The sequence below is a fragment of the Heptranchias perlo genome, chromosome 4 (assembly GCF_035084215.1).
Source record: "Heptranchias perlo isolate sHepPer1 chromosome 4, sHepPer1.hap1, whole genome shotgun sequence".
Lineage (NCBI taxonomy): Eukaryota > Metazoa > Chordata > Chondrichthyes > Hexanchiformes > Hexanchidae > Heptranchias > Heptranchias perlo.
The window spans coordinates 128,144,201-128,288,379 of NC_090328.1; the positions used below are offsets into that span (position 1 = coordinate 128,144,201).

The following is a 144,179-nucleotide window of genomic DNA, read 5'->3' on the forward strand; positions in this document are numbered from 1 at the left end:
TTGCGGCCCATGGAATAAAAGGGGCAATAGCAACATGGATACAGAATTGGCTAAATGACAGGAAACAGAGAGTAATGGTGAACGGTTGTTTTTCGGACTGGAGGGAGGTGTACAGTGGTGTTTCCCGGGGTTTGGTGCTGGGACCACTGCTTTTCTTGATATATATTAATGACTTGGACTTGGGAGTAGATGGCACAATTTCAAAATTTGCAGATGACACAAAACTTGGAAGGATAGTGAACAGTGAGGAGGATAGTGAGAGACTTCAAGAGGAAATAGACACTCTGGTGGCATGGGGGACATGTGGCAGATGAAATTTAACGCAGAAAAATGCGAGGTGATGCATTTCAGTAGGAAAAATGAGGAGAGGCAATATAAATTAAAGGGCACAATTCTAAAAAGTGTAGAAGAACAGGGATTTGTGGGTATATGTGCACAAATCATTGAAGGTGGCAGGGCAGGTTGAGAAAGCAGTTAAAAAAGCATACGGGATCCTGGACATTATAAATAGAGGCATAGAGTACAAATGCAAGGAAGTCATGATGAACCTTTACAAAACACTGGTTCGGCCACAACTGGAATATTGTTTCCAGTTCTGGGCACTGCACTTTAGGAAAGATGTGAAGGCCTTAGAGAGTGTGCAGAGGAGATTTGCTAGAATGATTTCGGGGATGAGGGACTTAAATTATGTGGATAGACTGGAGAAGCTGGAATTGTTTGCCTTGGAAGAGAGGTGGTTGAGAGGAAATTTGATCGAGGTATTCAAAATCATGAAGGGTCTAGACAGAGTAGATTGAGAGAAACTGTTCCCATTGGCAGAAGGGTGAAGAACCAGAGGACATAGATTTAAGGTGATAGGTAAAAGAACCAAAGGTGATATGAGGAAAAACTTTTTTATGCAGCAAGTGGTTGGGATCTGGAATGCACTGCCCGAGAGGGGGGTGGAGGCAGATTCAATCATGGCTTTTAAAAGGGAACTGGATAAGTACTTGAAACGAAAAAATGTGCAGTGCCACGGGGATGGGGCGGGGGAGTGGGACAAGCTGGATTGCTCGTGCATAGAGCCGGCGTGAACTTGATGGGCCGAATGGCATCCTTTCATGCTGTAACCTTTCTATGATTCTATGATTCTCTGATTCTAAATGGTCCGTAGGAAATGAGAATGGCAAAGTAGGAGAGAAATAGCGAAATAGAAAATTGAGAGGAGAGGAAATGGTCAACAGAAAATAAGATGAATGAGAAGGAAGAAAATAAAGGATGACAAAATGGAGGCTATGTCAGTCAGCACGGATTTGTTAAAGGAAAATCGTGTTTGACTAACTTGATTGAATTCTTTGATGAAGTAATGGAGAAGGTTGATGAGGGTAGTCCGGTTGATGTGGTGTATATGGACTTTCAAAAGGCATTTGATAAAGTACCACGTAATAGACTTGTTACCCACGCGCCCAATTGACCCCCCGCCGCGAACCCGCCGCCATGGTAATATCGGGCCCATTTAGTACAAAAGCAAGGAAATTATGATGAACCGAGGGGACAGAAAGCAGAGAGTAGTGGTGAATGGTTCTTTTTCAGACTGGAGGGAAGTATACAGTGATGCCCTCCAGGGGGTCAGTAATAGGACCACTGTCTTTTTATATATATATTAATGACCTGGACTTGGGTATACATGGCATAATTTCAAAGCTTGCAGATGACACGAAACTCAGAAATATAGTAAACAGTGAGGAGAATGGTAACAGAATTCAGGAGGACACAGGCTGAAATGGGCAGACACATGGCAGATGAAATTTAACGCAGAGAAGTGTGAAGTGATTCACTTTGGTTGGAAGAATGAGGAGAGACAATATAAACTAAATGGTCCAATTTTAAAGGGGGTGCAGGAACAGAGTGACTTGGGGGTGTCTTTTACGGTGGCAGGAGAAGTTGAGAAGGCTGTTAAAAAGGCATATGGTGTCCTTGGCTTTATACACAGAGGCATTTAGTACAAAAGCAAGGAAGTTATGATGAACCTGTGTAAAACACTGGTCAGGCCCCTGATGGTGTATTGTGGGCATCACACTTTAGGAAGGATGTCAAGGCCTGAGAGAGGGTGCAGAGGAGATTTACCAGAATGGTGCCAGGGATGAAAGACTGCAATTACATGGAGAGACTACAGAAACTGGGGTTGTTCTCCTTAGAGTAGAGAATGTTAAGGGGAGATTTGATCGAGGTGTTCAAAATCACGAAGGGTTTTGATAGAGTAAATAAGGAGAAACTGTTTCCAGCAGCAGGAGAATCGTTAACAAGAGGACACAGATTTAAGGTAATTGGCAAAAGAGCCAGGGCGACATGAGTGAGTTATGGTCTGGAATGCACTGTCTGAATGGGTGGCAGAAGCAGATTCAATAATAACCTTCAAAAGGGAATTGGATAATTATTTGAAGGGTAAAAATTTGCAGTGCTACGGGGAAAGAGCCGGGGAGCGGGACTAATTGGAGAGGAGAGGAAAAGGTGGGTCGGATTAAAAAAAGGTGCAAAGTAGAAAGGGAGAAAATGGAAACATGAAACAGATGAGAAGGAAAGGATCTGAGGAAAAGTGAATTAGGAAGAGTTCTGCAGAGGAAAAGGTAATTAGGAAATGAAAACAATCAGAAGGAGAGATATGATCGAAACTAAAAACAAGCAGAAAATTAAGGGACATGATGATAGGATTCGATCAGTTGAACAAAAGGTAAGAGAAGAAACGAAAGCGGTGAGTAGAATCAAGATGAGGAAAAAGAAACTGATAGAAATAAAGAAACGAGGCGACTAAAAGAATGAAATTAGAAGAGGAAAATTGAAATAAAAAATTGAGTTAGGTAGCGAAAATGGTAAGTAGGAAATGAATGGTTCAGAAGGAGTGAAATAGGGAAATTGAGAATGGGAGATGTGGGAAGAAAAGAAAAGTAAAATTGACAAAGATGAGAAGCAGAAAAATAGCAATAGAAAAATGAAAGAATTTAGAATGACAGGATTTCAGGAGAGGGAAAGCTAAAGAGAAAATGGGGAGAGAAAAAAGAGGAATTGGAAAATTGAGAGAGATCAGGAGAGTAAAGGCAAGACAAAAAAGAGGATGAGCAGGAAAGGAAATTGTAAGTAGATAATGAGGGAGATATGGAGAGGAATCGGTCAATAGAAAATAGGTATGAGAGGGAGAGAAAAGAGAAAATCAAAAAAGGTAGTTAGAATTACGATGAGATGAATGGAAATAGAAAAATGAGAGTTGAGGAGAGAAAAAATAAGCAGAAGAAAAAAACTGAGAAGGAGAAAGAACAGAAGGAGATGAGACATGGAGGATTTGGGTAGAAGGAAGGCAAACTAAAAAAATGGGTGATATGGGGGAAGGAAAAGCTCAGTGGGAAAGGAGCCGGATGAGATGGAGAGATCAGGGAAATGGAAAAGTTGTTCTGCAGAGGAAAAGGAAAGTGGAGAATGAAAAGAGTAAGAAGGAGAGAGAAAAATGGAACAGAAAAATGACAAATTTGATAGAGTCTAAAATAGTAAGTCGAAAAATGAGAGCAATGAGAGGATTAGGTCGGTAGGAAACAGAAAATGTGAAAAGGAGAAAGAAAGGAAATTACAAAATGAGAGAGATGAGAAGGAGGGAGAAACAAATAGAAAAAGGGGGAGATAAGGAGAGGGAAATCAAAATACAAAAGCTAGAGTTGATATCGATCTTTTACAAAAAAACATACCAAATATAACACTAATTTTTGTTAATTAGTGTTAATGGACAAACAAATGCTGCAGATTAATTCTTCCCTGAGGTTAACTGAACAGGCTGCTGCTGGTTGGAGATAAAAATAAAAGGTGACATTTTCAGAATGAGGCCGATGAACATAGGAACAGGAGTAGGCCATTTAGCCCCTCGAGCCTGTTCCGTCATTCAATGATATCATGGATGACCTGTGATCTAACTCCATAAACCTGCCGTAGTCCCATACCCCTTAATAACTTTGGTTAACAAAAATCTATTAATCTCAGATTTAAAATGAACAACTGAGCTAGCATCAACTGCGGTTTGCAGAAGAGAATTCCAAACTTCTACCACCCTTTGCATGTAGAAGTGTTTCGTAACTTCACTCGTGAAAGTCCTGGCTCTAATTTTTAGGCTATGTCCCCTCGTCCTAGACTCCCCAACCAGCGGAAATAGTTTCTCTCTATCTATCCTATGAGTTACCCTTAATATCTTGAAAACTTCAATCAATTCATCCCTTAATCTTCTAAATTCCAGGGAATACAACCCTAGTTTGTGTAATCTCTCCTCATAATTTAACCCTTGGAGTCCAGGTATCATTCCAGTAAATCTACGCTGCACTCCCTCCAAGGCCAATATATCCTTCCTAAGGTGCGGTGCCCAGAGCTGAACAAAGTACTCCAGGTGTGGTCTAAAGAGGGCTTTGTATGACTGTAGCATAACTTCTACCCCCTTGTATTCTAGTCCTCTAGATATAAAGGCCAGCATTCCACTAGCCTTTTTGATTATATTCTATACCTGTCCATGACCTTTTCAACAAGTGTCACTTTGGAAAGTGATGTCCATCTGGACATTGTGTTCTGCCCCCAGAGCAGGTCCTAACTCAAGTCTCACACATGAGATTCTTGAGCCACTTATGAGGGAAGATTTTCCCATTGCCTTCCTCATGGTTTTTATCTTCGGACTATCTTCTCCTTGGTGGACTGTGACCAAGGCTCAAGAGGCCCACATACCCTTTACAATGGTCGGGGGGGGTGGTGGTGTTGGTCAACTGGGCCCATCAGACGTAAGTACCCCACCAGACGTCAACCCAGTATTCAGAGCCAATGCTCTGGTCTCCGCTCGCCAAGTCTGTCTAAAATGCGACCCAAACCAACCCAGGGCAGGAATATTACCACTGAGCCTGTGGTCATTCTGTCCAGAAGTGAGTACCCCACTGGATGTCACCCCAATATTGAGAGACTATTTTCTAGTCTCCACTCACTAATTGTTCTTTGAAGCCTAATATTAAATAGCAGCCTTATTACTCCACGTCTGTGATTGGGCAGTAATGAATGATGAGGCAGATCTCTCTCAGGGCTTTTACCACCAGCTGAAACTAAAGAATTCTCAAGAGCCATTAAGGAAAGAAGCTCTGGTTACTGGAGAACACTGGGTTTGGAGGTTGTGAACCAGGCCTTTCTCTCATTGTTGTGTTTTCTAAGGGTTGGAAGTGAGTGAGTCTGATTGTACACCCGTACCAGGATCAGTCACATCCAAACACTCCTTCCAGGTGAAACAGCGATTTACTTGTACTTCTTTCAAATTACTACACTGTATGTGCCGCTCACAATGCGGTCTCCTCTACAATGGGGAGACCAAATGAAGATTGGGTGATCGCTTTGCTGAACACCTCTGCTCTGTCCACAAGTGTGACCCTGACCTGCCGGTCGTTTGCCATTTTAATTCCTGTCCCACTCCCACTCTGACCTCTCTGTCTTCGGCCTCCTACACTGTTCCAATGAAGCTCAACGTAAGCTCGAGGAACAGCACCTCATCTTTCGATTAGGCCCTTTACAACATTCCGGACTCAACATTGATTTCAATAACTTCAGATCATAACCAATGCTCCCAATTTTAATATTTTTTTATTTATTGGAATGCAGTTGCTGGTAATGGTTCTGATGTTGCCATTTGCAGCTTCTCTGGACCGATCTTTTGTTTCTTAACCTGTCCCATTCCCACCCTCCTTGCCTTGCACCATCATCCCTTTTGTCATTTAATCACTTGTGCCCTCTATCCTATCACAGACCTTCCCTTTTGTTCTTCCCTCCCGTCCCTCCCCCCGGCCCCCTTCCCCAGGCTCTGTAATTGCTTAAAAGCTTTAACTCTTTAACATCTTCCAGTTCTGATAAAAGGTCTTTGACCTGAAACGTTAACTCTGTTTCTTTCTCCACTGATGCTGCCTCACTTGTTGAGCTTTTCCAGCATTTTCTGTTTTTAATTCCAATGTCGGCAGGTTCAGTGAGGAAATTACCTTCCAGTTTGAAAGCACAATTATATGGCACTGGAACCCCGGAATTTTATTACGGTATAACTACACAAGAATCCAGTGCTCAGACTGTTCAATGAGTTGTCAAATCTCCAATATGTTTAGGACATTACACATCAAGGGGCTGAGTCAGGCAGACAGAAAGGAGTTCCATTTCTACAGGGCTGCTCACCCGCAGAACACACCTCCCAATGCTTACAGTCCACAGGAGACAGGGAAAACTGGGACATGAACATGGGAACGATACAAGTCTGTTCCTCAACAAGAAACAGTCTGTACACCAGCTTCCTGTGCAGTCTCCTAATTATACATGGGACGTGTTCCAGTATCCTTATTTGTTCATTTATAATCAGACCAGTCTCTCTTTCCATACTTTGATCTGTGATGTGTGTAAATTACTGCAGTGGTTATGTTACTGGACCAGTAATCTAGATGCCTGGGCGTTAAATCCAGAGAAGGTGAGTTCAAATCCTACCAGGGCAGTTTGAGAATTTGAGTTCAGTTTCAAAACTCAAGAAATCAAAAGCTGGTATCAGTAAAAGTGACCATGAAGCTGTCGGACTGTCATAAATACTCAACTGGTTCGCTAACACCCTTCAGGGAATGAAACTCGCTGCCTTCACCCACTCTGGCCTATGTGTGACCTCAGTCCCACACCAACATGGTTGACTCTTAAATGCCCTCTCAAGTGGTCCAGCAAGTATCAGTTTTATCAAACCATTCATTACAAAGAATGGACTGCAGATGTTCAAGAAGAAGGCCCACCACCACCTTCTCAGGGCAACTAGGGATGGGCAATTAATGCCGGCCGATACACTGAGAATTAATTAAAAAAACATCTGGATTGCTGGACTTTTGGTTGGGAGGAGCTGAGGTCAAAGCTTGTGCTGGGTGGAGCTGAGAGCATCTCACAGCTGCGGGGGGGGGGGCGTTGTATTACTGAGCCCTCGAGGGACAATAGGAAGTTGGAAAGTTATTTGTGAAGGAGGGGTGTTCAGTTTGTTATTCGTCAGAATCCACTCCAATAGCAATCAGTGCCTTTTAATTTAACATTCATGAACCTTCGGAGATCTTTTCTTCATATCGTTTCAAAATATGAATTTTAAATCAACAGCAACAAATAAAAGGAGTGAAAAGAGCCCTTAATGCTTTGAAACTTTTAATTTTAACCAGGATTTTAAAAGCTACAGAAATTCAGAGCTGGGAACAGCTTCTCCATAGAGACAGACTCAAGAGAGGAAATGTAGATAGAAGGCAACAGTCAGAGCCGGGAACAGCTCCTCGAGATGACGGAGCCATCCATTAAAAGGGGAATGTAAGTAGGTGAACAGTCCCATTGTGTCATCTCAGCTCAGCACCCGAGGGGGAGGACAGGTGAAGTGTCGCCATCACTACTGCCCCCACGCTGCATCTTGAGGGTGCTGATGTGGGGGGGACAAACCTCACCTCACCCCCCTCATCCCTCAGAGCCCCACTCGCCCTTTCATAAGGACAGTCTAGGTCTTTAGTCTGCTGCTCAGACCACACCTTGACTCCCTTGTGCAGTGCCGGTCACTGAGGCACAAGGGAGCTACTGATTTGCTGTGGCCAGTGCAGAGATGAGCCACAAGGAGGATCGTTAGTTCTCTTGTGATCTCTTTGTTTTGAATGAAGAAGAGAAGGAGCAATGGAAGGAGGATGAGCAGCGTTCATAGATACACATAACGCAACTGACAGAGCAGCTGTAGGAGTGAAGAGGAGACACTGTGCAATTTGTGTGGCCTGCAATTCCCAGCAGCTATTGCCTGTATTCCAAAAGACACCGTGCGTTATCTGCCGCTGTGGAACAGAAGGCAATATTGTTGGCCCCATACCTGTCGGCCAACTTTCCCACAACACCATGTTTGAACCTCTCCAATCAGGTTTCCACCCCTGCCACAGCACTGAAAATGCCCCAATCAAAGTTAAAAATGACATCCTCTGTGACTGTGGCCATGTTGCACTATCCTTCCTCGTCTTTATTTCTGTAGCTTTTAACACGTTTGACCACACCATCCTCCTCCAACACCTCTCCTCTGTTCTCCAGCTGAGTGGGACTGCCCTTGGTTCGTTCCACTGTTATCTATCTAGTCGTAGCCAGAGAATCTCCTGCAATGGCTTCTCTTCCCGCCCCAGCGCCATTAACTTTGGAGTCCCCCATGGATCTATCCTTGGCCCCATCCTATTTCTCATCTACATGCTCTCCCTCGGCAACATCATCCAAAGACATGACGTCAGGTTCCACATGTATACTGATGGCACCCAGCTCTACCACACCACCTCCTCTCTCGACCCCTCCACTGCCTCTTTGTTGTCAGACTGTTTTGTTGTCCAACACCCTCGGTGTCCTATTTGACCCTGAGTTGAGCTTCAGACCCCTTATCCTCTCCATCATACAGACCGCTTGCTTCCATCTCCGTAACATTGCCTGTCTCAGCCTCAGTCCATCTGCTGCTGAAACCCTCACCGTGCTTTTGTTACCTCCTGCCTCGACTATTCCAATGCTCTCCTGGCTGGCTTCCCATCTTCCACCTCTTTTTAAAGGATTTACAAATATAAAGGGCTTTGTATTCAGAGTCTATTCCACATACATTACCATGTTATTTTTCTTACACTTCTACATTCATTGTGTACCCCAACTTAATGTTTTTTTGTTCCAATGTTCATTCTAAAGCGCCTCTATCATTGCTTAGCTGATCTCCTTATATTTCCCTCTTTCTCTTGCATGTTATCTATAACTGGGTAACAAAAATCTAGCTTGTAAGCAGATATTTGTTTTTTTTGAGAAGACCATGAAAAGGCTGGGAGTGTTTCTGGTAAAGACTGCGCAAGTTGTTTTCTGAAATGTTTTGAAGTTCAATTGGTGCATTGAGCTGCCTTTTCAGCAATAAAAATAAACTCTTTCTTGGTAGGAGCACATATTGAGGAATATAATTATAAGAACATAAGAACATAAGAAATAGGAGCAGGAGTAGGCCAATCGGCCCCTCGAGCCTGCTCCGCCATTCAATAAGATCATGGCTGATCTGGTCCTAACCTCAAATCTAAAATCATGTCCAATTTCCTGCCCGCTCACCGTAACCCCTAATTATAAAGGTTTTACATTGATTACTAATCTCAGTTAATGCGGTTTTAATCTGATTGGTATTGTCTTCGATAGCAGGGACAGATTTCAAGAACGTAAGAGTACAAGTGCACATGGAATAAGAAAGAGCCTCTTGGTCCATCGAGCCTTTCTCCAATAGATCATGCACCTTCCATTCTATCAAGCATCCAGATGCTCCTAGTCATCAAGGCTATTTCAAATCCTTTAATTCACTTTTTAAAAATTTGTTAAATTGAAGGCATAGTATATAATTCTGAGGACCAAAGGAATCTCCAAGGGGCTATTGATAAGCTGGTGGAATGGGCAAAATAGTGGCAGATGGAATTCAATGTTCGCATTAGGTGATGCATTTTGATAAATAGATAAAAGTAATAATTATACTTTGGGGGAAGTTTAGGTGATGTGGCAGAGTGGAGAGATTTCGGGGTCCAGGTTCTCAAGACATTAAAAACAACACTTCCATTGGATAAGGCTGTAAAAATGTTAATTGAATACTGGGAGTTATGGCAACAGGTGTAGAATATAAAAATTCAGATGTAATGGTGAATCTATATAAAAACTTAATAAAACCACAGTTCCATGTGTAGTTCTGAACATCACACTATAAGATATACAGGCAATAGAGAGGGTATAGGATGCTGCCTGGGATGAGGAAATATAAACATGAAGAAAGACTTGAAAAATTGGGGCTGTTTTCATTAGAACAGAGTAGATTAAGGTGTGATTTGATGCAGGTGTTTAAAATTATGAAGGTGTAGGACCTTGTAGATTAAAAACAGACTATTCCCTGTGATTGAGGGAGTCGAGAAGAAGGTTAGAAAATGGAATAAAGAGACATGAGAACTGAGCAGGTACCTGGGAGTACACACCAACACGGACTGGTTGGACAGAATGGATTGTTTCCATGTTGTGATTTCTACGTAATTTTATGGAACTGTTTGCAAACGTACGTCTGGAAGAAGCATGTTGGGCCTTTAAATTACGAACTTCGTCCTCTCAAATCTCAACTGGCATCCTCTCAATTTTATAAGTGAACACCATAAGCTTTGCTTTCTCACAACACTGTCTGAGAAAATCCCAGTTTCTGGTTGTACCAATATCACCAGTGATATTAAATGCAAAACAATCAGCAAGTTAACTTGTCACACTCTTGAGAGTCACATAAAGGTCAATTGTTGAAAAGGTTTTTAAAAAATTGTTGTGATCTTCTGAAAAATTAGGATAATGGCCATGGATCTAAAAGTGGGTTGACTTCCAGTTTGTGGAAGAAAAGTGGAATTTTGACGAGGTTAGAGAATGATTTGGTCTGGTATTCTCCACTGTATCGTACCCCAAAACAGCACTAAAATTTCTGCTGGCAGAACAAATTTTTTCCACGGACAACAGCAACTTACATTTATACAGTGCCTTTAAAGTAACAAATGTCCCAAGTGCTGAGGCAGAAATAGGAAAGAAATAAGAGAAAATAGCTGAAAGCATGGTTGACAAGGTAGATTTCAGGGAAGTTTTGAAGCTGGGGAGAGAGTTCCAGAACCTGGGGCCAGGAAGGCTGAGTGGAGGGTGTGAGCAGGGGAAATAGGGTAGAATTAAGATATCTCTCCATTTTCATGCCAACATCAAGACGTAGCACTTCAACGTGAGTTGCCTTTGTTACCTCAAGACTTGCCGATACCAATGCACTCCTGGCTGGTCTTCCATTTTCCACCCTCCATAAACATGGGCTCATCCAAAACACTGCTGCACATCTCGCTCGCACCAAGTCCCGTTCACCCATCACCCCTTTGCTCACTGACCTACATTGGCTCCTGTTCCGGGAAAACCTCGATTTAAAAATTCTCATCCTTGTTTTCAAATCCCTCCATGGTCTCGCCCCTCCCTATCGCTGTAACGTCCTCCAGCCCTACAACCTTCTGAGATCTCTGCGCTCCTCCAATTCCGGCCATTTGCGCATCTCTGATTTTCATCGCTTCATCATTGGCAGCCGTGCTTTCAGCTGCGTAGGTCCCAAGCTCTGGAATTCCCTCCTTTAACTTCTCTGCATCTCCAGCTTTCTCTCCTCCTTAAAGACGCTCCTTAAAACCTATCTCTTTGACCACCTGTCCGAATATCTCCTTCTGTGGCTCGATGTCAAATTTTGTTTGATAACGCTCCAGTGAAATGCCTTGGGACGTTTTATTACCTTGAAGGTGCTCTATAACTACTAATCGTTGTTGTACGTGATTAACTGCTCTGTGAAACACACTGGTTCCTTACCAGTGGACCTGTGGCGTTGTCATTTGGGGAACGTATTTGTTCAGTGTCAAATAATGTAGATTATACCATTAGATGTCCTGTTTTAGAAGATTGCCTTAGAAATAAAAAGAATACAGAGATTGATCTTCTTGGGGTTTTACCTATGTTTGAGTAGGTCACTTTCCTCAAGAGATCAAATAAGTTGGGTTGAGCCTATGAGTTGAATGGCCTATGGTCCTTCCATGTTTTAATGTTTATTCTACAGCATGTTAAATTAAGATTTATTGGCATTGATACTAATAGGAGATCAGGGGGTAAATAGTCCAGCTTCAGCGGAAGATCATCAGAAACCCTGGAGAAATGGCGCAAATGGCTATTTACACCATTTCTCTGGAGTTTCTAACAAATTTATGGTGGACAATCAAGAGGAACCCTTGCAGAATCTATACCCCAATGAGTTTAAGTGCTGTGATTTTTCAGTATAAAAGAAGCATCTGTTCTCAACTTATAAAATGTTATTTCTTTTCAACGAACCTTTCTGTTAATTACACTACATAATTTATGCATTAAAATTGAATTTTAGAATTTTTCATTTTATTTTCGAAAGAATTGTATAAAGGAACACATCTCTGAATAATGCCCCTATGGTGTGGACGTTGTCTCTTAACTCACTGAAAAATATTGTGCTGCATAGCAGCAACATTTAAGTTGGATTTGAGGAAAACTGCCCGATCATAATTGTGTTCTCCACTTAATCTTGTATGTTATGAAGAAATCATCATGTAGGTGTACACTAATATGATTTCATTTAATAGTTTTGTTAAATCTTTCATCATTGGCATACACTAAGTCTCCCAGAGCTATGCCAATCGGAGGCCACCCACATCTCACCACAGAGTACGTTAAGTGTTTTTTCTCCCTTCCATCCAGGTGAAGGATTGAAAATATAGAAGCAGACATTACTCAGGTTGAAAGGAGCAGAAGTGACAATGAGGTAGGTCAGGAAATGTTTGAGTGACACTTAGCTTCAGATTTAACATACAGTATTCTGGAAGGTAAGGTAGCATTGAAAATAGTGTGATAATTCTTGATTTCAACATGATATGGATGCAGGGATGAGTTCGGGTATGGTGGGTGCCGTTTTGCAGTATTGGAGAAACAGGAGAGAAAAGCTGAATGAGGCACCGACCATGATAACATTGATAAAATAGTGAGAGGTAAGAAAGATTCCAATGGAACGTAAAAGGTTGAAGGCTAGTGGTCAGAAAAGGATTAGCTGTCAGAATGATATACTTTTTTATATCCCATCCCACAGTGGAAGTGAGGTATCAGAAGAGGTCTCTCCGATATGAGAGAAATAGTCATGTTTTGAATGGACTTGGGCTTTTAGAGTTCTAAGGCTTGCTAAGGGGACAAATGTTCAGCACAAAAATGGAAACTGACTTTTAAAGAGTAGTTTTTGTGATGCACGAGATGCCTGGGTTTTCCACTTGAGATCAGAAAAGATACTGAAGTCAAGAATATCAATAGATGAAGACAGAAAGACTAAGGTAAAGCAATCAAAGATAAATGGCATTGTTTGTACTTGTGAGGAAACTGATGAAATTGTATCTTTGAAGAATAGAAAGAAATTGGATTGTCACTGCCCCATCAAAAAGCATGGAAGAGATCAAAATATGGTGATGTACCTCGAGGTCTGAAAGTTTTGTGCACAATCTAAAGGAAGTTGATAGTGTAGAGTGGAATTAGCAGCAAGAATAAATAGTTTGTAGCTGAGTGGAAGAGATTGTTGACATTGAGAAGGAACATAGTGAGTAGAGGACAGAACCCTGGAGAACCGATATTCAAAAGAAAACTGTAACTATTTGAACAAAAACTAGAAAGCCATGGACCAGGTCCAAAAGACGCCTCTTGTTTCTGGAACCTGTCTTCTTCAAGCATCTGAGACTTCTTCATGTTAGCCATCTCCTCGAAGTTGTTTTTATCGACTGAGGTTTGAAAGGGCTGTAGAACTGTAATAAAACTCTATCAGTGAACCACAGCACAGCTGACAGGAAAGAAAGTAAAACAATCAGCCTGTTCTCCTGCTGTTATCACCTCCCAAATCCTTCCCCATCGTTCCTACAACTCCATGTTTGAACTTCTCCAATCAGGTTTCTGCCCCTGCCCCAGCACTGAAAAAGCCCTTCTCAAAGTCACAACGTGACTGTGCCCATGATGCATTATCCCTGCTCATTCTTCTCGGCCTGTCTGGGTCCTTTGACATGGATGACCCCACCATCCTCCTTCAAAGCCTCTCCTCTCTTGTCCAGCTTGGTGGGACTTGGTTCCATTCCTGCCTGTCCAGAGAATAACCTGCAAAGGCTTCTCTTCCGCCAATGCTACTTCTGGAGTACCTTAAGGATCTATCCTTGGCCCCCTCCTAATTCTCATCTGCATGCTGCCCCTCAGCGATATCATCCAAAAACACAATGTCAGTTTCCACATGTACACTGACAACTTCTAGGTCTACCTCATCACCACCTCTACTGACCCCTCTACTGCTTCTGATTTGTCACGCTGCTTGATCAATATCCAGTATTGGATGAGCAGAAATTTCCTGTCATTAAATATTGGGAAGTCCGAAGTCATTGTCTTCGGGACCCGTCAGAAACTCCATTCCAAACACCATCCCCCTCCCTGGTCGCCTATCCTAATATCTCTTTATGTGGCTCGGTGTCAAATTCTGTTTGATAAATCGCATGTGAAGCACCTTGGGATGTTTTACTACATTAAAGGCACTGGGTATGAATAGGAAGTTTAAGTGCCCTATCACAAAGCTGCTCAATATCAACCATGCTTGCACTCAGCCTTGATTTTTGACTGTGGAATAGGTTTTTCTGATCGTACCCGATTTCAGTTTATATAATTTTATTTCCCTTTACTAGAGTACTAAAGGAAGTGGCCCTGGAAATAATGGATGCATTGGTGGTCATCTTCCAAAATTCTATAGACTCTGGAACAGTTCCTACAGATTGGAGGGTGGCAAATGTAATCCCACTATTTAAAAAAGGAGGGAGAGAAAAAACAGGGAATTACAGACCAGTTAGCCTCACATCAGTAGTGGGGAAAATGCTAGAGTCTATTACAAAAGATGTGATAACAGAACACTTGGAGGGCATTAATGGGATTGGACAAAGTCAGCATGGGTTTATGAAAGGGAAATCATGCTTAACAAATCTACTGGAGTTTTTTGAGGATGTAACTAGTAGAATAGATAGGGCAGAACCAGTGGATGTGGTGTATTTGGGTTTTCAGAAGGCTTTTGATAAGGTCCCACACAAGAGGTTAGTGTGCAAAATTAAAGCACATGGGATTGGGGGTAATATACTGGCATGTATTGAGAATTGGTTGACAGACAGGAAACAGAGAGTAGGAATAAACGGGTCTTTTTCCAGGTGGCAGGCAGAGACTAGTGGGGTACCGCAGGGATCAGTGCTTGGGCCCCATCTATTCACAATATGTATCAATGATTTGGTTGAGGGTACTAAATGTAACCTTTCCAAGTTTGCTGACGACACAAAGCTGGGGTGGAATGTGAGCTGTGAGGAGGATGCAAAGAGGCTCCAATGTGATTTAGACAAGTTGGGTGAGTGGGCAAGAACATGGCAGATGCAGTATAACGTGGATAAATGTGAGGTTATCCACTTTGGTTGTAAAAACAGAAAGGCAGATTATTATCTGAATGGTGATAGATTGGAAAAAGGGGAGGTGCAACGAGTCCTGCGTATCCTTGTACACCAATCTCTGAAAGCGAGCATTCAGGTGCAGCAAGCAGTTGGGAAGGCGAATGGTATGTTGGCCTTCATTGCAAGAGGATTTGAGTACAGCAGCAGGGATGACTTACTGCAGTTATACAGGGCCTTGGTGAGACCACATCTGGCGTATTGTGTGCAGTTTTGGTCCTTGCCATGGAGGGAGTGCAATGAAGATTTACCAGACTGATTCCTGGGATGACAGGACTGACGTATGAGGAGAGTTTGGGTCGATTAGGCCCATATTCACCAGAGTTTAGAAGAATGAGAGGTGATCTCATCGAAACATATAAAATTCTAACAGGACTAGACAGACTAGATGCAGAGAGGATGTTCCCGATGGCTGGGGAGTCCAGAACCAGGGGTCACAGTCTCAGGTTACAGGGTATGCCATTTGGAACCGAGATGAGGAGAAATTTCTTCACTTAGAGGGTGGTGAACCTGTGGAAGGCAGTGGAGGCCAAGTCATTAGATGTATTCAAGAAGGAGATAGATAGATTTCTACATGCTGAAGGGATGAAGGGATATGGGGAAAAAGTGGTAACATGGTACTGAGTTAGACGATCAGCCATGATCATTTTGAATGGCAGAGCAGGCCCGAAGGGCCTAATGGCCTACTCTTGCTCCTGTTTTCTATGTTTCTATGTTTAGTTGCAGTAGTTTTTCTGGGTTCAGCATCATTTGATGCATTGGAACAAAATAAAGGAATGTTTTCAGATTATATTTTGAAGAGCTCGTCGCACAGCGGAACACCTCTGAGGCTAAGTAGCAGTTATCAGATTAAACCCTTTTCGCAAGTGGTGTGATGATGCCTTTAAATTAATAAATAATACAGTGCCTTGGGATATTTTACTACGTTAAAGGCGCTATATAAATGCAAGTTGTTGTTGTAAAGGATTGGATTTGGAAAATTGTGTATGATCTTAACTTTTCCCCTATTTAATGTTGCCTATCAGGAGGAAGTCATTATCATATATATTTTATTATACCAGCTAATATGGTTTTATATAAGGTAAAGCTTATACCTGTGATCATCAATACATACTAAATTTGCCTATATTGGTTACTCATGGGGATGAGTGATAGTGTGCGGAGACCATTGGGAAATAGACTATAATATTTGTTAACAAACAAAATAAACTATTTACAAAAAATAATTTTCACAAGAAATGAAAAGTTGAAACCTTTACAGCTGCAATTTTTTTTATTTGTTTTAAGAGTTTCAGGATGACTATCACAAGTCCGTCACATAGACCATAAACCATACTAGGAATTACATGTAAATTACGTTTGCGTTATTCCACATTTGTGAGATGTTTAATAGACTACACATTTTACAATCTCACTTAAACAGAGTCCATGTGTGTAGAATATTCTATCAATAGATGTACAGTTTTCAGCAGAGGATGCTGATATCCTTTTTGGTGCAGCCGTAAGTGCAGCATTTGCTTGACATTCCTGGCGATCCATCTCTCTTCTTCCTGAAGGATCTGGCCCAGGGTAGATGTTGCATCTGTGACGATGCAAATGCCCGGTCTTTATTGCTGCCTCCCTCAATCTGGCGGATGTACTCACTGAAATCATCTGGTATCTGCTCATACTGGTTGTAGTAATCGTCGAACACTTGCTCTGCAAAAGATGGTTCAAGTTGCTGGTTCCTGTCATTGTCAAACATCCTCTGAATCTTCTTCATGTTGTCCATCTCCTTGAAGTAGTCCTTATCAGATGAAGTCTGGAAGGGATCTGGAACAGAAATAAAACTCCACCTGTCATCACTAATAGGTTATTGAAATTGCTTTTATTTTCCTTCCCTCTGTCCCGACTGCAGGAGGCTTTCACCTGCGCTCCTCTGTCCAGGGCAGAGGAATGTTCCAGCCTCTGGACTCTCAAAAGTCCTCTGCTTTAATGTACTCCACTGTATACGGACTGCGCGGATATAGTTGTTTAAGTATACATTGTTGCATACGTAGTCAGAGAAATAATTGACAACTATCCCGAGTGGGTAATCAATGTCTGGTCAATCAGTTGAACAGTTCTACACTGCAGTTGTGACAGAAAGTTGATTAAAGCACCAGTCAGTGGATCACCAATTCTAGAGGGGAGCGACCTCATGAGAGAACTTACCCATTCTGATGTGTTTAGGGAAACATTTTTGTCTATTGGCAGATTTGTTTTTCTCTAACTCTTGGACTGTTGCTCTCTTTTTCTCCCGTCACCCCCCTCCCCACCCCACCCTGCCGATAGGAATTACATGTTTGTAATTTTTGATTTGTGAGTTTCTCTCCCCTGCTTGACAGCTGGAAATTCTGCTCTTTTGTCAATACACTACGCACGGTCAAACTATTATTAATAGCTATTTGCAGAATGGGATTCGGCCACTAGTCCTGGAATCAGTTCGTGCACTTCAGACTTCTGAATCTATACCAGAACCTTGTTTTGATTCATCGTTTTCCAATCCAGTTTGTTGTCTTTTCTTAGCCATCCCCTTCAAAAACAATTTCTCAAACCATTCATCTCTATCCTTATTTCCAGGATCCTGATCCGGAAAGAAGGTAAAACAGAAAATAACTTCGATAAGCTGATGCCATCCCAGTGCTGTTTGATATCGGTGAAATGCTGATAATTACCAATAATAAATTTGCGAGGTCATACTCACTATGGGCAGTGATTGCCTCATCTGACACCATCCTCCACATTCAAGGATGACATGCTGGAATTTTGTCAGGTCGATTATATTCTGTTGGCCTCCTTCGTCATGCATCTACTCAGGTATTCTACCAATAGCCTAATCTTAGACATGTTCTTCTGGCCTGCCACCCCCCACCTCCCCCCAACCCCCACTCCACCCCCAGTGCTTCAAATGGGAATTGTTCGTGAAATAAATCAGTGGTTTACAAGTCAGTGGAAATATATATTGTTTTAAATTAAAATCTTTATGCTATTGACCTTCCTTTCCGATTGCTGCTTAGAATGACAGATGTCCCTTTAACTGTGTCATTGTACCACCTTTACACCTATGCAAGGCGGTTTTGGATACACAGCGCACTGAAACTGGAAGTATAACTCAGGAGTTGTGTTCCCCATCCAAGGCAGTATATCAAAGGCAACAGATATGAGACCATCTCCAGAAGGTAGTCTCACACCACTTGGGCTTCACACCAGGTGCAGTATAACTCCAGTGTCGTGTCAGGCTGAGTTTGACCAGTTCTCAGGCAGTGCACTCTATGGCTTCTTAAACTGAAATTTGAATCTTTGCAGTACTGGGAATGAATCAACATTCTCATCAGCCTTTTCTCTGCTGACATTAAAAGTACAACCAGTCAGCGAGCAGAATTCTGCATCTTCATGCCTGCGGGCACTGACTGGGCAGAGGGTCAGATGCAGCATAATTCAAGCCTTCCAGTTCTGCATCACACTTTACAGGTGCTGGTCTGTGAGCAGTACCTGAAGTATAGTCACATCTCTAAACAATAATTAGGGTCGGTAATTCTAAAAAGTTAATCAGAAAAGAGGTGGAAAGTGTGAAGTGTTTAAATAAATGATGTTCGCACTAAACAAAAATAGCGCCCTAAAAGCACTGTGAGATTCCATTAAAATATGATCAGGACGTGTGGTGATGCCAGCATTTACCCAGGATATCTCCTCCATGATGGGAAGCCTTGCTTCATCACAGAGTCAGGCGATGGTCTAGCTCCAAATAAACAGTAACTGCTGGGTGAGACCTCCTCCAGGTGACTGCACCCAACTTTACCCACTCAGAGCTACAGATAAAAGAGTCATTGACACTGCTGGACAATCTGAAATAAGAAGAGAAAGTCCTGGAAATGAACATCAGGTCAGTCAGCATCCGAAAGACAGCGGTTCTCTCCTGAAAATAATGGTTCTGACAACGAGTCTCACGTTAACTTGTCCTTCAGATGATCACTGAGCCGCTCTGTATTTCCAACATTTCTACTCACCCTTGTCTGATGCCGACTGCAGTCCGCAGACGTTTTACATCATAACATATATTAACAATAATCTTATAATACACACGTTTCTCCCCTCAAGGTCTAAGAGAAAGGCTGCTCCTCGCAAATAAAGTTGAAATGAACAATTTCTAATTTTAAAACAATCTTCATACCCACGGTGAACTTTTAGGGGTTTGCCTCTACATATAAATAGGAAGATGCATATTCCAGTTACAATAAACCTAATATGATCACTATATCCCTGGCTCAGTGAGAGCCTCCATCAATAACACTATAACCTCTCGATTTCTAACGCTGAACTTGGATTGTTTTTTGGACAGGGACACAGTAAAGGGAGTTTTTGAATACTCACCGTTTTGGTTATCAAGAAGCCTCTTCCAGCGAGAACCTCCACAAGTAAAGATCACGGCTCTGATGAACTCCCGGCCGCACAGTTTGATACCTGATTCCCCGCTCTTCAAAGACTGCGACAAGACAGAAGTGGGAAAGGAGGTGAGGAACATGTTGATTACCAAAACACACAGGAGACTCTTCATCTCAGCTCACGACTGTTCAGCCTGGGCTTCTCTAAAACTAACAGTAAGTGTTCTCCTCACTCGCTGCTCCTGGTGCTCAGACTGTTGCTGTCTTTTTTTCCTGATCTAAATGTATTTCACTGTCCCTAACTCCCAGATGATGAGATGTCTATATTGGTCTGACTCTCTCTCTCTCCTGTCCCCGGCTTCTGCATGTCTCTGTTCCCTCTCTCCCTTTTATACCTGTTTCTTCCTCCTTTGCTCTGACTCATCACTATTTTAAAAAAGGAACTTGTTCCTCCCTCTCTCCGACGACCTCGGAGATTCTTGCAACGCTTCAGATTGGACTCCTGAATTACTCGTCGCTACACTCCCCCCTCTCATTATTACATTTACAGTTTAGGAAATGAATGGAAAGTGCAGCATTCAGCAATCTCCTTATCTCCTCCCGTCCTCTCTCCACTTTGTCATTTTCCCTTCTACCTTTCATTTTCCATTTTTGACTATAGTTTTAATGTAACTTCTTTCAATTCTCCCACTATTCAATCGGTTACTTTTATATCACTTTAGAAACATTTTTCTCCTGTTCCCATTTCTCCTTTTTCCCACTCCCCCATCGTATACTCCGTCCTCTGTTTTAATCTTTGACTTGTGCTCGGGCCCCACAATCTCTTCTGACCCCTAACTCGTCACCTTTTATTCCACCCTTTTCCCTGTTGCTCTCTCCTTTTCTTTGTGTTCGTTCTGATCTTTTCTCCTTCCTATAATTCTGTTATCATGTTATTGCTACAAGTCACACAATTTTTCTCAAATCGATTGCCCATATTGTGGTTTCATCATTTGCTGTAGTTCTGCTGGTTCTCTTTTTAACTACCAGAGCAGCACTATATTGCTTTAATAGTTATTAATACCATAGAATCATAGATATTTACCGCACAAAAAAAGGCCGTTTGGTCCATTGTGTCTGTGCCAGGCTCTCTGCTAGAACAGCCCAAAATTAACCCCAGTGCCCAGCACTTTCCCCATAGACCTGTATCTACCTCTGCTCCAAATATGTACCAAATTTTCCCTTAAAAGATACGATGGTCTCTGTCTCAACACAAAGAACATTCCCCACCCTGTCTTCTCACTGTCTTAGTGACAATTTTCAATTGATGACCCCCCTCATCACTGACTCCCCAATCAGAGGAAATAGTCACTCTATGAAAACCCTTCATAATTTTAAAAACGTCTATTAAATCTCCTCTTGCCCTTCACTGCTCCAGTGGGAACAATCCCTGTCCCTCAAGCCTCTCCTCATAGCCACAGTTTCCCATCCCTGGCATCATCCTGGTGAATCGATGCTGTATGTTCTCTCTGGCTTCAACATCCTTTCTATAAACTACACACAGTACTCTAACCGTGGCCTAAACAGAGTTTGTACAAATTTAGAATGCCTTATTTAATCTTGATGTTGAGATGCTGGTGATGGACTGGGGTTGACAATTGTAAACAATTTTACAACACCAAGTTATAGTCCAGCAATTTTATTTTAAATTCACAAGCTTTCGGAGGCTTCCTCCTTACTCCTTTCCACATCGTTCACCTGAGGAAGGAGGAAGCCTCCGAAAGCTTGTGAATTTAAAATAAAATTGCTGGACTATAACTTGGTGTTGTAAAATTGTTTACAATTATTTAATCTTGTACTCAATGCCCCCAATTATAAAGCCCAAAGTGCTGTTGGCCTTTTTAAGGCTTTATTTACCTGTACTTACACTTTCGTATTTGAAACTTTAGGTCTCATTGTGAGGTGAAGTGAATTAAATTCAGAATATAATAAAGTATATGTGAAAATTTCACTGGTTACGCTGCAATCCCTCCATCTGAGGCTAACCTCCACACTGCTGGTCTTTCTCACTCCAGCGGCTTCTTGCAGCTTGAGATTATCTCTCACTTGTCCACTCAAAATGCAGTGAAATTAATAAATATGGATAGGAGGAAAGATGGCATGGTGAGTTGAGCAAGATTGAAATCACTGAGGTTGAAACTCTGCCCTTCCTGTTGTCCTCCCCCTCCCCTACCTCCCACGAGTTACTTGAGGCCACTTCAGGTGAGGCAAGCGGCCCAAAATTTAATTCCGCTGGCCCAGAATATTTAGGTGAGACCCAATTTCAGGCCGACCAGGGGCATCTGTTCAAATGCGCACTACTCGTGCAACGCAGACATGGGCCCAGACTCGTTTCTACCACTACATATCTGGCACAGGCACAATCAGGAAAAGGGCACCTCCTGTGCTGCACCTACTATGATATTATTAAGGGGAAAAGAGTCCACTTGTGAGCCATGCTTCAGTTAATGCCAGAGTGTGAATGCAATCATCCAGAATCAGGTTGTGAATGGCAAGGGGCTTGTTTGCAAGTGAGCAGCCATTCTGGAGAGGGGTGGGGATTTTTGATCCAACATCAGAGGCAGGAGGGTGGTAGTGGTTGGTGTAACTCCCAAAGAGCCTGCTGGGTGGTAGAGTTAGTGGTTGTTGGAGTCCAATCATCTCAGCCCCAGGGCATTGCTGCAGGAGTTCCTCAGGGCAGTGTCCTAGGCCCAACCATCTTCAGCTGCTTCATCAATGACCTTCCCTCCATCATAAGGTCAGAAATGGGGATGTTCGCTGATGATTGCACAGTGTTCAGTTTCATTCGCAACCCCTCAAATAATGAAGCAGTCCGAGCCCGCATGCAGCAAGACCTGGACAACATCCAGGCTTGGGCTGATAAGTGGCAAGTAACATTCGTGCCAGACATGTGCCAGTCAATGACCTTCTCCAACAAGAGAGAGTCTAACCACCTCCCCTTGACATTCCACGGCATTACCATCGCCGAATCCCACACCATCAACATCCTGCGGGTCACCATTGACCTGAAACTTAACTGGACCAGCCACATAAATGCTGTGGCTACAAGAGCAGGTCAGAGGCTGTGCATTCTGTGGCGAGTGACTCACCTCCCGATTCCCCAAAGCCTTTCCTCCATCTACAAGGCACAAGTCAGGAGTGTGATGGAATACTCTTCACTTGCCTGGATGAGTGCAGCTCCAACAACACTCAAGAAGCTCCACATCATCCAGGACAAAGCAGCCCACTTGATTGGCACCCCATCCACCACCCTAAACATTCACTCCCTTCACCACCGGTGCACTGTGGCTGCAGTGTGTACCATCCACAGGATGCACTGCAGCAACTCGCCAAGCCTTCTTCGACAGCACCTCCCAAACCTGTCACCTCTACCACCTAATAGATATTTATGGCTTAAATATGGTCCAGATGGGATTGTAAGAATATAATGAGTTTAAGAATTCAACAAGAGCAGCAGGTACATAGGAACAATGCCACCTGCGCATTCCCCTCCATGTCACACACCATCCCGACTTGGAAATATATCGCCGTTCCTTCATCGTCGCTGGGTCAAAATCCTGGAACTCCCTAACAGCACTGTGGGAGAACCTTCACCAGATGGACTGCAGCGGTTCAAGAAGGCGGCTCACCACCACCTTCTCAAGGGCAATTAGGGATGGGCAATAAATGCCGGCCTCGCCAGTGACGCCCACATCCCATGAACGAATGAAAAAAAAGTTGCGGGTGCGGCAGTTGGAGTTGCTGCTCATAGAGAGGCAGTGGCAGGTACCACAACGGCTCCAGTGGAGAACACTGAAAGTTACAGGGAGAAGACCATCGGACTCGTTTATGGAGGAGTCATGCCTGGGACAGCAGCAGGGAAGAAGGCAGGCAGAGCAATGACAGAGGGGATAGGGATTGGGTGGCAGGTGTTGGAGGGAGAGGAAGTAAAAGGTGGAACTCCCTACCTAACAGCACTGTGGGAGAACCTTCACCACATGGACTGCAGCGGTTCAAGAAGGCGGCTCACCACCACCTTCTCAACGGCAATCGCGGATGGGCAATAAATGCTGGCCTCGCCAGCGACGCCCACATCCCATGAACGAATAATAAAAATGATTGGTTGAAGGGATGAAGAACAGACTGGAGAGCGGAACTTAGGAAGGGCCAGAGAGGGATGGTGGGGGTAGTTGGTTTGGGTCCAGATCAACAACCAAGGCACACACGCAAGTGAAACCTGAGCTATGTAAGCAAAATAGATATTTATGGCTTAAATATGGTCCAGATGGGATTGTAAGAATATAATGAGTTTAAGAATTCATCAAACATGATAAATTTAGAATAGTCTAATCCAGGAAGAGATGAATTTTGGAAGTAAGGGGTTAAAAGTCTCGTGAAATGGAAAAATATCTTTCTAACCTGTCTGACTTTTAGGACTCTTCTAACTAAATCATGTAGCTGAATAAACAGGAAAGCTGTAAACCTTGGGAGGGGGTCATCAGTTAACCTAGTGACTTGTGTCCTGCTTCTGTGAATATTGGGGTTATCTCCACAGGATAGAGGAACTGACACATCATTAACTCACCATTTGGGAGACATCCGTTAAACAGTATGTGCAGAGTTGCACATTTTTCAGGTAGAAATAAAATATAATAGACTGGCTTTTAGCCAGCAGAAACACAGTCGGAGGAAGAACAGATAGTTAGACACATCCAACGGATCGATGATGGTCTTTGGCCGAACGCTGTGTAACTATCAGGAAGATCACCATCAATGAGCCAGGCGTGCCGATTGTCCAATTGTGAGGGGCGGGTAATATGAATCTATTATTGCATTGTTAAAGCGATTGTTAATTACTGCTAACAGATTGTAATATAATGTAGTCTGAACTATCCTATACAATAGAGTCTGAACAACCTCTATAACCAATATGGTGTCAAGTCGAATCATTGAATAGTGGGAGAGACAAATGTCCCCGCTCCAGAAATTATTACAGGATGCATCCTAGGTTGCTGAGGGAAGTAAGGGTGGAAATTGCAGAGGTACTGGTCATAATCTTCCAATCATCCTTAGATATGAGGGTGGTGCCAGAGGACTGGAGAATTGCAAACGTTTCATCCTTGTTCAGAAAAGGGTGTAAGGATAAATCCAGCAATTACAGGCCAGTCAGTTTAAACTCGGTGGTGGGGAAATTTTTAGAAATGATGATCCGGGACAAAGTTAATAGTCACTTGGACAAGTGTGGATTAATTAAGAAAAGCCAGTACGGATTTGTTAAAGGCAAATCTTGTTTAACTAACTTGATTGAGTTTTTGATGAGGTTACAAAGAGGATCGATGAGGGCAATGCGGTTGATGTGATGTATATGGACATCCAAAAGGCATTTGATAAAGTGCTGCATAATAGGCTTGTCATCAAAGTTGAAGCCCATGGAATAAAAGGGGCAGTGGCAGCATGGATACGAAATTGGCTAAGTGACAGGAAACAGAGAGTACTGGTGAATGGTTGTTTTTCGGACTGGAGGGAGGTATACAGCGGTCTTCCCCAGGGGTCAGTACTAGGACCATTGCTTTTCTTGGTATATATTAATGACTTGGACTTGGGTGTACGGGGCATAATTTCAAAATTTGCAAATGACACAAAACTTGGAAGTGTAGTGAACAGTGAGGAGGATAGTGATAGACTTCAAGAGGATATAGACAGGCTGGTGGAATGGGCGGATGATATTTAACGCAGAGAAGTGCAAAGTGATACATTTTGGTAGGAAGAACGAGGAGAGGCAATATAAACTAAAGGGTACAATTCTAAAAGGAACAGAGATCTGGGGGTATATGTGCACAAATCTTTGAAGGAGGCAGGGCAAGTTGAGAAAGCGGTTAAAAAAGTACACCGGATCCTGGGCTTTATAAATAGAGGCATAGAGTACAAAAGCAAGGATGAACCTTTATAAAACAACTGGAGTATTGTGCCCATTTCTGGGTACCGCACTTTTGGAAGGATGTGAAGGCCTTGGAGAGAGTGCAGAAGAGATTTACTAGAATGGTTCCAGGGGTGAAGGACTTTAGTTATGTGGATAGACTGGAGAAGCTGGGATTGTTCTCTTTAGAGCAGAGAAGGTTGAGAGGAGATTTGATAGAGGTATTCAGAATCATGAAGGGTCTAGACAGAGTAGATAGAGAGAAACTGTTCGCATTGTGGAAGGGTCAAGAGCCAGAGGACATAGATTTATGGTGATTGGCAAAAGAACCAAAGGCAACATGAGGAAAATCATTTTACACAGCGAGTGGTTAAGATCTGGAATGCACTGAGGGGGTGGTGGAGGCAGATTCAACTGTGGCTTTCAAAAAAAAAATTGCAGGGCTACGGGCAAAGGGCGGGGGAGTGGGACCAGCTGGATTGCTCTTGCAGACAGCCAGCACAGATTCGATGGGCCGAATGGTCTCCTTCCGTGCTGTAATCATTCTATGATTCTAAATGTTCCAGAAACTGGAGACGGTGGGCCATGAGGTTGCAGTGGAATGAAGTCTACTTTTAGATAATGTGAGGAGTGTAAGCAGCCAACTGATCATCAAGAAGAGGATTAGTTTGGAGATGATGGGGGAAAGGTGGATCCGGGAACCAGTCAATCAGTTGAGGACTTGGAAGAGTTTGAAAGGGGGAAGTCCAGTGGATTCAGAAGGGCAAGTGAGGAGCAGGGCATCAACCATGAACCAGAGGTTGATTCCGCAATCCAGCGGAGTGACTTCAGGTGATACAAGGAGTTGAGTGAATCCAGGGAGCCAGCAGAAGAGTATGATGCAATGGAGGAAGAAACATTGGAATGAGAAACGACAAAGACTGGGGATTCAGAGAAGGGCGAAGAGTCATCCAGAGACCATCAGAGATGAGGAAAATGGTCCAAGGAACAAACAGAGTAAACAAGACCAGGAGCAGCAGGTGGTATGAGGAAATCAGGTCAGAGCCAGCCTAATCAAAGGTGGTGGAGAGGATCTGAAGGCAGTACATACAGGGCAGAGTCTATAACCACAGGTAGTGAACAGATAGTGTAGGTGGTTGAGTAGATTGGGAACAGCATCTGGTGCAGGCTCAGAGCTAGCTGAAATTGGGGGTGAAGCCAGCCCAGTGGAGTTGTAGAATAGGAAGACAAAAGGAGTCCAGTAGGTCCTCAAGAGAGGATTATTGTGACAATAGCTCTTAGCCTCTTACTGCCTTTTAGTCCTTGAGCTCTGCCTCAACTGAGTATCCACCGACAATTTTTGCAGAAAATACAGGAAGTGGAGTACAAGACAGCAATCCATATTGGAGGCAGCAGCCAGAAGTCCAGTGGTGAGTGCAAAGTCAGCAATTAATGGCAGAAAAGTTTCAGCAGCTATCAACATGGGCTCAGAAGGGGAAGATCCTGCCTGACAACCTACTTGATTTCTTTGAGGAAGTGGCATCCTAAGGGGACTGTGGTAAACCCTACAATGTGTTATATCTAGACATCCAGAAAAGCAAGGCCAGGGAGAGACCATGTCCATAGGTAAGGCTCAGGGACAGATCAGGAGAGCAGAAGTCAGAGTAGAACTTGCAGAGCCAGGAATCAGAGACCGCATTGGGAGGAGCTGTCCAGAGGCAAGTATTGGTCCAACAGCTCGAATGTGAGAGATGTTGTGGTGAGAGCCAGTTCCTTTCACTCTCTGTTTACTTTCAATTGACAGTTCTTTTTCTTCTTCCCAAATAGTGTGTCTCCCCTCCCCCCAACAGGGTATCGCGTCTTCGGATTCCTGTACCCAACAGAGTCCGTGTATCTCTTTCTCATCGGTCAACAGGGCCTTTCTCCCTTTTCTCTCCCCTCCTTCAAAAAGCCTCTCTCTCATTGGACCTAGTGGTTGTGAAGAAAAAAGTTTGCATGTAAAAATGAACTCTTGCATCTAGTGCACGCCTATTACACTTTAGGCATCACACTTAAGCAAAGTATGTGTAACATTTGTGCCCGATTGGCTCAAATGCCATATTCATAGAATAGTAACAAATTATAACTGAACAGGTATGGAATGTACAAGTAAAAAAGTTGCATGTATTCCTTATCAAACGTTACAAAGCTATCAATATAAAGATCAGTAGTTAGCAAACAGTTTTCAATAAAATAATTAACAAAGTGGCAGGACAAGTTGACAACACTGTTAATACTTGGCTTTATAAATAGAGGCATAGAGTACAAAAACAAGGTAGTTATGCTAAACCTTTATAAATCGCTGGTTAGGCCTCAGCTGGAGTATTGTGTCCAATTCTGGGCACTACACTTTAAACAAAGATGCAAAGGCCTTGGAGAGGGTGCGGAGGAGATTTACCAGAATGATACCAGGAACGGGGGAACTTCAGTTATGTAGAGAGAGTGGAGAAGCTGGGTTCATTCTCCTTAGAGCAGAGAAAGTTAAAGGCAGATTTATTAAAGGTGTTCAAAAATTATGAAGGGTTTTGATAGAGTAGATAGGGAGAAACTCCTTTCCACTGGCAGGAGGATTTGGTAACCAGAGGGCACAGATTTAAGATAATTGGCAAAAGAACCAGGGGGGAAATGAGGAGAAATTTCCTTTCCGAAGTGAGTTGTAATGATCTGGAATGCACTGCCTGAAAGGGTGGTGGAAGCAGATACAATAGTGTCTTTCAAAAGGCAATTGGATATATATTTGAAAAGGAAACATTTGCAGGGCTATAGGGAAAGAGTAGGGGAGTGGCACTAATTGGGTAGTTCTTTCAAAGAGCCAGCACAGACACGATGAGCCAAATGGCCTCCTTCTGTGCTGTAACATTCTATAATTCTATGAGGAGAAGCAGAACTAATAAAATCACCCAAAATCTTTTTGAAAATCCTTATGCTGCTGTCTTGTTTTGTCAGTAACCTGAGGGCATAGCACTAAAAAGGTTTGAAACATAACATAACACAACACGTGCGAAGTTACATTGTTCAGAACAAAATTATTAAATTTACATGGACAGTTGCCTTTTTCTGTGTTTGAAATCTCTTCAAGAACATTCCTTTCCAGAGGCCTAATTCTCTTTCAGGCACATGGGACTTGAGTTCATGGGGCTTCCCTGTAGGTATCACTGTGTCAGCAACCAGCTGATGAGTCTCAATCAAGTAGTAGGCTACAGTTTGCAGAATGCAACAGAATCACTCTCCGCTACAACTTACAGAATTGAGCTAAAGACCGTCTTCCGTTAACGTCTAATGAACGTTATTACATTTTGAGCATCAGAGCTGCACAATGCATTTGGATTTTCGTTTTTTCTGGCCATTCAAAGATTGTGCCGGGATTTGCTCTTTGTTGCTGTTCATCTCCCCCTGTCTGGTGATAGGAAATGCCTGAAAGCATTGAAATCCAGGACAACAAATATTGGTGCCACCAGTGAATCAGGGTACCTATGATTTAAAAAAACATTTGGGTGAGAACTTTGAACTCTATCAACAGGAAAAATAACATAGCGAAATAGATGGAAGGCAAAACAAAGTAAAGCATAGACTTCTGAACTCTATATGAGGTAGTCCCGACAGGAAAAACAATGTCATTAACTACATAAGATGCTTGTAATATATTGACAATAATAGTGCAACCATACCATGGTTATATAGAACTGATCCCACCTCTTGACCGCAGCATCAAATGCCTCCATCCTAGTCCCAATACCAGAAGCACTTTGCCCCCATCATCAACTCCAACATCTCTACTCTCATTATCAGCCCCAAGAATGCCTCCGCTTGCCGTCTCATTAACAGGAGTGCCTTCTCTCCTGATCTCAGTCCCATAGAATCCTTCTCACTCCAATCCTCAGCCCACAAATGCCTCTGATCCTGACCTCATCCCCAGCAGCAAGTCCCTTTTAGTTCTGAACACTAGGAAAGCCTCCATCATAGTGTGCACACCAGGAATGCTTCTGCCCCAGGAACACCCATGCTTCCAGGAATCCCCCCGCTGCTGCCTCAGCCTCAGGAATACCTTTGGTCCCATCCCACAACAGTCGCTGTTTCTGTCTCCCCAACTTGGTATCTCTCCCCACCCAACCATGGTGGTCTGCCTGTTTTCAGCAGCAGTTGAATTGTATACCACCACAATCTCTAATCTTGTGGCCTGACAACCATCATTCCTCCATCACCATCAAGACAGGAGACCAACCTTGGCTCATATGACAGTGTAGAAAGGCCTGCGAGGAGCAGCACATTTTAGAATGAAACACCAACCAACTGATTGCTACAACACAGGGCTACCTGCAAGCTAAACATCAAAAGCAACAGGCTATGGACAGAGCCAAGCGGTGCTACAATTAACAGATGAAAGAAAAGCTCCTTAGCCTCTTCAGCTGAGAGCCAAAATTGCCAAGTGGACAATCCCATTTGGCCTCCTCCTGAGGACCCAACCATCATAGATAATGGTGTCCAACCAATTCAGTTCACTTCACGTGACATTAAGAGGAGGCTAAGTGCACTGGATATAATGACGGCAATGGACCCTGAAAACATTCCAGCTGAGATCTGTGCACCATAACTAGCCGCTTCCCCCAACAAAGCTGGTTAAGAATAGCTATAACACTGGCATCCACCTGACAATGTGCAAAAGTGCCCAGGAGTGTCCTATCCACATAAAGCAGGACAAATCAAGCCCAGCCAATTAACACCCGATCAGCATCCCTCCAATAATCAGCAAAGTGATGGAAGGAGACATTAATTGTGCCATCAAGCGATACCTACTCACCAGTAACCTCATTAACACTCAGTTTGTGTTCTGCCAGAACCACTCTGCTCCAGTCCTTGTCACAGCATTGATCCAGGCATGGATGCAAAAAATGAATGCCTGAGGAGAGGTGAGAGTGACTGCCCTTGACATCAAGGCAGAATTTGACCGAGTGTGGCACCAAGGAGCAAAACTGATGTCAAGGAGAATCCATCCAGTGACTGGAATCATACCTGACACAAATGGAGGTGGTTGTTGGAGGCCAATCACAGATCCCCAGCACACTGCTGCAGGGCAATATCCGTGATGCAACCATCTTCAACTGCTTCATCAATGACCTTCCTTCCATGAATGGCGCTGTTTGCTAATGATTCTACAGATTCTCCATTCACAACTCTTCTGATAATGAAGCAGCCCATGTCGGCCTACACCAGGACCTGGATAACTTCCAGACTTGGGCTGAAAAGGAGCAGGTTACATTCATGCCACATAAATGACCATCTCCGAAAAGAAAACACCCATCCACTTCCCTTGATCTTTAACAACACCACATTTGTCGAATCCTCACCATCAACATCCAGACCAGAAACCTAACTGGACTAGACATAGCCACACATATGGTTGAAATGATGGAGAAATAGTAGAAATAGATAAGAGAAACTGGTACCTTCCAGACTGGCAGCTAACAGTGCCGCAATGATCTGTTAGAGGGTTCCACTGAGGAACCAGCAGAGGCATAAGCATCTTTAGCAAGATCCATTCAGACGATCATTATACAAGACAGTGTTTTCGAATTTCTCCATAGACACTTTCCATTTTCAGTCCTCTTTGCATCTTTCCATACATTGCAATAAATTACAATGCACAACATTTCCGTTGCCAACCCTACTATTCTGCAAGCAGCCCACAACACTTCACTGTGTCTTTGCCCCAGTCACACAAATAAAACTCTGTGCACACACTGCAACTCTGATGGCAAACTACTTTATTTCACAAAATGTGGAGTATTTCCGAATCTAGAACAATTTGTGTGTTATTGCTTGATGACCTAATTTGGTGCTTCTTCTCAGTGCAACCCCTGTAGCTGGAGGCTTTCAGGTGGCTGGCAGCTGAGAGGCTCCTAGGATCAAGTTGACTCTGAACCACTGAGCATGGCTCCCAGATGGGCCTCCATCAGGTTGCCCTTCTATTGGTGTGGGGGTAACCTGACCCTACCCACTTTCTGGCACATGTAAAGTCATTAAAAGAAGCTGACAGACTGGTGTGCATGTGGGAGAGACGACACCGTCATCCGTTGCCAGGCCTGGCCATGTCTCCATGTCACCATGTTCACAGATCTCTGGGTGATCCCATGGCACCAATGACATTGCTGAAGCTCTTATCAATGATTCTGTTTGGATGATCAGGTGATCAGCTATCCTGTTCAAGAGGGTGATATTGCAAGCGACGTTTGTATGGCAGCAGTCGAAGATTCATGAGATGCAAAAACTGACTGAACAGCCTCTGCCGTGGGGGCTTGCGTTATAGCTGTCCGTGGAATTGCCAGTTTCTCCAAGGCTGTCTGTATACTTTCCATGGTGTGTATGGAGTCCTCCACACTAGCCACCGTGTGTTGAAAGGAGGGGGAAGTTAGAGGACTGCAAAATAATTTCATATTAATGCACTGTACCAACCATAACTTTCATGGACTGTTCCTACCCATGCATACCTTCATACGGGTGTCCATTACACTGAAGCATGCACTTTCCAGCACCTCCCTTGCGCCATACCACCCCTTTAATAGAAGACTGCACGGGTTTGATTGCATTGATGGGATCCGCCAAGCCCGTTGCCCCACTGTTGTTTTTATCTGATGCTCACCTTGGAGATTGAGGGGATTCCCCCCCACCCCGAGCCGCAGCAAGATTTCTATAACCTCTTCATCAAAGCGAGGTGCCCCTGCTTCTCCCCAGACTGCTGCCAGTATGTCCCGCTGCACAGCCGACTTTTGCAGCCAACACTGAAAACAGCAATTTCCCATTAAAGTCGCTGCAGGCCTTTGTGAATTCCACCAATGTTTAGAATCCAGTCCCAGGCAGTAAGCCCTGACCAGTGCTCATCCACAACAAGCTAATAACCCCAATGCAGAAATATGGGTGGGTTCAGGTGCATTCAAGTCAGGCAGTTCCCAGGAGTGCACCGTTTGACATACATGGGAGGGGCGGAGGGCGGCGGTGGTGGCTGATGGGAGGAATTAGCTCCCAGATCACCTTTTCCCCAGAAAGACCATTTTGCTTCTAATATTGTTCCAAGGACAGGGTTTGAATCACTGTGGAAAAAAATGAAAAAAACAATCCGTTAGTAGATTGTAAAGACGCTTCTTCAAGGATTATTTTGAAATCGCAAATACAATCCTCCTTCCCCTTAGATTGTTAAATACTAATCATTTTCTCTCCACAGTGCATATAGGAATACTTTCCCAGCTCTCGGGAAAGGTACATTTGTGCTCAGAGAAACATCCTGGGTTCCAAGTGGGATATATCTGATTGCCTTCTGTTGACACATTAAAGTCTCAATTTTCGGATCAGTTTACTATAATTGCTTTTGCAACCTTTAGGCTAGGAGGGTGAAATATCGACCAGAGTTCCTGCTTCTTGTTAGTACCCAGTGACCCCATTGAAAAATCAGCCTGTGTTCCTGGGATCATGTTGACTCTCAACCTCTAGGAGCACGGCTCCCAGATCGGCCTCCTTCAGGCTGCCCTTCTATAGGCGTGGGGGCAGCCAGATCCTGTCCACTTTCTGGCACATGTAAAGTCATTAAAAGAAGCTGACAGACTGGTGTACATGTGGGAGAGACGACACCATCATCCATTGCCAGGCCTGGTCATGTCTCCTTGTCGCCATTTCACTGATCTCTGGGTGAGCAGATCCCATGGCACCAATGACATTGCTGAAGCCCCTATCAATGATCCTATTTGGGCAAGGTGATCAGCTATCCTGTTCAAGAGGTGAGATTGCAAGGGAAGTTTGTATGGCAGCAGGCCAAGATTCATGAGCGATGCAAAAACTGACTTAACAGCCTCTACTTCTTGTTGGCACCGTGACCCCACTGAAAAATCAACCTGTGTTCCTGCCTCTTGTTAGTATCCAGTCAGCTCCCTCCCCACTGCAAGATCGACCAGGGTTCCTGCTTCTTGTTAGTATCCAGTGATGCTCTGCTGGAAAGTACAGGTGAGAAAAGGTTGAAGCTGTAATAGCCTCTTTAGACAAATAGCCTTCTGACACACCCAGCCCAGGCCCACACATACAACTTAGCAGGCACCAGCGAGGAGGGAAGAAAAAGCAACATTTGGGGAATGTTTTTATTGCAACTTTAATCGTGGAAATTTTTTGAAGGAAAGCCTCTCTTTTCGATCTTGTATAGAAACATATATCTTACAATATTGCTATTTAATATTAATATTTTTTAATAATAATGTGTCCAACTATCCTGACCAGCAGACTAGGTGAGTAGAATTTTAAAAAAATGTTGGGAAAACACAGCATCTGAAAGACAAGTTAATATTTAAAGTGAGACCCTTTAACAGAACTGGTATGATCAGGACGATTAATGTTTTTCTTTTTAAGCACTGCATATGCACAAGTTCATTCTGTCTCAGTACCTTATTTGGGAATACTGCGTATGCATGAGCCAGCAGCCCCTCTCACTACTGTTTTGAGAGGTCAAAGGACAAGAAGGGGCAGGAAAGCCCGGACCACATGTTCCTGCCCCTTCTTGTCCTTTGACCTCTCTTTTCTTCTTTTTGTATTTCTCCTTGTGGCTAGTGTTCCTAATGTTTTCACAGCCCACTCTTGGGTTTCCCTATTGCTCCTCCCTTCACTCTCAATTCCACCTCCCCCAGGGTCTATCCCCTGTTTTTGGCTGTTACTTTGCTTCACTGCTTTCAGCAGCGAATAGAAGAAATAAATGAAGAGAACACAGTGAAAATTTGAATTTCATGATTCCCTGCAGCAGCTGGAAGTTCTCCTCAACCTCCTTTATTAACGGCTGTTCGAGATTTAGAAACATAGAAACATAGAAAATAGGAGCAGGAGTGGGCCATTCGGCCCTTCGAGCCTGCTCCGCCATTCAATATGATCATGGCTGATCCTCTATCTCGATACCATATTCCCGCTCTTTCCCCATACCCCTTGATGCCTTTTATGTCTAGAAATCTATCTAGCTCCTTCTTAAATATATTCAGTGACTTGGCCTCCACAGCCTTCTGTGGTAGAGAATTCCACAGGTTCACCATCCGCTGAGTGAAGAAACTTCTCCTCATCTCAGTCCTAAATGTCCTACCCCGTATCCTGAGACTGTGACCCCTCGTTCTGAACCCCCCAGCCAGGGGAAACATCCTCCCTGCATCCAATCCGTCTAGCCCTGTCAGAATTTTATATGTTTCAATGAGATCCCCTCTCATTCTTCTAAAATCGAGCGAATACAGGCCTAGTTGACCCAATCTCTCCTCATACCACAGTCAAATTTGGAAATGAGACAGGTGCTGGTGGTTAAGTCAAAGGTAATGCAAAACTATCTACATTCCAAACAATCCCACCTCAGGAGGGGCTCAGACCTTCCATGTAACCAAGAGGATATCCTGGTGTGTGATGGAGGGGTACAGGACGGAGGTGGCACAGGGCAGAGGTAAAACGAGGGTAGGGGAGCAGTGGGCAGGATGCCAGCATTGTCTTTTTTATGAATTGGAATGTCCCCTTCAGTGCCTGTTCCACTTAGGAATTATGTAGCTGGAGTGTTCCAGTCACACTATGGGCCCCTTAATTTTAATATTTTTCAGGGGCCTAACGAGCTTTGAACACAGCTTGTGTGAAGCTTCCCAGTGCCCTTAATGGTGACCATCCACATTGGGATGCACTGGCACATTGCGAGACTTTGTACCTAATTTTCCAGGGATCAGGTGCCCATTGTTGGATTATCTGCCACACTAATTCATATCACCATGAGCAATGCCACGGGCCTTCTGCTAGTTTGTATTGAAATGGGCATTTCTCATGCTTTTCTTTAACAGACGAAAATTTAGCATATTGTTCCTCTGTGAACTCTCTGCCAGTGCAGGGTGAAACAAGAAGTTGAAATAATGCAAAAAAACATGTCCCCAGAACACTTGAAGCTTTATTCAATATTGGACAATTTATTATAGGCAAAAACTACATGTGATTGGGTTAAAAAGATCCATGGACAATCAAGTGAATACATGGACAATTAGTTGCCAGTAATACATTCTTCCCCTTTGATCTGTGTTCTATGTCTTCAGTTTCATTTCTTTTGTAACCTATTTTTGAATGAAAAACGCACTCCGAGCCCTCCTGGCCTTTTCAATGCTTTCAAAGGTTGGCACTCCCTTTGGCATCTCAAGTAGGGCTCGCTCTGTATCAATTATGTTCTCTGCCTCATCTGGAAGATAAAATGAAACCAATGACTATCCATTTAATTACCAGATGTATGCCACAGAGCAACTGAAAATAAAAAGTGCCCACCTGTAATTCAGAAAACTGATGCTGAAAGTGAAAGTAATGCACACAATGCCTTTTCGGATTGTTTTGAAGGATTCTTCTCTTCTATGGAATATAATCTGAACATGGCAGCTATGACATTTCTGTAAGCCCAGGGACAATGCAGCAATTATATACTTTTATAAGGCTTGAGCCAGTCAGTGCAAAAGACTGAGGATTTCATGATTATATCTTTAGGGCTAAAACCCGAAATGTAACTGGCTGAAAAGTAAACAAATTGTGGAAAAGAGTTTTTACTGATGTCCATTCCTATGAGTTGAATGCGGATCTTAAAACTGGGAGTTGACATTGACTGGTTGTTGAAGATGAGTGGACTGGAACTGATTTACCCAAGGTAGGTTTTTAGAAGGGCAGCAAAAGACAGCATGCATTGGGCAATAAAATGGTATCAGTGACCTTTTCAAATCTTCTGTTAAAAATTAAAAACTTAATTAACTTTTTTGGCAGAAATTCTAGATAGCTGTATATTAAAGGACATAGGAACAGGTGTGGGCCATTCACCCCTTCGAGCCTGTTCCTTCATTCATTTAGATCATGGCTGATCTGTATCTTAACTCCATCTACCCACCTTGGTTTCGTAACCCTTAATACCCTTGCCTAACAAAAATTAATCAATCTCAGTTTTGAAATTTTCAATTGACCTACCCTCAACACCTTTTTGGGGGAGAGTTCCAGATTTCCACTACCCTTTGCGTGATGAAGTGCTTCCTGACATTACCCATGAACTGCCAGTTCTAATTTTAAGGTTATGCCCCCTTGTTCTGGATTCTCCCACCAGAGGAAATAGTTTCTCTCTATCTACCTTACCAACTTTTGATTAGGGAATACCAAAAACTCGTGTGTATATTGACATCTGCCTAAACTGGTGTTAGTGGTGCAGTTTAGAACAAAGCCATATTATTTTTTATACATATATAGGTCTGTGTTGACTGCCATAAATTTGTTTCTCTTTGTAATCTTTAAATACTGGACTGGCAATAAATTACTTAGAATTTTACTCATTACTTAACTCTCACCAAAATCTACTTGAGTTTAACAGGTACATTATTGAACATAGAAAGTAGGGTCTGTTTAGGACAAGTTCTCAGATGCCGTCCTTGAATTGGACAAAAATGATAAAACCAGGCTTAATCACAAGCCTCTCTTTTTGAACACCAAGTGTAGATAACTCCCTCCCCGACCGATCCAATAAAGTCACAGATACACTGTTGATGTATCTTACCTTTCATTCTTGTCATTAGGGTGCCATATGCCATGTCATACTGATAGGCAAAAACGAAGCTTAGGGGAACAATCGGAGCCAGAATCCCTGGTGTCTTCCTCTTCATGGCTCTACACAGAAATCATCCAAGGTCAAATTTAAATTGCTGATATTTGAATAAGACTTATTTTTTTTGCAAAACTTAACATCGTGTTCTTCCCGGCCCCAAAAAATAAACACAGACTTACGTGTGGACTCTTCTTCGACTGGACCGCCCAGTACTGTCCTAAAATGACAAACAAAGTCCTTTGTGTGTCATCAGACCCTGATTTGCATTTCAAATGAGCCTACCGCCTGACTCAGGCGGGCACTCCGGCAGCCCTGCGGTAGGCTCGGGGACGATTGCAACGGCCACAGTGATGGTGGGAATGGGGCGGTAAGTCATTTCACAGCCATATTTAGGGCACTAGTGCCCTGCTTCTGCCAGGCAGGAGGCCTCAAAATCTATCCCTTCAAGAGATAACATCATCAACCGTAATTTCTGTCCTCTAAGAGACCAATGTAAACTACAGGAGAGAGGAAAATGTTCAAAATATCAATAACATTAAACATTAAGGCCCTACAATTCCACATGGCGAGATGCACTGGATTTGTGCCACAGAGTCTAGAGCTGAACCTGCCAATGCTCTACAGAGCTGAATCCGCCAGAATTTTGTGGGTCAGGTAATTTTCATAACCACTGGCATATCTCCAGCGCAAGTCCTGTGCTAGGTGTGCTTGGAAATTAGAGTGCATCCTTTAAGTAACCATTCTGGCTGAAAATTGCAGCAGTATCCTGGGGAAGCAACAGGTAAGTAGGACAGTGTTTAGCTCACTGAGTTCACTGTCAGGAAGCTGTCCTGGATGGCTCATGTGTGCTTTTGTATGTTTGACACAGACAGCCGAAGAAAGGATAAGGACATTGCAAAGAGGAGCAAAAAATGACCTCACACAATTTTAGTGAGAATGATCTCCAAATCTTCCTCAAGGAGACTGAGCAGACGAGAGAGACAATGCTTGGACTCTGTGGGATGATGGTGCAAAGAAATGTTTCCCTTGTCATATGGATGGAGGTGGCACTGAAAGCCAACTCTCTCACCCTCAGAACTGAAGATCAGTGCCAGAAGAAGATCAATGATCTAACCAGGGCAGGCAAGGTAACACACCAGCCATTCTCTTCTTTCTTTCTTGGGCTTAAGCGCAATTTCCACCCACAAAAATGAAGAATTGTTGAACTAACCCTTCACACTGCACTCTGGTTTAGGTGGGCACTAACTCAGGATTTTACATTAAGTGTCATCATCTCCCCTAATAGCACTAATTTGCATGCAGAACCTTAAAACCATTTCCTCCACATTAACCGGATGATACCATCTGATCTCTGTCCAATGCCAAATGGAAGATGTCCCTCAATTTCTAACTTTCACCTAATTCACTCAGTCTTGTTTCAGGAGAAACCTGTGCAAAATGTCAGTGAGAGGCAAAGAGGATCGAGGGAGTGTCAGTATGAGGCAAGAGGCCAGAGGGAGTATCCGTGACATTGAGGAGCTCACCCACTCTGAGGAGCAGGCCATGGAGTTACGGGGGGAGGAACTCTGCTCTAGCCATGGGACATGGCGGGGTCAGTGGAACATTGCTGGCACCAGGTTAATGGCTACACATCTACATAGTCACTGTAGTGTCCTTGTGAAATAGCACGCTTCCACAAGCTTCCACATCCTTTTCTGTCTCCTTAATTTCCAAGGGAGTTATGCTTATCCATTCTCATCTTGTATCCTCCTGTCCTGCAGATCCATCATAACAATGGAAGGAGAGAAGGAAATTCTTCCTCATGGACTACGAGGATGAAGATGCTGAAGAGGACAATGATGATGATGAAGAAGAGGGAGAGGATGTTAAGATTAAGCTCACCCATGAGTCCATGGACCAAGATCCTGCCCCCTGCTCCTTTGCCACAACCCCCTCAATCTCATCCCCTGCATCGCCTGCTTTCTCACTCCCACTCACTAGCTCACTTACTTACACCTGGGGAGGATTTGGATAGTGTTAATGATGATATGGCACTGGGTGATTCACAGAGATCCGAAGGAGTGGGTGAGGATGTGCCAACTTCCCAGCGGAGGCTGAGAAGATGGCTTTGGAGTTGTGGGACCCAGAACCCATGGGTATTTATCTGAAAAGAAGGATGTTCGAGGTGAATCACACTTATGCGGAGGTTCTTGAGTTCAATCTCAGAGAACGTGCGGCAACTGACTGCTGTCTGAAGAGTCTACAGGTCTCCTTTGCGGCAACATCAGGGAAACCCTTCTTTGCTGCAGACATCAATGGAGCGAGTACCATTGGAAACTGCAGCAGGCCCCGAGTAAAGAAGCAGGCAGAGACTAGTCGGTGCCTCCTCCAGCACAGAAGCACAGACTGCAGTTCTGGTGGCAGTAGGGGACAGGTTAGAAAGCACCCTCCATACAGGCTTTCAGATGCTCAGGGCTGGTATACAGACCATTGTCTCTCAGAGCTTTCAGGATCTGATAGCTGCCATTAGGCCAGCCACCCCGCTGATCAGTGGGGACACAGATTGAGGGCCCAGTGGAATGGCGATGGCCGGAGTGGACCTGCCTGATGGACAGCAGTGCACGCCAGACGACGGCCCACCCCCTCGCAGCAGCACACCAGCGGCACGTAGGAAGCAACAGGAGGCGGACCACGCACAAGCTGCAGAGATAAAGTCAGCAGCAAGTCTGTCTCAGGAGCATGCCCCCATGAGAGGAGGGCCACCTCAGTCCTATGAGTGTTTTGTAGCACAGGAGCGACCAACCATCTCTCGCTCATACTGGCCCTCGGGTTGCACCTCGGAGAAGACTAGAGTAGTAGAAAGAAAAGTGTGTTTAGCCACCCTGGAAAGAATAGCTTGGCTTCTGTTCACTTTGGAGTTTGTTGTGCACTTATGTCATACTTTGTTATTCATGGGAGTTGAATTTCCCCAAAGGTTCTCCCTTTCGCCTAACGTAACTTTGGTGGAAGGACCAACGTAGCCCCAAGAAAAACAGCATAAACATTGTTTTTTTGGGATTTCCGTGACCCCTCCATCAATATTATTGGGGCAGAACCTCTGCGGAAATTCACCCACAAGGAGTTTGGAGTCACACAGGAAAGGGCGCATGTATTTTGTGCTGACTTATTCAATCTAGTGATTAGTATTAGCACGGTCATGTAGGAGTAAAGAGGGCGGATGTGTTCTGATGTTCTAGGATAGGTAATGGATCGAATGATTAGTCCTTTATTTGAAGGTGTGGGAGAAGAAGTTCAGGCAGTCTTTTCAAATCTCTCCATGGTCTCACCCCTCCCTATCTCTGTAACGTCCTCCAGCCCTACTACCCTCTGAGATCTCTGCGCTCCTCCAATTTTGGCCTCTTGCGTATCCCTGAATTCCATCGGTCCATCATTGGCAGCCATGCCTTCAGCTGCCTTGGCACTAAGCTCTGGAATTTCCTCCCTAAACCTCTCTGCCTCTCTACCTCTCTCTCCTCCTTTAAGACGCTCCTTAAAACCTACCTCTTTGACCAAGCTTTTGGCCACCTGTCCTAATATTTCCTTATGTGGCTTGGTGTCAAATTTTGTTTGATAATCGCTCCTGTAAAGCCCCTTGGGACATTTTACTATGTTAAAGGTGCTATAAAAATGCAAGTTGTTGTTGTGATCACAGAGGTAGACTGTGTTAAACAGAAGAGAAGATCAGTTGTGTTCTGACGCCCTTGCAGTGACGAGTCAAATGAGTGACAATCATCCTAGTTATTCACTTTTGGATTTCACTATTATCTACTTTTGGACTGTCAGATTTAAATAAAAATAAGTACCAATCTCTAATATCCCTTGCCTGTTTGCACCTTAAAGCATTAATTATCCTAACAGGAGGAGAACTTTTTTTTTCTACATATGCCTGATATCCCCTATCAGGTCACGAAACAGGAGGTAAGTATGAGCAAACCATTGACAGTGGGAGACATTTAAAGAGTGGCAGTCTATGGTTTCTTGACACATATTGTATTTTTATACTGAAAATGCTGGTGAATTTTGGTATTTTACAAGCTTATACTTATTCCCATGGAATTTGTGCAATAGCAATGGAGCATATTCCACCGACCTCTGGGTCAGTTGCATTTGATGGATGTTATTCCCGGGGTCATTTCATCCTATAAATTGTCGTCGTAATGAAACCAGTCAGCGATTATAAAGCAAAAAAAAAATACTTACCCTGCTGTTAAACCAATAGTTGCAAGTCCACAAAACGTTCCAAAGTACTTTATAAATTCACGGGACCATGCGATCTGCATTGCCACTTGTCTCTGTCTCATCTCGTTTTGCATCAGCATCTGCCTCTCCAGCTGAAAAAGGTGACACAAGCAATTCAATACATTTACCTGAAACAGATTGCAAACTGCACTCCACCAGGCCTGAAAGAAAATAGCATTTCCCCAAAAAACTTAGCAGTCTTGATCAACACACATTTCCACCAGTGATCCATCATGGTGTATGCAGTTTTTCATGTTGTGTTTAGAGATATAGGAGGTTAAATTGGATTAGGCCAATAATTGGGCGCGGGTAGCACGATCCGTGACTAACCCGCGCCCGATGCTTCCTGAACAGGCAGGACGAGACATTCGTCAGGCCTCAGTACTCACCTGACAGCAGCGTTGCATATCAGCATTAACAGAAGGATTCAAGGACACTCGTGCTTTTCACCAGCAGGGGGAGCCCCAATCTCTTAAAGGGAGGTTGTCTCTCTGACAGGCAGCGTGCAGCTCTTAAAGGTAACCAAAACCTGTTATTTGCTAAAAAATATCAGTCTGCTGTCTGCACAGAGTCTGAACGGAGATCAGATATCGCGCTGGAAATGTGCGCACACATCCAAGACGCCATCTTGGATGTTCGAGAGGCCGCGTAGTGCCGAGACAACGGGTGCTAGACATCCAAATTTAGTGCCCATATTATTTATCTGTTACTCAGAATGACTGAGTGTACATTAGGTGGGAGGAGGCTTGTGTGGAGCATAAACCAGTTAGGCCGAAAGGCCTGTTTCTGTGCAGTAAATACTATGTAAAAATATACAGGCCCAGCAAATATCAATATACTGATGGGGATCTCATGTCTAAACTTCAGAAAGACAATGTCACTACACTATATCAAACAGTGCTATCGTTGAAAAAAAATGTGCGTTATTGGTATACAGCAACAGAAATAACATGCCAATAAGTCAGTAAATGCAGAAAATTTCAGAAGTCTGATGACAAACGGACAGAAATCTGAACATCTTGGAGAACCCCTGGCATGCCCTTGTGGATCCCCCTAGGATCTGGAGAGTTTGAAAACCGCTGCCTTAGTCTGGGCTGGTGTCACATACCTACTATAGGCTCAGGCCGAGTAACACCACTATCTCTGATGGGGAACACTGAATGTGACAAGGAGATCCAAAAGAGGGGCATAAATATAAACATAACAGTTTTTTGTTATGTTTATTGCCAATTATATTAATTTAGATCTTCAAATCCTGGTCTGTCTCTCAACTACAATACACTCCAACCTGTTTACGTCAATGCCCCTGCGAGATACAGTTGTGGAAAGTATAAAAGACGCACTCTGGATCAGGGAAGGATGCAACAGGGAATCTGAAGGTTGGGGGGAGATCTTTATTCAGCACAGTCGGTCAGAAATAACATGAATAATGAAAATTAAAGCGAGCAGCATTCACGAAACTCTGCCTCATGAAGTGTTGTTAAGCGCTATTGGAAATCGTTCAATATAAATGGTGCCCAGGTGGCAAAGCAAATTGGACTGCTGATGCATAGTCCCACTGAATGGTGAGAAGCTGGCTTGTGCCTGTGATACCTCACTTCATGAAGAAGTGCCAAATGCAAGTGGAGAACTCACCCACAGAGGGACAGCAAAATGTCAGGGAGTCATCACTCAGCTACCCTGCACAACTCCTAGAGGACAGGTTTGGAGCAAAACCAGCAAGAGTTTGGGGCAGTTCCTGAAACATAATTGGTGTATTATCTGGGACGAACAGAATAAAGGGGAGAAAATAACTTGTTTGGGGGGAGAGGGAAAGAGTGTAGGTATCCACGTATAAAACAAACATCCGTGTTTATAGAGAGTGTTTGCCTTTTGTGTACTGCAGGACATGATGGAACTGTGCTACTTCCTACCAAAAGAACTATCTTTAAACAATCATAGAATCATAGAAAGGTTACAGCATGGAAGGAGGCCGTTCGGCCCATCGAGACCGTGCCGGCTCTATTCAAGAGCAATCCCAGCTAGTCCCACTCCCCTGCCCTATCCCCATAGCCCTGCAAATTTTTTCCTTTCAAGTACTTATCCAGTTCCCTTTTGATGGCCACGATTGAATCTGCCTCCACCACTCCCTCGGACAGTGCATTCCAGATCCTAACCACTCGCTGTGTAAAAAAGTTTTTCCTCATGTCACCTTTGTTTTTTTTTCCAATCACCTTAAATCTACGTCCTCTGGTTCTTGACCCTTCCACCAATGGGAACAGTTTCTCTCTCTCTACTCTGTCTAGACCCTTCATGTTTTTAAATACCTCTATCAAATCTCCTCTCAACCGTCTCTGTTCCAAGAAGAACAACCCCAGCTTCTCCTGTCTATCCACATAACTAAAGTCCCTCATCCCTGGAATCATTCTAGTAAATCTTTTCTGCACCCTCTCTAAGACCTTCACATCTTTCCTGAAGTGCGGTGCCCAAAACTAGACACAATACTCCAGTTGTGGTCGAACCAGTGTTTTATAAAAGTTCATCATGACTTCCTTGCTTTTGTACTCTATGCCTCTACTTATAAAGTCCAGGATCCTGTATGCTTTTTTAACCGCTTTCTCAACCTGCCCTGCCACTTTCAACTATTTGTGTACATATACCCCCAGATCTCTGCTCCTGTACCCATTTTAGAGTTGTGCCCTCTGGTTTATATTGCCTCTCCTCGTTCTTCCTACCAAAAAGTAGCACAATGCATTTTTCTGCGTTAAATTTCATCTGCCACCTGTCTGCCCATGTCACCAGCCTGTCTATATCCTCTTGAAGTCTATCACCATCCTCCTCACTGTTCACTACACTTCCAAGTTTTACCAGACTTCTTTTTAGAACTGAAAAAGTTTGTCATATGCTTGATAAAGCTTCTCTCACCACTAGTCTACATCCTCTCTCTCCTATGACAGTCTTTCTTGTCATTCTTTATTTTATCTATACCACTATGGTCAGTACTCCTGTTCACCAATACCATAGTTGCATTCTCAGCCACACAAAGGACTGCACCACTAGAACCCCTATCCTCACCAAACTCTATTGGCTCCCACGTCTCACTGAATTACCTTTTAAGATCCTTATTCTTGATTTCAAGTCCCTCTATGACTGCCCATCCCACTACCTCAGCAATCTCCTCCAGCTACATGTCTGTGCACACCTTGAGTCCTCTGGCACCATCCTACTCCTTTTTATGCACTCCCTCTCCTCCACCATTGGTGGCCACTCCCCTCAGCACTGTGCTTCCACCCTCTGGTATTCTCTCCCCCCACCAGTTCTACCTTGTTGCCAACCTCCCTGCCTTCAGAAATCTCCTTAAAGCTTTCTCTTCGACTAAGTCTATTTAATCTCTATCATATTTGAGTTAGCGTAGCCAGACTCGTGGGACAAAAAGACAATGCTCAAAAATCATCAAAAGTACAACAATTTTGCAGTTACGTAGTCCTCCTCAAGTGCAGGAAAATGTCTCTGGGATGTTACAATTAGGAGAAAAAGAATACATTGGACGCCAAGCATAGCAAAAGGGAAAAATATAGAGAGGCTAGAATGAGGAACCAAGTACATGGTGGAAGAAGGTGGTTTTGAGGAGATTTTTAAAAGCAGAGGGGAAGGTGGCAAAGCAAAGGCAACTGTGTAGAAAGTTACAGAGGGCAGATGTGTAGTGGCTGCCAATGGTAGAATGGAAAGGGCAATGTGTGAGGAGAAGATCAGTCAGAGGAGTAGAGGGTTTTCACAGGTACATAAGGCAACGGTGATTATGAAGGCAGGGTGGAGCAAGACTATGGAGAAATTTGAAAACAAGTTAAGAATTTGGAAAACGGCAGGAAGCTAGTGCAACTGGGAGAGGACACTGGTAGTGTGATTTAATATGGGTGTGGCATTTTGGATGAATTGAAGCTTAAACTTGTGGAGGATTAAGAGACCAGCAAGAAGGACATTAGATAAACCAAACCTTGATTTGGTGAAGACATGGAGTATGGTTTTGGCAGTGAAAGGGAAGAGATGGGGCATAGGCAGGCAATGTTTCAGCAGCAGAAGAAAGCTGGTTGGTATAGAGTGTAAATGAGGAAGAAAGCTGTACCCAGGATGGAAGATGTCAAAGTTTGCACCTGTTATAAGAACATAAGAACTAGGAGCAGGAAAAGGCCATAAGGCCCCTCGAGCCTGCTCCGCCATTCAATCAGATCATGGCTGATCTTCAACCTCAACTCCACTTTCCTGCCCTATCCCCATATTCCTCGATTCCCCTAGATTCCAAACATCTATCTATCTCAGCCTCGAATATACTCAACGACTCACCATCCACAGCCCTCTGGAGGAGAGAATTCCAAAGATTCACAACCCTCTGAGTGAAGAAATTCCTCCTCATCGCAGTCTTAAATGGCCGACCCCTTATCCTGCGACTATGCCCCCTAGTTCTAGACTCTCCAGCCAGGGGAAACAAACTCTCAGCCTTCAAGCCCCTCAGAATCTTATATGTTTCAATGAGATCACCTCTCATCCTTCTAAACTCCAGAGAGTATAGGCCCATTCTACTTAACCCCTCCTCATAGGACAACCCTCTCATCCCAGGAATTAATCTAGTGAACCTTTGTTGCACCACCTCTAAGGCAAGTATATCCTTCCTTAGATAAGGAGAACCAAAACTGTACGCAGTACTCCAGGTGAGGTCTCACAATTGAGCCCTGTACAATTGTAGTAAGTCTCCCTTCCTCTTGTACTCCAAATCCCTTGAATAAAAGCCAATATGCCATTCCTTTCCTAATTGCCTGCTGTACCTGCATGCTAACTTTTTGTGTTTCTTGTACCAGGACACCCAAGTCTCTCTGGACACCAACATTTAATAATTTCTCACCATTTAAAAAATATTCTGTTTTTCTATTCTTCTGACCAAAGTGAATAACTTCACATTTACCCCCATTATACTCCATCTGCAACTTCCTTGCCCACTCATAACCTGTCTATATCCCTTTGCAGACTCTTTGTGTCCTCCTCACAGCTTACTTTCCCACCTAGCTTTGTATCGTCAGTAAACTTGGATACATTACACTCGGTCCCTTCATCCAAGTCATTAATATGGATTGTAAATAGCTGAGGCCCAAACACCGATCCTTGCGGCACCCCACGAGTTACAGCCTGCCAACCTGAAAGTGAACCGTTCATCCCTACTCTCTGTTTTCTGTCCGTTAACCAATCCTCTATCCATGCTAATATGTTACCCCAATCCCATGAGCCCTTTCTTTGCATACCAACCTTTTATGTGGCACCTTATCGAATGCCTTTTGAAAATCCAAATATACTACATCCACTGGTTCCCCTTTATCTACCCTGCTAGTTACATCCTCAAAAAACTCTAATAAATTTGTCAAACATGATTTCCCTTTCATAAAACCATGTTGACTCTGCCTAATCATATTATGATTTTCTAAGTGCCCTGCTACCATTTCCTTAATAATGGATTCCAGCATATTCCTGATGACTGATGTCAGGCTAACTGGCCTGTAGTTCCCTGTTTTCTCCCTCCCTCCTTTCTTGAATAGCGGGGTTACATTTGCTACCTTCCAATCTGCTGGGACCATTTTAGAATCTAGGGAATTTTGGAAGATCACAACCAATGCATCCACTGTCTCTGCAGCCACCTCTTTTAGAACCCTAGGATGTAGGTCATCAGGTCCAGGGGATTTATCGGCTTTTAGTCCCATTAGTTTCTCTAGAACTTTTTCTCTACTGATGATAATTACTTTAAGTTCCTCACTCTCATTAGCCTCTTGGTTCCCCATTATTTTTGGTATGCTTTTTGTGTCTTCTACTATAAAGGCAGATACAAAATATTTGTTTAATGCATCTGTCATTTCCTGATTTCCACATTATAATTTCTCCTGTCTCAGACTGTAAGGGACCAACATTTACTTTTGCTACTCTCTTCCTTTTTACATACTTGTAGAAGCTCATACAATCCATTTTTATATTTCCTGCTAGTTTACTTTCACATTTCATTTTCTCCATTTTTATCAATTTTTTGGTCATCCTTTGCTGGTTTCTAAAACTCTCCCAATCCTCAGGCTTACAAATCTTCTTCGCAATATTATAGGCCTCTTCTTTTAATCTAATACTATCTTTAACTTCTTTAGTTAGCCACAGGTGGATCACTTTTCCAGTGGAGTTTTTATTTTTCAATGGAATGTATATTTGTTGAGAATATTAAAATATTTCTTTAAATGTTTGCCATTGCTTTTCAACCGTCATATCCTTTAATTTAATTTTCCAATCGATCTTAGCCAACTCGCCCCTCATACCTATGTAATTGGCTTTATTTAAGTTTAAGACTCTAGTTTCAGACTTAAGTACGTCACTCTCAAACTCAATGTGAAATTCTATCATATTATGATTACTCTTTCCTAGAGGATTCTTTGCTGTGAGATTACTAATTAACCCTGTCTCATTACACAATACAAGATCTAAAATAGCCTGATGCCTGGTTGGTTCCATGATGTATTGCTCTAGGAAACCGTCTCGATTGCAGTCCATGAACTTGTCCTCCAAACTATCTTTGCCAATTTGATTTGCCCAGTCTATATGAAGATTAAAGGCCCCCTTGATTACTGCATTATCTTTGTTATAAGCTCCTATTATTTCATGATTAATACTCTGTCCAACGGTATAGGTACTATTAGGGGGCCTATAAACTATTCCCATCAATGTTTTCTGCCCCTTGTTATTTCTTACTTTCACCCATACTGATTCTACTACCTGATCTTTGAGCCAAGATCCTTTCTCACCACTGTCCTTATGTCATCCTTTGTTATTAGGGCTACATCCCCTGCTTTTCCATTTTGCCTGTCTTTTCTAAACTTCATGTACTCTGGAATATTTAGTTCCCAATCTTGGTCACTTTGCAATCATGGCCCCGATATTAGCGGGGAGGCGGGATGGCAGCGGGGGGAGTGATTGGACGCGTGGCCAACCCACATGAACCAAACTTACCGTTTCCGACGCGATCGCACGTTGATTGATAGTGGTTAACGTCCTCTCCGGGTTTCACGCCCAGCAGCTAGCCTGATTGACAGGATCGCCATCCTGGCTGCCATCAGGAGCTGCAACGCAAGGTGGGGGGGCGGGGCAAGAAAGAGAGAGAGCCAGACGTCATCCAGCGCTGGAACGGAAGACTGGGGGGGGGGGGGGGGGAGAATGGAAGATACAGTGCTGGACTGGAAGACCGGGGGGGGGGGGGGAGGGGAAGTTCGGGAGAAGATTGGGGGGGACATCGGGGGAAGATCGGGAGGGTGAAGAGGGGAATACCGGAGCGGGAGACATCGGAGCAGGTTTCAAAAGGTAGGTGCATTAAGTGTTTTCACTTCATTGCATGGTTTTTTATTTAATTTTTTCAGTTGCTTGTTCCCTGATCCGGCCCACCAGGCATGAATCAGAAGAGGTGGGCAAGCCACCCTGGTAAGTTAAAAATCTTTCTAATCCCTTCATCTGTCACAGGTGAAGTGCCTTAAGTACCTCAATGAGGTACATTTGGCTCTTTAACTGTCATCCCGCCGGCTTTAATTGTCGGCAGGACTTCTGTTTTCGGGTCACCCGCGCGCACACAGGTGGGTCCCTGGAAAACTCGAAAGTCGGCGGGTTGGATCCGGTTCCGAACCCAAACGTGATTCGCCTGATTCTTGGAGCCTCTCCGCCCCGAACGTACCCGCATTTGCCTCCTAAAATCACCCCCCATGTCTCTGTAATGGCTATTAGATCAAACCCATTAATCTCTATTTGTGCAGCTAATTCATCTGTCTTGTTACGAATGCTCCGTGCGTTCAGAAAAGAGCCTTTAATTTTGACTTTTTACCATTTTTTCCTGCTTTGACCTCACTTGTTGATGCTCTATTATTGGTAAACTCTCTGTCCCTTCCTGCCACACTCTGCTTACCTTTACCAAATCACTACACTGCTCTGATGCCTTGACTTTTCTCATTAGATTTCTAAATTTCCCCTCACCTGACCCCCCCCCCCCTTCCCCCCTTCCCCCCCTTTTAGTTTAAATCCCTATCTACAGCCCTAGTTATTCAATTCACCAGGACGCTGGTCCCAGCCCGGTTTAAGTGGAGCCCGTCCCTGCGGAACAGCTGCTTCTTTCCCCAGTACTGGTGCCATTGCCCCATGAATCGAACCCCCTGTCTCCCACACCACTCTTTGAGCCATACATTTAACTCTCTAATCTGTTGACTAAGCTTGAGGTGTCAGCCAGGAAGGTTCGTGGAATTGAGGCCAGAGGTTTGGACAGGAGTTCAAAGGGCATTTAACTGGACAAAGTTTTGGCTCATGCAGGTCTTGATATCAGTCATGATGTGGAGATGCCGGTGATGGACTGGGGTGGACAAATGTAAGGAGTCGCACAACACCAGGTTATAGTCCAACAGCTTTATTTGAAATCACAAGCTTTCGGAGCTTTGCTCCTTCGTCAGGTGACGAAGGAGGAAAGCTCCGAAAGCTTGTAATTTCAAATAAAGCTGTTGGACAATAACCTGGTGTTGTGCGACTCCTTACATTTGATATCAGTCAGGCAGTTTGAGAGTGTGGCAACAGCCCTTGGGTCAGTGGAGAAGGCGACAAGGTAGAGTTGGATGTTGTCAGCATACGTGTGGAAACTGACCCTATAATTTTGAATAATGTCACTAAGGAGAGTGTGTAGGTAGTGAAGAGAAGGGGGCCCAAGATGGACAACTGAGTGCATTGGGGGTGACCATAGAAACATTGGACAAGAAGCCATTGGCACTAATGTAGTCCATTTGTCAAGTCAGATACCTGCAGAACCAAGAGAGAGCAGTGCCCCAGAGATGGACTCTAAAGCACAGATGTTGGAGGAAAATGGAGTAGTCAATAGTGTTGATGGTGGCAGAGGCATTAGAGTGTTGGGAGCCACAATTATGCAGTATGTGATGTGTGACTTTGACTGGGACAGTCTCAGGATGGTGGGGGTGCTTGGAGAGAAAGCCAGATTGGAAGGACCCGAATAAAGAGAGGTGAGAGTGTAATTTTGAGGCAACAATGTGTTCCAGAACTTGAGAGGAAGGAAGGTTTGAGATAAGGCTGTAGCTGGAGAGAGTAGAGAGGTTTCGGTGGCTTTCTTGAGGCTGGAAGTGTTAACATTGGGCCATAATTTGCTGTAGCAGGGCATCTAACATTGTCTGCTGTTGGTTAGACTTGCCCTGCACCCTTCAGATCAAAACACTTTTGCCCACTGAGGTGCTGAAAGTGCGAGCTGATAATGGTGCAGCGAGGAAGACAGGACATCTGGGACCTGAGTGAACAGAACAACCAACAGGGTATCTCCTGAGATACAATGAGATTTAAGGATTGGGAAATAAACAGCGGAAGGACTGAGAAGGAGGATGAATTAAAGGGGGTGAATTCAATGTCAAATCAGGTACAGAAAGCGAAATAAAGAGAGGGAAAGGAAGACTGGATTAAGAGAGAGAGAAAGAGAGACAGAAAGGAAAAGTAAGAAAAAAAGTAAAATTTGACATTTTTAAAATCTCTAAAGCAGTTCAGAACCTGAACATATGAGACTCCACGAGTATAATAGTTAAGTTCTGTGCCAGAGAGGTTGACTGGCAGTCATTAACACTTATGACATTGTTAAAAGGGTACTTACGCTTGTAATGACAAGACTGAGCTTTCTGTGGCGAATTTAATGGACAATTAATGGGCAAATACAGCAAATTCCTAAAAAAAAGGAAGGCTAAAGGCGAGATGCCACTTTCACAAAGGGCAGGATAAGGACATGGCAGAGAATGGGAAGGATTAGGTAGAGGACAGAGAGAGGGATCTTGGAGCAGCAATTAGAGGAGGGAGCAGAGGCTATGCAGATGGCCTCAATTTTGAGCACAAAAATGTCCACTCGTAAATTCAATAATACATAGACGGTAAATGTATGACAAAATAAATCTGCTTACTCGCTGCAACTTAACAATTGAAATAATTGTAAGTGGTTTATCTTAAGAATTCAGTAAAACCTTTTTACTTTGAAACTTGTTATTACTGCCCCAGAAAGTGTAATCTAAATTTAATTGCCAGGGCTCTTTCTGCCCTGTTCAAATTTCAAGTTTGAATACATGAAGGGAAAAACATGGGCTATGGGGAAAAAGCAGGGGAGTGGAACTAATTTTATAACTCTTTCAAAGAGCTGGCACAGGCACAATGGGCTGAAGGCATCATTCTATGATTCTATGAAATTCTGTTAAGAAGGCATAAGTTCAATTTTGTAAAATAATAATTTTAAAAAAATCAATGCTGAAAATTACAGTTGATCTCACCTTTGTTAAGTCTCACATAAATGACTCTTTATAATTCCTTTTCATGGTGTAATTTATGACTGGCATAATTTCCTCATCTCTCCATTTAACTGGGGCAATTATAACAGCCCAGAATCTACTTCATAAAATATCAAAATAATTAGGCCTAATTTTCTTCATTTTGTTACTACAGTATATGTGCAAACTACAAAGTAACTATTCATGAAGCCTATTAAGTATCCCTTTGTGATATTTAATTTTAGAAAATATTCAAAAGCAAGCTTGGAGTACAAGATAATCGAAACACAAAGGGAATCAATTTACCTGTCCGCAATCTCAATTTCATTTGAGTGTAGATGCAGGCAAGTGTGGATGGAACCACAGCATAAATCTGCCAGAAGGTAAGATGAGAAAGCTGCTCTGAATCTTTCCACACCTGCATAGCAAACTCTCATTTCTGAGGAAGGAGCTGACCGAAGCATCCACCAGTGTATATTTGAAAAAAAAAACATGCACTGGTAAATCCGCCAGGAACTGCCTCAGATTCATGGAGCACAAAATGAAGGCAACGCAGCTGAAACTGGGATCAGAATTCCCGCGGTGGCTGTGCGTAGCAGCGTTTGCAAAGATTCCCTCTGTTTTGAACTTCTGGAGAAATCATGAACATGTTCTCAGCTGGGGTGGTGATGGGGTGCCAACATTGTTTTCAGCAGCTCTAGGTTTGAAGAGAAAATTAGTCTGGGTTTCCCCTCTGGTAATCTCTGTGAATGTAAATATTGAGATCACGTGCCCAACGACGGAGTCTATTGCACATTTTTTTAGTTATTAATCAGAAATGCAATTAGCCACATCTGAATTTTCAATTGGCCATATGTGGCTAGTGGCTAACGTATTGTCACCACTGTCCTAGTAGACAAGAAGTGCAGGGCCCTGTACTAAAATTTTAAGTAACGACAATGTGTGTTTTTTCTTTAATTAGAGCCCATACGGTCAACAAAGGTACAATTTCTCCCCGTGGATTAACATCCTAATTCAATTAGTAATCTAGTATTCAAAGCATTATGTAAAATGTGCATAAAATCTTTTTTTTCCACTTTGCCGGCGCGGACACGATGGGCCGAAGGGCCTCTATCCGTGCTGTATGACTCTATGACTCTATGACTTTTCCCACCATTTTCCAGCCCCCCTCCTCGCCCCCGCTGTTTCCCAAAGATTTTGACAGCTCCACAGGTGCTGCCCACCTCCTAGTACCTCACTCAAGTGGCCATTATTCATATGTTAAGTTATTTGACTGCAGGGCTGTCATAGCCAAGGCTCACCCTCTGCTCATCTTACATCTACACACGTAGCCACGTTCCAACAGGGATTGTTGGATAGCAATTAAGAGCAGGAACCTTGGGTTATTTTCCCTTTCATGATCCAGCAGCATGCTCCATCCCTGCTGGCAAATGGGCTGAGACATTTGAAACCTTCCTGCTCTATTCAGCTCAGCTTCTCCATGGATAAACTTGTTGAGCCATTGATGGAACCTAAAAAAAGCTTTATTCATTTTAACCTAATGACTGTTTACCTTTCATGGATGTAAATTCTCAAAAGCTCACCCGCTTCAGAACTGTGGAAAAACAAATCAGCTTTTCTAATGACAATGTGTTTCCTGATCCCTGGCATCTGGACATTTACATCGGAGTCAGCTGCATAAAGGGAAAGTAGATCACAGGACCTTTGGTCTATACACATTGAATGAAGCCATTTTTACTGTATAAAGGTTGTACTACTCATATAATTTTTCCTGATGTAACAACACGTAAAATATTCCTAATGATACTACACCAACCAAATACCCTTCTTATAATCCAATGAAATTTGGGTACAGGCGTCTCACTTTAGGTTTTTGGGACACCATGGGGTTGAAATTCAACATCAGCGGGGATGCAAAACGGGCAGTAGTGGGTTTCCGCTGCCCTTCGTGTGAAGTAACACCAGTGGAGTGGGAGCAGCTCCAAGGAATTTCCCAGCCTATCAACTCCTACAGTATTTGGAGGGTGTGGAAAGAAAGAACAATGGCATGTGACTTGAAATACAAGGGCACATAACATTACCTTTAAAACAGGGGGCAGAAAACTTTCTTCCGGTGAGGTGGATGATTAGGTTGGTGAGCTCAACTCTCAAAAATCCACACTTGTGATATAGTGAAAGCAGCGCTGACTGCGTGGCCGTGCTGTAATATAAAACACAGCACCAGTTCTCCTCATTCCAAACAGTACCATTAACTGAGAATTTTATTCAATCGCTCAAGCTGTACAAAAATAAAATCTTTTTGTTTTTGATATTTTTTCACAACTCGCACCTCTTGTAACATGGGTTCTCGAGGTTCACTCTGGGTATCACTGTTCCACACGAGCAGGGTGAAAATTATAGCTCTCATGATTCATCCATCAATCTATCTCTCTCACACATAAACACAATTTGTCAGTAAGCTCTTTAACTTTACAGTCCTTTTCCACCTACTCCTTATATAATGTCGGTCTTCATGGTTCATTTTGGTTCATTCTTACTGTGTCCAGATTAGAAACACAGAAAATAGGAGCAGGAGTAGGCCCTTCGAGCCTGCTCCGCCATTCAATATGATCATGGCTGATCCTCTATCTCGATACCATATTCCCACTCTCTCCCCATACCCTTGATGCCTTTTGTGTCTAGAAATCTATCTATCTCCTTCTTAAATATATTCAGTGACTTGGCCTCCACAGCCTTCTGTGGTAGAGAATTCCACAGGTTCACCACCCTCTGAGTGAAGAAATTTCTCCTCATCTCAATCCTAAATGTCCTACCCCGTATCCTGAGACTGTGACCCCTCGTTCTGGACCCCCCAGCCAGGAGAAACATTGTTGGGTTTTAAAAAATAATTTGAGTAGTTTCATTAGGTAGTTTTACGGTGTTTTCTACTTGCATATTAGTAACTTTCCTATAGTGAAAGGTATTAGTTTTTGATTGGTTCACATTTAGCCATTTGAACCAATGAGCATGGTTAATTTAATAGTTAGTGGTTATGTGAGTCAATCAGGATTTTTTTCTGCTAGTGTCACGTGGGGGGAGAATTTCGATAGGGCCTATTTTTTGGGCGTAGGTAGCGTGATCCGCCATTAACCCGTGCACAATGGCGCCTGCGCAGGAAGGACAAGAACTTCGTCCTGCCTCAGGACTCATCATCAATCTGCGTTGAAATCCAAGCCTTGCACGTCGATTCAATGCAATTTGCACTTTCCACCAGCAGGGGGAGCCCCAATGTCTTAAAGGGAGGATGTCTCTTCAAATCTCTTAAAGGTAGCCGGCACCTGTTATTTGCTAAAAATAACAATCTGCTGTCTGCCTGGAGATCAAACATCACACAGGTAAAACACAGATGCAGGTCCTGTCCCTATGTTTACACACTGATGAGTTATGTTAAAACATTGAATAAAGGTTGTGCACTACTAAATCCCACATCCTCTAATCTGCATGCCAGACCTCACCAATCTGCCGATCTGAGTTGCTACTAGGCCTCTGAGAGTGCATGCACCAAGGTTCTCTGCTGATGCACTCGAGGCCTTGGTGCAAGAAGTGGACAGAAGGAGGGACATCCTATATCCACGGGGGTGGGGGGGGGAGCAAGAGGCCCCCCCCAGACATATACCCAAAAGGCAGTGGGAGGCAGCGGGGGACAAAGTCAATGCCAGGTGCAAAGCACCACGGACAAGGATGCAGTGCAGGAAGAAGTTCAATGCTTTGACATGAGTGGTCAAGATGAGTGAGGTCAGTTATCAAATGGCGTCTCCTACCAACTGCACCACGCACTACACCCCCCATCACCCACATACCAATAAACACTTTCCATCAGTACTCAATTCTTCCGAATCAGATGCTTCCTCTCAACCTTACACATTACCATTGTTGCAAGCCGCCCACCCACAACTCACCGGCCACACACACTGGCAGCTATTCAACCATGACAGGCACATTACCCAGACACACATCCCACTTTCTTGCAGAAGGTGGCGTATAACAGGAGGCAGCAAGTGGCAATGGCATTTAGCCCCTCGAGCCTGTTCCGCCATTCAATGAGATCATGGTGGACCTGTGACCTAACTCCATATACCTCTTAGCCCCATATCCCTTAATACCCTTGGTTCACAGAAATGTATCAATCTCAAATTCACCATTGAGCTAGCATCAACTGCCATTTGTAGAAGAGCGTTCCAAACTTCTCCCGCACTTTGCGTGTAGAAGCGTTTCCTAACTTCATTCCTGCACGTCCTGGCTCTAAATGTTAGACTATGTCCCTGCGATCTAGTATTCAAATATAGGCGACCTCCAAAAACAAATGTATCGGCAGCCAGAGGCAATAATCCAGCCTCTAAGCTGTAAATCCTGCATAGTCCCTCTAAATAGCACTGGTGGGAGGTCCTCCAGGCACTCAAAGACACGTTCAGATGGTCATGGTTAAGACTGTGCATTGAGTTGAGCGTTAAGTGTCTATCACTTTAAATCAGCGTTGCACACTGATTGCATCCATTTTCTCCTTTACATGCTTTTGGCGTTTGGTATTTGCGCATGTGCTAACTCCTACAAGATGGCATCCAGCGCACGTCACATTGGAAACGTGTGTGCGCAGCCAAGGTGCCATCTTGGTTGTTCGAGAGTCCGCGTAGTGTCGTAACAGCAGGCGCTACACGGCCCAATTTAGCACCCGTGGTGCTTTTAAAGAGTCACGCCTTCAAGGTGTCACACTACGGATGGGTGCTAGATAGAAGACTTTTAATTATATCGATTATGCTGAATTATGAGCTGTTTCGTACTCTGGTCCCACTTCCATTTCAGAATGATTTGAGATTGCCTTTAATTTCACATAGGACCCTTACCGTTAGCAGAGAGAAGAGACTTTTCTCACTCTGGGCTGGATTCAAACTTAAGTCACAGAAGTGCACTGTGGTATCAAGTTTCGTTTAAAGCTTTTGAAGAAAGTTTCCAGCACATCTATGCTAATTTAAAACTAACACATTTAGTTACTCAGGATAATTACATGACAACAGGAAAAGAACCATTAGAGGCAACCTTGTAAGAACCAATGCTCTTGCCCAAAGAGAGTAGAGGTGGGGGGGTTAAATTGGTTAACTGCGATTAACCCGCGCCCAATCGTTGAGATGCAGGCAGTATGTAACATTCGTGCTGCCTGGTGATTTCAGTGATTGCTGCGTGCAGCCAGCGCGACCTGCTCTATTGAGTGGCTGCTCACCAGCAGGGGGCCCAGATATCGGGAGTGGATAGCACCACTTAAAGGCAGCCTGCACCTCTTAAAGGGGAGGTGCACTGTGGCTGCAGGAAGTGGTGGAAGTCAATGATGAAATGAATCTGTGCTGCGATATAGTGCAGCATGGTGATGATGGGAACTCTGGAATTTTTAATGAGCAACAACTTGGCTGCTCAAAGTTTGCAGGACTCTTATATTTTCAAAATATAAGATACGGGTCTGAACGGTGATCAGAAATCACACATGTAAAACACAGGTGCAGGTCCCGTCCTTATGTTTAAGAACTATTGATTTATTTTAAATCATTGAATAAAGTTTGCTCACAACTACATTCCACATCCTCCAATCTGCACGCCAGACCCCACCAATCTGCCGATCTGTACCGGGCCTGCGAGAGAGCGTGCACCAAGTTCTCTGATGATGCACTAGAGGCCTTGGTCCAAGAGATGGACAGAAGACGGGGCATCTTATATCTGCAGGGGGGGGGCAAGTGGCCCTCCAGACCTATGCTCCCAAGGCAGTGGGAAGTCGTAGGGGACGAGGTCAATGCCAGGATCGTCGCACCACGAACATGGATGCAGTTCAGTGCTTGGACACGAGTGGTCAAGGTGAGTGAGTTCAACTGTCAAGTGGCATCTCCTGCCAACTGCACCACACACTACACCCCCCATCACCCACATACCAACAAACTCTTTCCATCAGTACTCAACTTTTCCAATCAGACGCTTTATCTCACCCTCGCACATTACCACTGTTGCAAGCCGCAAACCCACAATACACAGGTCACACACACTGTCAGCTATTCAACCTTGACAGCCACATCACCCAAACATCTTGCAGGACACTCACCGACACACTTCCCGCTTTCTTGCAGGAGAAGGTGGTGCATAACAGGAGACAGCAAGTGGCAGTGGCTCCATGGAACATGATCCTGCTGTCCTCTCTCAGGGTGACAGCATTCCTGTCCCACACCTGCTACTCCGCCAATGCCCTTCCTGTTGCCTATCAGCTAGCCAGCCCAATCCCTATAGAATATTGAAAACTTTATTATCGGAACATAGGAACAGGTTTAGGCTATTTAGCCGCTTGAGCCTGTTATGCCATTCAATGAGATCATGGCTAGTCTGTGACTTAACTCCTTATACCTGACTTAGCCCCATATCCCTTAATACCTTTGGTTAACAAAAATCTAGCAATCTCAGACTTAAAATTAACAATTGAGCTAGCATTAACTGCCATTTGCGGAAGAGAGTTCCAAACTTCTACCACCCTCGGCGTGTAGAAGTGTTTCCTAACTTCACTCCTGAAAGTCCTGACTTTAATTTTTAGGTTATGTCCCCTAGTCCTTGTATTCAAGATTAGGAGTCCTCCAAAAACAGGTACAAATGCATCGGCAGCCAGAAACAATAATCCAGGAACTAACCTGTAAAAACTGCAATATCCCTTTAAATAGCGCTAATGGTGGGGGGGTCCTCCATGCCATTTAAGACCTATTCAGCTGTGCGAGGTTAAGATTGTGCGTTGACTGGAGTGTTGAGTTCCAATATAGCAGCGGTCCCTTTAAATCAGTGTCGTACTCTGATTCAGGTCATAATCTCCCTACTTCACATGCTGCTGGCGTTCGTTAGGTGTGCATGCGCAAACGCCTTTACCAATATGGCGTCCTGCGCACGTCATGCCGGAAGTGTGCGTGCGCATCTCGGACGCCATTTTCAGGGATTAGGAGTCCACGTAGCGCGGTGCTACGTGGCCCAATTTAGCCCCTGTGGTTTCTGAATCTTTTCTGACTGTTACCTCTGGAGTCCCTCAAGGATCTATCTTTAGCCCCCTCCTATTGCTGCCTCTCGACGACATCATCCGAAAACATGTCAGGTTCCACATGTATGCTGATGACACCAAGCTCCACCTGCAAACATTTTCCCTTCAAATATTTATCCAATTGCTTTTTGAAAGCCACGACTGAGTCTGCATCCACCACCCTTTCAGATCATAACCACTCGTTGAGTAAAAAAGTTTTTCCTCAGACGAGTAGAAATTCCCTCCAGTTAAACATTGGGAAAACCAAAGCCACTGTCTTTGGCCCCCGCCACAAACTCCATTCCCTTGCCACTGATTCAGGAAAGGCCAACCAAACTGGGAAAGTCATAAACACGTGTGATATAAATAGGACAGAAATGCCACCAGTGAGATCCAGCAAGACTACTTTTTTTTATTCGTTCATGGGATGTGGGCGTCGCTGGCAAGGCCAGCATTTATTGCCCATCCCTAATTGCCCTTGAGAAGGTGGTGGTGAGCCGCCTTCTTGAACCGCTGCAGTCCGTGTGGTGAAGGTTCTCCCACAGTGCTGTTAGGCAGGGAGTTCCAGGATTTTGACCCAGCGACGATGAAGGAATGGCAATATTAGTGAACTGCTTTACAGTAATACACATGGATTACTGATGTATGGAACAAACTTCCAGAGACAGCTAGAAAAAGGGATATTTAACTTTAACACTAAAACTTCAGATCATAAAACACTAAAAATTCAGATCATACAGTGCAGCTACCTTTAATGGCTTATAACCAGATAGCACATATCAAAAAGGCCAAGGCCACAAGTCATTCATGTGATATTGTGTTCTCTGCTGCTCTTGCTACGGTATGTAAACAAGAGTTAAGATAACAGAATGAAAATGCCACCTTCCTGAAATTAATATTCAGATAGGAAACAACAGAACCACGGACAAATTCAGCTGATAACCTTTAGAGCCAGTAGTTACTGGCTGAATAGTACTGTATTCAGGAGAGAAAATGTTATGGAAGCCTCTAGCATACTCTAAATAATCCGCAGACTCTGTTTTACTTCCTTTACTGGTTTGATTTCACTTTTTTCTCCAATATACGACTTCTATATACAAGGTCAAGAAACTATATATCGTAGGGAGCATGGACGCCATTTCCTGACGTGGACTTCTGGCAAGCTATGCGCCAAGAGCACAGACTCGTAAAATGACATCCTTACGAGACAAATTTTACAGTTTTGGTGATGATCCTGGCTGGGCTGCCAGTAGGAAGTTTAGCGGTGGTCTGTGCTGGTAAGCTGCATGGTTTTAGCTAGTTAATTCCAGCAGTAACCGAATACACACCTGGGAGTCCCTAAGCTTTGGATCTGCCAACGTGCACCCGAGCTAACTGGACTTAGGTAAATGGGGTGCATCCAGACAGGGAGAGAGTATCTAAACAGAAACTCTACCTGCATGGACTTCTCAGTAGTTTGGTTTTGAGACATTTCAGCATTGTGATGGATTTCCATATGTGCCAGACATCCAAATGCCCAAAACCGCTGAACTTCGCTTGATGCTTGGTGACTCGGCCCAGATTAGCAACTTACCATCTGAAGGTGGTTGAATTCTATTATCAGCTGAGTTGAGCATTGGCACCTTATTCTCACAACCCATTGCTCAGTGTGCTAACACACGGTACAACCAGGCTACATTACTGAGCAATATTTTTGGCCATTATTGTGCATTAAAAAAAACTAAAAGAAAAAGTGATTTTAGTGCATATTCCTTTGGTTAAGCATTTAAAGTTTCTGTATTGTAACAAGAGTAGTTGGTGTTAATCCCACAGATCTGAGAGCTGCATGTGTGTTATTGATGATTTACTTACATGTGGGATAAACGATTGTAAACATTCATTTGATATTAATAAACTTTGTATATTGTAAATGGAAAATTGTTGGGAACACTACATGTACTGAGCAAATTTACATAAATTTTAATGTTTTTAACTGTTCATAACAATTGTGGGTGGTTGTATGAATATCTTCCACTGTACATAGTGCTGCTGTTTAATATCAGAACCTAACATCTCCAACGGCAGAATGCAATTCTTATTCCTGCCCATGAAATATTTAGCTAGCCAGAGTGACTCGACAAGGGTACTGTCAGCAAGTACCAAAGATTCAGATTTTTCCATTACGAAAGAGTTCATTGCAGCATCAGCCTCATCTACATGTTGCCCCTTGGCGACATCATCCGATGGAGTAGTTTGCACATACACACTGATGACACCCAGCTCTACCTCTCCACCACCCTCTCTCAACCCCCCTACTGCCTCTGTCCTGTCAGATTGCATGTCAGACATCTAGGGGGCGGGGAGTTGAAAATAGTTGTTTTTTGGGTCGCGACCGCAACCCGGCTTTATTTCCGGGTTTAACGTTGGCGTGTAAAGTACAGGCTTCCCACTGGGAATGTAAAGTCCAAAAATTTTGCTGTTGCGACCTGAAAAAACAACTATTTTCAACTCCCACCTGCCCCCAACCCACCCGTTCTTGGGGTTTAAAATCACCCCCTAGTCTTGGATGAGATGGAATTTCCTCCAGTGAAACACTGGGAAGACCAAAGTCATTGTCTTTGGTCCCCTATCACAAACTCCAATATTGGCCACTGATTCCATCACACCCCGCCCCACCCCTCTGGCCACTGTCTCAGCTTCAACCACAATCTCAGCATCATACTCGAACCCAAGCTGTGCTTCTAGCCCCATATCATCTCCATCACAAAGATCGCCTGCTTCCACCTCCATAACATTGCCTGCCTCAGCCTATCCGCTGCTGAAACTCTCATCCATGTCTTTGTCACCTTCAGACTTCACTATTCCAATGTTCACCTGGCTGGCCTCCAATCCTCCGCCCTCTGTAAACTTCTGCTCATTCTAAACTCTGTTGCTCATATCCTATCTTGCACCAAGTCACACACCCATCACTCCTGTCCTTGCTGACCTACATTGGCTCCTGGTCCCCCAACACCTCCAATTTAAAATTTTCATCCTGATGTTTAAATCCCTTCGAGGCCTTTCCCCTCCCTACCTTTGTAGCCTCCTTCAGCCCTACAACTCCCTCCGCCCCCCCAACCAAACTCTCCTTTCTTCCGACCCACCATTGGTGGCTGTGTCAGCTATCAAAGCCCCAGGCTCTGGAATTCCCTCCCCAATTGTCTCTGCCTCTGCCTGTCCACCTCGCTCTCCCTCTTCAAGACCTTCCTTAAAGCCCATCTCTTTTGGTCACAACTCCTAATATCTCCTACTTTGGCTTGTGTCCATTTTAATCTGATTACATCTCGGCTAAGTATCTTAGGGTGTTTTTCTATATAATATGCACTATATAAATACAAGTTGCTATTGTTTATTGTTCCTTCACCTCTGTGAAGTACCTTAGGATGTTTTTTCTGCATTATAGGCACAATATAAATACAAGTTAGCATTGTTTAGAGTAAATTAGTGGATTTTGTTTCTTCTTGGAAGCTGTGATTCCTTTACCAGTGTTACTTCACTGACAAATTTATTCATTATAACCAATCCGATTTTTACATACAGCACATTCAGTTACGGACTGTTTGTAGATATAATGCGATGCACTGTAGTGTGGGTGCTTCAAGTCTTCCTACACTCTTTTGTACAAAAGACTAACATTCTCTACAGAGTGAAGAATTCCCTATCGCACAGCTCAACAATTTTCAAAAGGTCAATTTTTATGACCTAAGCAACATTTTATGTAATCTTGATGAGAATGTGATTGACACGGGAACAGGTTAATAGGATTACTTCAAACCAACATATTGATCAACATAATGAACAAAGTGCCCCAGATTTATATGTGAAGTGAAAAGTGTGGGGTCTATATTAGATATTTCATAAAGAGATGACGCACACAAACATCAGATCCTTATTGACAATGTAGATCTCATTATGTCTGTATTTAGTTAAAAAACAATCCAACAAATTTGACATAGGACAGAAACCTGTCCAAAGCAAACAAGTGTGATTGCTTTTGAAAAGATGATAGCGTTAATCTAGATAAGGTTAGTTTGGAAAAGCTGTAAGTGTACCTGACAAAAAATGGGTGGATTGACAAGACATGACAATGAGCATTGAAACAGAGAAGTAATATATTTTTGTTGGTGAAACTATTTGCTCATACTTGTACAGTAGCGGGTAACAGTATGGTATATAAATATATATTGGAAATGAAGGTGAGTTGTAGTCCTGTTGGAATAAAGATGTTCAAATTTGATGTGTGATTTTTTTTCCAGCTTCCTTCTCTTTAAATTAATGCTGAAAAGTTTTTTTTTACTTTACCTCATTTTGGGATAATTGTTTTGACTAAAGTGAGAAGCATCTTTGAGTTTGCCCGTGTTTTTCTTCAGTGTGACGGCAATGTGGCTTGCTGGAAGGATGGGGTGCAGCAGGGTTGGAGACTTGGGGTGAACAAGTGCCAATGAGGGGGGAGGGAGTGGGGGGCCGTGAAGACTCTGGAAAGGGTGTGAGAAGTAGAGCACCAGATACACTCAAGTCTGCACTCCTTGGACTTGAGGGTGTGAAGATGGGACCATATCAGGGGTAATGGGAGACAGTGAAGGTTTTGTTGGGGACAAGGGCATCAGTGGTGAAGGTGAGGGACTGGTTGAGCAAATTGATTGATGCAGAGATAATGTGGCGAATGGTGGGCCAAAGTCTTGACAGTTGGGGGGTTGAAAATGCAGCTCTAAGCAACTTGGGGGCGAGATTTTACAGGAACAGATGCAGAGGAGAGTAGGGTTGGAAGAAGGAAGGGGGTGTAGATGATGAGGAATCTAAGGTAGTTGTCAGAGATGTCCTCGTCACTGATCAAGACCGAGCAGTAGAAAGGTCACAGGAGATGATCACTGAGCAAACTAATCTTGGGTCTTGAAACAATGCTTTACAAAACTGGACAGCTATGGATGAGGAGGATGAACTGTATTCCCCACTGAAGGCAAAATTACGACAGTGTGTGACAAATTGCACAACACTTGCATAGACAAAGGTCTCTCAATGAACTTCATTGAGAAATAGCAAGAAGAAAGCTTTATACAATCATAGAATCATAGAAGTTTACAACATGGAAACAGGCCCTTCGGCCCAACATGTCCATGTCGCCCAGTTTATACCACTAAGCTAGTCCCAATTGCCTGCACTTGGCCCATATCCCTCTATACCCATCTTACCCATGTAACTGTCCAAATGCTTTTAAAAGACAAAATTGTACCCGCCTCTACTACTGCCTCTGGCAGCTCGTTCCAGACACTCACCACCCTTTGAGTGAAAAAATTGCCCTCTGGACCTTTTTGTATCTCTCCCCTCTCACCTTAAATCTATGCCCCCTCGTTATAGACTCCCCTACCTTTGGGAAAAGATTTTGACTATCTACCTTATCTATGCCCCTCATTATTTTATAGACTTCTATAAGATCACCCCTAAACCTCCTACTCTCCAGGGAAAAAAGTCTCAGTCTATTCAACCTCTCCCTATAAGTCAAACCATCAAGTCCCGGTAGCATCCTAGTAAATCTTTTCTGCACTCTTTCTAGTTTAATAATATCCTTTCTATAATAGGGTGACCAGAACTGTACACAGTATTCCAAGTGTGGCCTTACTAATGTCTTGTACAACTTCAACAAGACATCCCAACTCCTGTATTCAATGTTCTGACCAATGAAACCAAGCATGCTGAATGCCTTCTTCACCACCCTATCCACCTGTGACTCTACTTTCAAGGAGCTATGAACGTGTACTCCTAGATCTCTTTGTTCTATAACTCTCCCCAACGCCCTACCATTAACAGAGTAGGTCCTGGCCCGATTCGATCTACCAAAATGCATCACCTCACATTTATCTAAATTAAACTCCATCTGACATTCATCGGCCCACTGGCCCAATTTATCAAGATCCCGTTGCAATCCTAGATAACCTTCTTCACTGTCCACAATGCCACCAATCTTGGTGTCATCTGCAAACTTACTAACCATGCCTCCTAAATTCTCATCCAAATCATTAATATAAATAACAAATAACAGCGGACCCAGCACCGATCCCTGAGGCACACCGCTGGTCACAGGCCTCCAGTTTGAAAAACAACCCTCTACAACCACACTCTGTCTTCTGTCGTCAATCCAATTTTGTATCCAATTGGCTACCTCACCTTGGATCCCGTGAGATTTAACCTTATGTAACAACCTACCATGCAGTACCTTGTCAAAGGCTTTGCTAAAGTCCATGTAGACCACGTCTACTGCACAGCCCTCATCTATCTTCTTGGTTACCCCTTCAAAAAACTCAATCAAATTCGTGAGACATGATTTTCCCCTCACAAAACCATGCTGACTGTTCCTAATCAGTCCCTGCCTCGCCAAATGCCTGTAGATCCTGTCTCTCAGAATACCCTGTAACAACTTACCCACTACAGATGTCAGGCTCACCGGTCTGTAGTTCCCAGGCTTTTCCCTGCCGCCCTTCTTAAACAAAGGCACAACATTTGCTACCCTCCAATCTTCAGGCACCTCACCTGTAGCTGTCGACGATTCAAATATCTCTGCTAGGGGACCCGCAATTTCCTCCCCTACCTCCCATAACGTCCTGGGATACATTTCATCAGGTCCCGGAGATTTATCTACCTTGACGCGCGTTAAGACTTCCAGCACCTCCCTCTCTGTAATATGTACACTCCTCAAGACATCACTATTTATTTCCCCAAGTTCCCTAACATCCTTTGTTTAACCCTGACACGCTCATAGCTCTCTGTTGTTTACCTGATGTAAGGCTGTAGTCTGGACCGCTCTGTGTCTAGATTATTCTTATGAGTTAGCCGTGGCTCAGTGGTAGCACTTGCGCCTCTGAGTCAAAAGGTTGTGGGTTCATGTCTCACTCCAGAGACTTGAACACAAAATCTAGGCTGACACTCCAATGCAGTACTGAGGGAGTGCTGCATTGTCAGAGGTGCCATCTTTTGGGTGAGACATTAAACCAAGGCCCCGTTTGCCCCCTCAGGTGGACATAAAGGAACCCAAGGCACTATTCAAAGAAGAGCAGGTGAGTTCTCCCCCCGTGTCCTGGCCAATATTTATCCCTCAACCAACATCACTAAAAAACAGATTATCTGGTCATTATCTCATTGCTGTTAGTGGGGCCTTGTTGTGCGCAAATTGGCTGCCACATTTTCTACATTACAACAGCGACTACACTTCAAAAGTACTTCATTGGCTGTAAGTGCTTTGGGATGGCCCGAAGTCATGAAAGGCACTATGTAAATACAAGATCATTTTTTAAATGTTTTCTTGCCAACACTGAAACCAGCAACAGTGGGTTGAACAGAAACAAAGCAAGGCAATGCTGGTAAGGATTGTACTGGTTTCATGGAAATACATCCTTATAATAGCAAAAGTAGGTGTCAAGGATAACATGATCTCCAGCATGTCCGCTGTATTTGTATTTTTAAGTACGGATGGTCTTGAAACAGCTTCTGTTACTTAAAAACTGATTGTACTCGCCTTATACAAAACAAAAACACAACCACCATCATTTCAACAACTTCCAGAATGCAGTTTTACACAAAGCTGAGAAATGCGTCAATGTTGACATCATCACATTAGTGATTAGTTTCTTATTACATTTTCCATTAAAGTAAAATACTAATTAATGTAAGAGTATCCTGTTTGGTGAAAAATTAAACCAGTTCACACGAAGCCAAGGGCCTCTGAGTTAAACAATCCAGCACTAATCTCTCTCGCTGTCTGGCTTCACTGTAAGACATCAGCATCGAAGGAGAACTATCTGAGAATTAATATATGAGGTGAGCTACTGAAACTGACTTATACATGACTCTATTTTATTTCTGGCCTACAGTTGTATTTTCTCCATGATTTGGTTTCAAAGATCAAAATCGGGGTCATTTTGTTGCTGAATTCAAATATCTGATACCAATCCCAGTGGCCAGTCTCCCCAGACTGCAAAAAAATGGACATTCATCTACAACTGCCCCCCAACAACCCCCCCCCACCAAAACCCTGGCCGTTATGCCAGCAGGAAACTGAGATATACTTTCACCTCTGTGATGCTAAGAATTGGATGACAGGCCCCTTATGCCACACCAAACCGATTAGCCTATTATCACTACATCACTGACATGGTAAAATAAATGGTTGCTGCATTACCTGTCTGCAAAGGATCAGGTAATACTTTCCTACTAAACGGCCATGGAAAGTAGACTCCATCCAACAAGATTACCAAATAATAAGCAGTTTGGAAAGCCTGCTGCTGTCACTCCAGCCAGAGAAAAGTTGCTTGCTTGCCTTGATGGGGAGCAAACATACCATAGTGCAAAGAATATTCAGGTATCTATGCACCTTTATGAAGGCAAACCATTATTTTTTTTGGGGGGGCAGGCCAATCTGAAATCAAAATTATATAAACTGTGGACAGATTAACTCAAAATGCTTTAAGTTTTGTAATGCTGAATAGCGAATTCATTTTGGATCTTAGTTTGATTCTGCACTCTTCCAGTTCTACTGTAACAGATAGGGATTGGAGCTTGTACTTTACATAGTTCTTCAGAATTGTCACACATGCCAGTTTGGCGAAGCTTTTCTAGTTTGGGAGGGAGAAGAGCTCTTCATCACACCTAATACAATATCACATGCATTGTGTCGCAGCCATGAATTGTGAAACAACCATGCATTGTGTCATGGCTGCAGACCCATCAAGTCTCTGTAAAAGAAATGAGAAAAAAGCTGGTCACAAATTTCTTGTGGAAAATGAGACATGTGGACAAAGGAATCAGGGAGACTTAGCACTATTGAACGAGAAGCTGTCGGTTTTTTGCAAAGAGAAAAAAAAAACAATTTTATGGGAAATGGGGAATTCCTGGGGGGGAGAAAGAAAAAGGTCAAAACCTGCCAACCTAACGCTGCTAATAAATGACGGAAGTGACAAACACTATCAGTTCTATTGATTACGGCTCCATCACGTCATGCTGCAGAATACAGCATTTGTAGCTTTACATCATTGATTAACATCTACCATAATAAAGTCCTCATCTATAGGAACTTAACAGATTCTGACAGCCTGCAAAGAATCATTTGAGGAATTGAATCAGACACTTGGCGGCTTACGTCAACCACGGAGCAGCTATCATCGAGAAACTAAAGATCTAATTTTTGCAGCAGAGGAGGTGGTGCATAATGAAATTCTATTTTAAAGTTAATAAAATAGCAACTAAATCTAGGATAAATTTTAAATGGCATTTGTCTACGTTATCCCAGTTAATTTGGGTAACAATCCATTTGAGACGCCACCTGAATCTTTGGTACAAGTCAATTGAAGCATACTGGAAAGAAAAAATGTTACTTGTCCTATGGATAATTCCAAATATTGCATTTTTACATTGGGGCAGAAATTGCTCCCAAAATACCGGAGAAGCTCGGCAGCACTCTCCGCTTTCCATGGCGAATCGAAGGAGCAAGTTCCCGCGCTTACATGTGCGCATTAAAACCGAAAATCATGAACTTGCTCCTATTGGTTCGTTGGCGATGTGACAGCTGCGAATTAAAGGGCCAGCGCACGCTACAATCATGGGAATGTAATTAATTACAGCACCGAAAGCTACGCTGAAAAATCCCAGAGTTAAACTAAGTTTTAAAAGCACAATAACGCTTTATGACTGCCAAACAAGTAACAATTAAATTTTAAAAATGTGGAGTCTTCATATTACTCCTTATTTTAATAGTTTTTGGCCATTAAAATTTTTTTTTTTTTAAATTAAAAATGTAATTCTTTTTTTACTTTTCCCTTCTCTCTTTAATTTAATTCAATTATTTCTTTGGCTTTTTATAAAAAAATAAACAAATTTTTGTTTACAGTGTCTTCCAGAATACTAACTTTAAATGAACGAAGTCTGCTTGTGGGCATGACTTGTATTCCTGACAGATTTTGTGGGCGTGTCTTCCATTCCCACAGACTATTCCATGCCAATCATCTTACGTTGCTAAGAGGTTGAATCGATAGCGCACAATTTCACAAAACTTCAAAATCAAGCAAGTCGACGCCGCAGAGCCCGCAGAAAGTACATTCGTTGTTTTAATTCGCAGGAGCTGCGGAGAGCGTTGCCACTTTGCTCTGCGCGATTTCTGGCCCATAATGTTTGTAACTTTTACACAGAATTACATAGAAATTACAGCACAGAAACTGGCCATTCGGCCCAACTGGTCCATGCCGGTGTTTATGCTCCACACGAGCCTCCTCTCACCCTACTTCATCTAACCCTATCAGCGTAACCTTCAATTCCTTTCTCCCTCATGGACTTATCTAGCTTCCCCTTAAATGCATCTCTGCATTTCACCTCAACTACTCCATGTGATAACAAGTTCCACATTCTGGGCAAAGAAGTTTCTCCTGAATTGTTTATTGGATTTATTAGTGACTATCTTATATTTATGGCCTCTAGTTTTAAGTGTAAAATTTTGGGGAAAAAAGGTTACTCTTTCTTATATTCACTTGTAAAAACGTATTCTTAAAGCTCCAAATATTCAAATTAGTTTTCACCTTTGACAAATATAGGTCTATATGGGATTAAATTTTAAACACTCTTCAATCTCCAGTCTGTTGTAATTTAGCTGAACTCAGCTGGTGTGACAGTAAAACACTGCAATTGGTCTCAGTGCCTTAGGGTTAAGGAAAGTTAAAATCATCCATAGTAAATCCCCTGATTTATATCCAGTGACTGCAGCTAGAAAGTGCATGGATCAGCTGCGATGCCCCCATGGCTAAATAGCTTTCTGACTAGGCTCACGCATGAAAAAACACGGATTACCAGAAAACTTTCGGTAAATTCCTTTCCCCCAAAAAGTATGTCAAAAATATGGGGAAGGTTGCAAGGAAATCAAAAATGGAAATCATTTGGAAGAGTCTCAGGAACAATGGAAAAAAGATTTTTTTAACTGCTTAAACCTTGCAAAATCACCCAAGTTCAGTCTTTGGCTCAAACAACAAGTCTAATGCTCATTGAGAGCTAGTCCCAATAGCTCTAAGCCAAGACTGGACAATCAATCTTTTGCTTTTTTTTTTGTCGGCTTCATGCCTTACAGAACAATTTGTTTTTGCAACTAGCAAAATAAGACATTATTTATCATATGTTGAAGACTCCAAGTTCCCTTATCTTAAAAACTGAGCAGATCTTCAATAAAAACAACCAGTTTTAAACTAGGCAAGTTTTATTCACATAAATATTCACAAAGCCTTTCTACAGATAAAATGTTGACTAAAATAATTACCGTTCCACAAAATATATTACTACAGTATTGGTGAATGTTGTAGAAACCTCCCAAAAGGATTCTGCTTTGAGATGTAGTGGGGTTAATTTTCACTTTGGGTGGAAAGCTGGAGATGTGGTTCGGCTGACTGTTGTACATTCTGCCCAAATTTCCTTTCCATTGACTTTAAAGTGAAAATTGCTCCCATTGAATCGAGTTAATTACTCAGAACTCACATCTGCACAGTGCAAGGGTCTGGGAAATGGGTATCCATACATCTTCACAGTGCAAGGGTCCGGGGAATGGGTATCCATACATCTTCACAGTGCAAGGGTCCGGGGAATGGGTATCCATACATCTGCACAGTGCAAGGGTCCGGGGAATGGGTATCCATACATCTTCACAGTGCAAGGGTCTGGGAAATGGGTATCCATACATCTTCACAGTGCAAGGGTCTGGGAAATGGGTATCCATACATCTGCACAGTGCAAGGGTCCGGGGAATGGGTATCCATACATCTGCACAGTGCAAGGGTCTGGGGAATGGGTATCCATACATCTGCACAGTGCAAGGGTCCGGGGAATGGGTATCCATACATCTGCACAGTGCAAGGGTCTGGGGAATGGGTATCCATACATCTGCATGACAACAATGAAGCATTTTGTCATGTTTTAGCTTGACAGTGGTTCATTTAATTCAGCCACAATACGTAAGAGGAAATTTAAATCTCTAAATTCAGATGATTTTTTTTGGAGGGTGGACAATGGGGGAAATTTAGAAGGTTCAAAAGAGGTGTTTTTTTTAAAAAAGGCAGAGAGAAACAGAAGCAAAGAAACAGAAATGCATGAAAGAGAGAAAGAAAAACAAGTGAAGGATTGTGAATGCAGTTAAGAAGGAGAGAAATTGAAGCAAAAGGCCGAGAGAAAGAAACAGAAGTGAAGAGTAAGAAAGAAGTGAAGAAAGAAAAACAAAATCACAGATAGAAGAATGATGAGAGAGAGAAAAAAGCAAGGGGAAATAAAAAGAAAAAGAAGGGAAGGAGGAGATACATTTTTCAAGACTTTCTAGTACCATTATGCTTAACTTGAGGGGCATGAGACACGAAAAGAATTTCTTGTTGGGGTATTGGCCTGAAAAAGTTGGAACTGATGAGACAGAACTGAAGAAGTTTGAAAACTACTGGCTTAGCTCCCGTTGTTTGTTTTGCTTTTTTTTTTACTCTCTATCGGGCTCACTAGAGATTGTAAGGTTGATTACTAGAAACCTAAAATGTTTAGTTTTCTTTTTTTTTTCCTGTGGAGCTCAAACTTTTATTTTTATGGGAAACACCATTGAATATTTTGTGTCCCTTGAATGCTTTTCGAGATAAGGACAACTTTGAACTATATTTTCTGGGAGTTTGTCAACTGGTGCTGGTAGGTGCTGCTAACCAGGGGTGTTCGTATACCTTGAGAGCTTGGAAAATTAAATCCCAGTCCGGCTTGGTTGATGACAGAGTGTTTGATACTCTAATGTCTGCTTAGCCTAACCTATTCCTGTTGAGATGCTGGAAATTTGATCCTAAATATGGTGACATGAAGTCTGAATCGAGGAGCTGTCAAAGAACCTTCAAACAGGGGAGAAAGCAAAACTGACACAGCTCCTTCTGTTTTATTCAACAGAGCAGTAGGTGACCATGTGTAGCACTGCCTATCTGCAACATCATAGTGGCACTTTCATGTGTGCGCTCAGGATGTAGTTTCCTCTGAACCTACCAAGCTAAGCTATACTCCCACAATATACAAAGGGATGAATGGGCTGCCTGTGCCTGTGGAACCATATCCGATGAGCCAGTGCCTTAAGAGAAGAGGAGAGACAACTGGACTGAGGGAAGCAGAATTAAATGAAACAAACCAGTGAGACTAACAAAGTATTTACATGTACAATAAGCTTCTGATTGATTCAGATTTCCAACATCTTTCAAAGTGCAATTCATAATCAGATTACGGCCAAAGGATTTATAGTAATATATACCTTGATTATTACTACAGCAACAATATTATATTTTCATATCACAATATTGTATTTTCCTCACAATTCAGATGATTTGTATTTACATCTGTATCTTATAAATAAAACCTGTCATATAACCTATAAAAATAAATGTAAATTTAGTTACAGTGCTGCTGTTATTCTCATCATTAGAATGTAGCAGCTAGAATCTTTTAGGTTTGGTGCAATTGCCTTTCTCATGGTTTTCTTATAATTACTACATAATAATTTTATAATGTGTGCACAGGAAATTGTTTGTTTTTCTCAGAGACTTGAGACTCACTCGCATGCAAATACGAAATCCCAAGCTGAGCAGTTCTGCAGCATATGAGGGAGCTCGGGTGCTTCAAGTTGAGATTTGCCACAATAATTTTTTCAAACAATTTTATAAAATAAAAAAGTGCAGTCCTTTTCTTCAGCGCAAAGCATAAATATGCACCTATTTAGTGACAAAGAGCTAGGTTTTTTTATTGCGCCATTTATTTTGTTACCAAATGATCGAATGCAAAGAGCTTGCATGACGGAAACCGAGACGTCAACAGTACTGGACTGGAACCCAACAAGACAATAATAATAATACTCCAGATTTTATGAAGGCGCACTCCTGGAAGGGAACCTGACCTGTCAGGAGCACATACTGAAAAATTGTGGCCATGATCGCACAAAATGCGCTTCTGGTGGATGAGGCTTTTTGCTGGGAGTGAATGTTTGTAAAATTGGTCCCATGGTGTTATACTTGTGAATAATTACTGTTACACAGGAACGTGTATAAGGAAAAATGGAAAAGGAAGCAACATTGCAGTTATAAATTTAACTTTATTTTAATTCAGAAATCGAACACAATGGAATTATTGAATTGGGAGATGGCAAATTGGCATTCAGGAAGTTTCTTCACAGTCAAAACACAAAGATTGAATTTTACTGATAGAAGGTATTTTTCCAGTCCCAGTATAGAGTGGCAGGACCGAACATAGCTTTTGTCCGCTTCCCACTGAGTCGAATTCCTGAGATTTTTGGATCAACCTTTTTATAAATTATTTATCGGGGGGTGTCCAGCCCGCTGCTGGGAGCCCCCCCGTATGGAGGGAGGAGAGGGAAAATGTGTCTGTTGAGATGTTGGCCACTTAAAAGGTGAAATTTAAAGGGAAGTAGCTACTTGAGGAAATGAAGTGTTGTAGCTTTTACAAAGACTAAATATTTTAAAATCAAATCTTGGCCTTTACGAAGGCTGTAAAGGGGCAAAACAAATGTTTGGCAAAAAGCAGTAGCTGGCAAACTAAATGTGGAGGGAAGTAACAGAGTCGTTGGCCATGTTATAGAGCCGTGTAGCACCTGAATATTCTAATTCATGGCTGGTGAAGTGGTTGAGGTGAATGAAGGAAGGGTGTCCTGTTTGGCACTGTACAGTACCCCTTCCCCAGAGGGCAATAATGCAGCATACCGTACAGGAGATGATGACAAAACAGGTGAAGGATGAGACAACTTTGACTGTCACAAGCAGTGCTGTCCCTATGCTGCAGGTCTTTGCCAGCAGTGGACACAGATCTGAAACGGCTCCATTCTGATCCAGGTAATTGCCAGGGTAGGTGTGCCATGTTCTGTAGATACCGTTGGTAGCATAATGGCAGGTGGGGGCAGTCTGGTGCCTGCAGATCTCCCTAACATACTTTCTATCCTCTTGTGCCACGCTAACCATGAAATACCGTGATCGGGGCACTTCGAAACCAACCCCCATCATAATTTAATGACTCACCCACCACCAGGACCATTCAATTAGATACTTTGGGGGTTAAATTGGTTAGTCTCCGAAACCAGGTGCGGGTATCGCGATCCGCGATTAACCCGTGCTTCCGTCGCAGGCAGGACGAGATATTCGGCCTTGAGACGAGGATTCAATCACATTCACACTTTCCACCAGCAGGGGGCACCCCAATCTCTCAAAGGCAGGCTGTCTCTTAAAATCTCTTAAAGGTAGCCTGTACCTGTTATTTGCTAAAAATAACAATCTGCTGTCTGCACGGAGTCTGAATGGAGATCAGACATCGCACACATAAAACACAGATGCAGGTCCCGTCCCTATATTTACAAACTGATGCGTTATGGTAAAACATTGAATAAAGGTTGTGCACTACTAAATCCCACATCCTCCAATCTGCATGCCAGACCTCACCAATCTGCTGATCTGAGTCTGTACCAGGCCTGCGAGAGTGCATGCACCAAGGTTCTCTGCTGATGCACTAGAGGCCTTGGTGCAAGAGGTGGACAGAAGGAGGGACATCCTATCATCCTATATTCATGGGGGGGGGGGGGGGGAGGGGGAAGAGGCCCTCCAGACATATGCTCAAAAGGAAGTGGGAGGCAGTGGGGGACGAAGTCAATGTCAGGTGCATTGCACCATGGATGCAGTGCAGGAAGAAGTTCAATGCTTTGACATGAGTGGTCAAGGTGAGTGAGGTCAATTGTCAAGTGGCATCTCCTACCAACTGCACCACACACTACACCCCCCATCACCCACATACCAACAAACTCTTTCCATCAGTACTCAATTCTGCCAATCAGATGCTTCCTCTCAACCTTACACATTACCACTGTTGAAAACCACCCACCACAACTCACAGGCCACACACACTGGCAGCTATTCAACCATGACAGGCACATCACCCAGACACACGTCCCGCTTTCTTGCAGGAGAAGGTGGCGTATATCAGGAGGCAGCAAATGGCATTGGCATTCAGCGCCTCAAGCCTGTTCCGCCATTCAATGAGATCATGGTTGAGCTGTGACCTAACTCCATATACCCGCCTTAGTCCCATATTCGTTAATACCCTTGGTTCACAGAAATCTATGAATCTAAGATTTAGAATTCACAATTGAGCTAGCACAACTGCTGTCTGCAGAAGAGTGTTCCAAACTTCTCCCACCCTTTGCATGTAGAAGCGTTTCCGAACTTCACTCCTGCACGTCCTGGCTCTAAATGTTCGGCAATGATCCCTTGTCCTAGTATTCAAGTATAGGAGACCTCTAAAAACAGTTACAAATACATCAGCAGCCAGAAGCAATAATCCAGCAACTAACCTGTAAATCCTGCATGGTCCCTTTAAATGGCGCTGGTGGGGGGGTCCTCCAGGCACTCCAAGACACGTTCAGCTGTTAAGACTGTGCGTTGAGTGGAGTGTTAAATTCCAAAATGGTGTCTATCACTTTAAATCAGCGATGCACAATGATTGTACGCATTTTCTCCTCACTCCACATGCTGCCGGCGTTCGTTATTTGCGCGTGTGCTTCTACCTTTACCAAGATGGCTCCGGCACACGTCACGCTAGAAACGTGTGTGCGCAGCCAAGACGCCATCTCGGCACTTCGGGAGGCTGCGTAGCGCCGAAACAACGGGCGCTAGATGGCCCAATTTCTAGCCCCTTGTTTCTCCATGAGCTCTTGTGAAACTTTATATTATAAAAGTCGGTTTCACGTTCCCTCTGTTTCAGGCCTTCCTGTTCTGCTGAAACTTTGCATTTGCTGCAATTACAGTCGGCTTTCTGTTGAACTAATAGACAATGTTTGGCTACTTCGGGTTCCATTTCAAAATTATACTTTCTTCCTGCTACATATGCTTCTAATTCCAGAGTTTTATCCCTAATGCTTTCTAGCATTCAGGTGAAGACATTTAACTATGTTCTTTCCTTCTGTTTTAGATTTGTAAAAATCCTTTTTATGTTTATGCCTAAATTTATGTTTTGTTTTCATTTCATCTCATTTTCTCCTCTCTCATGATCACTCTAAGTTGTGCTTCTCCATAGTTATAGTCTGAGTCCCTCCCCCCTCCATATCTAGTTCTTCATTGCAAAGAAACCTAAAGGTTAACACTTTGTTGCAGGCGAGTTTTATGTTGTCAATTTTAATTCTAAAATTTTAATTCTAAAACGAAAAAAACTTTAAAGGTTAAGCTCTCTATCTTTCACTGACTGATATGTAGATGAACATTTGCTTTTCCAAACAGATCCGATCAATCATCCAAATGACAGCGAAATAATGTTGTCTGCTCTTCTACATTTGAGAAAAATGAGATAAGGCAGGCACTGAATACTTAAGCGATAATATTTGAAATGAAAAATTATGATAAAAATTACATTTTAAATGTTAATTTTTAACGCGAGGTCCCGCAAGTATACAGAGAAATCATAATCAGGGTTATTTTCTCTTACATGCAAGACGACTTTAATCATAGAAAAGTTCACAATGGTTAACTTCTCTGTGCTTAACTACCCAACAGTCTAAATGACCACTTTACTAAATAATCCATGCAGTATCAGTGTTCTAAGTTGTGAGATCCTTACTAGAGCTGGATTGAATAAAGTAAATCAGTTTCAAACATATCACAAAGTGATTTCGAACAAAAAACTAAGGTACCACAGTTTGAAAAGCAAATGCTCTAAGAGATGGCAATAACTTTTGCAAATAATATATTTCAACAACTTTTTTCTTCAAGAGTTTAAAATAACTGAATGTGCCAAAGCAAAATATGGCTATTAGCAGTCAAAGGGGAATGTGCATCCTACTGAAATATCACATAATGTTAAATGTTATACAAGAGTGATACTGTATACTTACTGGTGTCTCTCATGTTGTATTTATATTGCACAACTGCCTCGGGAAGTGATTATTTAATACCAGATACATTTCCCTGTGCTGTAGAAATTACCTAGTTTGTGTTCTGGAATAGTTTTGCCTTGCATTGATCAACATCTAAACAATTCTACATATTACATAGAATTTACAGCTTAGAAACAGGCCGTTCAGCCCAACTGGTCCATGCCAGTATTTATGCTCCACACGAGCCTCCTCCCACCCTACTTCATCTAACCCTATCAGCATATCCTCTATTCCTTTCTCCCTCCTGTACTTATCTAGCTTCCCCTTAAATGCATCAATACTGCTCGCCTCAACCACTCCATATGGTAGGAAGTTCCACATTCTAATCACACTATAGGTAAAGAAGTTTCTCCTGTATTCCTTATTGGATTTCAGTGACTATCTTATATTTATGTCCCCTAATTTTGAATTCCCCCACAAGTGGAAACATCTTCTCTACGTCTACCCTATCAAACCCCTTCATAATTTTAAAGACCTTTATTAGGTCACTTCTCAGCCTTCACTTTTTTTTTTAAGAGAAAAGAGCACCAATCTGTTCAGTCTTTCCTGATAGTTATAACCTTTCAGTTCTGGCAGCATCCTTGTACCCTCTCCACGTGCTTCCATATATATCGTTTTTGTAATATGGAGACCAGAACTGAGCATAGGACTCTAAATGTAGTCTAACCGAGGTTCTATACAAGTTTAACTTAACTTCCCTGTTTTACAATTCTATTCCTCTCGAAATCAACCCCAGTGTTTTGTTTGCATTTTTTATGGCCTTGTTAACCTGATGCAATGCTGAACAATTTTACAACACCAAGTTATAGTCCAACGATTTTATTTTTAATCCCACAAGCTTTCGGGGGCTTTCCCCTTCCTCAGGCGGTGTCCACACCGCCTGAGGAAGGGGAAAGCCCCCGAAAGCTTGTGGGATTAAAAATAAAATCGTTGGACTATAACTTGGTGTTGTAAAATTGTTTACAATTGTTAACCCCAGTCCATCACCGGCATCTCCACATCAATGCTGAACACGCACACTTGTTTTAAAGTTGCTGTTTATGACTTTCCTGAGGCAGTTATCTTCTCCACTGGCTGCAGGCTGTAGAAGCCAGAGAACAAAATGCTTTTTCTTTTGCCAGTGCAGGACGGTTGTGAGAGCTTCAACTGGTTATCCTGCAGTGGCAAAAAGCACGGTCGCCTTCACTTCCGAAGGTATGCCATCAGTGGTGGCACTGTCATTTGAGGCATGGGCCAACATCTCCTCTGTGGGTGGTGTACACCTTGTTTATTAGTTTGCTGCCGATCTCAGGGCTGTCGTCGGTGGCAAAGCAGCAAAGTTAAATGAAGTATCATCCAGTCGATGTTAGGATCTTTAGAACTGCTTGTTTGAGGCAGTCTGGAGCAAACATTGTGTTTCGGACTTTCCCTCCTATGATGTGATGAGATTTCAGCCTATGATACTACATGATGGGGCATGATTTGATTGAGCCTCACAAAACACTGCCTCGAACCAGTAGTTGGAAAGAATAAAGTAGTGAAAACAGTGATGATTGAGAAGCATCAATAACTATACATGTATCACCTTTATTAACATTTGGCATTATGGGGCAATTGAACAAATTGTACTTCTCCTTTAAAGCAGCTGGTCTCTGATAGGAGAACACATTCAGATAAATTATAAGAAGTCCACTTTTGCTAGCACTGGTTGTGTGAAACTGGACATCAGGATACATATTAAAGAAGCAAAGAAAATTTCAAGAAGTAATAGTTGTTTTCTCTTTAAAGCAGAGTTAAAGATTTCCCAACTGCCAATTTTAGTCACGATTCAAAATCTGTACGTTAAAGCAAATTTCTCTTCAGTCATTTGTTCATTAACAGAACTACAGTGGCATGGCAGCAAATCTAAAGTATCGAAACAACCTGTAATTAAAATACTGACAGTGACAAATAAGGCCATTGGCATGCACTACAGCGAAAGTCGGCTGTTCTAGGAATTGTAAACGGTAAGGTTCTTGGCACATTGGAGAATCAGGTCTGGGGGTCAGTGCGCCCTATTCCCGCTGCTCCTAATTTTCCGGTCATTAAACGTAACACTTTGTAGTTCTCTGGGTATTTCCTCAATCACATGTCTGCCGGAAGAATGCTGACTAAAGATTCAATATTTATATTACTTACTGTCGCTCTTGCTTGCTTTCTTGCTGCTGTTCTCTTTGTTTGTCTTCTACTTCTCCTTGCTGCCTCACTCCCCTCTAATTTCTGTAGTTTTCTCTCTCTTGCCTTTTCCTCTCTGCATTTTGTTTCCCATTTCCCATCTGGAATATTTCAATTTTATTACAAAATATAAGTTAATATTAATAGTATTCTGAAAAGGGTTTGAATAACAGGCCTCTACTTGACTAAGGTTTAAAAAAGTGTTTATTGCACAAGGCTGTCCTAAATTTTAAACAATTTCCCCAACTTTCTGTTCTTCTTTATGTCTGATTCTAATCAAGCTATTTATGAGACAGCTTTATATGTTGACATTTATATTTTTAAAAAGTGCCTTTCTGGATTTTGCTCCTTTTTTTTCTCACTTGCATGTATGAAAGTACTTATCAAACATTACTCTCATTACCCAGCATTGGCATCGTCTCAGTTAATTCTTCAACAAAAAGGTTTCTTAGCCATTTTGTAAATTGCTAAAGTTTGTTGTGTTAGATTATTGTTTGGCATTTTTGCTCTACTCGTGTTTCTGTCAACAACATATTAAAATTTATTGAAGTATACTGCAGAGCCCCAATGTGAATCAATTGATTACCAAACAGGCATAACATTTCTGTATGGAGTAGCTTTCTAGGCAGGCTTTTTTTGTGTACACAAGCTAATGTACATCTCAGCCTGCCCAAAATTCCACCACAACATGTACTATTCTAAAGCACAAGGATTTGAAGAGTGGAAACATCCATAGTCCTCAAATGGAGTACATGTCAACTACTCCTACAAACAAAAATTTAAGAACAAAGCCTCAAATGCACTAGAGCTCAGCTCAGGCACTGCCTAATAAAACAATGAAGGGTTTTACCTGCAGAGGTGGTAAATTATCAACAGAGGTCAGCCTGGCAGGACTCTATTCCATTCTCCCAGTTTCTCCGATGCATCTGTTCTGATATATATGCAACAGTGCATCCGATATATCTTCCTTCTTCCTCAACCGAGGATGCCCCTCCACTGTAGTTGACAGGGCCCTCGATTGTGTCCGTCCCATTTCCTGCACTTCTGCCCTCACCCTCCCTCCCAGAACCATGCTAGGGTCCCCCTTGTCCTCACCTTCCACCCCACCAGCCTCCACAGTCAACGTTTCATCCTCTGCCATTTCCGCCACCTCCAGCGCGAGGCTACCACCAAACACATCCTTCTCTCCCCTCCTCTTTCAGCATTCTGAAAGGACCGTTCCCTCCGCGACACCCTGGTCCACTCTTCCATCACCACCAACACCCGCTCTCCTCCCCACGGCACCTTCCCGTGCGAGCGCAGGAGATGCAACACCTGCCTTTTCGCCTCCTCCCTTCCCACCGTCCAGGGCCCCAAACACTCCTTCCAGGTAAAAGAGTGATTTACTTGTATATCTTTCAATTTAGTGTACCGTATTCGCTGCTCACAATGCGGTCTCCTCCAAATTGGGGAGACCAAACGCAGATTGAGCGATCACGTTGCTGAACACCTCCGCTCAGTCTGCGAGCGTGACCCTGACCTGCCGGTCGCTTGCCATTTTAATTCCCCGTCCCACTCCCGCTCTGACCTCGGCCTCCTACACTGTTCCAATGAAGCTTAACGGAAGCTTGAGGAACAGCACCTCATCTTTCAATTCAGCATTTTACAACCTTCCAGACTCAACATTGATTTCAGTAACTTCAGATCATAACCACTGCTCCCATTTTTTCGGACAGCAGTTGCTGGTAATGGTACTGCTGTTGCCATTTACAGCTCCTCTAGGCCCATCTTTTGTTTCTTTACTTGTCCTTTTACCACTCTCCTTGCCTTGCACCATTTAATTACTCCTGCCCTCCACCCTATCAGAGAGCTTCCCTTTTGTTCTTTCCTCCTCACCTCTTCCTCTCCGTTCCCCCCCCCACTCCCTTGCCTGGCTCTGTACTTGCTTAAAAACTTCCAAATCTTTCACCTCTTCCAGTTGTGACGAAAGGTGATCGACCTGAAACGTTAACTCTGTTTCTTTCTCCACAGATGTTGCCTGACTTGTTGAATATTTCCAGCATTTTCTGTTTTTAGAAACATAGAAAATGGGAGCAGGAGTAGGCCATTCGGCCCTTCGAGCCTGCTCCCCATTCAATATGATCATGATTGATCCTCTATCTCAATACCATATTCCCGCTCTCTCCCCATACCCTTTGAAGCCTTTTGTGTCTAGAAATCTATCTAGCTCCTTCTTAAATATATTCAGTTATTTGGCCTCCACAGCCTTCTGTGGTAGAGAATTCCACAGGTTCACCACCCTCTGAGTGAAGAAATTTCTCCTCATCTCAGTCCTAAATGTCCTACCTCATATCCTGAGACTGTGATCTCTTGTTCTGGACCCCCCAGCTAGGGGAAACATCCTCCCTGCATCCAGTCTGTCTAGCCCTGTCAATGAGATCCCCTCTCATTCTTCTAAACTTGAGTGAATACAGGCCGAGTCGACCCAATCTCTCCTCATATGACAGTCCTGCCATCCCAGGGATCAGTCTGGTGAACCTTCGCTGCACTCCCTCTATGGCAAGTTTATCCTTTCTTAGGTAAGGAGACCAAAACTGCACACAATACTCCAGGTGTGGTCTCACCAAGGCCCTGTATAACCGCAGTAAGACATCCTCGCTCTCTCTCTTTCTCTCGCCCGCGCCCCCCCCAAGTTGCAGCTCCTGATGGCAGCCAGCCTGTCAGTCAGGCTGGCTGCCGGGCGCGAAACCCGGAGAGAACTTTAACCATCATCAATCCGATGTGATCGCGTCGGAAACGGTAAGTTTTGTTTATTCGGGTTTGTCACGCGCACCTTCACCCCCTCGCTGCCAACCCCGCCACCATTTCAAAATTGAGCCCATGATTACAAGTATGGACTACCTATACACTGAGAACTGTTCCTTCATTAACATAATTAAATAAATATTTAATATTTATATTAAATATTCCTAGAATTATAGGATTCAACAGCTCAGAAGGAGGCAATTCGACCCATTGTGCTTGTGCCAGCTCCCTGAATGGGCTATATACTTAGTCTCCTTCTCCTATCCTTTCCCCGTAATTTTTTCAATTTTTGTTTTTTAAATAATTACCCACTTTCCTTTCAAAAGCAATTATAGATTCTGCTTCCACCACTGTTTCTCACAGGACATTCCGGCATAGAAATTAATCTGGGCCTGGTTTTGGGCCCAGGCTCAGCGCCTGAAGCAAGAGGCCTGAGGATTGATAGAAATTGGTCATTGGGCTTCAACTGAATAATTGGGGCTAGCTGCCGGTGTTGGTCGCGCCTCTACAGGCAGCTCGCCTGACAGGAGAGGTTCATTTTGGCCCACCTGCCTCATCGGTAGCGGATCTCAGGTACATCGGGGGTGGATTGAAGCGGATTACAGGGGCGAGTGATCGCGACTCCTCTGGAACTGGGGGAGCATTCCTGCTCCTGCTGGCTCCACAGGAAGGTGTTTCTTAAATAAAAATAATTAAAATATTTACCTTTGGGCTGCGGGGGCCGCTGAAGAATCCTGAGGAGGGTGGGCCCGATGCCTGTCCCGTTCATCGGTGATTAATTTGTCAAAGGGATCCTTTAACGGGTATTAGTCCGCTAATTTACATATTCAAGAGGCCCGGTGCCTGTTTTAGGCATGTGCTCGGGACGCCTAAAAAGCAGGCCCCATGAATTTGGCAGTGGGACCAACGCCGAAACAAACTGGGCACAGACCGTCCCACTAGTAAACTGGTATGCTTTGTGCCCGTTTAACGCCCAAAAAATGGGCGCAACACATACTAATTTCTACCTCTCCATGTACCAACAAACCTCTGAGTAAAAAAAATTCTCCTAGTCTCTCCTTTCTTTTGTTGATGATCTTAAATTTATGGCTTTTAGTTACCAACTTACCAACCAAAATATCATATCCTAGTTATATGTTAAATTTGATTCAATAAGAGCGCTGGAGTCCTTAAAGGGTTAACGCATTAAATCCTACCTCTTTGACCAAGCTTTTGGTCACCTGTCCTAGTATCTCCTTGTGTGGCTCAGTATCAAATTTAGTTTGATAATGCTTCTGTGGAGTGCCTTGGGACGTTTCACTATGTTAAAGGCGCTATATAAATACAAGCTGTTATTGTTGATAGCAGGTTAGAAATCCAACTGATAATGGTGGAAGATTATGGTTTTATTTCCTATAATCAACTGACGACAGTCCTCCTTAGTGAATGCACTCTTATCCACCCTTTCTATTAACAGTTAAATCTCCTTAGCATCAGTATTAAACAAGATGGAAACATACTAAATAAAATTTTGCTTCCAGATACATTGCAGAAAAGAGGTATTTTAACAATAAACACCAATCCAATTCTTTGGAAACCATATCAGTATCACACTGCAAATTGTATTAGTGGATATTATACAGTCAGGAGCTACAATGGCGAAACTCTGTCACCCACTTGAAACATTAACAATTGACACAAACTGATCAAACATCCACTGAGAGTTAATCATCTTCTTGTTAGTGGCTGCATGTCAGAATCCATCATTTCTCGAACTAAGGCTAACTCGATTACAACACAAGTCATGAAATAATCATTGAGAGTCTATTCTTTGTGACTATTCGAACGTATCTGAGCAGCGCTCACTTTAAATTTGTTTTTTTTTTGGAAGAAGTTATAAAACTGCAGAACTGCCAGAAATTAAGAAAATTTATCATATGTCCTGAACTCTTCTACAGGTTATTATGGGCTCGATTTTAGCACCCGCGATCGGGTGCGTTCGTGGCGGGGAGGGGGGGGTTGCGAAAATCGGGGATTCCCGGGCCGGGTCCGGAGCCCGGCTCCAACCTGCCCATTTCCGGGTTCCCCACTGACGCGCTGACATGCACGCACAGCCCCCGCACGTGGGACTCCCGCTGGCAATTAAAGCCGGCGGGGTGCCACTTAAAGTAATTAAACAGGTACTTCAGGTTGTTTACAGACCTGATTGACCTGATATTCTAGGAGGGCTGGGATTTTGAAATTACCTGGGACTGTTTCCTGTACTGGGCAAAACACTCCCAGTTCAAATGGACGTGTTGCAGCCATCAGCCTGTGGCAGCAGCAAAGGTCCATTTGACAGGTGGAGGGGGGAGACCCTCACCCATTGCAGGAGGCCACTCTGTCACTTTGGACAAAGTTTGGGCTCCACCACACTCCTCCTAACAATAAAATTCACCAACTTGCACACTTACCCCGGTGTCCAGAGACATGTACCTACCTTGCGGACCCCCTCAGATGTACATCTTCCGGATGGGGGCCGCCGTAGCTGCAGTCATGACCTCCTTGGAGGGCGAACAGCACCACCAGCCTCGCCGGCCACCTCTGACACGTGGAGCTCCACAACACAGCGCTGTGACACATCCACCTGTACAGCAGGAGGGAGGGCTACCGCAGAGAGAGATGCGTCGCAGGGGGCACTACCCTCGCCACAGGTTCCAAAGACCAAGGCTCAGCCTCCTGGACCTCTCTGAGCAGCAGTGCACACGGAGGCTCAGAGTCACTCGACATGTAGTCGTGGACATCTGCAGCCTCCTTCATGCCGAGCTGCTCCCGGCTGGCCCGAGCACCATCTTCTTACCTGTCGCTGTCAAAATCACCACTGCCCTCAACAACTTCTCCTCCGCATCCTTCCAGGGTGCCACCGGGGACATCGCCGACGTCTCTCAGTCGTCTGCACAAAAGAGCCCTGCAAATACACCTACACCCACTCTGCAGTGACACAATGGGTGGCATCAGTTGTGGGTCTTCATTGTGATCCTCAGGAAAGGGCATTATTGCACAAACCAGACAAGATTCGCGAAGACATGGCTGTAGTGGTGCCAATATAATATGTAATGTGAGTTGGTCAAAAATTAAATATAGGTACACACCATGACAAACCCTCAAACACCCTTGTGCATCCCCTTCATTCTCACGACACGTTTGCCTTATGCTTCCTAATGCACATATGTGATGCATGCCCTTTGGCTGCAGCATGGGTAGTGTCAGGTTGAGGCTGACCGTGAAAGAGATGCATGAGAGGGTGAGTATAAGATGGAGCCATGAGATTATATGAGGATTGGGTTGAGTGGTAGTGGTGGGATGAGTACTGGCGAAGTGAGTAAGTGCAGGTAAGATGAGGATGAGGTTTGAGTGGGTGTGAGGGGTGATGTGATAGAGTAGTGTTGGCAGTGCAGGAGATGTGGGGTGGGGGCGGTGATGTGGCAGACGGAGGGGAGGGGAATGAGTAAGTGTACTCACTTTGGCTGACCTACTTAGCTCATTGCAGCGCCGCCTGCACTGTATGCAGGTGGGCGATATGTTGGTGGTGCAGGTAACCTCCTCTGCCACCTCGAGCCAGGCCTACTTGGTGGCAGAGGCAGGCCGCTTCCTCCCGCCCGCCGGGGGGGAAGATCTCTGTCCTCCCCCTCCTCCTCACCCCATCCAATGATACCTGGAGTGAGGCATCATTAAACCTGGGAGCAGCCTTCTCCCGGGCTGCTCCATGCTGTAATTTTTCCTATTTGATGCAGCATCAGTCAGCGGAGGACTGCCCCTTTAAATAGAGCTCCTCCAGCTGACAGACCTTACTGTGCATGCGCAGTCTGCCTGCCGCGCAGCTTAGCAGCGGGGAACCTGGAAGCACAGGCTCCAATTAGCCTGCGATTCCGTGCAGAGTGGACTGATTTCACCGGGCGCGTTACCCACGCGCCCAGTTGACCCCCCCGCTGAGAACCCGCCACCCTGCTAATATCGAGCCCCATGTGTCCAGTATATATGTGATAAAGTTCTAGAATACTTCAATATTAGACCTGATGAATTATTCAGGAACTTTCCCTTGAAAGAATTTTTATATGGCAACCACATGAGCAAGTGTGGGGTAATTCAGAAATGCAATTATTTGGTCATGGAATTTGTGAGGTCTTTATCAAGTTGGAATTTATTAAGTTGCATTAGGGTTTATTTTCCAATTACCACAGCTGGTGGCAGTGGTGTGGAATAGGTGGTTGGGTTCAAGAAATCAGATGAGAAGCCGATCACTGGGTTTCCACTCATACTGCGCCACACAAGCATTTCCAGAAAGGGGTGCGTTACCTTTTTAAGGTCTCGTCAGATATTTCTCCCAGCCTCAACACCAGAGTCCATTTCTGTCAGTCTTCAACAACAACAACTTGCATTTATGTAGCGCCTTTAACGTAGTAAAACATCCCAAAGTGCTTCACAGGAGGGTTATCAAACAAAATTTGACACAGAGTCATATAGGAGATATTAGAACAGGTGACCAAAAGCTTGGTCATAGAGATAGGTTTTAAGGAGCATCTTAAAGGAGGGGAGAGATGTAGAGAGGCGGACAGGTTTAGGGAGGGAATTCCAGAGCTTAGGGCCTAGGCAGCTGAAGGCGCATCTGCTAATGGTGAAGCAATGAAAATCGGGGATGTGCAAGAGGCCAGAATTGGAGGAGTGCAGAGACTTTGGAGGGTTGTAGAGCTGGAGGAGGTTCGAGAGATAGGGAGGGGCGAGGTCAAGGATGGGTTTGAAAACAAGGATAAGAATTTTAAAATCGAGGCATTCCCGGACCGGGAGCCAATGTAGGTCAGCGAGCACAGGGGTGAATGGGACTTGGTAGAGTTAGGACACGGGCAGCAGAGTTCTGGATGAGTTCAAGTTTACGGAGGGTGCAAGGTGGGAGGCCGGCCAGGAGAGCATTGGAGTCTAGAGGTAACAAAGGCATGGGCGAGGGTTGAGTAGCAAATGAGCTGAGGCAGGGGTGGAGATGGATGATGTTACGGAAGTGGAAGTACGTGGTCTTGGTGATGGAGTCATACCTAGCACAAAGGAAGATGGTAGTGGTTGTTGGTGGCCAATCATCTCAGCCCCAGGACATTGCTGAAGGAGTTCCTCAGGGCAGTGTCCTAGGCCCAACCATCTTCAGCTGCTTCATCAATGAACTTCCTTCCATCATAAGGTCAGAAATGGGGATGTTCGCTGATGATTGCACAGTGTTCAGTTCCATTCACAACCCCTCAGATAATGAAGCAGTCTGTGCCCGCATGCAGCAAGATCTGGACAACATCCAGGCTTGGGCTCATAAGTGGCAAGTAACATTCGCGCCAGAAAAGTGCCATGCAATGACCATCTCCACATCATCTCCAACATGAGAGAGTCTAACCACCTCCCCTTGACATTCAACGGATTACCATCGCCGAATCCCCCAACATCCTGGGGGTCACCATTGACCAGAAACTTAACTGGACCAGCCACATAAATACTGTGGCTACAAGAACAGGTCAGAGGCTGGGTATTCTGCGGCGAGTGACTCACCTCCTGACTCCCCAAAGCCTTTCCACCATCTACAAGGCACAAGTCAGGACTGTGATGGAATACTCTCCACTTGCCTGGATGAGTGCAGCTCCAACAATACTCAAGAAACTCGACACCATCCAGGACAAAGCAGCCCGCTTGATTGGCACCCCATCCACCACCCTAAACATTCACTCCCTTCACCACCGGCGCACTGTGGCTGCAGTGTGTACCATCCACAGGATGCACTTCAGCAACTCACCAAGGCTTCTTCGACAACACCTCCCAAACCGACGACCTCTACCACCTAGAAGGACAAGAGCAGCAGGCACATGGGAACAACACCACCTGCACGTTCCCCTCCAAGTCACACACCATCCCGACTTGGAAATATATCGCCGTTCCTTCATCGTCGCTGGGTCAAAATCCTGGAACTCCCTTCCTAACAGCACTGTGGGAGAACCTTCACCACACGGACTGCAGCAGTTCAAGGCGGCGCCTCACCACTACCTTCTCAAGGGCAATTAGAGATGGGCAATAAATGCCGGCCTCGCCAGCGACGCCCACATCCCATGAACGAATTAAAAAAAGAGAGGATATGGGGTCAGAAGCTCAGTTCAGGGTTAAATAGGATGCTAAGGTTGCAAATGGTCTGGTTTAGCCTGTGAGCTTAGGAGCATAATGGGCTAGATTTTGACTTTATTGTATTTTACCCCAATGCTTTCCCTTGGTTGTAGTGTATGTTTTACATGTTTTGTGCTTCTTCTAGGTGCTCCCCCAGTAGAAGGGCTAAGGGAGGTGGGCTGGCTGCTGGGTGCGAGCTTCTGTGGAATTTTACTTTAGCATTTTTTAATACAATCTGTATGCATTTTTTCTTCATCAAAAGAACCGGACCCTGGACATTACATTGTACAATTTTATTGGATGAATACTTCACGTCAAACTATTGTAACAGAAGTGCTAACCTGTTTAAAATAAATCTGATGCAAATGAGTTAAATATTCTTATCTGAAAATATTGCACAGCTTAATTTCCAATCTCACATTACTTATCAGAAGCATTCTTATCTTTCAATAAACAGCGCAGTGTCCCAGGCAAAAGTGCAAGTGACAACAGCTGGAGATTACAAAAAGGCAGCAGTTTATTTTTGGTAAAAATATTCTGATAAAGGTGGTTTATTGGGTGAAGAAATGTCACAAGGTTTTCGTCCTCAGTATGTTCTGTAAGTTTATCAACAATTCTTAAAAGGTCGATGAGTTTTTTTGCAGAATGGGGACACTGATATCTGAAAACTGAATGTTCTTGTCCTCTTCCGATTGTGTATCTGAAGACAGTCTGGTCTGACTGGGATCCTCTTTATTCGTTTGGAATAGAAATAAATGGATAGGATTGCCAATACACTGAACATTTCAGAACTTATTTTCTGTTCAGTTTAAAATCGACCCTCACATAAACGTGAAAAAAACCCTCAAATGATCACAAATAAAACCAGACTAATGTGTGATCTGATGCCCAAGTACAGCATTATTAAACTGGAATTAAGAATGCAGGGAAATTGCAACTTTCTTTTGGAAAGTAGCAGGGGCACTCAGAAATCCTTGCAAGTGAAGATGTCAGTTAAGCAGATTAAAAGACGATCAGGTTTAACTGTTGCACACAAAGCTTTTAGCCTGCATAACACTCCCTCAGTCTTACCCTCTCAGATGTAGCACAGAATAGTTAGAACGTGGAATGCATATGGACACCTCTACTGGTTAAGGGAGAGGATTAGAGACCTGCATTGTGACCGTACAGATACTAAGCTGACATTATATTACTTTTTCTGGAGTAAGATTTTTCTTTGCAGAAACGTGTGGGAATCAATTTTTTCACAATTTTGAAAAGTATGTTAACTTGATAGACCTTGTCCATGTTTCCCAAACTCACTTCTGTATCTCCAGAGTCTGACCTTCTGACTATGTCTTACTTGTTTGCAATCTCTCCCCACCCCTCCCCTCTCCACTTCTTGTCCTCATCTTTACGTGTCACACAAGTTTCCAATTATGCCATTTCCTTTCAATTATCTGCACTCCCATTATCCAAAGAACCATGTAAACTTTTGTAGGACTTGTGGCCAGGTCAGAAAAGTAGCAGAGGAGATCAGTGGGAGTCTTCAGAGATCAGTGGGAGTGGGATTTCCAGCACTCAGATTTTAAATTGGAATTCTCACTCACCCGCCAATTTCCATTATGTAATATGTAGATCGAGAGAAACTATTTCCTCTGGTGGGGCAGTCCAGAGCAAGGAGGCATAAGCTTAAAATTAGAGCTAGGCCATTCAGGGGCGATGTCAGGAAGCACTTCTTCACACAAAAGGTAATGGAAATCTTCTCCCCCAAAAAGCTGTTGAGGCTGAGGGTCAATTGAAAAATTTCAAAACTGAGATTGATAGATTTTTGTTAGGTAAGGGCAATAAGGGTTACGGAACCAAGGCGGGTCGATAGAGTTGAGATACAGATCAACCATGATTGAAAGGAATGGTGGAACAGGCTTGGGGGGGGGGGCTGAATGGCCTACTCCTGTTCCTCTATTCCTTCCTGTGTTCCTATGTAACAGAGAGGTCCCCTCCATTGCAATGAATAATAAAAGTTCCGTTTTATTTTAAACAGAATAATTTTCATTTCTGAATGAAAAGAAGATTAAAAGGGGAATGTCTGTGCAGAAACATGTTTTGCAAACCTTCTTATGTTTGTTTACAAACGATGAGGCATAAATAATGTTGCAACACAACTCTATCGCTACCACGTTAGAACACGAATAGATAGCTATCAGCAACCAAATTCATTTAAACAACTACATGTAAACAAGGTAGTTGTCAAAAACAGGACTTAAAAGGTTTAATTTGTGAAGCTTTGCTCCTGGCGTGGAACCTCAGTCAATGAGAGTGTGGATTGGAGAATTAGGTGCGGCGGTCAGTGTTTACAATGCTTCCGGTGATTCATTTTAACCACCTGAAGATCAGGAGCACCACGAATTGGGCAAACTGAGCCCTGTGGCTGCTCTATTCTACCATATCCTATGATGATTAAGGTGGGTGTGCTGATCAGTGGAACGATACTCGTAGCGTTTTTAAAATCTGAACAAAATTCAACTGCCGCACCAACATGTACAATTAGCCAACAGGCTGGTTTCAGTCGATGCTTCTGTAAATGCCATATAGAACTGAACCACATGTAAACTAGTGAATACATCTTTCTCCTTTCAAAATGAGAATTCATTTGACAAGAATAAAGCTAAAAGAGCCACCTTTTGCCAAAGGATGGAGAAGTGGATTTTCTGTTAGCCGGGCTCCAGCAGTAGGAATGGTGCACAATGGGTTTTAAACCGGCCTGGTTGTACATTGCCACTCGTGCACTAATTTACAGTTTCCTGCCTCATCACACATGCAAAACAGACTCCAGGTGGGGAATCCGCCAGCCTCTGGGAACTTGCAGGTTGGGGGATAAGATTGGGGAAGGGGTAGGAAAACTGGCACTACCTGCAGCTATTTAAAGGACTGCAGCAGTCTTTTAAAATGGAAGAGTATTTCCAGGAGACAAGCACTTTGTTATTTCCGAATACGTAGCCACTTGTTAAGAAAAGAATAGCGCCAAAACAGAGCAGCAGATTCACCTGTGGAGCTGCTGCTGTAGCACGTGGAGGAAAGATGCATTGCTCTGTTTGGCACTCTAGGGCACCCTCCCCAGTAGTGCAGAGTGGCTGGGAGAAGACAAGAGGTAAATGCTATGTTGTCCATTCAAAGGAACAATCCGCAAATAAGAAAGAAATTTGCCTGAGAAAATCAGCCATGGCAAGGCTAGCCACCATAATATAGTATATGAATGGGCAAAGCATGCATGCACAAAATGTTTCCTCGTGTACTGTTACACACTGACTGCTGCCACATGCCAAGCATTCAAACTACCGTACAGTCGTCTGTATGCTTATCATGCACGGGCAGACAGCTGCAGGGCACAAAATGTAGCGGCAACCTGTAACTGGAACTCTTAACACACTGTCACCTGCTAAGGCCTTCGCACAAAAAATGGTTGAGCCCATTCCTGCATGGCTCCAGTATGAGCAACCCTGAGAAATATTATTAATGGTGCCAAAGACCCCAGCAAGGATGGCCTAGCTGCAGCGTCGATTAAGGTGACCACACACTCCATAGTTGACTGCAGAGCGTCAATGCAATGCACCAGAACCCCACTCAAGTTGGGAGTGGACTACTTCACACTCTTCAACATGTTAGTGGAAGCATGTGGCAGGCAGTCCCATGCATTGAGCAATTGCTGGTGCGGAAAGAGCACCTTTCTTTTAAAAGGCTGAGCCCCTCAGGTCTAAAGCTGTCCTCTTCGGCAGAGCGAGGACGCAAGTTGTATCTCCGATGACCCCTGTTTCCTGGTCTGTCCTTTCCACTGTACCCGCTCCTACTCACTTGTGCTCGGTGAATCACCCAGTGCTGACCCCCTTAACTCACTATCTAGATCATCCGGGGAGCCGATTTCTGTGCTGGTGCTTGGAATTGTGAGAGCGAGCGATGGGTGCAGCTTTGGGAGAGTTCTTACCCTCAATCTGTGCAGCTGCAAGGCCTGAGGCACTTGATGGACTTAGAAAAAGCGGAGAGGGAGAAGGGTTAGCATCTCGTGGCCGGGGTAAGAAGTAGTAGATGAGTGGCAGTACAATGCACCACCAGGTTATCATGCTGAGTGTTTAAGTGTGAGAGAGAGGGTTAAGTAGAAAGAGACAAGGAGGGGAAGATACCCACACACCCTGCTGTGCCTTGCCTCCAGCCTGGCCATCTCCAATGCTGCATGCCTTCTCTCTGCCAATGATGCTGATGATGGCCTCCTCCATTGTGTCAGGATCTATATAGAGGCCAGACTTCCTCCTGTTCTCACTTTTTGCATTTAAATTAGGCCCAACAACGAAAAGGGCACAGGCCCCCCACCGACTGAACTGCGTGGGTGGGTGCAGCAAATGTCCCGACGACCACCCGCCCAATGTACGCCACACGCAAAAATTGGTAAAGTTGGGAAATCCTGGACAGAAAATCACTGGCTGTGGGCAGACGATTTTCTGACCTGCACTCTCTCCCTGTGAGTGTCACTTCCCGCTGGAAGTTCCAGGTTGCAGAATCACCCCAATAAAGAACACAATATTGGCATTGTTTGTTACCCCAATTTTTTTTTTCCCACATACATTGATTATTTGTTATTCTAAATCTATTGCATTCTTTTTTTAAGGTTGAGCTCTCAGAATGGACCTCACTTATTCTCACCAACTTTCCGATCGAGTGTGTGCGACCTTTCCGCCAGTTTAAACTGCTGAGTAAGTGATTATCAAAATAAAAGGCTCATTTTGTATCTTGGAGCCAGATAGTGCAGCAAAGGCTAAACAGAACGAGCAGACGATAAACACAGAGAATTACATGAGACCACAATTATGATTTTTGAAAAACTGATTGACCTTTTTGCAGCAAATCTAAAGACTGATTTTTCTCTCGGCACCCTCAGTCAATGTCTGCAATTAACTGGATTGCTGTTACTAGATGAATTTAGTTAATCTACAAACTTTATCCACTGAGTCGAGAGCTCTGTACATCCAAACACATCAGATTATGTTCACAATTTAATTTCAGAAATAACATCACAACTCTTCATGGTTAGGCAAGTGATTTGGCACAGTGTAACATTCTGTTAAAATCCTGTGATTTTCTACACTTGATATATGTATTGCAACTTTGCATAAAAAGTTCCTGAGGCAGTAAAAATGCCAGCCTCTTAAGTTTTGTGCATTTAAATATGCTAATATGGTTGAAGACATAATTCTAGAGCAGCATTGCGATGCTTTCTGTTCATGTGGCCACCATTGACGGCCGTGCCTTCAGCTGCCTAAGGCCCTAAGCTCTGGAATTCCCTCCCTAAACCTCTTCGCCTCTCTATCCTCCTTTAAGACGCTCCTTAAAACCTACCTCTTTGACCAAGTCTTTTTGACTTTTAGTCAACAGTCCCAGTATCTCCTTAACGATCCTATGAAGCGCCTTGGGACGTATTACTACATTAAAGGCGCAAGTTGTTGTTGTTATTGTGGCGCGATGCGAGTTCACGCCTGTGAATTCTACAACATTGCCTTACTGATCTTGGCTGGGTCGTCAAGCTGCACTGGAGTGGAAGTCAGGAGCTTCTCCAAGTTGAGGTAAAAATTTCTGACTTGCATTTGGGGAAAGTGTGTAACAAAGACCATTTCTGATGTTTCTCTCCCTCAAAGTCAAAGTCAACCACTGTCTTGCTACCCTTTTCTTCCCCAGGGAAATGGAGGGGATGAAAAGAAGAACATGCAACTGTTATATATTCATTGCTTATGACTTTGTTATGAGTGACCCTTGTTACCGTCCAAAATGCCAAAACAAATCTGACCTTGTGGCCTGGACCATATGAGTATACTTAGTCATCAAAAATGCATAACTCTGAATTAAATTGTATGTATGTCAGTAAAATATCCTTCAGAGTGTCATTCTCTGACTCTCTTGTACCTTTCAGCTATATGTACCATGCTGCGCCTTTCTATTGGCCACATTTTCAGCACATACTGTAATGTTGAACACCCAAACAATGGAGTCTAACTAAAGTATGATAATCAAGGCAGTCTCAGACACACTTGACAAAGCAGCAAGTTTTGGGCAGACCCTGGGAGTGTCTTTCATTATTTTGCAGCAGCACTTGATATTTGTGTGTCTCTCTCTACAGGAACAAACCATAGAACTCTTGTGTTCAAATTCCTCCATGAACTTGCCCCTATCTCTGTACCCTCCTCCAGCCTTACAACCCTCTGAGAACTCTGCGTTCCTCCAATTCTGGCCTCTTGTGCATCCTCAATTTCTCTTGTTCCACCATTGGCGGCCGTGCTTTCAGCTGTCTAGGCCCTCGCTCTGAAATTCCCCCCCCTAAACCTCTTTGCCTCTCTCTCTCTTCCTTTAAGACACTCCTTAAACCTACCTCTTTGACCAAGCTATTGGTCACCTGTCCTGATATCTCCTTATGTGGCTCTGTGTCAAATTTTCTCTCATAACGCTCCTGTGAAGCGCCTTGGGACATTTTACTATGTTAAAGGTCTATATATACGCAAGTTGTTGTTGTTATGGAGCTGTTGCCAACAAACCACAAAAAAGCCCATAATTTGTCTCAGGCGATTCATCGCAAGCTCATGTTCCAGAAGATACAATGGTGTCACCACCACTGCAGCAACATCAAGGAGAGTACACTCTGCTAGAAAGCTCGGGCTGTGCATGAATGTTCAAATAGGATGGATCCTTCTCACCACCAGCCACCTGAAGCCTTCGAACAGGATCTATCACTTATTCCTTCTGCAAGGCCACAAGGGCAATCCAAAGCACAATCTTGAGCTGACTATGACTCTAAAAATATTGATACAAATGTCTCCAATCACGATGCCTGAACATAGGACATCTGCTCGTGTTTTGAGGGTCAATCACGTTTAACGTTTTTGCATGTATTTCTGTGAAACATCCCAACTGTGGAGTTTAAGTTACTCTGTTTTTTTAGAGCTAGTATAGGCTAATTGTGCATTTAGGTGTAGTAATTTTGTGAGTTAGTGCTAGCAGCATGGATGTTAACTTTTGTCCTTTATCTTAAAATTGTTCCTGGAACTAAACAGGTCGAACACACAATAATGCACTGACCTGGTGTTGGTACGTTTTTTGCTGACTTACTTGTCGAGGAGCAATCATGGGGAACGTGCAAATTTACTTAGGAATTACTGACTTCCACATCACATTAGTCTTGTTGAACTAGAACTGATGTAAAATCATCAGAGAGGGCTGGCAGAGTTTGATGAATAAACAGAGCAGGCAACAGCTTAACTAAATTCTCAGAACTTTTCAGTTAGCACAATAGCATTTGGAGGAGGAGCAATAATACCATGATAGCCCAAGAGGTTTTATCAGGAGATGGACCATCAGGTCTTGCTGCTGCCCAATGCAATGTGAACACGGTGCAACTGCCTGGAGCTCAGTGAGAAATGGTGCATAAGGAGGCTACAACTTAACAATTTCTGACCTGTGTCAACTTCTGGAACCATACTTGCATCCGAGGAGTAATATCTGGTAAGCGCATTCAGTAAAAATGGAAATAAAAATGACCACTACTCAACTTCTATATTACTGTACCTTTACAGGCACCAACAGAAGATACCACTTGGATCAACTAGTGTGCATTACATGTTTACATTTTGAGGTAACAGATGCCCTCTCCCAACATCATCGGCATATATCTTCAACACACAGATGCAGCACCAACTGGAAAAGTAGTCTTAATTTTACCAGTTGTATGGCATTCCCATGAATACTAGACACCGTTGATGGCTCTCACATCACCATTCACAGTAAGAAGAATCATTGTGTAGATTATTTTCCTTTTGAGGAGCTGATGTACTTATTATTAAGTAATTATTATTATTATTATGCAAGTATTATACTACTGCTATTATTCGCTTGTTCATCTTTGGTTCAATAAATTTGATTGATAACTTAAACCTAAAACGAGGTCTGACGTTGTGATACTTATCGTGATCGCTTATTGAAGAATGGAGGAGAATCTTGTGAGGGCACAGGTTCATTCCAGTAGCTAAAATAATGATCAGAAAGGTTTTTCTGTTTGTTATCTTAGGCACGATGCCAAATGCTTACCTACTTATCAAGGCCAGTAAAGATCCTTTCAAAGTCATAGGGAGTTAGGACTCACCTGTGAGAATAATCTAAAATACTGAAGCTGTAAAACCTCATGTAAGAAGAGTAGAAAAGATGCAGTTGGCTTTACCCTCCTAAATCAAATTTGTCCCTTGGTGCATCAGTCCTCCCATGTCCATATTTTAATGTCTTGATAAACAAATACTTGCGAATGAACCTACTGGCTGGTTTAACCCCAAATCTGATCATTTAACTGCGCCAGTTAGACAAGCTGATTAAGGATTGCACTAAGGTGTGCGTTCTGTAGAATATTAATTTGTTCGCCTCTGAAGTGTGGTGGTTCCCATTATTGTGAATACTTTTACAAAACACTGGACAACCCAGTTGACAGATTACCCATTTTATTCAAAATCTTGTCCTCATTTACAAGTCCCTTCCATAGCCCCACTCCATCCCATCTCAGCAAACCCCCTCCAGCCCTACATGTCATTCCAAGCCCTCCTCTCTAGCAAACTGTCATTATCATTGTTTTCAACTAAATGATTTAAGATTACACACCAGGAAGAGAAATATCCTTCAACCAAATTGACTAACTAGGATCCAATTCACCAACTGTGAATTTTGTTGAAAGTACTTAGTTCAACTTAGCAAAACATTTATGCAGCATTCACCAACCACTTTGCACTGAGGCTGTAACTCAAGCTCTGTTTCACCAAGCATCCACTTACATATACTTCAGCAGCAACTACCACCAGCAGCAGAGACAGCTAAGGTTTTTTCCAAACTGGTAGTTTCCCCAGGGTATGGGACATCATTGACCATGCATGTAGCCATTCAAGTGCCAACCAACAATCCGGTGGTGTACCGAAATAGAAAGGGCTGTATATGGTGACCACAAGTCCCGACCAGAATGGAGATGATTGAGTAATTCCCCCATCAATCAAGCCTGGAAAGGAACTGGGATTGATTACATGCACATAATTTGTATTATGTAAGTATCCTCCACCCACTGCATTTTGCTGGAGAAACAATCCTGCTGTACTTGGAAGACTCTGTTTGCTGTAGCTTCAGTTATGAGTTTGGAGGCTCTGTTTGCTGTAATTTATGATAAATAGACTCTGTTCACTATAGTTCATCAGTAAATAGACCCTGTTTGCTAAGTAAATGATGTTATAATACTACTGGGCTTATGGGTAAGTATATACAATTGTATTATGCAGGGCAGATAAAACCTGAGGCAGCACAAACAGTTTCTAATTCTTTAAATAATCCGTGTACAGGGAACTGCAGAAATGATCTGGCCATGTTTTTAGGAATTAGTTTATTTTTTCATTAAAAATCTGAACCAAATCATATCATTTCATTAATATGCTGGTATTAGTTAAGCCACATCAGCTCATATTTCCAATCTGAAACGCATAACAAGCATATGACATAGAACTCTGTATTGCTTCTTTCACAGAATTATGAAGTCGTACCTGCAGAGCACTGTTTGCCGCCATGAACTCTTGTTGTTTCTTTAGGCTTTCATCCATAGATTTAGACATAAAGAACCCCATCTTGGACCTATCAAATTCATTAAAAAAGCAATAATTTAACATATTTTACAAACAAAATATCATGCACTCATTTATTAACTCTAAAATCTCTAATGACTTTGTTTTACTCAAAATGTATAATGTCGAGAGGTTTCAGCTCAGGTTTTTGCACTAAAAATGGATCTTGCCATTTCTCATGTTAACAAATGTGAAATTATTTTTATTCAAATTAATTATATAGTTTTTAGTACAATGAATTTAAGAAATTATTGGGCAATATCACAAACAGAAATCTCACATGTAAAAATGAAGATCAAAACCAGAGTCTGACGTCATTTATGAAAATAATACTTTATGAAATCCCAGCGTCAATGACCACTCCTATAAGCAGACCTCACGTCCCCTACAATCCGGAGTGTGCCTTTACCAACCCAATATGTGACTGTACTCTGCCTTACTGGAATATACCACATGCCGCCAGGTGATTCTCCTCATCTTCGGCAGGTTAGTTTAATGTGAGTTTTTTTCAGACTGAGTCTCGTGCTATAAACCAATTTATTTAACAAGGAGCAGGTAAATGAACAGCACTCCCAGCAAAAAAAGTGCACCTGCAGTAACTTACAATCTTTGCTATGTTTCACGATATATCAAAACTATAAAAGCACTTCAACTGAGCTATGTTTCAACATAATTAAATAGTTGAAAACAGTTGCTTACTTCTTGTGTGGCAGAACACTACCAAACTAGCTCAAGCCCCCTGTTGGCTGTAGGCTGCTTAGCTGGGCTCAGATAACTACAGATAAACCCCCAATCTGAGGCTTCTGACTATACAGCTGTTAATTAAAGGACTACAGATGATCATTGACCCTGCTCCTTCTCACAAGTCTCAGACTCAGCTGTCAAGCAGGACCACCATCCCAGGATAACTTGGTATTTTAATCTGTGCCAGATAACTGAACTACCAGTTCAAGAACCTGTGAAGAACCTGCAAGAATAAGAACATAAGAAATAGGAGCGGGAGTAGGCCAATCGGCCCCTCGAGCCTGCTCCGCCATTCAATACGATCATGGCTGATCTGATCCTAACATCAAATCTAAAGAACACAAGAAGTAGGAGCAGGACCCGGCCACTCAGCCCCTGGGCAATTTGTAACATTAATAAATTGTAGTGATTTTAATATGTAGGTTGGCTGCCATTTCAAAGTTTTCAAACACAGACAATGCCTGTGGAACACGTCTAGAATCCCGTGTCTCAGAAGCTTTGAAATCAAAAACTTGTCCATTTAAACAATTAACATATTAAACTCTATTATCTGGCAGGAACCATCGATAGAATTGCGAATCATGCATGTATAACCCATTGATAACCATTCAGAAACCTGACTTGATTTAGTATTTCTGCAAGAGCTAGCCATTTTCTATGTGAACCTTGGTTTTTAACCCTTTATGCGCTGTTACTTGGAATAAAAAAACTCCCCCAAATATAATCTGGTATAGGCAAAAAATGCTTCTTTTTTGTCACAAGGCGACACATCAACAATAGCTTTTACTTTAGCATGTCATTGAAAACAGTTTGTTCCACCATGAATGAAGTGAGAAAACAACTCTGGGCTTTAACTTCAAACTTTTAACTTCTGGGCTTGTACATCTTTAGAGATTGATGGTGGTTTGGATAGATAAATCTACAAGAGCATTCACCAAAACTACATGCTCCTATCTATTGGAAAGATGACCACTATTCTAGCATGATAATTATCCAAAACATACACTGCTAGTTCTAAAAGAATTTGTAAATAATCGGTGGGTTAGATTACTGGAACCAAAGATCATCTTTAAATTTAAATTCAATAGGTAGATTGTAGCATAATTCACATGACCTTAAATACCTAGAAATTAACGTCTAACTATCTAAACTGTGCGCTTCCTGGCTTATCCGTTTCAATCAGTTCTAGTCAACTAGTGTTATTCACTACAAGGAAGGCTCCAGATCCTCAAGGCCAATCTCAATCATCCACTTAAGGGGTTTTCCAGGCCATTATTATGAATGCATACTCCCAGCGCAAAACTCCGTAACAGGAAATCACAGGTGTGCTCCCCACAATTTTCATCTTTAAGGTTAATGGGCAGAGAATCATAGAAAGCTTGTCCGCAGCAATCAAGGCTCTCCACCACAACTGCATATTCATAAGATTGCCGTTTATAGTCATGCCTTGGTTATCCCACAGTCTCTACATTCTTCCATGTGTGCATTTTGGCTGCTGCTGCAGATCCTAGCTCCTATTTCTCTCTGTCAGCAATCCCCCAGTTCTGCTTTGCCCATTTTTCATCTTCTTTTCACTTTCCTCTTGCTAGTTTCTGTCCTTCATACTCCAGTATTCCACCCGTCTTGCATAAAGCTCCTCCATATCCCTTACTCCATCTGTCATTACTCCACCATTGATCATCTCTCCTGTTACTGTCTCAGACTCAAGACCCCCTGGACGATATGATAACATCCCTCTGTTCTAACCCAGGCACCTTCCGTTGTTCACGGTCTGCCCATTGGTGGCGGGCACAGAGCAGCCTAACCAACACTCCTTAAAGGGACCACTGCAAGCCACTCCAAAACCACCTACGTTTCTGTTTCTTTTGAAAACAGATTTTTGTGGGGCCTGGAAGAGAATTCATGCTCCACCTGGCCCAGCAAAAACCTTCTAGGCCATTGCTGGTCCGTCCGCACCCCCTCCCCTACGATTATCCCTCTCCCTTTAACATCAAACTTCTGGCTTGATTCTGCAGTGGAGTCATCGGATTCAGTATGCTTTTGTGTTTGTTATTGAGCTGGCTGTCTATTGTTTGAGCCAAGTATCTCTGCATTGCAGACTCACTTCTCAAAAATGAGACAATAAATTTTGGTTTTCAGTTCCCCACAGCACTAAGATCACTCTAGTCAATTCAATGTGACTGAGACCTTGGCACATTGTTCCTTTTCGTTCTGCTTGACCTCTACATAACCTTTAGTATGGTTGACCATTAAATCCTCTTTCATTGCCTCTCCCTTGTTGTCCACCTCTGTAGCTTCATCCACTTCTGCTTCCACTGCTTCCATTCAAAGTTGTGGAGATGCCGGTGATGGACTGGGGTGGACAAATTTAAGGAGTCTTACAACACCAGGTTATAAAACTGTTGGACTATAACCTGGTGTTGTAAGACTCCTTACATTTGTCCATTCAAAGTGTCCATTTGGCTCAGCTGGTAGCACTCTCACCTCGAGTCAGAATGTCATGGATTCAAGTCCTACTAGATGTTTGACCACATAATATAGGCTGACACCTTTGTGCAGTACGGAGAGTGCTGCATTGACAGACGTGCTATCTTTCAGATGAGGCACTGAACTAAGGCTCTTTCTGCCTGCTCACATGGATATAAAAGATCCCATGTCAATCGAAAAAGGGCAAGGAATTCTCCTCTCCCGTTGTCTTAGCCAACATTTCTCTCTCAACTATTAGCATCAACAACTATGAGTACACTTCAAAAGTAATTAATTGGTTGTAAAGTTCTTTGGGACATCCTGAAAATGCGAAAGGTGCTACATAAATGTAAGCCCTTTCTTTCTTTCCTACCAGTTCCAATAGTCAGTACATCTGTTATACTGCTTCTTGGCTATATCATCCATAAACATGGGGCAGGATTTTAAAAGGGAAAAACGGGTGGGTTGAGGGCAGGGGAATGATCAAAATCGCTGTTTATGGGAGTGAGCAGACATCCCGGCTGGAACCCATACATTTTTGAATGAGACTCAGGCAAATCTGTGTGCGTGTGCACATCAGTCACCAGGAAGACCCGCCCCACTTAAATCCAGCAGTCCGACAATTAAAGGGGCAAATGTATCTCACTGAGGTACTTAAGCTCGTTTATTTTTTGTGTATTGGCCACTTAAAAAGATTTTAACGTTACCTGGGCAGCTTTCCCACGACTTCCGATTCACGTCTGGTGGAACCAAGCGGGAAGGGCCAGCTCTACGTAAAATAGACTAAAGGAATTAAATAAAATTACATTTCCCATTGTAAAAAAAGTAAATAAACAAACCTTAAAAACAATGTTGCCTTAACACCACCCCTCCCAACCGATCTCCAATGTCTCCACTCTAATCTTTGTTCCCCTCCCATCTCTATCCTAACTCCTTCTCAGACGTGTGCTCCTGTCGGCAGCCGGCCTGTCGATCAGCTTCCATATCTATGGACGTCAACTTCCATATCTATGACAATGATACTCAACTCTACCTCTCCACCACCACCCTTCATTCCCCAACTTTTGTTGTGTCTGTCTGACAAGATACCCTGGATGATCTAAAACCTTCTTCAGCTCAACATCAGCAAAACCAACGCCTTCCTGTTTAGCTGCCACCAGAAACTTTGCTGATTCTAGCTTCCGTCCAGACCAAATGGGGGAGTAATAACTAATCCTGATGGTGTTCAACCATGGTGTCCTGTTTAGTTCTGAAAGAAAGATATTCCTATTATATTTCAGTCACTTGAAATTATATGTAACAACCTCGAAGCAACACAACATGTGAACCATCACATAACTGTAAGAAATCATTGTGGAGAAAAGGGAAATAAAAAATTAATCATAATAAATAGTAAATCTTTGTGCTGCAAATAGGAGACCTATAAAAAAGTTATGAAACTTTTTAAAGGTAACTTTACTAGGTGTAAAGATTATTAAAAACGACTCTTAAAATCCTCACAAACAGCTTCTGTTGACTGTCACAAGTAAAAATTGCATGTGGAATAACACCAGAGAAACTAAAGTTTGACAAAGCGTATTTAATTATTTCACAGCAAACTGCTACAAAAAATGTCAAAAGGCTGATGCATAAAATCCCTTCATGGACAAATGCTGTTTAGCTGGAAAATTGAAAAAAAAACATCTGGTGCTAAAAACATGGACCTTCTGTTTTTTCAGGTGACAGTCAGGGTACAAAATCAAATTGTAGGAATGGTGTGACTGAGGTCTTCAGGTAGGAAGCTGAGCTAATAAGTCAAATTGAATGAAGGAAGATTCAATTATGCATCGTTGTAAATTGGACATTTCAGATTCCAATTCACAAAGCCAGCTCTTAATATAGAATCCAATTTGGTCACGAACCTATTTTGTTTTCACTTTAAGATTAGTCTGTTTACCAGCAGTGTCAGAACATATTGTTATAATGAACAAAAAATAAAGTAATTATTTCTGCATGCAGGAACAATTTTCCTTTGTCCTAGTTTTGTTTTCACGTGTTATTTTTTAATGCACACTGCTTTGTCCATATTTTGAAGTCGGCAAAAAGAAAATTTTTAGTAACTCATTTATTTTCAAACCTAGTAAATAATTTCTACACAGATCTAAGAATTTTTCACTTTGTCACCATACAGAAATACAGGTTATGTACTGATGTAACTGAATACTGGAATACTATTGATTACATTTGAGTAGCAATACTGTTCCTGAGTATTCTGTGAATCCTACAATCTACAATGTTACAATGTACAATGAGGCAACATTGAATTTTGCAGCAAAGAGGCATAAATCAAGATATTTCAGCCGATGACCTTAGTCTTTGTGATGCTGTCAATAAGATCATATTGGTTTTATTTATTCCACTGAGTTTGCTTGCTTGAATATAAATTTATATTTTTGTTACTGTTATTAAGAATTGAATGTTATCCATTGTTTCCAGGATTTTAATTTTATCTCTCAGCATTTCCCTCTTATGTCACACATAATTCTTGAGACTAGGGCCACATACGTGGACAACTTCCATGTCAAGAGTTTGATGTCACAAAATGCCGCAGGCTCAAAGAAGAGAATATCATGAAAGTACAACACTAAGTTCAACTATCAGGCAAGAACACTTGCTTTTAAGGAGTCCTATTACCCAAAAGAGTGAAGAGGAGGGCCACAAAATGAATTCCCACTTTAAAACATCTTAGTTACTCGAATAGGCTCAATTCGCTGGGTCTCCATACTTTAGAGAAGAGTAGACATGGGGTGATTTGATCAAGGTTTATAAAATAATGAAGGGATCAGATTGTCTTTATGTAGACCAATTATTTTAACTGGATAGGTTAAAATAAGTTACGCTTACAAGTTACGTAAGGGCAGAACTAGGTTCGATGTTAGGCGGTTCTTCTTTTCCCAGAGAATAGTGGCCCTCTGGAACAGGATGCCGGCTTGTGCGATGAAGGCTGCCTCGCTGAATTCCTTGAAGCAAGTGCTGAACCCGTCTCTGACTGGGGCTGAGGTCACCTCATACAAGAGGTAGGTACCTTGTAACATTAATCAGGGCCAGGGTGGACTCCTTGACTAGTTTCGATCTCCCAAAGGGGTCGGAGAGAAATATTCCAGATTTTTATTCCTAATTGGCCTGGGTCTTTATATGTTTTTTCACCTCTCCCAGGAGATTACATGGCTCCGTGTGGGATGGGGTTGGGAGTGGATGTGTATTGCGATGCATAAGGCTTCACAACTGTGTATGAGACCAGCTGGATGGAGCAGTGGGTTCTTTGCTGTCCGCCATTTCTGTATGTTTAGATAAACCTCTTTCATGAATTTACATTACAAAAGGTGTTCCCTATGGGTCACCTTACAAGAATGTTAAATGTAGTTGTGTTAATGACATGTATTCTCTTTGAGATAGGTATAAGATACGAAATGACCAAACCCAGTAGGTAGACAGGGTCACAAGTCTCCACCAATTCCACCCTGTTGGAGATGATCAACAATAAATTCACATGAATCCCCTTCCAATTAGTCTCCCTTTAGGGAAGTGTTTGGCTTCACTTGGTACCCCCTCCAGTGGCACCACTGAGGTTAGGAATGCTGTGCGAAGAACAGGCATGAATCTTCTCAATCAGGTTTATATTCCAAACGTGTAGTATCGGTATGCCCCTTTCTGCCAATACAGCAAGTGATCGGGAATCCAAGAATGGGGAATGTTAAGTATGAATGAGTCCCATATGTCTCACCCAGACATGTGATACCAAAGTTGATACTAAATATGCACCAAATCTGAGGTAGGATAATCTACCCTCATCTTTAAGCACAAGAGCCTAAAATAGGCACAATTTATTGCCCAAATAGTTGGTCTCTTACATACATTTGCATGAGCAGTGGAAAGACAATGGTGGAAAAAAGAAGTGGGAATGATAACAGGATATTGTGCAGGGTGCTGAAAAGGGAAAGGTCACATGCTAATACATAGTGCTATTAAAGCAACAGATCCTGACAAAATTCTGTGCACTGTTGCTATCTGCTCATTAACTATGGCATGTGAAAAAGATTAAATAAAGAACATTGTGTATTATTACAGCTTAAGATAATACGAGAAAGCTGGAGATAGACGATTGCATGACTAATTTTAAACAAGAAATGTTATAATATTATGACAAAATTCAGGACAGACGTATTACAGCTCTACCCAATTTCTTTAGTTTTGAACTGGATCAAATGTCTGAAGCACATCTGCTGGTATAGCATTTATAATAAGTATGAATGGGAGCATCAGCCAAATGTCATGATATTGCTGTTTTGTAATCTTCAATGAATGTGCAAAGCTTATATTCTTTGTATTTTTATGAAATTTTGTTGCTGGGACACAGATTTGAGATTGCGAAGTGTGAAAACTAGATTTGAGCTTTAACACTGATGAATTGTTATCTTGCATGCAAGTGACATTAGTGCATTTGTAACCATTTGCCTGAGATGTAACTATGTCATATTTCAGGAATTAATGCATCATATTTATGGCAACGATGTAAAGCTCTCCAATTTGATGATTTGTTTTCAATAGACCTACATTTGTGCCCTGAATAGTGAGTGCAGTGCAGCCACACATTGCAGCAATGAGGCTCCATAAAATTTTATTCTGAGTTATAGTGTTGTCTCTTTAAAAAATAAAGTAAGGATCAGATAATCCACAATTAACAGACATTGCAGTAAACATACTTCTGGAGAGCCACCCAGTAGTCAAGGACCGTGTGGGGCATCAAGAATTAAACTCCTGGCACTCAGTAGGAATTAATGTTATGTGACAATTTTAACGGTCAATCACAGCACCGCCTACAAGTACTGTTGCCTCTAAGTCAGAAGGTTGTGAGGTCAAGCCCCACTCCAGAAGCTTGAGCACATAAACTAGGCTGACACTTCAGTGCAGTACTCAGGGAGTGCTGCACTGTCGGAGGGGCCGTCTTTCTGATGAGATGTTAAACTGAGGTCCTGTCTGTCTCCCAAGTGGATGTAAAAGATCCAATGGCAATCTTTGAAGAACAGCTGGCAATTCCCCTCCCCATCCCGTGTCCTGCTCAACATTTATCCCTCAACCAACATCATTGGCTGGGAAGCATTTTGGGATGTCCTGAGGTCGTGAAAGGCGCCATATAAATGCAAGCAGTATTGTATTTATCTTTTTGCCTTCCAATCTTAATGATTTAAAAAACCTGCTGAAAAGAAACTGCCAGAAGCTAAAGAAAAATAATTCATAAGTACAATTGACTGAGGCATCCTAAGAAAATTCGGTACACTGCGCATGTTCAAACTGCACAATCTAAATTCAGTTCACTACCAGGGCAAAAATATCAAGTCCAAGCCCAGGCTTTTGGGAGAGGCGTTTGCCTTAACGTAAAACTTTGATGAAGGCATTAAAAGACACAAAAAATAATTCAATGGATAATTTTAATTATATAATTGTGAAATATGTATTTGTTTGAATTTTGATTTTGCTTGAACCCTTAATTTGGACATTAGAAATATTAGTTACTGAGAAAGACTGATGGATGTAAAATTTAAAGATGAAAAGGTTTCAGACAATATCTTGAGCAATTTGTAGGGAAAAGATAATACAGTGTTACTCAGTGGCCAGATTGTGCAGCACTGGAGTGATTTGCACACTAACGTAATGTTTTTTAAATACAGGAATTACATGCAGATGTAAGATTTTTTATTATATTTATAAGCTGTTAGAGAGAAAAGCAGGAGTGAAGAAAGAGAGATACAGAAGAAGACGATATAAAAGAGAAACAGTAAAATAAAGACAACAAAGACAGGTAAGAGAGAAACCATCTTCTTTGACTTACGGTGTGCACTGCCACAGGAGATCGACTAGTGATATACAAGTCTTGCATATTGCATGCACTTCTTGTAAGAGTCACATTTACTTCCTGTAACATTTTACCATCACGTTCGCTGTCATACTTTGATGATAACACCCCCAATTGTTATAAAGTAGCATATCCTCTGACTCTCCATATGCAACACCATGGGAGATCTACTAATCACTGTTTATATAACACTGTTAATGTAAATGTCCACAAATATCAAGCAACAATGGCAGAAAAATTAGAAAAGGTAACTGAGGACATTGTCAAAGAGCTACGTTTTGAGGAAACTTTGCAAGGTGAGAAGTAGCAAAACAGGGGTTTAGGAAGAGAGTTGCAGAATGTAGGGCAAGAAAGACTGAAGGCTCTGCCACCAAAGGTTGAAAGATAGGAGGGGGTTGCAGAGGAGGACAGAATTGAAAGAGCATAGGCTGTACACTGGCACCTAGGGCTAGAGGAAGTTGCAGTGCTAAAGTGGGGCAAGTCCTTCTACCTGTAAACTAGAAGGATTTTGAATTCAATTCATTGGGAAATGGGCAGTCAATAGAGGTTGACAAGTAGAGTGATGGTAGGGGAGTGAGACTTAGTGCGGGATAAGACGCAGACAGACATAGTTTTGGATGGGTTAGAGCTTATTTTAGGCGAATCTCAGGGAGACTATGATGAGAGGTTGCATAGACTAAGCTTGTAATCCCTTGAGTATAGAAGATTAAGGGCTGATTAAGGGTAGATAGAGAGAAACCATTTCCTCTGGCGGGGCAGTCCAGTACAAGGGGGCATAACCTTAAAAATAGAGCTAGACCATTCAGGAGTGATAGAAATCTGGAACACTCTCCCCCAAAAAGCTGTCGAGGCTAGGTCAATTGAAAATTTCAAAACTGAGATTACTAGATTTTTGTTAGGCAATGGCATTAAGGGTCACGGAACCAAGGTGGGTAGATGGTGTCCCACACCAAGTCCCATTTACCTATCACCCCTGTGATCACTGACCTACATTGGTCCCCAGTCCAGCAACACCACGATTTTAAAATTCTCATCCTCGTTTTCAAATTCCTTCATGGCTTTGCCCTTCCTTATCTCTGTAACCTCCTCCAGCCCTATAACGCTCTGAGCTCCTCCAATTCTGGCCTCTTGCACAGCCCCGATTTTAATTGCTCCACCATTGGTGGCTATGCCTTCAGCTGCCTAGTTCCTAAGCTCTGAAATTCCCTCCTTAAATCTTTCCGCCTCTCTACCTCTCCTCCTTGAAGACGCTCCTTAAAACCTACTTCTTTGACCAAGCTTTTGGTCACCTGTCCTAATATCTCCTTATGTGTCTCGGTGACAAGTTTTGTTGAATAACGCACCTGTGAAGCACCTTGGGATGTTTTATTACTAAAGGCACTAAATAAATGCAAGTTGTTATTGTTGTTAAGATACAAATCAGCCATGATCTAATTGAATGGTGGAGCAGGCTCAAGGTGCTGAATGGCCTACTCCTATTCCTATGTTCCTTCCTATGAGAGTATTGGAGAAGGCAATCCTGGAGGTGACAAAGGTATGGATGAGAATTTCAGTGTTGGTGGGGGTGAAGTAAAAGAGAAGACGAGCAATTTTGAGGAGGTGCAAATAGGTAGTCCTGGTGATGGCTTGGATTATAGGCTTTGAAACCCAGGGTCAAACAGGACACCACTGTTGCACACCATTAGGTGTAGTCTAAGTAAGGGGATGAAATTGTGTTCTAGGGTGAACAACAGATGAACAGATTGGCTTTGGTTTTGCAGATGTTAAGTTGGAGAAAGTTCTGGCTCATCCAGAATTTGATGTTGGATAAGCAGTGAGGCAGTACAATGATTGTCAGTGGCGTCAAGGGAATGGTAGAAAGATAGATCTAGATATTGTCAGCATACTTAAGACTGAAACTAGAATCTTAAACTTAAGTAAAGCCAATTACATAGGTATGAGGGGCGAGTTGGCTAAGGTAGATTGGGAAATTAGATTAAAAGGTAAGACAGTAGATAAGCAATGGCAAACATTTAAAGAAATATTTCAATATTCTCAACGAATATACAGTCCATTGAAAAATAAAAACTCCACGGGAAAAGTGATTCATCCGTGGCTAACTAAAGAAGTTAAGGTTAGTATTAGATTAAAAGAAGAGGCCCATAATGTTGCGAAGAAGAGTAGTAAGCCTGAGGATTGGGAGAGTTTTAGAAACCAGCAAAGGATGACCAAAAAATTGATAAAAAGGGAGAAAATAGAATACGAAAGTAAACTAGCAAGCAATATAAAAACGGATTGTAAGAATTTCTACAAGTACGTAAAAAGGAAGAGAGCAGCAAAAATAAACGTTGGTTCCCTAGAGGCTGAGACAGGAGAAATTATAATGGGGAATCAGGAAATGGCAGATGCGTTAAAAACAAATATTTTGTACCTGTCTTCACAGTAGAAGACACAAAAAGAAATAATGGGGAACCAAGGGGCTAATGAGAGTGAGGAACTGAAAGTAATTAACATCAGTAGAGAAAAAGTACTAGAGAAACTAATGGGACTAAAAGCTGATAAATCCCCAGGACCTGATGACCTACATCCTAGGGTTCTAAAAGAGGTGGCTGCAGAGATAGTGGTTGCTTGGTTATGATCTTCCAAAATTCCATAGATTCTAGAACGGTCCCAGTGGATTGGAAGGTAGCAAATGTAACCCCGCTATTCAAGAAAGGAGGGAGAGAGAAAACAGGGAACTACAGGCCAGTTAGCCTGACATCAGGAAAATGATGGAATCCATTATTAAGGAAGTGGTAACAAGGCACTTAGAAAATCATAATATGATTAGGCAGAGTCAACACTGTTTTATGAAAAGGAAATCGTGTTTGACAAATTTATTAGGGGTCAATTTTAGGATGGCCGAGGGGGTGCGTTCGTGGCGGGGGGGTTCCTAAAATTGGGGAATCCTGGAGCAGGTCCAGAGTCCGGCTCCAACCCGCCCACTTCCAGGTTTCCCAATGACGCGAATCGGTGCGCGCGCAGCCCCCGCATGCGGGACTCCCACCGGCAATCAAAGCCGGCGGGATGACAGTTTAGATAGTTAGGGAGGTACTTGAGGTCGTTGACAGACCTCATTGGGAAGAGATTTTAGCAGGGATGTGCTTTTGGACTCTCCTCAGCGTGTTTCCCATGCTGTGAGAAACACTCCCTGTTGTTGCAGACGTGTTTCAGTCAGCAGCCATTGGGAGATGCAGAGGATTCCTTGACAGTTGGGGGGAATACCTCATTCATTGCAGCAGGGCACTCTGTCACCTCAGACAAATCTTTGCCTGCCACACCGTTGTCTCCACACTCAAAATTATTACAACATACCCTAAACGCTGCTGACCAAACACATTTACCTACTTTGAAGACCCCCTCACACTCACACCGTCAGGATGGGGAGGGGGGAGGGGTTCCATAGCTGCATTCATCACTCCATTGGAGGACGACCAACATCACCAGTCTCGCCAGGCACGCCGTCCACCTCCGCCACGTGGAGCTACACAACACAGTGCTGCGCAACAGGCACCTGCACAAAGTAGTTGTGCAACTACACATACACCCACTGTAGGGTGACCCAATGGGTGGTACCAAGGGTGTTCATGGAGAACCTCATGAAAGGGCATTATTGCACAAGCCAGTCAAGAATGGCCAAGACGTAGCAGTAGTGGTGACAATATAATATGTAATGTGAGTTGATCAGAAATCAAATATAAGTAAAAACCATGACAAACCCTCAAACACCCTTGTGCATCCCCTTCATGCTCACGACACGTTTGCCTTACGCTTCCTACTACGCATACGTGATGCATGCCCTGTGGCTACAGCACAGGTAGTGGCAGGTTGGGTGAGGCTGACTGTGAAAGAGATGCATGAGAGGGTGAGTATGAGACAGAACCATGAAATTGAATGTTGAGTGGTAGTGGTGGGATGAGTACTGGGGAGATAAGGAAGTGCAGGTAAGATGAGGATGAGAGTTCAGTGCGTGTGAGGATTGATGTGATAGAGTAGTGTTGGCAGTGCAGAAGGAGATGTGGGGTGAGGGCGGTGATGTGGCAGACGGAGTGTAGGGGAATGAGTAAGAGTACTCACTTTGGCTGACCTGGTTAGGTCATTGAAGCGCCTCCTGCACTGTATGCAGGTGCGTGATATGTTGGTGGTGCTGGTGACCTCCTCTGCCACCTCGAGCCTGGCCTTCATGGTGGCAGAGGCAGGCCACTTCCTCCCACCCGCCGGGTGTAAGATCTCTGTCCTCCTCCTCCTCCTCACCCCATCCAGTAAGACCTGGAGTGAGGCATCATTAAACCTGGGAGCAGCCTTCCCCCTGGGATGTTCCATGCTGTAATTTTGCCTATTTTCTGCAGCATCAGTCAGTGGAGGACTGCCCCTTTAAATAGGGCTCCTCCAGCTGACAGCCTATGATGCGGGTGCGCAGTCCGCCCGCTGCGCAGCTTTCCTGCGCGAAACCCGGAAGCCAAGGTAAGTGGCTTCAATTTACTTACAATCGCGTGCCAAACCCATCGATTTCACTGGGCGCGTTACCCACGCGTCCAGTCGACCCCCCCCTGCCAACCCGCCTCCCTCCTAATATCAGGCCCTTAGAGTTTTTTGAGGATGTAACTAGCAGGGTAGATAAAGGGGAACCAGTGGATGTCGTATATCTGGATTTTCAAAAGGCATTCGATAAGGTGCCACATAAAAGGTTGTTATGCAAGATAAGGGCTCATGGGGTTGGGGGTATTATATTAGCATGGATAGAGGATTGGTTAACGGACAGAAGACAGAGAGTAGGGATAAACGTGACATTTTCAGGTTGGCAGGCTGTAACCAGTGGGGTGCCGCAAGGATCAGTGCTTGGGCCTCAACTATTTACAATCTATTTTAATGACTTAGATGAAGGGACCGAGTGTAATGTATCCAAGTTTGCTGGCGATACAAAGCTAGGTGGGAAAGTAAGCTGTGAGGAGGACACAACAAGCCTGCAAAGGGATATTGACAGGTTAGGTGAGTGGGTGAGAAGGTGGCAGTTGGAGTATAATTTTTTTTATTATTCGTTCATGGGGTGTGGGTGTCGCTGGCGAGGCCAGCATTTATTGCCCATCCCTAAATGCCCTTGAGAAGGTGGTGGTGAGCCGCCTTCTTGAACTGCTGCAGTCCATGTGGTGAAGGTTCTCCCACAGTGCTGTTAGGTAGGGAGTTCCAGCATTTTGACCCAGCGACGATGAAGGAACGGCGATATATTTCCAAGTGTGTGGAAATGTGAGGTTATTCACTTTGGTAGGAAGAATAGAAAAACAGAATATTTTTTAAATGGTGGGAAACTATTAAATGTCGGTGTTCGGAGAGATTTGGGTGATCTCGTACAAGAAACACAAAAAGTTAGCATGCAGGTACAGCAAGCAATTAGGAAGGCAAATAGTATGATGACCTTTATGCAAGGGGTTGGAGTACAAGTGTAAGGAAGTCTTACTACAATTGTACAGGACTTTGGTGAGACCTCACCTGGAGCACTGTGTACAGTCTTAGTCTCCTTATCTAAGGAAGGATATACTTGCCTGAGAGGAGGGGCAACTAAGGTTCACTAGATTGATTCCTGGGTGGTCCTATGAGGAGAGATTGAGTAGAATGGGCCTATATTCTCTGGAGGTTAGAAGAATGAGAGGTGATCGCATTGAAACATTTAAGATTCTGAGAGGGCTTGACAGGGTAGATGCTGAGTGGCTGTTTCCTCTGGCTGGAGAGTCTACAACTAGGGGGCTTAGTCTCACGATAAGGGGTCGGCCATTTAAGACTGAGATGAGGAGGAATTTCTCCACTCAGGGGGTTGTGAATCTTTGGAATTCTCTACCCCAGAGGGATGTGGATGCTGAGTCGTTGAATATGTTCAAGGCTGAGATAGATAGATTTTTGGACTCTGGGGGAATCAAGAGATATGGGGATTGGGTGTGAAAGTGGAGTTGAGGTTGAAGATCAGCCATGATCTTATTGAAGGTGGAACAGGCTCGAGGGGCCGTATGGCCTACTCTTGCTCCTATTTCTTATACATATAGGGACTGACTGTTTCATTTCAGCTTCAAACTAGGAAGGGGCGAGCTCTGCATTAAGCTCCACATTGCTAATCAGCTGAACACATGTAATCTTAACATAAAATTGTCAGTTCTGAAATGAGAATTAACTCGAGAGAAAGATTTTAAAAAATGCTGGAAATGCACAATATTTCTGAGGAGAGTACAGCTGAAATTTGAATTTTTTTGTCAGATTCTGAACAACCTGTACATTTTTCTGCATTTCCTTTTTTTTTTAAAAAAAAGCAAATATTAAGAGAAGCAAATACAAATTCCAGTCCCCACTATTTTACCATTTGAAAATAAATAGGTTGACCAGGGGGGAGAAAAAAAGTTTATATAAGCCAGGTAAACAATTGTAAGGTAGAGAATGATTTGTTTCCAGGCTTTATTTCAATATATATATATATATATAAAGACGTTGCTTTGAAGTGAAGCCCTTAAAAAACAAGCTCTCCTATGTTTCGCAGCTATTCACTAAGCCGCCAGTGACATTAGTTGGCCATCTGTAGTTATAGGCAGCCTAGAGCTGAGAAACACGAGAGCACATACTGAAATAGGTGAAGGGAATTCGGCTCAATCTGTGAGCTCTAAAAACAGACTCCGCACACTGACCAGCAGTGAATTTCACTATAACGATGGGTGAGCCTTGCCTGGCAATGGGAGACCTGGCAAGGCTCTCCAATGTCCTCATTTACCCCTATGCTTTAATAAGGCCGAGGGAACAGCATTCTACAATAGTGTTATTACTCTTTTTTTAAAAAAAAAGAAATAAACATTTAGAGTCTGAAGCACTGGAAGAGCAATTTCTGTTCGGATTTTTTTTTTCTCCAAATTTGGCCCGTTTCCATGACTTTTGGTTTTGATTTTCTTCTTTTCAGGCGCTGCCAGTGGGTTTTGGAGAGGATCTGGTAATGAAAGTGTTAGTGGAGGTCGCACGTACCGTGACTGGGCTGAGCCGGGCTCTGTCTCTGGGATTGTCCGCCTCACTGCTCCCTTTGTCCCGGATCCTCCCTGAGTTCAGCAGCACAGGGTTCTCAATGTCCTCCCCTCCTGCCTGTCACAAAAACGAACCAGCCACCCACTTGCCCTGAGTTTCAACAGCATCCGGATTTCCCAATTGCAATTATTATTTTTTTTTTTTGCGGGCGCTATTCCGATTAGCGCAGTGGCATTATGTTCTGCCCCCCTCCCTCTTAAAAAGTGCTTCAAAGGAAGATTTGTTTGCAGTGCGGATGGGGTTCGTTATCTGAATGTGGAGCTTAACGTGTGGTGGGGTAGGGAGGGAAGGTTGGGTTGAGTTGAGTGGTGGGCAGGTATGCAACACTGGAGGAGGAAGGGACAAGAAAGAATGCCAGTGCAGAGGTACTGGTTTTCTTGCCTGTTCAAAAGAGATTGGTGGTGACGAGTTGAGTGACAAAGTGAGAGTTTGGGTGAGTGAGGGAAGATTTGAATGGTTAGGGAGTAAAGGAGATTGGTGTTGCCCGCAAGAGAGATTGAGCTCTTAGTGGGAAGAAGAGATGGTGGGAGTAGAGATGACGAGTGAGCAGCTATGGAGGAAAATAAAGAAAGCACTGGCGGGTGGGGGGATTCCAGGGATTTGGGGGGAGATTTCAAGGTGGGTGAGAATTCCAAATGGTGTTCATAATGGTAGAAATGTTTCTGGATTTGGGATCTTGGAATATATGAATTGTAGGAATATAATTCCAGGGTCTAGGTGCGTTTCTGGTGGGAGGGGAGTTACAGAGCATGGCAGCGGTCAGAGGGTGGTGCCAGGATGTAGTGGGAAGAGAGTTTTGGGATGCAATAAGAGTGGGAGAGGGATTTTTGGACACTAAGGGAATCAAGGGATATGGGGATCGGGCGGGAAAGTGGAGTTGAGGTCGAAGATCAGCCGTGATCTTATTGAATGGCGGAGCAGGCCCGAGGGTGCGTATGGCCTACTCCTGCTCCTATTTCTTATATTCTTATGGGCTGGGATTTTTTTTAATTATTCGTTCATGGGAGGAATGGGGGAGTGTTGGAGTATCAGAATGCTGGAAGAGGGCTGTTAGGTTTTGGAAGCACTGGGACTGCAGCACGTACAATCTGTTTACTTCATCTTACCCTATCAACAGTAATAGGGTGTGGGGAAAAATGGGAGGGGGTGCCAAGAGCTGGGAGTAGTATATTGGGGTGTGGGAGGGTGATTTTGGAGTGTGATGTTCAGATTTGAGATAACTGGTGAGATGGTCCTGGCTTTGGTAATAGTGGGAAGGTTGTGGTCTGGTAGCATTGAGAACAGGAGTCACGGAGGTATGGCAGCATTAAGTTTGATGTGATGGTCTGGGAGAACGTGGAGGAGCCCTGCAGGATCTGGCAGCATGTGGAAAGTGGGTACCAGGGCATGAAAGGACTGTGAGGTTTTGGGGTATGCTTCCTCGTTAGTTACAAAAGCTAAGTTCCTGATGTCAACAGGAACATGCTTTAACTTTCTTGAGCATTTTCAAAGAAAGTTATTGATATTTTAAAAAATATTCAAAGCACTAAACAAGCTTAAACCCAGTTACCGCTGATGGTGAAACCCGTCAGGATGCAAGTGGCTAAAATGGAGTCCACCTCAGGCAGACTGGCACTGTGAGCAGAACACTACAGTGCCACCCAGCTTGGAGACAAGATTTAGGATGACTCATGTACAGCACCACCTATCTTGGAAGCAGAAGCTGAAGGATTCAAGCAAAGGTATGGAAATCCATGAGGTAACTTTAAGCATGATAGAAAAGTGCGATGGTTGCTAAATTTGCTGAAGACACGAAGGTAGGTGGGAAAGTAAGTTGTGAAGAGGACATAAGGGGCGTCATTTTAGCACCCGCTATCGGGTGCGTTCCTGGCGGGGGGGCTCCGAAAATCGGAGAATCCCGGAGCTGGACCGGAGCCCGCCCCGAACCCGCGCACTTCCGGGTTTCCCGCTGACGCGCCGGCGTGCGCGCGCAGCCCCCGCTGGTGGGAATCCCGCAGGCAATTAAAGCCAGCGGGATGCCACTTGAAAGTATTTATGTAGGTATTTCAGGTCATTAACTGACCTGATTAAGGGATTATGTGAGGAGGGGTGGGATTTTAGAACAAACTGGGACTGTTTCCCACACTAGGGGAAACACTCCCAGGTCAAATGGACGTGTTGCAGCTGTCAGCCTGTGGCAGCTGCAAAGGTCCATTTGACAGATGGCCTGACCCATTGCAGGAGGCCACTCTGTCACTTGGGACAAAGTTTGGCCTCCACCACCCTCCTCCTGACAGTCAAAGTCACCAACCTGCACACTTACCCCAGGGTCCAGAGACATGTACCTACCTTGCGGACCCCCTCAGATGTACATCTTCCGGATGGGAGCCGCCGTATCTGCAGTCATGACCTCCTCGGAGGGCGAACAGCACCACCAGCCTCGCCATCCATGCCGTTCACCTCTGACACGTGGAGCTCCACAACAGAGTGCTGTGACACATCCACCTGTACAGCAGGAGGGAGGGCGACCGCAGAGAGAGATGCGTCGCAGAGGGCACTACCCTCGCCACAGGGTCCACAGACCGAGGCTCAGCCTCCTGGACCTCTCTGAGCAGCAGTGCACACGGAGGCTCAGAGTCACTCAACATGCAGTCGTGGACATCTGCAGCCTCCTTCATGCCGAGCTGCTCCTGCCTGGCCCGTGCACCATCTTCTTACCTGTCGCTGTCAAAGTCACCACTGCCCTCAACAACTTCTCCTCCGCATCCTTCCAGGGTGCAACCGGGGACATCGCCGATGTCTCTCAGTCGTCTGCGCAGAAGAGGCCTGCAAATACACCTACACCCACTCTGCAGTGACACAATGGGTGGCATCAGTGGTGGGTCTTCATAGTGATCCTCAGGAAAGGGCATTATTGCACAAACCAGACAAGATTCGCAAAGATGTGTCAGTAGTGGTGACAATATAATATGTAATGTGAGTTGTTCTGAAATTCAATATAAGTAAAAACCATGACAAACCCTCAAACACCCTTGTGCATCCCCTTCATGCTCACGACACGTTTGCCTTACGCTGCCTACTGCACATATGTGATGCATGCCCTGTGGCTGCAGCACAGGTGGTGGCAGGTTGAGTGAGGCTGACTGTGAAAGAGATGCATGAGAGGGTGAGTATGAGATAGAGCCATGAGTTTGTATGAGGATTGGGTTGAGTGGTAGTGGCGGGATGAGTACTGGCGAGGTGAGTAGGTGCAGGTAAGATGAGGATGAGGTTTGAGTGGGTATGAGGGGTGATGTGACAGAGTAGTGTTGGCAGTGCAGAAGGAGATGTGGGGTGGGGTCGGTGATGTGGCAGACGGAGTGTAGGGGAATGAGTAAGTGTACTCACTTTGGCTGACCTACTGAGGTCATTGGAGCGCCTCCTGCACTGTATGCAGGTGGGCGATATGTTGGTTGCGCTGGTGACCTCCTCTGCCACCTCGAGCCAGGCCTTCCTGGTGGCAGAGGCAGGCCGCTTCCTCCCGCCCACCGGGAGGAAGATCTCGGTCCTCACCCTCCTCCTCACCCCATGTATTGATACCTGGAGTGAGGCATCATTAAACTGGGAGCAGCCTTCCCCCTGGGCTGCTCCATGCTGTAATTTTTGCTATTTGTTGCAGCATCTGTCAGTGGAGGACTGCCCCTTTAAATAGAGCGCCTCCAGCGCATGCGCAGCCCGCCCGACGCGCTGATCAGCAGCGCGGAACCCGGAGGACCAGGTAAGTGGATCCAATTAGTGGATTGGATGCTACAATCGCGTGGGGAGCTGACTAATTTCACCGGGCACGTTACCCACGCGCCCGATAGCCCCCCCGCCGAGAACCCGCAGCACTGGTAACATCGGGCCCAAGGAGTCTGAAAAGGGATATCGATAGGTTAAGTGAGTGGGCAAAAAATTTGGCAGATGGCGTATAATGTGGGAAAATGTGAACTTGTCCACTTTGGCAGGAGGAATAGAAAAGCAGTAGATTATTTAAATGGAGAGAGATTGCAGAACTCTGAGGTACAGAGGGATCTGGGTGCCCTAGTACATGAATCACAAAAAGTTAGTATGCAGGTACAGCAAGTGATTAGGAAGTCAAATGGAATATTGTCATTTATTGCAAGGGGAACGGAATATAAAAGTAGAGATGTTTTGCTACAGTTGTACAGGGCATTGGTGAGACCACATCCAGAATACTGTGTGCAGTTTTGGTCTCCTTATTTAAGAAAGGACATAATTGCTTTGGAGGCGATTCAGAAATTCCTGGGATGAGGTGGTTATCTTTATGAGGAAAGGTTGGACAAATTGGGCCTGTATACACTGTAGTTTCGATGAATGAGAGGTGATCTTATTGAAACATATAAGATCCTGAGGGGACTAGAAGGGGTAGATGCTGAGAGGATGTTTCCCCTTGTGGGAGAGACTAGAACTAGGGGACACAGTTTAAAAATAAGGGGTCTCCCATTTAAGACAGAGATGAGGAGAAATGTTTTCTCTCTGAGGGTCATGAGTCTGTGGAACGCCCTTCCCCAGAGAACGGTGGAGACAGGGTCATTGAATATTTTTAAGGCCGAGTTAGATAGATTCCTGATTAACAAGGGAGTCAAAGGTTATAGTAGGTAGACGGGAAAGTAGGGTTGAGGTCACAATCAGATCAGCCATGATCTTATCAAATGGCAGAGCAGGTTCGAGGGGCCGAATGGCCTACTCCTGCTCTTAATTCGAATGTGATGGAAAGTTGTGACCGGAAGTACATGTTATACACAGAGCTTTTAATATAAATAATTCACACTAAGCTCTTATTTCTCCTTTTTGTTTTAAAACGCAAAAAAAATCCCTCCTGTCAATCATGTGACACTGTCATCCTGCAGTTAATATGTCACTTTGATTAATCACCCAATTCAAACTTTAAGGGGTGAATTTGTGCTGAAGTTATCTCACTTGTCCACTGTAAATTGATTAGAAGAACTGGGGAAATCCTGAAAAGACATTTATGCCATTTTTCCAGGGTTACAACATGTCTGTCAGCTTATACCATTATAAATTCTTTGTTCACTTTTATAATGGTTTTTGCTGATGTAAATTGTCATATTAATCCCGGGGATGAGGGGGCGGACATATGAGGAGAGGTTGAGTAGATTGGGACTCCAGTCATTGGAGTTCAGAAGAATGAGAGGCGATCTTATTGAAACATATAAGATTGTGAAGGGGCTTGATCGGGTGGATGCGGTAAGGATGTTCCCAAGGATGGGTGAAACTAGAACTAGGGGGCATAATCTTAGAATAAGGGGCTGCTCTTTCAAAACTGAGATGAGGAGAAACTTCTTCACTCAGAGGGTAGTAGGTCTGTGGAATTTGCTGCCCCAGGAAGCTGTGGAAGCTACATCATTAAATAAATTTAAAACAGAAATAGACAGTTTCCTAGAAGTAAAGGGAATTAGGGGTTACGGGGAGCGGGCAGGAAATTGGACATGAATTTAGATTTGAATGGCGGAGCAGGCTCGAGGGGCCGATTGGCCTACTCCTGCTCCTATTTCTTATGTTCTTATATTGTAATTACACAATCTGGCCAGTGGGTGGCTTTTGCATGGCCTGTGAACATCTTCACAGGCCGCTTGTCTGCAAATTCTCAGAGCCGAGGGCTGCCGCCTTGGTTTCTGTTTAGCTAAGTTTTACTTTTTTTTAATAGTAAAATGTAAGGTTTTTTTTCAAGCAATTTATTTAAAAAACATATTTTAGGCTTTTGCATCTTTCTGCCTCCTGTCTGACCTCTAAAGTTTTAAATAAATTTGGTTTCCTGCCTGCTCCCACAGGCCTTCACCTCTAGGCACTGTGCCTCTGAAATGACTGCATTTTGCAATTTATTTTTTATTTTTAAAAATAGGCATATCTGTCTAAAACAGTGCTTGGCTGTCATTGTTGCCTCACTCATATTTCCCCACTTGCTGCCAATATTTTGCGTGACTCATGCTCTCTGCCCTGCTGGCTGTGCTTGATGCAGCTACCTTGGACAATGCCTGTCCACTGTCCTCCTCTCCCTCGCCCGTTGTCAGCCCTGCTGGTCCCAGCGCCTGACCAGTCAGCCTGCTTGCGGCCACCGGTGCTGTCCATTACCAATCGTTGCCTTCTGGGCCCGCCGGTCCCGGCCATGATCCTGGCACTACATGGCTCTGTGCACCCCAGCCCCAACTCAGAGCAGATTTTTAAGATTCCAATGCTGGCTGTAATATTGACTCCCATGCAGCCTGCTCCCCGCTGGTCACGTTGGACTCTGGCTCCCGTTGCAGCCAGTGATCTGAAGGTGTCATCAGTGATGGCCTACAGTATGGCTCTTGCTGTCTGCAGTGATGGTTCAGCTGGAATCTCTTCTGGCTCTTTGTCTTCATCTTGCTGTGCTCTTGGCTGCAGGTTAATATCCTCCATCTTCATGTGCTCCCTGCTTCTGCCTTTCTAAAGATGAAGTTATGAGGCAGGTAGCAGATTTTGATGATCTAGGAGAACCTGTTAGGCATGTATTGCAAGGTGTCATAGAGTCATAGAGTTATACAGCACGGATAGAGGCCCTTTGGCCCATCGTGTCCGCGCCGGCCATCAAGCCCAGTCTAATCTAATCCCATATTCCAGCATTTGGTCCGTAGCCTTGTATGCTATGGCATTTCAAGTGCTCATCCAAATGCTTCTTGAATGTTGTGAGGGTTCCTGCCTCCACAACCCTCTCAGGCAGTGAGTTCCAGACTCCAACCACCCTCTGGGTGAAAAAGTTCTTTCTCAAATCCCCTCTAAACCTCCCGCCTTTTACCTTGAATCTATGCCCCCTTGTTATAGAACCCTCAACGAAGGGAAAAAGCTCCTGAGTATCCATCCTATCTATGCCCCTCATAATTTTGTACACCTCAATCATGTCCCCCCTCAGCCTCCTCTGCTCCAAGGAAAACAAACCCAATCTTCCCAGTCTCTCTTCATAGCTGAAGCGCTCCAGCCCTGGTAACAAGGTGGTCCCTGATTTGTTGAGACATCTGAAGTGCTGCTTCGAGGTGTCTTCAGTTATTTTGATAATGACCCTGGTGCCTGCATAGACTTCGTTGTATTTGGACTCTGCTGCTGTTTGTGACTTTTGCAGAGATGTCAGGAGCCAGGGCTGAAGAGGGTAGCCTGGGTCCCTTATAAGCTATGCTTGCATTCTTCCTTTTGAGTCAAATTATTCTGGTATCATGAATTGCCTTAAAATAATTGCCATGACTGCTGCTTCAGAAGTGAGTATTCCTTTGCATGAACCTGTTTTGCTGGTCACAGATGACCTCCATATTGGTGGAGAAGAAGTCCTTGTAGTTTTTGACGATCTTGGGATTGTGCGCAGGGGGCTTGTAAGGTCACATGAGTGCCATCAATAAAAAGAAATAAAGAAAGAACTTGTGTTTATATAGCACCATTCACAACCTCAGGACGTCCCAAAGCACTTTACAACCAATGCTGTACATTTGAAGTGCAGTCACTGTTGTAATGTGGGGTAACACAGCAGCCAATTTGCACAGAAAAAGGTCCCACAAATAGCAATGAGATAATGACCAGATAATCTGTTTTAGTGATGTTGGTTGAGGGATAAGTATTGACCAGGACACCATGGTGAACTCCCCTGCTCTTCTTCGAATAGTGCCTTGGGATCTTATACGTCCACCTCAGAGGGCAGACAGCGCCGCGGTTTAATGTCTCATACATAAGAGAGCACATGCTTCTCCCTCAGTACTGCACTGAAATGCCGACCTGGATTTTGTGCTCACGTCTCTGGATTGGGACTTGAACCCACAACCTTCTGACTCTGAGATTGAGAGTGCTACCACTGAACCATGGCTGAGCCCTGACTTTGGGGAATCTTGCCTTTTGGAAAAAAAAACTGCACTGCCCTATCATTCTGCTGCCAGCCGCCCATGAGGAAAGTGATGAAATTGTTTGCCCTGCTGAAGAATGTCAGCCACCTGCTGGATACATCTGCAAACTAAAGATTGATTGATATTGCGGACCTCCCCTGTGGCAGCTTGGAATGAGCCAGACGTGTGAACGTGCAGTGCTTTGGCAACCTTGACAGCCATCGGCAGTGTCATTGTGGTGGGAGTTAGGCTGGAGGTCAGATTCCAGGCAACAGCACAGTTCTATTATTGCCTTGCTAGTGAATTGGACCTTGCAAAATCAGTTTTGCTCTGACATTCCGAGATAGGCATGTCTCTGCCTGTAGATATGGCTTCATGGTTAAGGTCAAGTTGGGACAGCCTGCCTCTGAAGGAATCTGACCTGCTCTGTATCCCTCCTTTTGTCCTCTTCATCTTACAAATAACATAAAATTAGAGTAATTCCCATTGCAATTCTAAACTGGAAGCCAAAACTCTTGGGCAAAGATTATTTTTTAAAAATAACCTGACAAAAGTTAGGAGTAAAAATATCACCTATCACAAAGCTGAAGATAAATCCAACTTTCATATATTCTTCTAAAACACAGTGGCTTCTCTTTTAAAAGCAGACCACTTATTAGCCCAAAACATGCATGCCCATGTTATAGAGGCAAACTCAGTGTACAGCGTATTTCTGACAAGAATCACTGGAAATTGTACATTCACTAAAATATCTCAACATGTTAAAATTAAACTTTTACCCATTTTTGGCCCGTCTTAAGATCCAACTGCATGGGGTAGAATGGGCACAATCTGGTGAGATTGATCTCTGCCCAATTTCTCAACTCCCCTATGCTTATCCTGCTCACCGGGCTAGACAGACTGGATGCAGGGAGGATGTTTCCCCTGGCTGGGGGGGGTGTCTAGAACGAGGGGTCACAGTCTCAGGATACGGGGTAGGACATTTAGGACTGAGATGAGGAGAAATTTCTTCACTGAGAGGGTGGTGAACCTGTGGAATTCTCTACCACAGAAGGCTGTGGAGGCCAAGTCACTGAATATATTTAAGAAGGAGATAGATAGATTCCTAGACACAAAAGGCATCAAGGGGCATGGGGATAGAGTGGGAATATGGTATTGAGATAGAGGATCAGCCATGATCATATTGAATGGGGAAGCAGGCTCGAAGGGCCGAATGGCCTACTCCTGCTCCTATTTTCTATGTTTCTAAATGCCACTATCAATGGTGACTGGAAAAAGTAGCTTTATATTTCTGCTGTATTATGGTACCTAAATTTTAAGTGTAAAGTGTGAGCTGTGCTGGATAATCATATACCACTAGGTGGTGATATTGTAATACAACTGCCTGATGAACAGAACTATTCTTGCTGATAAAAGGATTTATGTCTTGTTATTGCTTTGTTCCTCATTTTATTTCTCCCATTCTCTTTCTTGTCTTTAGAGACCCCTGCACTGTGCACCATTCCATAACCATGAGGGCAAACAGAATATCTGTACCTGGGCTTCTGCCAGTCCCACTCTGAGATTGGTTCAGAATCATGCAGGTTCACCTGTACTTCAGATACGCTGCTATGTTGGGTTGTATTATGAAATCCGCTCAGTTTTTAATGCCAGGACAACACCCGATCCATGACAATGGGGCTGATTATCTGGTTTTGTGCATAATTAATCTGATCATTTAAATAATTTGTACACACTACTGGTGCACATTAGCCCACATGCAGGGGACACATTACATGCATGGGCTGGGTATCCGGAGAGCCAGCATTTTTTTAAAGGGCTCTTTATCGCATTTAAAGGCATGTGGCCACATAAAGGTAAGTGGGCGCATAAAGGTAAGTGGGCGCATATGGGGGCAAGCATTCTAATCACTTTTGCAGAGGCTCAAAATTGATTTCAAACACTTTAAGGGCATAGGGGGAGAGAGGGAAGAAGTAACAGGGAAAAAGAAAGTGAGACAAACTCAATGTAAAGGCATGAAACAGAGTTTATTGGCAGCATCCTCTTTCATGATGGGTGTAGTGGACATGCTGCTGCATTAGGTTGGTACAAAAAGGGTTACATTTATGCAGTACCTAATCACATCTTAAAGCATCTCAGAACTAATTAATTATTTTTGAAGTACCGTAACTGTGATTCAGGTAAACGGGTCAGTCAATTTGCACACAGCAAGCTCTCAAAACCTCAAATGAAATGAATGACCAGTTAATCTATTTTTGTTGGTGTTAGTTTTTTAAAACTCATTCTCAGGATGTGGGTGTCGCTGACAAGGCCGCCATTTATTGCCCATCCCTATTTGCACTGGACTGGTTAAGAGTCAACCACATTGGTGTGGGACTGGAGTCATATGTAGGCCAGACCAGATAAGGACAGCAGGTTCCTCCCCCAAATTTTTATGACAATCTGACAGCAAAATGCTCACTTTCAATAATACTAGCTTTTTATTTAAACAATTCAAATTCTCAAACTGCCATGGTGGGATTTGAACTCATAGTCATTGCATTATTAGCCCACGCCGCTGGATTACTAGTGCAACAACATAACCACTGCACTATTGTACCCACTGTTGAGGGAAGCATTTTTTTTTATTCGCTCATGGGATGTGGGCGTCGCTGGCGAGGCCGGCATTTATTGCCCATCCCTAATTGCCCTTGAGAAGGTGGTGGTGAGCCGCCTTCTTGAACCGCTGCAGTCCGTGTGGTGAAGGTTCTCCCACAGTGCTGTTAGGAAGGGAGTTCCAGGATTTTGACCCAGCGACGATGAAGGAACGGCGATATATTTCCAAGTCGGGATGGTGTGTGACTTGGAGGGGAACGTGCAGGTGGTGTTGTTCCCATGTGTCCGCTGCCCTCATCCTTCTAGGTGGTAGAGGTCGCGGGTTTGGGAGGTGCTGTCGAAGAATTCTTGGCGAGTTGCTGCAGTGCATCCTGTGGATGGTACACACTGCAGCCACAGTGCGCCGGTGGTGAAGGGAGTGAATATTTAGGGTGGTGGATGGGGTGCCAATCAAGTGGGCTGCTTTGTCCTGGAAGGTGTCGAGCTTCTTGAGTGTTATTGGAGCTGCATTCATCCAGGCAAGTGGAGGGTATTCCATCACACTCCTGACTTGTTGGTGAGGACAACAACAACTTGCATTTATATAGCGCCTTTAACGTAGTAAAAAGTTCCAACGTGCTTCACAGGAGTGTTATCAGACAAAATTTGGCACCGAGTCACATAAGGAGATATTAGGAAAACTTGGTCAAAAATGTACGTTTTAAGGAGTGTCTTAAAGGAGAAGGAGGTAGAGAGGTTTAGGGAGGGAATTTCAGAGCTTAGGGCCTAGACAGCTGGAGGCATGGTCATCAATGGTGAGGCAAAGGAAATCAGGGGTGCACAAGACGCCAGAATTGGAGGAGGGCAAAGTTCTTCTGGCTGGAGGAGGTTACAGAGGCAGGGAGGGGCGAGGCCATCAAGGGATTTGAACACAATGCTGAGAATTTTAAATTTGAAGCATTGCTGGACTGGGAGTCAATATAGGTCAGCGAGCACAGGGCCGATGGGTGAATGCGACTTGGTTCGAGTTAGGATATGGGCAGCAGAGTTTTGGATGAACTCAAGTTTACGGAGGGTGGAAAATGGGAGGCCGGCCAGGAGAGCATGGAATAGTCGAGTCTGAAGGTAACAAAAGAATGGGTGGCTGAGACAGGGGCGGTGACCGGTGATGATATGAGGTGGAAGTAAGCGGTCTTGGTGATGGAGAGGATATAAGGTCAGAAGGACAGCTCACGGTCAAATGGGATGCATTGGTGGCTTACAGAGTGGCAGCTACCATTGCATCCTTAGATATCTTGAAGGTCAACCTGAACACTACACTTACACAGGGCTTCCAACACCTGGTTAGAACTATTCAGTCTGTAATGTCACCGACCAGTAGCACCTCCGAGCCTGTGCCCAGCACCAAACGGACCAAAAGGCTTGGCCACAGATGTTGCTGTCTCTCCGGAGAGTTGTAAACAATTTTACCACACGAAGTTATAGTCCAACGATTTTTATTTGAAATCTACAAGCTTTCGGAGGCTTCCTCCTTCCTCAGGTAAATGTACCTGAGGAAGGAGGAAGCCTCCGAAAGCTTGTAGATTTCAAATAAAAATCGTTGGACTATAACTTGGTGTTGTAAAATTGTTTACAATTGTCAACCCCAGTCCATCACCGGCATCTCCACATCTCCGGAGAGTGGCATTGACCCTACTTCCTTGAGGCCAGCTCCGATGCCTGTACATTCAGGAGCTTCTGATATGGGACTCTGTGGAACTGCAATAGAAAATCTGCCAGACACTGGTTCCTCTGGGACGGCTGCCTCCCCGAGATGAGAGTCACCTCATATATTTGAGGCTCCAAGGGAAACATCCCAGCCACTCACTGCTCAACCTCAACTCACTCAGGATGAGTGTCATACATGAGGAGCTCAAGCAAGAGCACGAGGCACGGTGTTAAGTAATAGTAGTTAGGGCAAATTGATTTTCTGTTACCGTTTGGGTGAATACTGTCACGGAAAGTAAACACGGCTTGAGCACACAGAGATCTCAGTTCATTTCTGCTTCAATACTGGAGGCTGGATATTCCCTCCTTTTCCTGGACATAAAGGTTTCTGCATGCAGGTCTTCCATTTGTCCTGATCCCATGAGTAATACAAAAGATATAAACACCAAGAGTAACCCTGGTGATCTTTCATTGGCTCTGAAAGCCATTGTTCTCATAATGAACAGGGTCAAGATCCCATTGGCTGACGGGTAGATCTCCTCTCATATTAGCGGGAGTCAGATATTGCATCCAAACCCGGATATGTTCCGTGCGTTGGCCTGGCTACTGAAAGGTGGTGATTGTTCAAGCAGAATTTCCCTTGATTATTGCTCATAAATGAATTCACTAATGAGGCTTATAAACACAAAATGGAAGAAATTTGTGGAGTGGCGTGATATCAAAATAGTTACCCGTATCTCGTGTAATATCCAGCACCTTCTGGGCTATCTCTAGCACCTATTTAAAATTGGTCTAAAACGCTATTCTGTTCGAGTGCCTAATGTGACTGTTCAGTCTTTCATGACCCATTTGTGTTTGGTTTGCGAGGTGCATAAAAGCTATTTACAAAGTATGCCCAGTTAGGCCTTCACTAGTTCCTAAGTAGGACCTTAATTCAATTTAACACAAGATAGTGTGCTCATGAATCAAAAATCTTTGAATGTGTGATCTTAAGTTTTGTATGTGGAAAACTGCACTACTGTTAACATGAGTTTATCATGCAGCCTTAGTGAGCGATGAGCCCTTATTGTAAACTTCTTGGCTTCTCTCAATCAGGTTGAGTGACAGTACAGTATATTCAAGGCTGCCACATGCAGCAATCCTTACCTGTTTACCAAACATTATCGTCTGTGGGGCTCTCCTGTAAGATCGGGAGGTCGGGAAAACTCCCAGGAAATTCTACCCATATTACTGTCTAGAACTAAGTACAGCAAATGTTAACATCTTAGTCCTGACAGCTGGTGTCATGGTTGCTCCAAAGTGCACCCCCATTCCTGAACTGATTTATTTGGGTGTCCTCCTATGATGTATGGAAAATACTTATTGAGGAAGAAAGGGAGATTACCAACCTTCCTTCAATGATATGTATCTCCTGACATACCAAGGGGGCGATTGTCGTGTCCCTACATCCCCATTTGTGCCTAAAAATGGGGCGGTGACGGGACCAAAATAGGGCAACTAGTTAAAGTGCTGATTTACTAATTGGTTCCCGTTCGTTCTGATTTTCTGACAGACCTCAATCTAAGCGAATGGTGGTCCCGCCAGAAACAGACAGGAGACTCATGAATATATGTTACCGGGTCAGAGTATGTAGTTACTACCACTGACACCATTTTACTCTCTCGCTGCTCCCGACCATCAAACATGGACGGTAGAAGTCGGGAGGCGGCCATTTTGAGTATCCATTAATGGGATCCTCAGCTGCAGTCGAGGAAATCTGGAAGTAGGTTTGGCAAACTTTTTTTTTCTGGGTTTTGAGGCTTAGAGACCTCCACAATTAATGTCCTTGCTGCTATAGATGCTGCAGAAGTTCTGTCTGTTCCTCAGAAGTGTTGCTTCCTTTCACTCCTGACACTTCCACTCTTCCCCTTTAAGACGTGCCTTCAAAATCGGCCACACTGCCGGATTTCATGGCTGCAGATCAGAGAGCTGCCTATAGGGAGTGTGTTTCACACTGGCAGCTCACCGAATTAATGGCCTGGCCATTTGCTCTGAGCGGCGAATGAACAATGCCGGCTGCTCATTAGATTTAAACTTACCCACAAACGATCCACGGGCTTTAGAGAGAAAGAAAAAATAAAAATTTAAAATTATTTTTTTTAAATGTCCGACAACAATTAAAATTGAAGAATAAGACTGCACCTTTTTAAAAGTTAATTTTCAGTGCCAGAGAGGTTGTTTGGCAGTCATTAAGACTCAAGCTGTTAAATGTTAGTTTAGACCTGAAAGATCCAGCGTACCTTTTCCTGTATGGATTAGTTTGTTCCCAGCTGGGCAGTGCAGCAACTCCACGCTGGTCCATTCATTTCACCGACGAGCTGTCCGTCCCGCGCAGCTTTCGGACAAGCAGCACATCTGGTGGAGCAACTTCTGGATTTGCGCGTTTGACTGCACGTGCGCACTCGGCGGAAATTGCTCTTCCATTTGCCCTTAAATAATGTGAACGCTGTTCGACTCTCCCTTATTTGTGGTGCAAATTCCGGGCCAATGTAATCGAGGACCAGGACAAAAATGGCACAGACCCCACACTGATTCCTTCAGGCCGGCATAAGGCATGCTTCGCTAACTTGATATCTGCTCAAATCGAAACTTGCCCCCAACCCTGATCCCACCTATCCGTGTCCTCAGGCCCTGCTGGGGCACTTTTGGGGTTATGGATTTAGGGGTTGAATTTCTGTGGCCATTCTCCTGACCATCCATCGTAACTTTGGGGTTTCTGTGGATCTTCTGGTAAAGTTACAGTGGACAATCAGGAGAAGCCATGCAGAAACTCTACCCCTTAGTAATTACAGTCTCAGTTTAGTTTCAAACACAAATAAACTGGTGCAATTGTCCAGTTCATGGGGCTGTTTATAACATGGAAGTATTGGATCACGGGTGATACCTTTTATCTGAAATGTCTTGACAACATTCTAACCACCTTTCCTCAGAAAGAAATCAGGGTAAGCTTTACTCATGCAGTGAGCGATGATGCATGTTATTGAAAGCCCCTCTCTCCTTTCAAACTATTGCCCCGTCTCTAATTTTCTTTTCTTCAAGGTTGCACTCCCAAATTCTGTGCCCATCTTTCCTGCAACTTGATGTTCGAATCTCTTCAATGCAGTTTCTGCCCCGGCCACAGCACTGAAATGGCCCGAATCAAAGTGACAAATGACACCTTCTATCTCTGTGATCACGTTGTATTATTGCCCCTTATCCTCCTCAATCTTTGCAGTCTTTGATATGGTCGACCGCACTACCCGCCTCCAAAGCCTCTTCTCTGTTGTCCAGCTCAGCAGGACTGCTCTTGCTTGGTCCCACGCTTACCTATCTGACCGGAGCCGGAGGATGTCCCAAACTGTTACCTCTGGAATTTCCTAAGGATTTATCCTTGTCCCCTCCTTTTCCTTATCTACATGCTGCCCCTTGGCAACATCATCCGCAGACATGGGGTCAGTTTCCATGCGTATACTGACGACACCCAGCTCTGCCTTGCCACCACCTTTCTCGATCCCTCCACTGCCTCTGAGAACACAGACTGTTTGTCTCACATCCATTCTTTATGAGCTGCGATTCCTCCAGCTAAACATTAGTAAGACCAAAACCATTGTCTTCAGCCCCTGCCACAAACTCGGTACCTTGGCCACCAATTCCACCCCCTCAGGGCTACTGTCTCAGGTGGAAACAGACTGTCTGTAAGCTTGGTGTCCAATTTGACCCTGAGAGGAGCTTCTGACCCGTATCCTCTCCATCACTGAGTCCGCCCACTCCCACCTGCATTACACTGCTGGCCTCTGCCCCAACCTCAGCCCTTCTGCTTAAATCTTCATTTTTGTCACCTCCAAACTTGATTATTCCAATATTTTCCTTGGAGACCTCCCACTCTCTGTAAACCTCACCTTATGCAAAACCGTGTTGCCTGTACTCTATCACACATCAAGGCCCCGATTTTAAAAGGGGATTGGGAACGGTGTCTGTGAGCCTCAAAGCGGGAGAGTCTGGGTACTTGGAGGCCCTGCCGATCTTAACAACAGGGACTCATTAATCTAAAATTTTCCGGAGTGCCACCCGACACCTGAGTACCTGGCTGGTGGGCAGGATTGGTAATTTAATGCCAAAAGGCCGCAGCGGGGACCTGTGGGAACAGTCACCAGCATTCAGTGGGCGCAGAGGCTGGAGGGGATCAGGTGGGGAGGGGGTGGTGCAGATGCTGGAGAGGATCAGGGGAGGGGTGCTACAGAAGCAGGAGGTCATCGGGGTTCGGGGGGGTGGGGGGCTTTCACCACAATTGAGTGAAGGTTGGGCTGGGGAGGCCCAAGGACTCATTGCTGGGCTTGTGGGGAGCATTCCTGCTCCTTCTGACCCACAAGGAGTTCTGAAGAAGTAATTCTATCTAACTTATCTTGGCCTCTTCTGGCCAATCGGCACCTCCTAAACATAGAAAATAGGAGCAAGAGGAGGCCATTAGGCCCTTCGGGCCTGCTCCGCCATTCAAAATGATCATGGCTGATCGTCTAACTCAGTACCCTGTTCCTGCTTTTTCCCCATTTCCCTTGACCACCTTTAGCATTAAGAAATATATCTATCTCCTTGTTGAATACATCTAATGACTTGGCCTCCACTGCCTTCTGTGGTAGAGAATTCCACAGGTTCGCCATCCTCTGAGTGAAGAAATTTCTCCTTATCTTGGTTCTAAATGGCATACCCCGTATCCTGAGACTGTGACCCCTAGTTCTGGACTCCCCAGCCATCGGGAACATCCTCCCTGCATCTAGTCTGTCTAGTCCTGTTAGAATTTTATATGTTTCGATGAGATCACCTCTCATTCTTCTAAACTCTGGTAAATATAGGCCTAGTCGACCCAATCTCTCCTAATACGTCAGTCCTGCCATCCCAGGAATCAGTCTGGTAAACCTTCGTTCCACTGCCTCCATGGCAAGGACATCCTTTCTCAGATAAGACCAAAACTGCACACAATACTCCAGATGTGGTCTCACCAAGACCCTGTATAACTGCAGAAAGACATCCCTGCTCTTGTACTCAAATCCTCTAACAATAAAGGCCAACATACCATTCGCCTTCCCAACTGCTTGCTGCACCTGAATGCTCGCTTTCAGAGACTGGTGTACAAGAACACCCAGGTCTCGTTGCATCTCCCCTTTTCCCAATCTATCATCATTCAGATAATCTGCCTTTCTGTTTTTACAACCAAAGTGGATAACCTCACATTTATCCACATTGTGCTGCATCTGCCATGTTCTTGCCCACTCACCCAACTTGTCTAAATCACATTGGAGCCTCTTTGCATCCTCCTCACAGCCCACATTCCACCCCAGCTTTGTGTCGTTTCCAACTTGGAAATGTTACATTTAGTTCCCTCATCCAAATCATTGATGTATATTGTGAATAGATGGGGCCCAAGCACTGATCCCTGCGGTACCCCACTAGTCACTGCCTGCCACCCGGAAAAAGACCCGTTTATTCCTGCTCTCTGTTTCCTGTCTGTCAACCAATTCTCAATCCCACGTGCTTTAATTTTGCACACTAACCTCTTGTGTGGGACCTTATCAAAAGCCTTCTGAAAATCCAAATACACCACATCCACTGGTTCTCCCCTATCTATTCTACTAGTTACATCCTCAATAAACTCCAGCAGATTTGTTAATCATGATTTCCCTTTCATAAACCCATGCTGACTTTGTCCAATCCCATCAATGCCCTCCAAGTGTTCTGTTATCACATCTTTTATAATAGACTCGAGCATTTTCCCCACTACTGATGCGAGGCTAACTGGTCTGTAATTCCCTGTTTTTTCTCTCCCTCCTTTTTTAAATAGTGGGGTTACATTTGCCACCCTCCAATCTGTAGGAACTGTTCCAGAGTCGAAAGAATTTTGGAAGATGATGACCAATGCACCCACTATTTCCAGGGTCACCTCCTTTAGTACTCTGGGATCCTGCCGTGGTTCTGCTGTCGGGCTGCAGACTGTGCGAGAATCCCCCCAACATTTACTTGAGATTACATGGTGGTGCCGATGACATCATCGGGCCACAACTTTTGAATGGAAAATAGGCTGTAGCGGGAGCATTGGCCGACTTGAAAGTAGATCAGATGGTGCTGGGTGGGAACAGAGTGACTTCAGGTCAGTAATTTGACTCAGCCTAATCTCAACCCCTCCCACGCACCATTCCCGTTGGGCGAGAGGTGTTAAAATCGCAGCCCAAGTGCAGCTGGCCCATCGCCTCTGTCCCCACTGGCCTACTTTGGCTTCTGGTCCTCCTATGCATCTAAGTTAAAATTCTCATCCATGTGCGAAATCCCTTCATTGCCTTGCCTCTCATTCCCTATCTCTGTCACCTCCTCCAGTGCTACAATTCCCTCCCCTCCCAGAACTCTCCAATCCTCTGACTCTGGCCTCTTGTGCATCTCCCCCCTCTTTGTTCATCATTGGCAGTCGTGCCTTCAGTTGCCTAGGCTCCACGCTCTGGAATTTCCTCCCTAAGCCACTCTGCCTCTCCGCTACCCTTTCTTCCTTTAAGACCCTACTTAAAGCCCACCTCGTTGACAAAATATTGATCACCCCACCCAATATCTCCCTCTTTAGCTCGGGGTCCATTTTTATCTGATTACACTTCTGTAAAGTGCCTTGAGACATTTGTTTCTACTTTAAGTGCAGGGTATAAATGCAAGTTGTTATAAAAGATCATCTACCTTTTTGATCCCAGAGTCAATTCAGGTGATGTTGAAAATGGTAGTGTTCAGAAATTCTAAGACAGAAGACTGTGTGATCTTTCTTAATAGATGAAGTGGATTGTTTACAAAAATGATTCTGATAAGAAAATCAAAAGATACTGAAACAATTTGAAATTTTTTTCATATTTTTAGAACTTCAATGTGACTACAGGTCCTTGACGTGGACCATACTGGAATTTTTCTATATAGACTGTAGAATACATTTTATGAATTTGCACTCCCAGCACAGAACTTCCTCTGCCAGCACACACTGTGGGAATTTGGCTGCAGAGGTCATCAAACTGTGCAGGAGTTTCCAACCATTATGGATAGAAATTCCTGCCGGGTCTGCTGACCGCTGTGTCCTGATTCCCAAAATGGGCTGTCGGCAGATTAAGGTCCTTGTCAGGAGCTTGAATTCCTAAAATTTACCCCTCTGTCTTCAAATCTGACTGATTCTGAATCCACGTGTATAGGATATTCTATAATCAGATATACAGTCGACATTATTTCATGGTCTGCAGAATGTAGAGAGATCACTATTGGAACAGCGCCTCTCACAGCATTTACTTAAAATTGCAAGTTCTTGTTGGTTGAGTCGCTTATTGGTGTTAATGTTTAAAAGAGCACGCTGCATCGTGCTGTCTCTCTCAGTCGCAGAGATATACTCCTTAAAATCATCTGGCATCTGCTCATACTGGTTGTGGTCATTATAAAACAGTTGCTGCCCATACGGCGACTCAAGCTGCTGAATCCCGTCGTCATTCACCCCCTGAACCTTCTTCATGTCCGTCTCCTTGAAGTAGTCATTATCATCTGAGGCCTGGATGGGATCTGGAACGGAAATAAAACTCCATCTGAATGATAATTAAGATTTATTTTCGGTTCTTTCCCTCTGACCCAGCTACAGGCTGCTCCTCGCTAGCTCGGACGTTCTGGACCTTGTCAGTATATTTTGTTGCTGTGTATGGCCTAAGAATTCAGGCAAACCTATTTTTGGCTCGTGGAGGGGGCGGGGTCACAGGGTTCATTCCCTGCACCTTCATGGTGAAGCCCGAGGACACCCCCCGGCCAATATTGGGCCTCGGGCCTCGTTATAATGGGGCCAGTGTGGTGCGAATATCCAGCGGGCGAAAAGACCAAGATCGGGCTGCTGCGAGCATCACAGTGGCCCTCAGGTCAGTGAAGCCGGGGAGGGGGGTGGATCGGAGGACAGATTGGATGTACAGGAAGCCAGAAGGAAGGTTTGGAGGTCGGGGAAGGATCGTAGGCTGGGGGTTGGGATCATGGGCGATTACGGGGGGAGGTCAGGATCAAAGGCAATCTGGAGGGGGGGTTGTGAGCACCAGCGATCCGATGGGGGGGGGGGTGGTTGGTGAATCAGTGCACTACTTTCTTTTGATTGTGGGACGGGGATGAGCACTCCTGCGCCTCCTTGCTCCACATTCAGTTGAAAAACTTATCTTGTAAAACCAAACTGCTTCAGGGCGAACCATTCTTGAAGTGGGGTTTGAAACAGGCTTGGGCACTGTCGGACTCTTTTCCTTTCCAAATATGATGGACAGCGCACCTTCAGCTGGACATGTGCACGTGCTTCCTACCCACCATATTGGGGGTTAATAGGCCAGTCATCGCCCAAAAAAACAGGTGTTCCGCAGCCACATTTATAGGCCTATCGCTGTTCAGACACAGCACTTCAAATGTATCATTGCACAGAGAAAGGCACGTTAATGGTTAACATAAGAACTAGGAGCCATATGGCCCCTCGAACCTGCTCCACCATTCAATAAGATCATGGCTGATCTTCGACCTCAACTCCACTTACCTACCCTATCCCCATATTCCCTGATTCCCTTAGTGTCCAAAGATCTCTCAATCTCAGTCTTGAATGTACTCAACAACTGAGCATCCACAGCCCTCTGGGGTAGAGAATTCCAAAGATTCACAATCCTCTGAGTGAACAAATTTTTCCTTTTCTTGGTCCTTAATGGCCGTCCTCTTATCTTGACACTGTGATCCCGAGTTCTAGACTTTCCAGCCGGGTGAAACAGCCTCTCAGACTCTACCCTGTCAATCTCTCTAAGATTTTTGTATGTTTCAATGAGATCACCTCTCACACTTCTAAACTCCTGAGAATATAGGCCCATTCTATTCAATCTCTCCTCATAGGACAACTCTCTCATCCCAGGAATTAATCTAGTGAACCTTTGTTGCTCCTCCTCTAAGGCAAGTATATCCTTCCTTAAGTAAGGAGACTAAAACTGTGCACAGTACTCCAGGTGTGATCTCACCAGAACCCTATATAATTGCAGCAAGACCTCCTTACTGTTATACTCCAACCCCCTTGCAATAAAGGCTAACATACCATTGGCCTTCCTAATTGCTTGCTGCACCTGCGTGTTAACCTTCTGTGATTCATGTATAAGGACACCTAAATCCCTCTGAATACCAACATTCCTTAGTCTCTGAACTTTTAAAGAATATTCTGCTTTTCTATTCTTCCTACCAAAGTTGATCATTTCACATTTCCCTACATTATACTCCATCTACCACCTTCTTGCCCACTCACTTAACCTGTCTATATCCCTTTGCAGCCTCTTTGCATCCTCCTTACAGCTTACTTTCTCACCTAGTTTTGTATCATCAGCAAACTTGGATACATTACACTCAGTCCCCTCATCTAAGTCATTGATATATATTGTAAACAACTGAGGCCCAAGCACCGATCCCTGCGGCACCCCACTAGCTATAACCTGTCAACCTGAAAATAACCCATTTATTCTGACTCTCTGTTTTCTGTCCATTAACCAATCCTCAATCCATGCTAATATATTACCCCCAATCCCATGAGCCCTAATGTTGTGTAACCAGCTCTTGTGTGGCACCTTATCAAATGCCTTTTGAAAATCCAAATATACTACACCCACTGGTTCCCCCTTATCTACCCTGCTAGTTACACCCTCAAAAAACTCTAATAGATTTGTCAAACACAATTTCCCTTTCATAAAACCGTGTTGACTCTGTCTAATCATATTATGATTTTCTAAGTGCCCTGTTACTATATCCATAATGATAGATTCTAGCATTTTCCTTACTACTGATGTCAGGCTAACTGACCTATAGTTCCCTGTTTTCTCTCTCCCTCCTTTTCTTGAACAGCGGGGTTACATTTGCTACCTTCCAATCCACAGGGACCGTTCTAAATTCTCGGAAATTCGGGAAGATCAAAACCAATACATCCACTATCTCTGCTGCCAGCTTTTTTAAAACTCTAGGATGTAGGCCATCAGGTCCAGGGGATTTGTTGGCTTTTAGTCCCATTAATTTCTCCATTACTTTTTCTTTACAATTGACAATTATGCCAATTAGTTGACCATGCTTACCTATCTGATCGTAGCTAGAAGATCTCCAGCAATGGCTCCTCTTCCTATACCAGCAACATTACCTTTGGAGTCTCCCAAGAGTCTATCCTTAGCCCCCCTCCTTTCTCTCATCTACATGATGCCCCTTCGCAATATTATCTGCAGACATGGGTTCAGCTTCCACATGTATACTGACGACACCCAGCTCTATCTTTCTGCCACCTTTCTCGATCCCTCCAGTGCTTCTGAGAACACATACTGCTTGTCTGACATACATTCTTGATAAACTACAAATTCCTTCAGCTACACATCAGTAAGACCAAAACCATTGGCTTTGACCCCCACTATAACTTCTGTACTCTTGCCACCGATTCTAACCGCCCCCTGCCCACTGTCTCAGGCTTAACCAGATTGTTAGCAACTTTGGTGTCCAATTTGACCGAGATGAGATTCTGCCCCATATCCTCTCTATCACCAAGACCCCCTACTTCCACCTGCGTAACATTGCCTGGCCGAGCATATCTGAGGTCACTTTTTCAAGGAATATTCTGAACTGGCAAATAGAATTCTTCCTCCCCTTCAGGTTTAATTCCTTCTGAGCGTTAGTGATAGCGCACTCATTCATTGTGTGTTATTGTGCAGCAGATTTGTGAATTTGTGTTCATGGAGTTTGCGCAACATCTCGGCCTCAATTTGCTCCTAAGAGTTTTTTTTTTATTAGTTCATGTGATGTGAGCGTGGCTGGCAAGGCCAGCATTCATTGTCCATCACTAATTGCCCTAGAGAAGATGGTGGTGAGCCGCCGCCTTGAACCGCTGCAGTCCGTGTGGTGAAGGTTCTGAGGAGCGGCTGGAGTCACTGCAGGGCATATGGGAGGTTGAAAATTTCCTGGATCACACGTTCCGGGAAGTGGTCACCCCGCAGCCACAGAGAGTTCAGGATAGTAAGTAGGTGGCCATCCGGTAGGATAGGAAGAGGCAGGCAGTGCAGGAATCCTTAGGGAGCATGACACGCTCAAGCCAGTTTTCAATACGGGTGACAACGCCTTGGGGGAGTGCAGTCTAGAGCACATCCATGGCACCGTGGGGTAAATGACTGCATGGGGGACACAGTGAAGTGTAAAAATGCAGTAATCATAGGGGATTCGATAGTCAAGGGGATAGACAGGTGTTTCTGCAATTGCCGATGTGAGTCCCACATGATATGTTGCCCCACTGGTGCTAGGGTAGAGGACATCGCTGAACGGGTGCAGAACATTTTGCGGGGATGGGGAGGAGGGGCGGGGGGGGTGGAGGAGAACAGCCAGAAGTTTGAGGCCCTACAGCCAGAAGTTTGAGGTCCTATTGACAGAGTTTCAGGATCTAGGGAGGAAGTTAAAGAGCAGGACCTCAAAGGTGGTAATCTCTGGATTACCCCCAGTGCCACGTGCTAGTGAGTAAAGGAATAGTAAGATAAGACAGGTTAATGCATGGCTGGAGAGGTGGTGCAGGAGGGAGGGCTTCAGATTCCTGAGGCATTGGGACCGGTTATGGGACCTTTATAAGGTGGATGGGTTGCACCTCAACAGGGCTGGGACCAATTTCCTAGAAGGGAGGTTAACTAGTGGTGTGGCAGGGAGAGGGGCACCAAGATGAGGCATTAGAGAGGAGTTACAAGATGCACAGAGGAGTGGAAGAGACAAACAGCATTAGAATAAAGAGTAGTTCGGAAATAGGAGGAACCAGAAGGGAGAAATGCAAAGCAGACTAAGAAGGGTTAAGAGTGCATGTGCATAAATGCATGGAACGTGATAGATAAGGTTGGTGAGCTACAGGCACAAGTAGCCACATGGAATTATGATATAGTGGCAATAACGGAGATATGGCTCAAATAAGGGGAGGATTGGGAACTTTATATTCCTGGATACAAGATATTCAGGAAAGGTGGGGAAGGAAAAAAACGGAGGGGCAGTGACGGTATAGATCAAATATATTGTTACAGCTCTGAAAAGGGATGATGTACTTGAGGGTTGAAAGACAGAATCTACTTGGTTGGAATTAAGGAACAATAGAGGAGATATTATGCTGCTGGGTGTATACTATAGACCACCAAATAATGAGAAGGAGATAGAGGAGCAAATTTGCAGACAAATTGATGAAAGATGCAAGAACATTAGTGTAGTGATAATGGGGGCTTCAATTATCCTAATATAGACTAGGAAAATAACAGTGTAAAGGGCAAAGAGGGGAGGAGTTCCTGAAATGTGTACAAGAGAACTTTCTTGATCAGTATGTTTCCAGCCCAATGAGCAAGGAAACAGTGTTCGAACTAGTTCTGAGGAATGAATTGGGACAAGTGGAGCATGTTTCAATGGGGGAGCCTTTGGGAAATAGTGATCACAATAACATTAGATTTAGTGTAGTTACAGAAAAGGACAACAAAAAAATCAAATCTGAAAATACTCAACTGGAGGGGGGTTAATTTCAGTGATTTGAAAAGGGATCTGGCCCAGGTGGATTGGAATCAAAGCTTGGCAGATAAAACAGTAAATGACCAATGGGAGGCCTTTAAAGAGATAGTTCGGTTTCAGACTAGACACATTCCCATGAGGGGGAAAGGAAGGGCATCCAAAGCAGGAGCTCCCTGGATGACTAAAGATTAGAGATTAAAATGAAACGGAAAAACCAGGCTCATGATAAATGTCAGGTTCATAGTACGGTAGAGAAACAAGCTGAATACAGAGGAGAACTGAAAAAGGAAATGAGAGGGACAAAGAGAGTGTATGAGAACACATCAGCGTGTAACATAAAAGGGAACCCAAAAGTCTTTTATAAACATATAAATGCAGTGGACGTCGATTCGCTGAATTCCTTCAAGCGAGAGCCGGACCTGTTTCTGGCTGGAGCGGAGATCACCTCTTACAAAAGGTAGGTATTGCATTCAATTATCAGGGCCAGAATGGTCTCCTGAACTAGTTTTGATTGCCTACCGGGGGGTTGAAGAGTAATTTCCCAGATTCCGCCCCCCCCCCCCCGCCAAATTGGCCTGCGTTTTAATCTGGTTTTTCACCTCTCCCAGGAGATCACATGGTTTTGGGTAGGGTGGGGAGTGTATATATTGTGATACACAAGGTATCACAATTGTGTGGGACAGGCGGGATGGACCAGAGGTTCTTTTCCTGGCCGTCATTAGTCGTATGTTCATATAGTAAATGGGTAGTCAAAGAAAGGGTGGGGACAATTAGGGACCAAAAAGGACACCTTCTTGTGGAGGCAGTGGCATGGCTGAGGTACTAAATGAGTACTTTGCATCTGTCTTCAGTAAAGAGGATGCTGCCAATGTCACTGTAAAGGAGGAGGTAATAGAGCAATTCGATAGGATAAAAATAGATAAAGAGGAGGTATCTAAAAGGTTGGCAGCGCTCAAAGTAGAAAAGTCACAGATGGGATTCATCCTAGGCTGCTGAGGGACGTAAGGGTTGAAATTGCGGAGGCTCTGGCCACAATCTTCCAATCCTCCTTAGATATGGGAGTGGTGCCAGAGGACTGGAGAATTGCAAATGTTACTCCCATGTTCAAAAAAGTGGAGAGGGATAAACCCAGCAACTACAAAATGGGGAAACTTTTAGAGACAATTTTAGGGACAAAATGAATTGGCACTTAGAAAAATATGGGTTAATAAATGAAAGCCAGTACAAGGCTCTCTTCTCCATTGGGGGACCTCAGTGCTCAGTTACATGGCAGCCCCGGGAAGTGGCAGTAACTGGGGTGGAGGCAAAGATAATCCGATCATGTCCTCATTTGAGAGATGCACAGGCACACTTTCAACAGGAGTCACTGGACAATGGGCAGGGGCAGGGACTTACTGATTGATTCCCCTCCCTTTTCCAAGGTCGCTGTGACACAGTGACTCACTAACTAGCTGAATTCAACTAACTCAGCACTGACTGAAGATTGAATCTGGAATCTTCTGATCCGCATGATTTAATCTTATATTTACCTGCTTTTCCCTCAGGAAGTTTATTATCACATTTAAAAAAAAGTAGTCCAACATTATATATTCTTTAGACTCCAGGTTTCTTGGGCCAGCCCCCACGTGTTTATGTGCATGTGAATATTTATTAGTGTTAATGAAGCTAATATGAACACTGTATTCCTGGCCCATTGATCAATAAATCACCTCACATTTTAATAGGAATGATATCTATACACTCACCTTGTTAGAGATCAATGAATATTTCTGAACGCTAGTCAACAGAAGGGATTTCAATACTCACCATATGGATGGTGAACGCGAGCAATCCAGTAAAACCCACTGCAGATTTGGGTCATTTTACTTTTCGATTGTCCACTGCACAGCACTGCCTTTATTTTGTTCGGCTTCATAAAGTCTGCAAAGAAGGGCAGCAACAGCCCGATTGCCAGAATGAACACCAGACCCTTCATTTCAGCCCACAAGCGATCAGCTTCTGTCACTCTGACTCTGTATAGGAACCTAGTGCCAATTGCTCCACTCACTCTCTAATGCTTCTACTACACAAATTGGACCTGCCTTTTTTCCGCTGATCTAAATTTCTTTTCCTCTCTCAAACTCCCACTTGTCTGGATTTCTCTACTGATTCTGAGGATCTTGCTATTTCTTCTCTGTCCCTGACTTTTACATTCCTCTGTTCCTTCTCCCTTTATAGCAGTTCTGCTCCCTTACTGTGACTCATCATTGTTTCTCATTAACTTTTGTCCCTTTTTCTAATTACTTTTGAAATTTTACCAACACCTCAAATCCATAATGTCCCAACCGACCAGAACTACAACTCTTTCTTTGATGAATGTTTGGTCTGACCAGTTGGTGTTTGTCGTTGATATCATGCAGCTCTTATGTGGACCACTAGTGGGGGCATCTTCAGTTATGCTGCATTATTGTGGACTCGTGAAATGTCCCTGTATTGTTGCTGGTAGTTTCTAATACTCTACATTAGCATTTCATTTATGTTTGGAACATTACGTTGACTATGGTATGCAGTCAGGTTAAAGAGATTGATTTGTTAAAAAATGAATTCAAAAACAGACAGAGAAATGTAAATTCAAGCATCAATCACAGAGGGTATTTTGCCTCACGGGGAGTCAAGCTGAGACTACAGTTCAAAGAAGAAGCAGATTTTTTGTTTTACAGGGGAAAATCCTTTCACACAATGCTGTGTTTCTTAGCTTCATTTTATGTTAGGTTTGGATATGTATTTAAACTCTCATTATGCAGCTTATTCTGTGAGGTAAGGAAGTATAGCTCACATGAGGGATTGAATGGAAAGTGTATCATTCAGTATATATTTAACCCCCCCCCCACTCATTAGCTTTTCACCCAGTTCTCTGCCTTCTAACTTTCATTTTAGACATTTTCAATCTCAGTCTTAATCCTCTATTATTGTTCTTTTCTATCCTCTCATTAGTCAATAAATTTAGATCTTAAATTCCTCTGTGCTGTACAGCTGCAACATGAATTCTGCATCAATGTGTTCTAAATGGGGCATTAGAGTTAATCAGATGGCTGCTAAATTTTACCGAATCTAAAATTAAATAGTTGTGGCATGTTTTAATGGATAGACACCAGATTAAAAGTTTTTATTCCATTTAATGAGCAACTAACAGTAAATATGAAAACTTGCTCAGGATTTACTTGATTCACTCATGGGATCAATTTCCCACAATTGAGGTTGAAGTAAAGGCAGGAAAGGAAATCAGCAGAGTTTGATCGGTGAGTAAAGTGAGAGGTAGCTTATGGAACCAGGACTATGGGTGTACCATGGGTGTCTTTGCTAGACACAGAGGAGAAGGAGCAAGAACATCAGGACTGGATGGCTAAGTATATTCGAGGGTATAAGAGGTAAAACATTAGGACTCACTACTATCCAACACAGCATAAGCATACATATATGTTACCAACCTGAAATTCAGTACAGAACAATGTGTATGGAGATTAAATATCACCAGGGATGGTGACCTGTGTTAGCTCTTGGAATCAGAGCTGGAGTCAAGGAATGATAATTGAACAACAGGAACAGTGGAGTAAAAATTACAACTATACTAAACTCTATGTAATTGGATCCTTTTGGGCATCAGCAGGAGACAAAAGTAGGCTCAGACAGTATGCAGTTCACCAATACATCTCAGTGATAACTGGTGCCTTTTTTTGATATACAACTGCAGACATAAGTTTAACATCCAGGTGAAGCATCAACTGGAGAGCTAATTTCCTGTGTAACAGTCCCATGTTCCAGGGCACCATTGATAACAGTTGCATTGCCCTTTGAACCAACATCACCAAAACAGATTATCTGGTGAATATCACATTGCTGTTTGTGGGATCTTGCTGCGCGCTTATTGGCTGCCACCTTTCATACATTACAACAGTGACTACACTTCAAAAGTACTTCATTGGCTGTGAAGCGCTTTGGGAGGTCTTGAGGTCGTGAAAGGTGCTATATAAATGCAAGTTTTTTTTCTTTCTTTGTGCATCTGCATTAACGTACAAATGATATGTGACTACAAGCAAAAACTGCCATGATTTTATACATGCATGGACATTGATGACTGTACATGCTATGATTTGTGATGAAATGCAAGCATTGCATTTAACCTGATGAAAATCAAAATGATGTCTACAATGTATGTTTTCCATTGATATCACACAAAGCATCAGTGTTGTATTCTCTACAAAGTTAAACATCCCCCACATTGCCTGTACACCCTTCCTAACTCGGCTATCCATGATAGCTTCCCAATAGCAAGTAAGGAGTTTTATTTTTGCAGAACCACCATCACTGCCCAGGTACTGATATCTACAAAGGAAAAAACAATATGCAGTGGAGAGGAAAGTTTTCAGAGAAAAGGGTTAAGCCAAACACAGTCTATGTATTGCTAGACACAGTAATGTTCAGATATTTTGATTACACAACGTCTATCTGTGCGGAACAATAGGCATCAGTCTTTCTTTTGTGCAACTTTGCATGTTTCCCTCTTACAGCCTGCACTAATACTTCTGAAATACCCTCATTACCTTTCTTCTGTGGTCCAGTTACTGGATGTATTTCATAAATGCTCTAATGAAAATGTTCAGACAAACTTCTGAAAACTACAACCTCCTTGGATGGCCACTTATATTAATGTAAGATAATTGACTGTCAACCTCATTACTTACACGAGCACTTTTATTCAAATTGGGTACTACCTACCTCATATCCTTTCATGTTTAGCAGATGGATGACTCCACTTTCACCATCTGCGTGATCACCTCGCTTCACTGCTGGACTCTGTGGTTTGCCCTTCTGCCCGTAGAAAGTGTTTTGCCATTCCCTTATGCCATCCATAATAATCTGCAGGGTCTCTTTAGTGAGGTATTCCCCCAAACACGTGCTTCCACCACCTGATTGCTCCCATCATGCCCCCTACTCCGTTTCCCTTCCCAATACCGATTTACCTTCCTTTTAACTACCTCCACAATAACTAGAATTGCAATGCAACTCGCTTCTTTCAACCTGCCTCATGTGATCAGCAACTCTGCAGTGCACCATTGTATACATCAGGTCACAGATGTCTTGTTTGCCAGACTGAATGACTCTCCAAGGAGATCAGTCAGCAGCAGGAGAGGGCTCTTCACTTTTTCACGTTAGCGATACCAAGAGTATAGGACCTGAAAGATAGAGAACCCAAGTGGTTATAAGGACTTGCAAGGTGGTAGGAAAGATAATGGAATCCTTACTCAAAGACGTAATAGAAAAACGTCTAGTAAACAAAAATGATTTAATGAGTAATCATCACGGATTTCAAAAGGGAAAGTCATGCTTGACCAACCTTATTGAATTCTTTGAAGAAGTAACAGAAAGGGTAAACAAGGGTAATGCATTAGATGTAATATATTTGGATTTTCAAAAGGCTTTCGATAAGGTACCACATTGTAGACTCAAGACTAAGGTCAGAGCATGTGGAGTAATGGGATAGGTAGCAGGATGGATAGCAAACTGGATATGAAACAGAAAAGAGGGTAGGGGGTTCAGACTGGCAAAAGGTGGGACTGGTGTTCCACAGGGATTGGTGCTGGGACCACTGTTGTTCACAATTTACATTAATGATTTGCACTCAAGAATCTGAAATACAATTTCAAAATTTGCATACAACACCAAATTTGGGAGGGTGGGGGGGACGGGGGTGTAGTTAACACAAAGGAGGAATGCAACAAAATTAAAGTAGACATTAATAAACTTGCAGAATGGGTGTGTAATTGGCAAATGGATTTCAATATAGATAAGTGTCTAAGTGCGGGTTC

At 43.7% G+C, this 144,179-nt stretch overlaps 2 protein-coding genes across 4 annotated transcripts; both read right to left on the bottom strand.

Annotated features, from left to right (window-relative positions):
* Nucleotides 1-16,361: 16,361 nt before the first annotated feature.
* LOC137321275 (relaxin-3-like) lies at nucleotides 16,362-19,885 on the bottom strand. Its single transcript, XM_067983627.1, has 2 exons — nucleotides 19,500-19,885; nucleotides 16,362-16,919 (listed from the first exon to the last, which is right to left on the bottom strand). The coding sequence occupies exons 1-2, from the start codon at nucleotides 19,681-19,683 to the stop codon at nucleotides 16,573-16,575; spliced, it is 531 nt and encodes a 176-aa protein (XP_067839728.1). The 5' UTR covers nucleotides 19,684-19,885; the 3' UTR covers nucleotides 16,362-16,572.
* A 15,491-nt stretch (nucleotides 19,886-35,376) lies between these two features.
* plgrkt (plasminogen receptor, C-terminal lysine transmembrane protein) lies at nucleotides 35,377-113,705 on the bottom strand. Of its 3 annotated transcripts, none has more exons than XM_067983629.1 (6): nucleotides 113,570-113,705; nucleotides 101,373-101,434; nucleotides 97,378-97,465; nucleotides 41,284-41,414; nucleotides 37,018-37,127; nucleotides 35,377-35,676 (listed from the first exon to the last, which is right to left on the bottom strand). In XM_067983629.1, the coding sequence occupies exons 3-6, from the start codon at nucleotides 97,456-97,458 to the stop codon at nucleotides 35,555-35,557; spliced, it is 444 nt and encodes a 147-aa protein (XP_067839730.1). In that variant the 5' UTR covers nucleotides 97,459-97,465; nucleotides 101,373-101,434; nucleotides 113,570-113,705; the 3' UTR covers nucleotides 35,377-35,554. The 3 variants fall into 3 exon arrangements, with proteins under 3 accessions (XP_067839730.1, XP_067839729.1, XP_067839731.1); XM_067983628.1 differs by having other exon boundaries at nucleotides 101,373-101,448; XM_067983630.1 differs by lacking the exon at nucleotides 101,373-101,434.
* Between the last annotated feature and the right edge of the window lie 30,474 nt (nucleotides 113,706-144,179).

What these genes read in the sequence shown, in the direction of transcription:
- LOC137321275 (XM_067983627.1), bottom strand. Translation starts at nt 19,683, where the DNA reads ATGAAGAGTCTCCTGTGTGTTTTGGTAATCAACATGTTCCTCACCTCC. An exon ending in GCTTCTTGATAACCAAAACG is followed by an intron (nt 16,920 to 19,499) that starts GTGAGTATTCAA and finishes TTTCTGTTCCAG; the next exon opens with ATCCCTTCCAGACTTCATCT.
- plgrkt (XM_067983630.1), bottom strand. Translation starts at nt 97,458, where the DNA reads ATGGGGTTCTTTATGTCTAAATCTATGGATGAAAGCCTAAAGAAACAA. An exon ending in CGGCAAACAGTGCTCTGCAG is followed by an intron (nt 41,415 to 97,377) that starts GTACGACTTCAT and finishes CACCTTTTTCAG; the next exon opens with CTGGAGAGGCAGATGCTGAT. An exon ending in CCTAATGACAAGAATGAAAG is followed by an intron (nt 35,677 to 37,017) that starts GTAAGATACATC and finishes TTTATCTTCCAG; the next exon opens with ATGAGGCAGAGAACATAATT.